The 140,360-nt window shown below is 50.4% G+C and overlaps 4 protein-coding genes and 1 pseudogene across 13 annotated transcripts in view; 3 read left to right on the top strand and 2 right to left on the bottom strand.

Moving 5' to 3' along the window:
* The window catches only part of Iqce (IQ motif containing E), a 41,096-nt gene extending 1,301 nt beyond the window's left edge, over positions 1–39,795 (bottom strand). Inside the window, exons 1-22 of one of the 7 annotated variants that reach the window (XM_048330233.1) lie at positions 39,616–39,795; positions 37,145–37,192; positions 36,199–36,244; positions 25,809–25,937; positions 24,938–25,008; positions 22,529–22,642; positions 22,381–22,431; positions 20,038–20,111; positions 19,172–19,244; positions 18,893–18,942; positions 16,492–16,661; positions 15,849–15,904; positions 14,075–14,307; positions 13,147–13,251; positions 9,917–10,184; positions 6,574–6,771; positions 6,202–6,225; positions 3,692–3,802; positions 3,161–3,282; positions 2,921–3,030; positions 2,277–2,369; positions 1–246 (exon numbers count right to left, since the gene is read on the bottom strand). The exon at positions 1–246 is cut by the window's left edge and continues 1,301 nt beyond it. In XM_048330233.1, coding sequence (XP_048186190.1) covers positions 104–246; positions 2,277–2,369; positions 2,921–3,030; positions 3,161–3,282; positions 3,692–3,802; positions 6,202–6,225; positions 6,574–6,771; positions 9,917–10,184; positions 13,147–13,251; positions 14,075–14,307; positions 15,849–15,904; positions 16,492–16,661; positions 18,893–18,942; positions 19,172–19,244; positions 20,038–20,111; positions 22,381–22,431; positions 22,529–22,642; positions 24,938–25,008; positions 25,809–25,937; positions 36,199–36,244; positions 37,145–37,192; positions 39,616–39,696 — 2,370 coding nt within the window. In that variant the 5' untranslated portion in view covers positions 39,697–39,795 and the 3' untranslated portion in view covers positions 1–103. Of the gene's footprint in view, positions 247–2,262; positions 3,031–3,160; positions 3,283–3,691; positions 3,803–6,201; positions 6,226–6,573; positions 6,772–9,916; positions 10,185–13,146; positions 13,252–14,074; positions 14,308–15,848; positions 15,905–16,491; positions 16,662–18,892; positions 18,943–19,171; positions 19,245–20,037; positions 20,112–22,380; positions 22,432–22,528; positions 22,643–24,937; positions 25,009–25,808; positions 25,938–36,198; positions 36,245–37,144; positions 37,193–39,615 lie in introns of those variants that run through there. The other 6 variants (XM_048330243.1, XM_048330240.1, XM_048330244.1 and 3 more) reach the window with 6 other exon arrangements.
* Positions 31,701–32,804, top strand: LOC125339170 (annotated as a pseudogene).
* A 100-nt stretch (positions 39,796–39,895) lies between the features above and the next one.
* Brat1 (BRCA1 associated ATM activator 1) lies at positions 39,896–51,375 on the top strand. 4 transcript variants are annotated; one of them, XM_048330187.1, is made up of 14 exons: positions 39,896–39,988; positions 43,368–43,510; positions 43,787–43,941; positions 45,557–45,704; positions 46,119–46,491; positions 46,761–46,880; positions 47,250–47,341; positions 47,577–47,695; positions 47,772–47,958; positions 48,173–48,246; positions 49,604–49,706; positions 49,806–49,904; positions 50,015–50,190; positions 50,421–51,375. In XM_048330187.1, exons 2-14 carry the CDS (start codon positions 43,384–43,386, stop codon positions 51,108–51,110), a joined length of 2,463 nt encoding a protein of 820 aa, XP_048186144.1. In that variant the 5' UTR covers positions 39,896–39,988; positions 43,368–43,383; the 3' UTR covers positions 51,111–51,375. The 4 variants fall into 4 exon arrangements, with proteins under 4 accessions (XP_048186144.1, XP_048186152.1, XP_048186124.1 ...); XM_048330195.1 differs by lacking the exon at positions 39,896–39,988 and adding an exon at positions 41,545–41,775 and having other exon boundaries at positions 45,560–45,704; XM_048330167.1 differs by lacking the exon at positions 39,896–39,988 and adding an exon at positions 41,546–41,775.
* A 13,634-nt stretch (positions 51,376–65,009) lies between these two features.
* Positions 65,010–70,406, top strand: Amz1 (archaelysin family metallopeptidase 1). Its single transcript, XM_048330208.1, has 6 exons — positions 65,010–65,313; positions 66,507–66,671; positions 67,322–67,450; positions 67,666–67,811; positions 68,105–68,281; positions 69,451–70,406. Exons 1-6 carry the CDS (start codon positions 65,010–65,012, stop codon positions 69,997–69,999), a joined length of 1,470 nt encoding a protein of 489 aa, XP_048186165.1. The 3' UTR covers positions 70,000–70,406.
* Positions 70,407–74,216: 3,810 nt separating this feature from the next.
* On the bottom strand, positions 74,217–139,923 carry Gna12 (G protein subunit alpha 12). The gene is made up of 4 exons (XM_048330221.1): positions 139,494–139,923; positions 99,923–100,138; positions 78,211–78,261; positions 74,217–76,690 (listed from the first exon to the last, which is right to left on the bottom strand). The coding sequence occupies exons 1-4, from the start codon at positions 139,794–139,796 to the stop codon at positions 76,121–76,123; spliced, it is 1,140 nt and encodes a 379-aa protein (XP_048186178.1). The 5' UTR covers positions 139,797–139,923; the 3' UTR covers positions 74,217–76,120.
* Positions 139,924–140,360: the final 437 nt, after the last annotated feature.

Below are 140,360 nucleotides of genomic sequence, written 5' to 3'. Positions count from 1 at the left end.
TGGGCGGGGTGCATGCTGTTCTGTCTTTCCAGTACCATGTTCCCCAGAGCATGCCTCGTCCTTTGCCCCTGGCAGCCCCTCTGCCTGGAAATGGCAGTGGGGCCTAGAAGTGGGAGGGGTTATTCTTCATGGGCAGAGAGGGCGCGATGATGATGATGTCGTCGTCAGAGTCATCGGAAGTGCTGTCTTCCACGTTGTCCATGGGCGGGGGTGAGGCTGGCTGCGGGTCTGGAGGAAAGGGCTCTGCTGAGGTGAGCCAGAAGGGGAGGTTAGCGAGTGATCAAGGGGCCATTCCAAGATCCTGCCCCCTCCACCTCAAAGCAAGAACAAAGCACCCCCCTTGCCCCCCAGCAGAGGCAGCCAGCTGAGGGCAGGGTCTGGAAGCCTGTGCACACTGCCACAAGGCCCTGCTGCTATCTCCAACACTGAGGAGCTGGGCTATTTCCTGAGATCCAAACACTTGCGGAGGGATGTGGGTGTCATGGAGCACGAGAGGCAGGGGCCTCAGGGCTGCCAGCCAGGGATAGCTGAGGATTTCGTCCCCAGATGCCACTTCCACCATACCAACTCCTTTACCAGGATGGGGACAGGCAACAGGAATGCCACCCTGGATGGCAGGGGAGAGAGGGAAGGGAGCAGACCCAAGGGTGGGCAGGAGTTACCACAGCCAGGAGCCTCATTCTTGCCAGCCTTCTCTGGCTCACATCTGTAATCTGAGCTACTTGGGAGGCTTGGGATCAAGATTTGAGGCCAATCTGGGCAGGAAAAAAAGTCTTCAGTGGTGGGCTGGACCAAGTAGTGTGCATTTGCACTCCTCACTGCTGGCCTGTGCCTGATGCTTGAGCTCAAAAATGACAAGCAAAAGCCAGAACAGGGGTCATGGTTTGGTGGTAAGAGCACTCACTTTATTCTTATAGCTGCTGGATGTCAGTGGCCTTATGCCTGCAATCCTTAGCAGGAGGCTGAGATCTGAGGGTCATGGTTCAAAACCAGCCTGGGCAGGAAAATCCATGAATTTTATCTCCAATTAACCACCAAAAAGCCAGAGGTGGATCTGCTGCTACTCAAGTGATATAGTGCTATCCAAGAGCAAAATGGCTCAAGGACAGTGCCCAGGCCCTGAGCTCAAGCCCCAAGACTGACATACAAAAACAAACAAACAAACAAAAAGCTAGCAATAGTATGGTTGTTCAAGTGGGTAGAATACTAGCCAAGTGAAAAAGCTCTCAGGCTGAATTCAAGCCCCAGCACCAGTTAAAAAAAAACAAAACAAAACAAAAACCCATAGACGAAAGTGGCACTGTGGCTCAAGTGGTAGAACACTTGCCTTTGAGCACAGAGGCTCACAGACAGCGTGACCAGGTCCTGAGTTCAAGCCCCAGGACTAGAAAAACAAAAACAAAAACAAAACCCCATAGCCAATCTAGTGCTTATGCCTGGCACCAGGCATTAAGGTGGCAGTGGCTAGTGTCTGATTCTAACCACTCAGGAGGCTGAGATCTGCAGGATTGTGGTTTGGCGTCCATCTGACCTGGATGTTTGCTGTGTCTGTGCTGGCACCTGTGGTCAGGTGGCTGAATCTACTTTAAGGTCACTTGCCCTGGACAGATGAAAGGGCAACATACCCAGACACTTCAGGCCTGTCCAAATAATCTAAAGGTCACCAGACAGCGGGTTTGGTGACATCAGGATAAACCAGGATTTTGGAGAACAGCCTTCTGGGGTGCTGGGGCTCCGGTGCCTGCCATGTTCCTGAGCTTTGCAGATGGGGATTTGGAGACAGTACCAATGTGGACTGTGTTCTAGTTCTGACAAAGTTAGAAAAGCAATGGCTCAGTTTGGCAGGGGGAAGGGGGGAGGACGACAAAATGCTATTTCAAACATGATAGGGCGGCAAAAGTGGCTCAGACTTGTAATCCTAGCTATTCAGGAAACTGAGCTCCTGGAGGATTGAGGTTTGAAGCCAGCTAGGGTAAAAAAGTCTGCGAGACTCCATCTCCAAGTAACCAGCAGTGGACTGGAGGTATGGCTAAAATGGAAGAGCACCGGCCTTGAGCAAAAAAAGGCTCTGGAAAGTGCTAGGCTCCAAGTTCAAGCCCTGGTCTAAGGACAAACCAACAATAACAACTAAACATGGTGTCGGGCTTGGAGGGACTGACAGGGTGTGCCTAAGGCAGAGAGGCCTGGCCAGGGGCTGGTCACAGCTTTATCCTCACTGTGGGGCTTTCTGCCATCAGAGAACAGGGTAAGTGCTGAGGACAGTGCAACCTCCTTACCAGAGTGCAGCTGTGGGCCCAACGTCTCCCGGGGCCCAGGCTGGGGTTCCTCCTCTGTGGTCTCCCCACTGCTCGCTTCGCTCTGCTCCTTATCTGGGGGTGAGGGGGACACACAAACCGGGCCTCATTCTAAGTATGGCTCTTTCCCATCTGTCACTGTTCATGGTCCAGGCCTTCTCTGCCACCCAGGAGCTTAGCTGAGGAACCTCCCTGGGAGGCCTACGGGATACGTCTCTGCCTAGTGATGCCCCGAGTCTCAGGACCAGATTTCTGGGGGGTCGGAAGTGACACTGAGGCTGTCTAGTCTGTTCCCACTGTGCTGAGGTGTAGAGATGCCTGGGAGGCAGGGCAGGACCGGTGGGCCGAAGACCTCAGGGTCAGCCTTAGGACGTCAATGAGTTTCAGGATTTATTTGGTCCGCTGGCCAGGGAAGGAACAGGGCCTTGCTGGCTGGCAGCCAGGTGAGATGCCTACCAGGGCCTGGGCCTGTGTGCAGCTCTAGGAGCTCCATGCAGCTCCAGCACCAGGGATGCGGCTGGGCGTAAGCAGTGGCTGAGCCCCAAGCTTCTGGAAGGTGACCATGCTTTGGGTTTGAACCTTGGAGGGCTAGCTGCTCCAACACCAGGGCAGAGTGTGTGCATTACCAGGAGAAGTTTCGAGGGAGGGCGGGGAGGCAGCTTCTGGGGGGGTGGCCGGGTCAGCTTTCCTTGGGTACATGGTGGTGGTGGCGGTGGCTGTCCCTTTGCTAGTGACACTGGAAGAGACAAGGCCTCAGTTAACTTGGGCAGTGCTCACTGATCTGCTAAGGCAACTTCCTGCCTAGATGGCCTTACCCCAGGCCTGCCCAGGGCCCCACCCTGGTCCTTACCCACAGGAGTACTCACCTGTACCTGTCCCGGGCCAGGTACCCCCGGAGGACAGACTGGATGACAGTGATGGCCTCCTCTTGGCCCGGGGTAGCCTCAGTGTGTGGGGTGGAGATGGAGACCAGGGGCTCTGGAGAGCTCTGAGGGCAAGGACAACAGGGGAGACGCCCTCTAGCACCTTGCTGGCCTGAGTGGTGCCTTTCCAGGTGACCCCTCACTGCTTTCAACCTCCAGATGCCAGGAAACTCTGGAGGTGGTTTAGGTTCCCAGTCACAGCCTCCCAGTGCTGGGATCAAAGGCATGAAGTACCATGCCTGGCTGGGAGGTTCTCACAATACACACCTCATCTCCATGAGGTAGGAGGGGCTGATGTGGACAGCATGGCCTTATTTTTGGCACGCTATTTTTGGTGGCAGACATGCTACTATGTGCCTCTCCAGCCCTCAGAGCAAGCAGGCCTCTAAGGAAGGTTAAGCTCACCAGCCCACCCAGAAGTGCCCCTGCTGGGTTTGCCCAGGGCCATGGGCTGCGTCCAGCCCCAATGGTTACCTGGTCCTGCGGGGCTGGCACGGGGGGCGATGTGGAATCATGTGCGTGGCTAGAGAGCAGCCTGGCTCGCGCCAGGTGTCCCCTGAAAGCCACCTGCAGCGCCACAGTTGCCTAGTGGGAGAGGACACGCTGGAAGAGACTGAGGGAGACGAGTGGATGCAGAAATGTGTGTGGATGCAGAAGTGTGTGTGTGTGTGTGTGTGTGTGTGTGTGTGTAGGGTGGGGGTCTAACCTCCTGGGGCAGAGGCACTGGGAGGTGACCACAGGGTGCCCCAGCCGGGAGCTCAGGCTGCCATCTGCACTGCATCTGGAGGGGTTCCGGACTCCTCCACCTATGTCATCCCAGGTGCCCTAGGCTCTCACCTCAGGCGCCAGGGTGATAGGCAATCACGAGGGGTTATCTGTCCCCTCACCTAGCCTTGGCGGCTTTCTAGCCCCCAAGGCCCCAGGATGATGCTCTGTGCTTTGGGCAACAGCTGCCTGACGCCTGCAATCACCTGGCAGGGCATTCGCTGATGCCTGCGTTTACTGCCAGAGACGCAACTTCAGAGGACAAGTGTGCATGTGGACCAGAGGTTCAGCCCCTTCTGCACAGCCATCAGAAAGACCTCTGTCTTCTCCCAAGAAGTCGGCAGCCCAGAGCAGCAGCTCACCCCACTAATCTCGTTTCTTAGGGGGTGGAGGTCCTTTATGGTTTAAAGTTTACTTGTTTTCTTGAGATTAAGTCTCACTGTGTAGTTTAGGCTGGCCTCAAATCCTCTCAATCCTGTGGCCTCCCAAGTGCCAAGGAAGTTTTTTAAGTACTGGGGATTGAACTCAGCAACTGGGGGTTCTACTGTTTGAGCCATGCCTCCAGCCCAAGGGCATTTCCAACTGTGTTAACAGTACATTAGATTCTCCGCCTGTCACTAGCTTAGTGGGCAGAGTGCAGGGGCTCTGGGCTGGACCAGTTAACCCCATGCCACCAGGCCCAGAACCACTGCACCATCAGCCATCCTGGTCCATCCATATCCATGGAGATGGCCCATGTGTAGCTTCGCTGGCGGCTGTCACTCAATGTGTTTCCAAGGCTCATCTCATGGCTGGGTCACTCCCACCATGTGGACCAGATTCTGCCTCTGCCTCCCCACAGGCATGACTACTGGTGGCAGAGGTCAAGTTCAAAGTTCTCTGCCAAGCTGTTCCCAGCACTCATGCAGGTCCGGCTTCCAGAGGGCCAGCCAAGCCCCAGCGGCTTCCTGCACACAGCCAGCACGTGCTAATGACCAGACTGTGTGTTCTTTTGTTTGGAGACACATCACACTGGCCTGCTACTCCCAATCATCCTTCCTAGGCCTCCCAAGTGTGCCTGGCTGGGGACTGTTATTTTAAATTGTGGCTATCTTGGGAGAAGTGACTGCTAGCTGTAGCTGGAGTCTCCTGGCGGCATCTGCCTCAGTGAAGTCGGCAACAGTACTGTGTGTGGCTTAGTGGAGAGATCATGGCAACCACATGAAGCTTGAGGCTCCGGCAGTGGAGGAAGCTACTCTGTATCACAAGGCATGTACTTTTCTTCAGGCACGTTTGTTGGGGTGGAGATAGAGAAGGTGGCATGGGTCTCACCAGGGAAGGAGCGAACGGGGAGGAGTGACAGAGCACGATGAGGACGGGGGCATGGCAGGGGTGGTGGGGCTATGTATGCTGGTATCTGAAATGGCCACTGCAGCCTGGGAGGACAAGAGGCGACCCCAGAGTGCTAGAGAGGGGCCGAGGGTGAGACTCCTGAGGGAGGCTATCCTGCCCCTGAGGGGCTGAGGCTGAAGATGGGAGCTGAAGGTTGCCTGGTTGCCTCCTGGCCTTGAACTCTGGCTATTCTTTCTTCAGCCTGAGGTGTCAAGCAGCAAGGCCCAGAGGCCTTGTCCACATGAATGACACGAAGCTTTCAGTCTAGGGGCGGCTCAGAACTGCCCAGTGCACCTCCCTTAGCTCGTGTCCCCTCCTCCCATGTTCCGGCCGGCTGCTGCGGTCCCCTTGGGCATGACCAATGTGGACCTCCTGCCTACCAGGCCACATGCCCTCCCTGGCTACCTGAGTCTCCCTGCCGACGGGCGACGGGGCAGCTGTGGCCCTCGCTGGACTGCTTCACACAGGACGAGGTGGGCCGAGAGCATGCATGAGTAACTGAGTTTTTTCTCTTTTTGGGCAGGACTGGGGTTTGCACTCTGGACCTTGCACGCCACAGGCAGGTACTCTACTGTGAACCATGCCCTCAGTCCTCTTTACTTTTTAGCTTGTTTTACAGAAAGAGTCTTGTGCTTTTGTCTGGGGTGGCCTTGGACCCTCCCTTCTCCTCCTACCTGTGCCCCTATTTATTTGGCACTTTTATTTGATATTTCTACTACTTATGTGTTTTAAACTTAATGTGAGGGTTTGATTTCACAAATATCAGGACTTAAGGCTAGGTCTGTCAGTATCTCTCAGTGATTCCAAGTAACACATCTTCTGAAATTGGTAAAATTAACTCTGCTTACCTCATCCAGAATAGCTTTTCTTCTCTGAAACAGAGTTTAAAAAATGAGTTAGCAAGAGTAAGATGGGTTCCTCCAGCCAGTTCACCCATCACCATATCACCATGTCACAGGGGTAGGGGGCAGAGGTGAGAAGCGGGAGGGAGGAGCTGGAAACCAAGGATGTGCTGGAGGAGACCAAAGCCACCAGGGCCACAGAAGGGCTCAAACACGATAAGGAACCACAATTGCAATAATTTTAGGAGGATAAGCAACTACTGAACCTCTGTGGCCCATCAGGACAACTCCTTCCCCTGCAGCCCATTTCCAGGTATAGAAGCAAAGGTTGGGATGACCTGAGCTGCGGGGACTCCCTGAGCCGCGGCACTCACTCACCTGCTGCTGGCAGGCCTTCCACCAGGCCTGCAGGGTCCTGGCGGCATCCTCTTTCCTGTCAGAGCAGGGGCTGGGAATGGGGTCGGGGCTGAGGGACTCAGGGCAGTCCTCCTGCCCGTCCTCGCTGCAGGAATCCAGCTCTAAGTCAGGGGGCGAGTGCTCACTGCAGGGCGAGGGTGTGCGGAGCTCCTCCGGGTCCTGCAGGAAATGGAGGAGTGTGGGCTGTTGCACACAGATGCCTATCAGCCTTAAGGCAGGATATTGCCTGGCTGGCTGGCGAGACTAGGAATCCGTGCGCTGCATCTTTATCACACCTCCTGATCGAGACGCTACTCCAGGGGCAGTGCAGAGGTGCTGAGGAGGACGTAGTCCACAGGACAGCCACAAATCCTTGAATCTCAGGACTCAAGGATTAGTTGGTTTTATTCTGGGTGTGGAGGCTCACAGCTGTAATCCCAGCTACTTGGGGGACAAGTTGAGAAGATGGCTATTTGAGGACGGATGGGACAAGTCTGCAAGATCCCCCCCATCTCAACAAGAAAACTGGGTATGATAGCTTATACCCATGATCCCAGGTTCTAAGAAGGCAGGGGCAGGGAGGATCATGGTTTGAGGCCATCTGGGCAATACTTAGTGATACTCCACCACAACCAACAGGCTAGGCATGGTGAAGCACAACTGTAATCTCAGCTGCTTGGAGCCACAGGCAGGGGGATCTCAGCCCAAGCTGGCCCAGACAAAAATGTGAGACTCTATCTGAAAAACAAGCAAGAGGGGCTAGGGGCAGCGCTCCAGTGCTACAGTGCCTGCCTAGCAAGTGTGAGGTTCTCAGTTCACTCCCCACTGTTGAAAAAAAGTGTTGGTATGCATACAAATCCCATGAGGCAACTGTTGAGGAATGTTGCAACCCACAATTCATCATTCACATGTGACGCTGAGCACTGACCACCTCCAATACTCCCAGCTGAGTCCATTCCCCCTTTTTAAGACAGAATTGTGTTTGTGTGTATGTGCCTAGGCCCTATCCCTGACCTTTGTTCAAGGTTAGCACACTACCACTTGAGCCACAGCTGCGCTTAGGCTTTTGGGGGATAGTTAATTGGACATAAGAGTCTAACAGACTTTCCTGCCTAGGCTGGCTTTGAACCATGATCCTCAGATCTTAGCCTCTTGAGAGTGGCTGAGATTGTAGGCATGAGCCACTAGTGCCTGGTTCAAAATGTATTTACTATAAAAACTCAATAGGAAAAGAAAGCAAAAGGGCTCATAATCCCATCACACAGAAGACATTTTTTTCTGGCAGTACTTCCAGGAATATTTCTTTTTTTCTTTTTTTGCCAGTCCTGGGTGAACTCAGGGCCTGAGCACTGTCCCTGGCTTCTTTTTACTTAAGGATCACACTCTACCACTTGAGCCACAGCACCACTTCTGTTTTTTCTGTTTATGTGGTGCTGAGGAATCGAACTCAGTGCTTGATACATGTTAGGCGAACAATCTACCACTAGGCCACATTCCCAGCCCCTCCAGACATATTTCTAAGTATAAAATTTAAAAATAAAAAGGAGTTGAGTGTGGTGGCACATGTCTATAATCCTAACACTCAGGAGGCTGAGGCAGGAGGATCCCATAGTGAGTTCCGTGTGTGTGTGTGTGTGTGTGTGTGTGTGTGTGTGTGTGTGTGTGATGGACTAAGGAGGTCAGCACACAGGATGGGGTCCCACAGGCTGTGTGGAGGCCACCTTCCTGGAGGGCTCTGTGTCCAGTTAGCAGTCAGGAAAGGAGCCATCCTTTCTGTCTTCAAGTGCCAAAAGCAGACCGGAAAGCTGCTGCTGTCTCCTTGTGAGTGGCCATGGCAGGAGTGGTGAGCAGGCTCCCCCTCCAGGTCACACTCCCCACCAGCTGCAGGTGGAGGGTGAGGGACGGGACCTCGGGCAGCCGTTTTCCCAATGCGCAGGACCCCTGTGCTTCTTCACTGCTGAGCACCTCAGCAGGGACGGGTCACTGAACCCTGCTGTCACCCATGTCTCTCAAGCACCCAGCTGTGGCTTTTTCCAGTGCCCAAAGCGACAGGACCCCAGGGAGGACACTCCACCCTACCTGCCACCCACACGGAATGAATAGCAGAGGGAAGTAGGGGCCTCCCCCACACTCACCTGGCCTGGGGTGGTGACCCTGGGGGCAGGCAGAATGCACATGTGCAGGGAACAGTGAAAGCAGAAGGGGGGTGGGAATGTGACTTGGGGTCCTTTAGGTCAGTATCAAAAGTACTGGGAAAACCCACAGCAACACAAAATGTTTTTTAGGACAGACAGGTGACTCCCACGAGCAGCCTTGCCCTGCCAGCAGGGGGTGCCAGAATCATAGACACCACACCATGGGAGACGGGGGCCCAGGTGGAGCTCCTGAAACCTCTCCAGGTGCCTCCCAGTCATCCACAAGGCTGTGGTTTGTCAATCTGAGTGTCAATCTGCTTTGAAGGCCTCAGGCAAACCAGAAACCAGCACTGGAAGAAGTCAGTGCAGATTGAAACCACACCAAAAGAAGCCAAACCCTGCCTACCATGTTCAGATAGGGGCAGGTCCAGGACCTCAGCCATCCACCTGGAGGCCAAGGACTATTTCCTCCCCATCAGACCACCTGCTATGAAGACTCACAGCCTCTGGACCACAGAACAGGGGAGGGGAAGTGGGTTCCTCCCAGACCACTCTGCATTTTTCTCTCTTTTCTTCTTTTTGGGGTGGGGTGGGGTGGGGAGGGGTTGATACCATGACTTCACGCATGCTAGGCAAGTACTCCACATCTCCTGCTCTTGTTTGTTTTTTTGAGACAAGGTCTCACTATGTAGTAGCCCAGGATGGCCTTGAATTTTGAGATCCTCCTGCCTCAGCCTCCAGAGGCTGGGATTTCAAGTGGGGACTACCACACCTAGCCCACAAGGCTTATCTTTTGTGTACCATGTGAACCATGTGATGGGGCCTCATGGAGCAAATGATGGCCACAGGAGCTTAATACCTGGTCTTGGTTTCTGTGTATGCGGATGTCAGCTGATACTTGCTACCTGGATGGTCACCATGTACACCTCCTATGCAGGCAGGTGAGGGAGACCCAGTTCTCCAGGTCAGGAGCAAGGGTATCCCTTCCTGTGCCTGTCACAGAGCTAGGCAGCTCGAGAGGGCAAGGCTCTGTCCATCATCTGACTGGGGACTGTAACCTTGGCTTCTACACATACCGCCTGGTTTCAGAACGGATGGTCAGGAGGCATGGGGCCTGAGGAGAACAGGGAGCATGGGGCATCAGCTAAGCACACCCCTAATGAAGGGAGTTGAAGCAACAGACACTCTACCTCAGGGACCAGGTCCCCAGAAGCCAGGTCTGCAGGAGCTGTATCCACTGAGGCCACATCCTCAGGAGTTAGGACCATGGGAGCTTCATCCACGGGAGACAGATCCACAGGAGACAGGTCCACGGGAGACAGGTCCACAGGAGACAGGTCTATAGGAGCCTCACTCACAGAAGCCAAGTCCGTGGGAACCACGTCCAGGGAAGCATCTGCCTCTTCTCTCTTAGCTTCTAGCTCTCGACACTTTCTGGTCAGTGTTTGAATCTCCTCTCTACAGTGGGTAGGGCACAGAGGACACCTTAGTTGTCACTGGAGAAATGGCTGGCTGTCACACAACGGGACAGGCTGTAGAGAGCAGGTGGCCACCTAGCAGAGGTAGCAGAGACCCCACCACACAGCAGTGCTTCCCGCCATTTCCTTGGGGCTGTGAGCCCGGCCAAGGACCTCCAGAAACCCCATCAGAACTCACTGCACCAATGCCCGGACTACTGCAAAGGAAGTAGATGGGATTTTTCTTTCGGTGCTGGGGTGGAAGCCAAGCCCTCTCACATGCTTGGCGCATTTTTGACCACTGAGCTACATGGCTCAGCTTGCTGTGGGGTGCTTTTTGTTTTTTTGTTTTGTACTAGAGTTTGAACTCTGGGCTTCTAGTTTATAAGCATTCCACCACTTTCGCCATTCCCACCCCTTTTCTGCTTTAGTTATTTTTCAGATATAGTCTCATACTTTTGCCTAGAGCAGCCTTGAGACTGTAATCCTCCTATTTTCAATTTCTGAGTAGCAGGGATTACAGGTAAGCACCTCTTTGGTCCCTCTCCTGTCAGGTTTTAATAAACAATGTGAGGCTAGGTGCCAGCGGCTCACACCTATAATCCTAGCTGCTCAGGAGGCTGAGATCTAAGGACTGTGGTTCAAAATTAGCCTGGGCAGAAAAGTCAGTGGGACTCTTTTTATCTCCAACTAGCCACCACAAAGCCGGGAAGTGGAACTGTGGCTGAAGTGGCAGAATGCTAGCAAGAGCAAAAAGCTCAGGGACAGCACCCAGGCCATGAGTTCAAGTCCAAGGACCAGCACATATACATACACAAACCACAAAAAGATAAATAACAATAAAAATATGAATGAAAGGAATAATAACATACGTATAATCTTACTAGACACTAAAGGTAAAAATGCTTTGTTTCTACACAGCTGCCCTTTCTGACCTAATTCTAGCCTTCCGACAAAATTAAGTCACAATCTTCAGAAAATAAAATATTTTATGTTCATTCCACAAATCTCTGTCATAATGGTTATTCTAGGTACTAAATATTTTTGCTCTAATTTCTAATCTGGTTCTTTTTCCATTTTTAAAAATTGATAGATCCTTTGGCGTACCCTCTGGGTCACTGTATATGATTTTGGTACACTGGATATTGTATATATGCTTACCTGAACTAGGGAAGGGAAAGAAAAATGAGGGAGAATATAACAAATAAGACAAGAACTGTACTCACTACCTTATTATGTAACTGTACCCCCTCTGTACATCACCTTGTCAATAAAATTTAATTAAAAAAAACAACAAAAACATAACAGTCAAGAAATAAAAGAACTTTTTCAACTTGAAAAATAAACTGATAGAAGACCGGTACTGTGGCTTATGTCTATAATCCCAGCTACTCAGGAGGTTGACATCTGAGGATCATGGTTCAAAGCCACTTGTTGCTTCTGTTGTTTGTAGTGCTGGGGCTTAAACCCCACAAGTGCTTTGCAAGCACTCTGCACCTGAGCTACATTCCCAGCCTTTAGTGGAATTTTGTTATAAATTTTCTATCAGGGCTGGGAATGTGGCTTAGTGGTAGAGTGTTTGCCTAGCATTCATGAAGCCCTGGGTTTGATTCCTTAGTACCACATAAACAGAAAAAGCCAGCAGTGGCCTTGTGGCTCAAGTGCTAACCAGCCTTGAACAAAAGAAGCTCAGGGACAGTACCCAGGCCCATAGTTCAAGCCCCAGGATTGGCAAAACAAAAATTTTTTTCTATCGTGTGTGTGTGTGTGTGTGTGTGTGTGTGTGTGTGTGTGTGTTGGTCCCTGGGTTTGAACTCAGGACCGGGGTGCTTTTTTCTATCGTGTGTGTGTGTGTGTGTGTGTGTGTGTGTGTGTTGGTCCCTGGGTTTGAACTCAGGACCGGGGTGCTGTCCCTGAGCTTTTTGTGCTCAAGGCAAGTACTTTACCACTTGAACCTAGCTCTACTTCTAGCTTTTTTTGGTGTTTAACTGGAGATAAATCTCATGGACTTTCCTGTCTTGTCTGGCTTTGAACCACGATCCTCAGATCTCAACCCCTTAAGTAGCTAGGATTACAGGCATGAGCCACAGTACCGGTCTTCTATCAGTTTATTTTTCAAGTTGAAAAAGTTCTTTTATATTTCTTGTTATTTTCTGATTGTGGTCTCACATTTATGCCTGGGCTGGACAATGGTCCTCCTGCTTGCATTTCCCATGTAGCTGGGATGACAGGCATGTGCCATCATACCCAGTTTTGTATTGATTTAGATGGAGTTTTGTGAACATTTTTGGTTGGGCTGGCCTCAAACCACGATTCTTCTGATCTCCACCTCCCAAGTAACCAAGGTTACAAGGCATGCATCACCATGACCTGTGGTAGTTCACTACTTAAAATGTGTAATTCCATGTTTTTTAAATGCAATCGAATGACACACAAACATCACGTTCATTTCAGAATCGTTCCAGCACCCCCCCAAAAACCCCTTACCTACTGGGGACTCCCTGCCCCTCAGCAGTGGCCCTCTCTGCCTAGCCCACACTGTCACCTTGCTCCTCTCAGGAGCTGTGTCCTCTGGTGGCTTGTGGCCCCCTTCCTGTGCTCCTGGCTCCTCTACCATGCGGGCCAGTGCTCCTCTGCAAGAGGTGGGAGGCATGCTGCTGAGGGGCAATGACACTGGGCTGTGTGGCCCAGAACAGAGAGTGACCGCACCCTCTGCATGTGAAGAGACCACATGGCTACCCACAGAGACACAGGGGAGCGGCCTGCACTCCATAGGGCCAATGCTGGCCTTCAATCACGAGCCTCTCCTGGGTTTGGAGTTTTACTCCAAAGGCAAAAGAATACTGCTGTTAGTGCCCAGGAAGAGGCGTGCCTCTCTGGGCTGAGACTCTAGGGGCAGGGGTGTCCTGCTGGGCAGGAAGGTGCAAGTGCGCCAGTCCTTGCTCAAGATGCAGCCCACTTACTGCAGAGCCTGCTCGCGCTCCTGCCTTCCCTGCTCATTCTCCCTGGCCTTCTCCAGCTCCTGCTCCAGGCTGGCCTTCGTGTGCAGCAGCTGCTTCACCTCCACCCTGAAGATACAGAACCATGTTTCCACAGTTGCCTGCAAAACCCAGGGGCCCCAGTGCCTGACGGCTGTACTTCCTCAGACTCGGCTCCACATGGAGCCCCAGGGCCCTCTGATAAATGAGACAGATGCTCCTTGAGTGTGGAGAAGAGCCCTGTCTGTCACAAAGGAAGGACTCCCTAAATGTGACTTCTTAGACACTGCCAGAAGTGACATGCTTCATTAAGAACCCCCTCAGGACATGGGGACTCATGCAGTGTAGGGGGAAAGGGGGTCTGGCAGCGTCCACGGCTCTACAGTGCTGACCGGCTTCAGGCAGGCCTGGGCGGGCCTGAGGTCCTCCCCTCCTCCCCAGCTCCCAGGTGGCGCTAACGCTCTGGGCTTTGCAGCCACCCTGAGAGGTGCAGCCACTGGGGCAGTGGCACAGACATGAATGTGAGACATTTACGCATGGTGGCCACACCAGGCGAGCAGCAGAGAGCTGGATGGCCGGCCATGTGGGAATTGGCCTCCAGCTCACAGAACTGCAGGATGGACACAGACTGAGGCTGCTACCCTGCAAGGTTCTGCCCTCTGACCCGCATCCCACTGAATATCTGGTCCCATGTCTCATCTGAGGCACAGGCTGCACGCCACGGGTGTCTTCCTATTCTGAGACCACTCTGCCTCAGACCTCACTGGCCACACAAAATTCTCTCTAGAAAACAGAGCAACAAGTCCAGTGGGAGGCTAGCGTGGTCCCTCCATGATGTCATAGGTCACTGGGTGTCCTGGCCCCCACTCCCGGGATGGAGGAGGCATGCTGGGACAAGGGCGCAGGCACCTACTCAAACTCCAGTAGCTGTCCCCGCAGCCAGCTCCGCTCCTGCCTCAGCTCCCGCACGGCCTCCTGCAGAGGCTCGGGCTCCTCGAGTGGCGGCGGTGGCGGCGGCGGCGGTGGCGGTGGCGGCGGCGCTTTGGGCAGCTTGTGCACAGACGTGCTGGATGTGGACGGGGGCAGAGGATTCAGCCTCACCAGCTCTGCGGTCGGGAGTTTTGAACCCTCCTGAGAACTTAGTTTCTGGAGGCAACACAGGCATTTGTGAACATTATTACCATGTAGGAAAGCCAGGAGATGATGACCCACGGGGAATGTTGTTCATGAACCCCCACAGACCATGAGCCATGAGCATAAGGCTCGGGTATGTGGAAGCTTGGCCACGTGACCTGGTATCAGAGGGGGACAGCATGGGCCCCACGGGGTGGGGGGTGGGGCTGAAGGGGAGGGGTGGCCTCAGAGCCTCCAGGCAGCAGCAAGAAGGGTAGGAGGCAGGTGGGAGTGCAAGCGCCTCTTCCATTGGCACGTGCCCCGCCATGCCCAGCATTCCACCTTGATCTAGGTACCAGACATGCCAGCAGACCCCTGGCCACACTGACCGTGCTGACCTTGTTTCCCGGGGCCTGGAACGGAGGCTCCCACTTCATAGCCCTGCCTGCTTGCCCATGGCTCTCAGCCAGCTTTACTCCTGAGACATGCACAGCGCATGGCAGCACCCTACGTGGTGTTCTATGCTGAGTACATGTGAACTTATTTCATGTGTTCTCCCCTAGGATTTGCTCTGCTTTGACAAAGAGACAAAGGGCAAAGTATGATGTGGGACCAGGCGCACCCACGTGGGTTGAGGAAATGTCACCTCCCAGATTTTCTGGCTGGCAGATGGGGAGGAACAGCTTCTGGTCCAGCACACTCAAGAGTTACGCAAGGGGCAAAGGAACCGCAGTGCAGAGTCCACAGGATGCACACACCACTGGGTTGTGGGGACTCGAGGGTCACATGCACCCACCTGTGACTACACAGGACATTCGCCCACTTGGGCTGCATGGCTGTGACCTGGCTTTTTGTTTACTTGGCGGTACTGGGGCTTCAAATTACTAGGCAAGAGAGCTCATTTGGTCTAAATCCCTATAAAATGAGAGCCATAGCCAGGTACTGGTGGCTCACACCTGTAATCCCAGCTACTCAGAAGGCTGAGATCTAAGGATCACTGTTTGGAGCCAGCACAGGCAGGAAAGTCCTTAGGATTCTCATTTCCAATTAACTACAAAAAAATAAAAAACCAAAACCAAAGCAAAACAAAACAACCCACAAAAAACAAAACCCAGAGTGGAACTGTGACTCAAGTGGTAGAGTGCTAGCCTTAAGCAAAAAAGCTCAGAGGGGCTGGGGATATGGCCTAGTGGCAAGAGTGCCTGCCTCGGATACCCGAGGCCCTAGGTTCGATTCCCCAGCACCACATATACAGAAAACGGCCAGAAGCAGCGCTGTGGCTCAAGTGGCAGAGTGCTAGCCTTGAGCGGGAAGAAGCCAGGGACAGTGCTCAGGCCCTGAGTCCAAGGCCCAGGACTGGCCAAAAAAAAAAAAATAAATAAATAAATAAAAAAAAGCTCAGAGACAGTGCCCAGGCCCTGAGACCAGCACAAAAATCAAACAGCCCAGCCCTCAGGGCTTGTGCTCTTTGGTTTATACTTGGGGCCACCTGCTGGCCAGTGTTGTGCTGTGCATGTCTGGTGACCAGGGTTCATGCAGCCAGCTGCTCCTCAGCAGAGCCCTGTGCCACTCACCTTTTCCAGCTCCACAATGCGCCTCAGCAGCCGGGGCTTGCTCCAGTCCAGGTAACCTAATGGGAAGGGTAGGTTTGCACAGGGCCAGCCTGCACAGGCCCCGTTAGCTGGATGGCTTCTCAGAGATGGCCTCACAGCCTCCTTGCCTACCCCTGCACAGGTAGCAACAAAGACCCAGCCGGGAGATGCTTGACACGCAAGGGCTGTGGGAAGTCACTGTGCTAGTGCCTGAAGAATCCTGGCTTGACCGGGGAAGGTCGCCAATGACTTCTGCCTTGTCAAACCCAAGCTCCCGTTCTTGGTCCTCATTCCCGGGCCCTCACCGGCCACTTCCCAGCCTTCCTGAGCTCAGGGCTGACTTGTTCTTCTTGGCTCCTGCTCCTGCTCGCTCCTGAGGTGGCCTCCCTTGGTTCCACACCATGCCCACAGCTGCCTGCCTCCACCTCACCATGCCTCAGACCTCACCTGCCCCATGGGTCACCAGATCTGCTAACCGGACACATCCACTTTCCAGAACATGCTACCCACAGCACATGCTGGGCACATCCCTGGGGCCTGTGTGGCCCAGGACTCCCCTGGGGCTGCTACCCTACATCTTCCCCTGCAGCAGGAGGCCTCCCCTCCCCCCTGCCCAGTAGCTTGCAGGAAATACTCTTCGTTTTGGAGACGGTGGGTGAGTTGCTTAGCACACGGTCCAGGTCTTCCTTCAAGCTCTGGTTCTCTTCAGTCAGCTCCTGGACGCTGCGGGACAGGTTCAGCAGGGCGCTGCTCATCTTCCTCTGTCTTTTCAGGCCAGGCTTCTCCATCAAGGGCCTGGCAACAACAGAGGCAAGGCTGAGGCCAGATCTGACTGCCTTAAAAGCGGCTTCCAGTGAGAAGTGGGCTTCAAGTTTTCGCCTGCTTCTTTCTGGTGGGGAGCTGAGTGGCTTTACAGCTGAGGATCTACAGTTGAATAGGGAACACTAATGCTGAACCCCAAATAAGCGAAGTGTTAACCCCGTGACAGACTCCCATTCTTACTGTGGAAGTTGTATTCAGAGATCTGTATCAGGTTTCAGAGGCCACTGCGACATGTGGAACTGGTTTTCCTTCTCATTACATAAATACCAGTAATACAACTGATTTTTGTCTCTTATCCCATGAAATAGAAAATATGGTTGATTCTCATTACTTGCAGATTCTGGATTTGCAAATTGCCCTAAGATTTATCTGCAGCCGGGCACTGGTAGCTCATGTCTGTAATCAATTCTAGCTACTCAGGAGGCTGAGATCTGAGGACTGTGGTTCAAAGCCAGCCCAGACAGAAGAGCCCTCATGAGAGCCTCATCTCCAATTAACAACTGAAAGACTGAAAGCAGAGCTGTGGCTCAAAGAGGGAGAGTGTTAGCCTTTAGCAAAAGAGCTCAGGGATAATGTCCCAAGCCCAAACCTCAAACCCCATAACTGAAAAAAAAAAAAAAGATTTGCCAACTAGCTGGGGCGCCAGTGGTGCATGCCTGTAACCCTAGCTACTTAGAGGGGCTGAGATCCAGAGGAATGCAGCTCAAGGTCAGCTTGAGCAGAAAAGTTTGCAAAATCCCTTCTCCAATTAATCAGCAAAAAAGCAGATCGGAGCCTGTAATCCTTGCCACTCAGGAGGCTGAGATCTGAGGATCATGGCTCAAAGCCAGCCTGGACAGGGAAGTCCATGAGACTCTTATCTCCAATTATCCACCAGAAAACCAGAAGTAGCATTGTGGCTCAAGTGGCTGAATGCTAGCCTTGAGCTCAAGAGCTCAGGGACAGCTCCCAGGCCCAGAGTTCAAGTCCCATGATGACAAAAAAAGGCAGGCTAGAAGCATGACTCAGTGGTAGAGGGTCAGCTACATGCAAGAAAGCCAAGCAAGTGTGAGGTTCTGAGTTCAAACCCCAGTATCGGGAAAAAAAAAATGAAAAAAAAATCCTGTAAACCAAAACCAGTGCTCATGGAGCTTTTGAGGTGAGCCATCCACGTGGGGATGGCTGAGAAAAGAATCTGAGGCTACATAATTTTCTCACAGGTAAAGAATACTCTTTTTGCTGCTTGTTTAAGGCAAAAAGACACTAGTGCACCTCTGTGGCTTTGTGTTGTGATTTCGCTGCTGGAGAGGCCCGGGGCACAGCTGAAACACTGTCCAGCCTTCTGCATGGGAGGCGACCAGAAGGCAAGCATGAAAGGGACCAACTTGGGCAGGGAAGATGGTGTGAAGAGAACATGAATGGAGGATGCTGGAACCTGAGCCCGCACCACCCGGAGCGAAGGTGCAGTGCCTGCCAACCCACTGCCCATGGGAACTGCATGGAACAATACTCATTTCTCTTTTATTATTGTGTGCCAGTCCTGGGGCTTGAAATCAGGGCCTAAGAACTGTCCCTGAGCTTCTTTTGCTCAAAGCTAGCACTCTTACCACTCAAGCCACAGCACCACTTCCTGCTTCTTGGTACTTAATTGGAGACAAGAGTCTCGTGGAATTTCCTGCCTGGGCTGGCTCTGAATCATGATCTTCAGATTCCAGGCTCTTGAAAAGCCAGGATCATAGGCATGCCCAGCTAAGTCTGGCTTTTTACTGGTTGAGATGGGGCCTTGTAAACTTATCTATGCTGGCCTTGAATCAAGATTCTCCCAATCTCCACCTCTTAAGCATGGGCCACTGCATCCAGCTTTGCAGAACTCATGATTGAGCCTGGGACCTCAAGCATGCTGAGCAAGGCACTACCACTTGAGCCAGGCCCCAGCCGCTGATTCAGGTAAAAGCAGTGGCTCAAGGATCTGCTTTGTAAGGCAGGCCTGTCTTTGGCAGTGCTAGTGGGAAGTGCTGGGTGGAAGGGTAGAATGAGTCATGCATGGAGTATGGGCTGGATCAGCTGTGGTAGATGCCTCACAAGGCACAGCAGTAACCCCCAAGTGCACACATCCAGCTCTCACCCACACCAGGGGGCAGGCAGGAGGGAGGAGCACTTCCAGGAGGGGCTACCTGCTGCAGGATTGGCAGGAACATTAGAAACCCGCTCTGAGAGGTACGTACTTCTTCCCTGAAGCTTCGGAGCTTGCCAACAGAGTCTGGAGACGGTGGATCTGGAAGGACCAAGTGAGTGTCAGAAGTATATGCGAGCGTGCAGTCAGCCTTCCCGTCTGCCAACAGACCCCCATTTCTGCCTCCTGTGGGACCACACACTAAGTTGCTGGGACTCATGGTTATGCTGTGCTGCGCATGCGTGGCCAGCGCATCCCTGGGCCAGCAGTCACCTCTCCCCACGTGTCTGCCTGTGACTACACGCCCTGCCCACATGGGTGGTGCCTGCACCTCATCGTCATAGGTCTCCATGGCGATGCGCATCTCCTCCAGGTTGGTGGTCTTCATGTCTGCCTGGAGTTTGCTGGGAACCCAAGTTCAGAGTTACCATGACAAGGCCAGGGCCTGGGGCAGCACCGGCAGTCAGAGAGGGGATGGCTTTGGAAGAGAACTGAGATGGGAGAGAGAAGGCCGTGTGCAGAAGCTGATGGAGGATGCCTCATGTGCAGCACTTCCCAAGCAAGCAGCTGTCCTCACATGGCGCCTCAGAAAGCAGATAGCGGGGAGGACAGACCATCCGGGGCAGGTGGGGAAGGGGATTGGATTTGAATCTTTTCCGTTTGGGGCTGTTGGCATAGTCACCTGGCTCCCGTCATGCTAAGGGCTTCGCACTAAAGGCGCCAAAGACACAGGAGAGTTGAGTACCCAGAAGCTCAGAAGCAGACCCAGGAGGAACAAAGAGTGGGGTACCGCAGGGGGGGCTGCAGATCAGACAGGTGATGTGGCTTTCCCTTTTCTCTCTGTCGGGAGCGGTCTTGCACCATAGCTCAGATGAGCCTCACACTCAATCCTGAGCGATATGCACTACCAAGCCGGGGTCGGTTTCCCTTAAACAGCTTTAACTACAGCCAAGACAGACATTTTCTTGGCACTAAGAAGACCAGAAAAGAAAAAAGACGGGGAAGGAAATGTGGACAGCTAAGTTACGGACTACGAGGCAGGGCCAGTGCCATGCAGCCACAAGAGAGGATAGGGCATTATGGGCTGGCATCAGCACCCAGGAAATGCACCCTAGAGACAAAGAGACACTAGCAAGAAGACAGAGATGGAGGAGCAAATGGCTGGTCCCTGCCGGCGGTGCCTGGGCTTGCTCACACCTGATGGTGCTGTCCTTCTCCTTGCACTGCTGCTCCAGCCGGAAGATCCTCTGCTTGAGCCCGGTGATGACCTGCTGGCAGAGGGCCGCCACCTCAGCCAGCGTCTCTGGGGCCCAAGTTCTCCCCACTCCTGCTGGAGGCTCAGGCTCATTTGACTCACACAATCCCACCCAGCTGGACCCTTCCACTTGCCCATCCTTCCTTCTTTCCAAAGCAGTCCTCCCTGTAGGCCACTGCCCTACTTGCTGTCCCTTATTGTGTAGGGAACAAAGGGCACAAGACGTGGACATGGGGCGGTGGCGGCAGCAGCTGTAGTAGCAGCTGGGCCCTGAGCGCAGGGCATGCTCGGGAGAACAGGCTCGATGCACTGTCCACCATTCCTCTCCAGGAAGCTACTGTGACCTTCCACATCAAAACTAGGACCTGGCTTATATTCAGCATCATTGTCAGTCCTCACGAGGGAAGAGGGCAGCAGGGCAGAGTCTGGCATACTCGCCTATTACCTCCTCCTGTGTGTGGGCTCATACCCTCAACAGACTGTACCGACATGCTCATCTCACCACACAGCTTTCACGTCAGGTCCTCATCTCACGTGAACACCATTCTTCAAATCAACCATGGCTTTATGGAGGAGGCCACTCTCCTCGCCCCCAACAGGCACCTGCCTAGCCCACAGGCTGTCACAGAGGGGCTTGCTGTTGTGTGCACACGCTTGTGCAGGCACACCAGCATACTGGGGCAGTCTGCTGCTAACTACAGAGCTGTGTGCATGCTTTCCCATCCTCTCAGTACCCCTGGCCTGTGACGCCCCTCCTACACGTACACATCTGCACTGTTCTTCTACAACAAGACATACACATTCCCAGAGACTTCTTTCCAATTAACCAACACAAAGCCGTAAGTGGAGGTGTGGTTCAAGCGGTAGAGACTCTCAAGTGCAAAAGCAAGTGAGAGTTGAGGCTGTGAGTTAAAATCCAAGTACTGGCACATTAAAAAAGAAACAACAAAAAACAATTTGTCTGACTGATCTGGCTTTGAAGCTTGTCAGATCGCAGCCTCCAGAGTAGCTGGGATTACAGGCATGTTCCCTATGTCTTGCAGTGGGCAGCCATTTGACTGACGATTGCCTCTGCACAGCCCATCCACTGTGTAGGTTCCTGGCACACCAGTTCTGCTCGTTCACCAAAGGTAGTTTTGATCATTTATGTGGTTTGCTGCTTTGCTTTACAGTGTGAGGCTTTGCTCTAACTTCTTCCCATAAGAACGGCCTGGTTCTGGTGTGATTGGGCTGGGACAGAGTTAGTGTAGCCAGGGGAACCGACTTAGGCAAATCTGTTTCCTGATTTCAGGAACTCTGTTACACAGGAGCAAGCAGGTCACATCTTTGTGCAAAGTGAACCACCTCACAGCACAGCTGTGGTACCAGGTGCTCTGCTTAGCCAGGAGTGGGGCCTGTGGTCCCTACTGCTGTGGAGGCTGAGGTTGGGGATGGCCCGGGGCCAGCCTGCAGCACCTAAGACACTGCCTAATCTCATTCACTGGCTACCTGATTAAGGAAATAAAACTATTTTCCTGTAGAAACATCCAGACCCATCCAGAAGCCTTTGGCAAGGGCATAGAGCTACAGCACGCTTCCTGTTACACTCATCATGCATGTACTGCATTTCAGAAACTGCTTCTCTTTAGTGGGTTGTAGAATTTTTTCTACACATTCTGGGCAGAAAGCAACTCTGCGTTACTTGGTATCATCCTACCTCCCATCATATGGTTCCATTTCCACCTTAATGTGGAGCATTTTTAGCAAATGTTGATCTAGGTGATACAGTTCGTGAGTCACATCATTACTTCCTATACTTGGTAACATGGAAACTGGCTTCCCCATCCAGAAAGGGCCTCCTCCATGCCTCTGTCACCAGGCACACACCTCATCCACAGATGGTGCCTCCTCCATTCCTGTCACCTGACGTGCCTCAGATGCTGCAACACAGCCACAGCGCAGCCCTCACCAGCCTGGGTGCCTGGCACTCAGCAGAGGAGCTTGCTGCTAGACCCACGGTGTCGTCAAGGACATGGGCTGCCTTGTCCATGCAAATCACGCAACCCAGCTGTGCACTGGACTAGCTGCCACCTTGGTTCTTCTCACTAACATTCATTTTTTGGCTTCTGTGTTAAGCCTGCTCACCCCATCTTATTCCTTATGACAAATCCTGAGGCATCTTCTTAGCACCCTATGGCTCTGAGAACAGTTCTAGAAAGTTCTGGTTCCCCATCCCTGCAGCAATGGCTGTACAAGTACAGCCCTCGGTGTCCCTACCTGTGATCTTGGAGGCAGGCTCTACTCACCCAGCCAGAATCAGGCCTCTTGTCCGCCAGAGTCCGGATGAAATCTGAGCCCTGCGGTGAGCGGATGGAAGCAGAAGAGGTGGGTACCCCAACTGCCACCCCTGGCTCCCTCCTCATGCAATCAGGGGCCAGGCCGCAGATGACTTACCCGCCCTGGGTCCAGCAGCTGCTCTATCTGTCGATCCTTCCTGTTATTTTCCTCTTCCAAGCGCCGCAGCTTTGTCCTCATCAGGTCCACATCGTTTTTCTGCATGTGCAGCAACTGGAGCAGAGAGGGCCAGCGTACAGTGACACAGTGACACATGGGTCCTGGGAGGGGCATCCTGAGCTGCCTGTTTCCCCTCAGGGCGCAGCATGGGGTGGGAGGATTGGGGAGATCGTGGGTCACAATGAGGACCTTTTATGAGGAGGTGATAAAGATGAAGACTCTTTAGTGTCCTCACTTGGAAAAGCTTTGTGCAATCTGGAAAACCCAGAAAACCTGACCAGTGTGAGTTAAACTGAGGTCAAGGCTGGGTGGAGCTCAGCAGTAGGGCATTGTTCAGCATGCATGAGGCCCAGGGCTTGATCCCAGCACAAGCAAGGAGAAAGGAAGAGAAGGAAAGGAAGCAAAGCTTTGATGTGGAACAGAACACTACTTTGGTTTTCTTTCTGCTTCATCTGGACATAATGTGAAGAAGCTAACACCAACGGGCAGACAATAAAAGCCTCCAAAATGAACTGGGTGGCAGTGAATCACCCCTGTAATCCTAGCTGCTTAGAAGCTAGGATCTAAAGGACTGTCGTTCAAAGCCAGAATGGACAGAAAAGTCTCTCCATGGAGATAGAAGGAGACTCCTATCTCCAATGAACCAGCAAAAAGACTGGAAGAGGAGCTATATAGCTCAAGTGGTCAAGTCACAGCCTTGACCATAAAAGCAAGTAAGAGAAAGAGGCTCTGAGTTCAAGCACCAGTTCTAGCCCCTACTAAAAAGCCCCCCAAATGGTTCTCTTCAGCTAAGGGCAGACAGCCCATGACTGTAGACCAGGCACAACCACATGGGGGCGCTGTACAGCCGGGTCAGGTAGGCAGACCTCAGGGCTGCAGGAGCCAGGGGTGCTGAGGTTACCTGACAGAAGGTGGGGCGGGGGTAGAACCCCATCAGCATGCCACAAGGGCAGGTAAAGGCCAGGTGTGGAACTGCACATCCAACTGCCTGCAGGTGGTGAGGTGTCCCCAGAGCAACGTAATGGGGGCCTGAGTCTCATGACATAATAGCCTACATGTTTCAGTGGAGAACTCTTTTCATATGAAGGACCAGAAAAGTCTTATTTGAATCTCATTTGAATGAGATTTTTCAGCAGCCTTCCTAGAAAATCTTCCTTAGCAAACATGTTTGAGCAAATTAAACAAGACATGAACAAAATGGGAATGACAGAACTGGAAAGCATACGAGGAAAGTTACAAACCCAGTGATGAGCATCAGGATGGCCAGGACATGTGAATTCGCAACACACCTCAGGCAGTGTACTGATAAACAGCCTGGATTATTATATTGCATCTTCTCAACAGGTCAACAAAGCCAACAGGATGTGGGGTGGGCACTAGGGTTCAAACCCCAGTCTAGCTCTGAATCTCAGTATGTCCCCAGCCCTTTTTTTATTTTGGCAGGTGTCACTAAGGCGCTTAGTCTGGCCTCTGCTTTGAGACCCTCCTGCCTCTGCCTCCCAAGTAGCTGGGATTTCAGGCATGGCCTCCATGCCTGGCTACCATATCCATTTTCTAACAGGAAGCTGAGGCACTGTACACAGGAAAACTGTTGGGGTACTCAGGATCTCAGAGAATGTGGCCCACATCTTGGAGGGTGGGAGGCAGGCTGATTTTAAGCAGATGTGCCTTTGAAGAGAGTTGGTACCATGTTCCCAGAGGCCTAACCGTAGCTGGAGAAGAGCCTTGGGAGCAGTGCACAGGCTTCCCCAAGGGCACTCAGCCATCTCCTAACCTAATGGAAATTCCCTCCATGATCCCAAATAACAGCAGCTCCATGGTGCAGGCAGCCAGAAGAGCAACATGGAGATTAAGGCAACAGAGGGAGCCCAGTTACCTGCTTTGGAAACAGCATTCATGGGAGCTAGTGCAATGATGTCACGTGAGGCCATTCCCACCCCACTGAGTGTAGCCGTGGGAGCAGGTGCTCGATCTCTGTCCTGCTGGCTAAGTGATATGTCTCAAGTTGATGTCAGCGGCTGTAATGAGGGCCCTGTCTGCCTGTAGGCTTTGTTGAATGTTGTCACATGAGTGGGTCACCTGAGCAGGTTAACGATACCACACCAAGTGCCCCTTCTGTGCTATTGAAGGCTGGCATGGGGACCCTCACCAGCCCATTGCCCTTGAGTAAGTGGAGCCAGTGTGGGCTGGCCAGGTTGGGAGCTGAGGCTTGGGTGCTGCCCAGAGCAGGTGTCACCTTCTGGACAGCTGCTGTGACCAGGCCTCCCTCAGCCAGTGTATGAGTGATACTCGGGCTCTACCCGAAGGGCACACCCTGGCCCTGACATGGTGAAAGGCAGGCAGGTCTACCTTCTTCAGCTCAGTGATCTCGTCGTACATGTCTTCTTTCTCTCTGTAGATGGTAATCCCCGGGGTGTGGCCTGGAGGAACACACAGGCTCTCAGAGGTCATTGAAAGGGAGAGAATTCCTGGCTACCACTTAGTGGAAAGCTGGAAGTTAGTGATATTCCCTTCTTAAGCAGTGAAAAAAGGACCCTAAGTCTCTCAACCAGCCAGGCATGGTGGTAAGCCTGTGATCCCCACTACTTGGAAGGCTGTGACAAGGATCACTCCAGCCCAGCCCAGCCCAGCTGGCATGCCCAGTAGGGCTGGCGCAGCACCTGTGCGGCAAGTTCTTTGTCCCATGGCTTCTCTCAGGTAGCTAGGAGTGCCACTGGCACTGAGTGGGGGTCCATGAGTGCTCCCAGTGAGCATGAACTCTGTGGGCTGGGCCTGTCGTCCTGGCTCGAATGCAAGGGCAATGGAAGCTTTCCCTATCCTCACCCTTCTGGGTTGCAAGAAAACTCCCACCACCCAGAAGACACCCTGCTGAGACACCCTGTTGAGGCTGGCTCAGCACAGGCCCCCACAGTCAAATGGCAAGGCCCTGGCATGTAGCATCATGCAGCGTTGCAGAGAATCCACTACATGATGTCTCCAAGGAGCAGCGTCATGTGGAACAGCTTGCAAACCCCCCATAAATGTCACAGTGGGCTCTTCTAGCTGCTGGAGCTGGCCCTGCCACACACACCCCAGCCACCCAGCAGGGCTGAGATGCAGCAGAGCAGAAGGGGCCCCTGCATCACCTGAGCAGATCCGGCGAACCTTGCCCCAGTGTCCCTAGGCACCAGGCCTGGCGACACCCAGGGAGCACCCTCTCTCCAGTCACCCTGCCATATACCTTGCTTAGCAGCACCCAGCCAGAGCTTCTGCGGTGTCTGGGCCAGCCTGCTGCTCAGAGGCATGCCTCCCGCGGTCCGCAGGGACCGCCACGACGTCATTTTCCGTGGCTTGGTGTAGTAAGGTGATTCTGGAAAGCCAACACATGGTTAGCAATGTGCCCTGATATGCAGACTTTACACAGACAAAAATGGGTCAGTGAGGCATGGCTCAAATGGTGCAGTACCAGCTTGGAGTGAAATAGCCAAATGAAAGCACAAGGCCCTGAGTTCAAGCCCAAGTACCAGCACAAAAATATTAAGACAAAAGTGGCAAAACTAAGTGTTTGCTTTTTGTGCTGGCCCTACAGCTTAAACTCAGGGCCTGGGCACGGTCTCTGAGCTTCTTTTACTCAAGGCTGGTACTCAATCTCTTGAATCACAGTTCTACTTCTGGCTTTTCTTTTCATGGTTAACTGGAGGTAAGAGTCTTAAGGATTTTCCTGTCTGGGCTGGCTTTGTTTTTTGTTTTGACTTTTCTTTTCTTTTTCTTTTTCTTTTTTATTATAAAACTGATGTACAGAGAGGTTACAGTTTCATACGTTAGGCATTGGATACATTTCTTGTACTGTTTGTTACCTTGTCCCTCATACCCCCCTCCCCCCTCCCCCTGTCCCCCCATGAGGTGTTCAGTTCACTTACACCAAACAGTTTTGAAAGTATTGCTTTTGTTGTTGTTTCTCGTATTTTACCCTTTGTCTCTCAATTTTGGTATTCCCTTTGAATTTCCTAATTCTAATACCAGTACACACTGTTTCCCATACACTCAGATAAGATTACAGAGATAGTGTAGATACAATCACAAGAAGGTGATACACGAACATCATCACTAGTAGGAACTACAGATACACATGGGATGTTGAAAGAAGTTACAACTCTGATATAACAATCATTTTCATAAAATGGAGTTCATTTCAATTAGCATCATCTTATGTGGTTATAAGGGTATAGCTATTGGGCTCTTGTGATCCTCTGTTGTGACTTGCCTAAACCTGTGCTAATTATTCCCAATAAGGGAGACCATAGAGTCCATGTTTCTTTGGGTCTGGCTCACTTCACGTAGTATAATTTTTTCCAAGTCCTTCCATTTCCTTACAAATGGGGCAATGTCATTCTTCCTGATAGAGGCATAAAATTCCATTGTGTATATGTACCACATTTTCCTGATCCATTCGTCTACGGAGGGGCATCTGGGTTGGTTCCAGATTCTCGCTATGACAAATTGCGCTGCAATGAACATTGTTGTACTGGTGGCTTTACTTTGATTTTGTTTGTAGTTTTTTGGATAAATACCCAAAAGTGGGGTTGCTGGGTCATAGGGGAGTTCTACATTTAGCCTTCTGAGGAATCTCCATACTGCTTGCCAGAGTGGCTGAACCAGTTTACATTCCCACCAACAATGAAGTAGGGTTCCCTTTTGGCCACATCCCTTCCAACAACTGTTATTGTTAGTTTTCTTGATATATGACATTCTTACTGGGGTGAGATGGAATCTCAATGTTGTTTTGATTTGCATTTCCTTTACAGCCAGTGATGTAGAGCACTTTTTCATATGTCTCTTGGCCATTCTCATTTCCTCATCAGAGAAGTCTCTTTGTAGGTCTTTAGCCCACTTGATGAGTGGGCTATTCTTTGCGATTTTGTTTTGGAGGAAAGTAATTTTTTTAGTTCTGCATATATTTTAGATATGAGGCCTTTGTCTGTTGAATGGCCGGTAAAGATCTTCTCCCAGTCTGTGGGCTTTCTGTTTATCTTGCAAGCTATGTCCTTTGCCGTGCAGAAGCTCTGCAGTTTGATGCAGTCCCATTTGTCCAACCTTTCTTTGATTTGTAGCCTTTCTGGGTCTTTGTTCAGGAAGTTCCGTCCTGTGCCAAGGAGTCTGGGCTGGCTTTGTAATCCTCAAATCTCAGACTCCCAAGTAGCTAGGATTCTAGGCCTGATCTACCAGCACTCTGCCGGCAAAACTAAATATTCAAAAGATTTGCCTACCTCACAACTATTTTGTCAAAAAGCAAAAGGTTCAGTTATCTTATTCATTTGATAGGGGTCTTGCTATACTGATGACTCAGGCTGGCCTTGAACCTCTGGACTCAGGTGCTGTTCCTACTTCAGCCTCCAAAGCAGCTAGGACTACAGATGCACGATGCCCAACTTTATGACTACTTTATACATGTACACAACCACTCACATTTCTTTTAACTTTTACTATACAATAATGGGATATTTAAAAGAATGAGAAATTCTAAAAATGTCCTAATTCTACCAAAATTCTATCCAAAATTTTCAGATATTTATACTTTTAGTCACCATCACAGTGAATGTGTAATTGTTCCTTTATATTTAATATTATAAATATTTTTCCTTGCTGGTATTGGGGTTTGAGCTCAGTCCCTTTTGCCCTGGCTATCTTTTGAAATAGGGTCTCAATGTATGTCCGGGCTGGCCTGAACTGTGACCCTGTTTGTGTTTCCCTCCCTAGCTGGGTGACAGATGCATAGCACAGTGCCCAATCTTTTGCCTCAAACCATCATTCCCTGATCACTGCCCCACCAAGTAGCTAGGAGAGGGTTTGAGCTGTGTGGCTCAACCTGTAATACTTTCTCAGGTTGCTACATGGTGATATAATGGGGACATTTTAATTTAGTATGTAAAATATCTAGAAGAAATGAAGGCTGGGGGTATGGCTCAAGTGCTATAACACCTGCCTAGCAAGTACAAGGTCTTTTAAACTCCAGTACCATCAAAAAAAAAAAAGTGAGAGAAATGAGAAAAATCATACTTTTCTAGGGCATCCTTGATTTTGTTATCATGAAGGATACATTTTTAAAAATTACTGTTTATCTATGATTCACTTCCTTAATTACATAAAATAGACCATATATATGTATGCATATATGTATACATATATATGTATACATACATATATATATATGAAGGCACTTGTGGAGCATTTGTCTGTATTGGCACTTGAAAGCAGGGCCCCAAGTTCTTGCTTACTGTTTTGTTTTGCTCACGGCTGGTACTTTACCATTTCAGCCACACCTCTGCTTTTAGTTAACTACAAGGAGGTAAGAGTCTTGCAGTTTTGTCTGCCTGGGCTGGCTTGAACCTTGATCCTTGGATCGCAGCCTCCTGGGTAGTTAGGATTATAGGCGTGAGCCACCAGCACCAAGTTCATAGACCATCCCTACACATTTTAATAGCAATAGAACTATGTCTAAATATACATACACATAAGAACAAATGAAAATTCTTTTTTTTTGCCAGTCCTAGGCCTTGGACTCAAGGCCTGAGCACTGTCCCTGGCTTCTTTTTGCTCAAGGCTAGCACTCTGCCACTTGAGCCACAGCACCACTTCTGGCCTTTTTGTATATATTGTGGTGCTGGGGAATTGCACCCAGGGCTTCATGTATATAAGGCAAGCACTCTTGCCAGTAGGCCATATTCCCAGCCTGAAAATTCTTATTTTGTTTATGTGTTTGCCTTTGTTGCTCTTTAGGTTTGGTTCATCTGCTTATTTGTAGTGATATTTTTGGCATATCAGACACAAGTAATTCTATATTCTCCTCCCATGTATTCCTCAGCTCTGTTTTTCTCTCCCTCCTTTGCTTCACAGTCATAAATGTAGGGCACAAGACCCACGTTTCAGTATTCAATCTTATTTTTATTTTTTTGTGCCAGTTCTGGGGCTTGAACTCAGGGTCTGGGCTATGTCCCTAAGCTCCTATTGCTCAAGGCTAATGTTCTACTACTTGAGCCACAGACTCACTTCTGGCTTTTTGGTAGTTGAGTAGAGATAAGAGTCTCATAGACCTTCTTGCCTGGGATGGCTTTGAACCAACAATCTTCAGATCTCAGCCTCCTGAGTAGCTTGGATTCCAGGTGTGGGCCTGTCTGTCTTTTTTTTTTTTTTTTTTTTTTCTTTTTCAGTACTGGGGATCTTGCGAGCCCAGTGCCTCATGCTGGCTAGGAAGTATTTTACCACTGAACTGCATCCCTCCCCTTTGCACTTCCTCATTTGTACTTTTCTTCTGTCTACAATTAGGACTGATGTCACCCATATTTCTTCCATCTCTATTCCCCCCATCCTTAATCCTTGCAGGTAACTAGACTGCCCAAACATCATTTTGTTTGTGTGTGAGTGAGTGCATGTGTGTATGCACGCACACGTTATCTGTTCAATTTCTACATCTATCTCCCCTCTTCCCCCTCAACACAATGCTAACTTGATCTTTTCTACTTACCTCACTCCACTTTCTTATTAACCTCCTACCCTTCCTGGCCTGTAATAATTGAATACCTGGTTTCAATCATTATTGTTTCCCTCACTGTCTCCTTCCCCTTACAACTCTGGTTAACTTAAGTCTTCCTAGATCACAGAGATACATCTTTGCTTCTATATTTATCTAGAGATGCTGGCACAGCAGTGGTCTTCATCAGGGAATGCCCCCAACACAGGGTTGTGTTTTATCAACAACATCAGCTTTTGCAGCCAAGCTTCCTCACACCTCGAGTGGAGAAGAGGTCCACACAGAGTCCTGAGCATTGAAACTGAAGGTGTGACCTGTGAGCCACACACCTCCAATCTAGTGACAGGAAAGAAAAGTACACCACCACACAGCTACTATATAGTCTTAGGGAACCTGCAAGAAGTCGTCAGCTATGAACTCATTACCTGACTTATGAAATGGTAACCCCTCTGTGTATCACCTTTGTAACAATGATAAAATAATTTTAAAAAGAAATAATCAACTAAAAGGAAACCGAAGATTGACATATTCATCAAAAACTTGGCCTTGGATGCATAACTCTCAGCATAAAACCACAAAGTTCATGAGTAAACAAGGCAACATGTCTCTCTCAAGAGCTAACAACTTTATAATAGAGAACTTCAATGATGCTGGGTGCCAGTGATTCACACCTACAATCCTAACTACTTAGGAGGCTGAGATCTAAGGATCGTAGTTTAAAGCCAGCCTGGGCAGATAAATTCATGAGACTCTTATCTCCAATTAATGAACAAAAAGCTAGAGGTTGAGTTATAGCTCATGTGGAAGAGATCCTGAGTTCAACCGTACATTGAAAAATAATAGTAATAAAAACTAAAACCAGAGAACAAATCCTAAAAAACTCTTAGTAGAGCATCTAACAGAGCAAAACCAGTTGATAATAGAGTAGTAGGGACTGAAAATAAAGCAGAATAAGCAAATCAGTCAAAGACTTTGAAAAAAACAAACCAAAACTAAGAAAACACAGAGTGAATGTGCAAGACAGACATCTGGGACACCATCGAAAGACCAGATCTGTACATGGGTACAGAAGAAAGAGAACAGATACAAACTTAAGGTACAGATTAACCTACTCAATAAAATAACAGCAGATAATATCCTCAACTTTGAGAAAGGCCCATCCAGAGGGAGGAGACCTACAGAACACCAAACAGGCAAAACTGAAAATATTCCTAGATACAGTATAACTAAAATACTAAATGTATAGAATAAGGAAAGAAATGTTGAAAATCTCAAAGAAGTGAAAAATTTCATACAAGGGAAAACCCATAAGAATAATAGCAGATTTCTCAGCACAGACTCTAAATGAACTCTAAATGGAAGGATGAAATAGAAGGATGTAATTGCAACCCTGAAATATAACAACTGTCAATCTGGATTACTATATACACAGAGCTATCTTTCATAATTGAGGAAGAAAGAAAAACCTTCCGTGATAAACAAAAGGAATTAATGACCACAAGACCAGCACTTCAAGATGCTTAAACACACACACACACACACACACAGAAGACAACCAAGAATAAGAAAGAGGGAAGCCCGTGGGCCGGAGACGCTGCTGCTGCAGGATCGCGACCAGAGCATCTGAGTAATAGTTCTTCAAGTCTACAATTAAAAATGGCCTCTAACAAGACTACATTGCAAAAAATGGGAAAGAAACAGAATGGAAAGAGTAAAAAAGTTGAAGAAGAGCCTGAAGAATTTGTTGTAGAAAAAGCACTGGACTGACGTGTAGTGAATGGGAAGGTAGAATATTTCCTGAAGTGGAAGGGATTTACAGATGCTGATAATACTTGGGAACCTGAAGAAAATTTAGATTGTCCAGAATTAATTGAAGCATTTCTTAATTCTCAAAAAGCTGGTAAAGAAAAGGATGGTACAAAAAGAAAATCTTTATCGGACAGTGAATCTGATGATAGCAAATCAAAGAAGAAAAGAGATGCTGCTGACAAACCAAGGGGGTTTGCTAGGGATCAGGATCCTTAATGAATAATTGGTGGCACAGACAGCAGTGGAGAATTGATGTTTCTTAAGAAATGGAAAGATTCAGATGAAGCTGACTTGGTGCTGGCAAAAGAGGCGAATATGAAGTGTCCTCAGATTGTGATTGCTTTCTATGAAGAGAGACTAACTTGGCATTCTTGTCCAGAAGATGAAGCTCAATAATTGTTTGCATTGCTTTTTATATATATTTACACACATATATAAAATCCGAGTCTTGGTTTTTGAATTAATGGTGTGAAACAATAACTACATTCTAATGAAAATCAAGTATGACATGTTGGTTTTGAAAGTAGTATTGGGGGAGTTGAGGTTTTTCTTTTTTCCTCAATAGCACTGGTTACTTTGAACAAATATAATAAAGGCTTTCTGTAGTTGCTTACTTTATTAGGAAAAAATGTTTAATACCATGGTATATTTCCTCTGCATTCAGAAACAGATTGTGGCTTTTTTTTTAATATTAGGCAATTTTGGGGGGCCATTACTTAATCAGAACAACTTGTCTTTAACTGCTATGTTGAAGGACCATCCTGAATTTTCTTTTTTGTGTTTGTGTGTGTGTAAACAAAATACTTACATAGGTAGTTTTTTGTTTTGGAGATTTTGCTTGTTTAGAGGTGTTGGGCATCAGACCCACAGCCTTGCATATGTAGGTAAATGATGTATCACTTAGTTAACTCCCTGGCCCTTGTTTTAGTTTTTTGTTGATTTTTGAGACAGGGTCTCTAGGCAGCTCAGGTTCACCTTGAACTTCCTAGGTAGCCAGGCTAGCTAGCCTCAAACTTTAGGTCCTCCTGCCTCTGCCATAGATATGCAAATGCAATAGCTTTGCAAAACTTCTTGAAAGGAAAAAATTTAAGCTAATAACAACTTCCCTCACCCAGATGAGAAAAGACAAATCTTGATTTCCTTTCACTAAAATTTCCTGTAGTGAGCATTCCTTTACAGAATACTGGGTCATGGGCTATCTAACACTCAGCTCATGGAAATGTAAAATCAGCTGGTTAGAGATGTGACTATTTAGGACCTACTGGCCTAAATGAATGGACAGAATTTTATAATTATTGACCTGCATGCTTTTTCTTTACCCCAACTCATTCCTTACATGTAGGCTCAATTATTTTCAGTATTGGGTTACTGGTTCCACAAAAGCCAGAGAAACAACTTTGTAGTAATCAGAATGTCACCCAACTGTATATTGTTTACTTTATTGTAAATAATGGTGAACAGTGGTCAATAAATAGTTTTATATTCCATTAAAAAAAAGGACAACAAAGAATAAACCCTACTACATAAATAAACCAGCAAAGAGCAAAGGAAGAACAGGAAAGATGTAACATCATAAAGACAACAAAATGAAAGGAAATACAACAGACCTTTCAACATTAACACTCTCAACTCTCCAATCAAAGGACATAGAATGGAAGCTTACCTGAACAGGTATTGTCTTACACCTCCCTTACAAAGGCAAGTATAGACTTAGGGTGAAAGGGTAGAAAAAGTTCTTTCACCCAGAGGTCCTCAAAGCAGGTTAAAGCTGTTGGGTTTGTACCTGACCAAACAGATTTTAAACTAAAATCAGTTAGAACAAAAATGACTTCACACGAATAAAGGGAAAATCCCTCAAGATAAATAAGTCATTAATGTACATACAAGTGTGCTAGATATTGAAGTGCACTAAACAGATGTTTCAGACTTACAAGTGCTGACAGACTTCAGTATTCTGCCCTCCCCAACAGAGGTCATCACACAGAATATCAGTACAAAAACTTCAGAACTAAACAACACAAACACTGTGGACCAAATGGACTCAACAGCCTTCCATAGCTTATCTCATCACACAGCCACTACACAGCACACACTCTTCTCAGCAGCACATCTGAGGATATAACACAGATCTAATGGAACTAAATCAGAATTTTTAAAAAACCTACAGAAAATATCTGAACACATGGGAGACTGAACAGCCTATTGTTGAATGAGCAGTGGATCATTGAAGAAATAAGGGCAGTAAACAAAGTTTCTGGGAACTTTTTGAAAATATCTACTAGAACCTTTGGGATACTAGCAAAGGCAGTGCTCAGAACAGTATTTATAGCTACAATGCCTAAACCAAAGAAAACAGTCCTAGAGAGTTCTCATATTGTTTAATGATATGCCTAATACTCTTAGAAAAACAGGAAAGAGGGCTGGGGATATGGCCTAGTGGCAAGAGTGCTTGCCTCGTATACATGAGACCCTGGGTTCGATTCCCCAGCACCACATACATAGAAAATGGCCAGAAGTGGCGCTGTGGCTCAAGTGGCAGAGTGCTAGCCTTGAGCAAAAGGAAACCAGGGACAGTGTTCAGGCCCTGAGTCCAAACCCTAAGACTGGCCAAAAAAAAAAAAAAGAAAAAAAAAAAAGAAAGAAAAAAATAAGGATTAAGGCAGAAATCAACAAAATAGACTAAAAAAAAAAAAAAGAACCAATGAAACAAAAAAGCTGTTTCTTTGAAAAAATAAAGACTGATAAACCTCTGGCCAATCTAACCAAAAGGAGGAAAGAAAAGACTCAAATTAGTAAAACTAGAGACAAAAAAGGGGACATTACAACAAGTTTCAATGAAATCTGGAAGTATCATGAGATCTGGGGATACTTTGAAAACCTATACTCAGATGGGAAAATCTAGAGTGGATACATTTCTAGGTACAACTGACCTACCAAAATTGAACCAAGAGGATATAAAACACTTAAACAGAACCATACAAGCAATGAGACTAAAGTAGTAACAAAGAATTTCCAACAAAGAAAAGCCCAGGACCCAGTGCATTCACTGCTGAATTCTATCTATGAGGACTTTAAAGAACTAACACCAGTGTTCCTCAAATTCTTCCAAGAAACAAGGGAGGAACACTACTGAACTCATTCTACAAAGCCAGTATTATACTTATTCCAAAGCCAAACAAGGACATAGCACAGAGAGAGAGAGAGAGAGAGAGAGAGAGAGAGAGAGAGAGAGAGAGAGAGAGAGAGAGAGAGAGAGAATATGAGAATCTATGAATTACAGACCAATCTTTTTGATGAACATTGAAACAAAAATTCTCAATGAAATGCTTTTAAGCCATATTCAACAGCATCTTAAAAAGATCACCCCATAATCAAACTGGATTTCAACTCAGTGATTCAAGGGTGGTCAACACACATAAAACCAATAAACATAATATACCATACCAACAGAATCAAGGACAAAAAAAACATTTGGTGCAGAAAAAGACTTTGACAAAATTTATTATCTGCTGAGAGAACAGCTCTCATCTCAAAAACACCCTTTAAAATCGGGTGCCAGTGGTTCACACCTATAATCCTAGCTACTTGGGAGGCTGAGATCAGAGGATCTCAGTTCAAAGCCCACCCAGGCAGGAAAGTCCCTGAGACTCTTACCTCTAACAAAGAAAAGGTGGAGGTAGAGTTGTGGCTCAAGTGGTAGACCTATCCTTGAGGCTCAGGGACAACGTCCGGCCCTGAGTTCAAGCCCTAGGAACAACACACACACACACACACACACACACACCCTTTAAACTGGGCACCAGTGGCTCACTCTTATAATCCAAGCTTACTCAGGAGGCTAAGATCTAGAAACTTATGGTTCAATGCCAGGCTGGCCAGAAAGGTCTTTGAGACTCCAAAATAACCAGCAAAAAGTGGAGCTGATGCAAGGTCTTGAATTCAAGTCCCAGTACAAGAACAACAACAACAAAAAGCTGAGCTAGAGGCATGGCTCAAGAGGCAGAGTGTCAGCCAAGCAAGCTTGAGACTCTGAGTTCAAACCCCAATACTGTCAAATAAAAAACTCAGAAACAAACAAAAAATATCATTTAACTTCGTGTTGTTTGGGCACTGAGAAAAGAAGAAAAAGAGAAAAGACGGGGCACAGAGGGCTGTGTTGAGCCTCAGCCTGAGAACAGGCCACCTTGAGGTCCCAAAGAAAGTGCCATAAATGTGTCACTTGTCCCAAGTGTATAGCAAGGAAACACCCCTCCCTCCAGGCCACACCAGGAAGTGGAGGCCTGCCCATACTCACTGGGTGAGGTGGACAGAGGCTTGTGGGAGACTTTCCTTTCTGCTTTCTGAAAGAGAAGAGGCATAATATGAACCACTGAGCTGCACATACCACCACAGAGCCCTACTGTGAAGCCGTGGCCTGCTCAGAGGGCCACCAGATAGGACAATGGCCCAGCTGAGCGCTATGTCTGGCTGAGGGGACCTTGTGGGACTGGGGCTATGGGCCTTGAAAGGAAGACCCTGGCCACTAGTGTCACACCTCCCACTGGCTTTCTTCATGGCATCTACTGGTGTCTGCATAGAGGACCTGGCAAGACAGAACCTCTGTGAGCCAGTGCAAAACCATGAGGAAGAGTGGCCCAGCAAAGACCCCCATGTGGAGTGCTGTCTGGGACAAGCACACTGCCTGCGCTGAACAGGGAGCAGATTTGGTTCTGCTTCTGGGTCCGTGGCCTGGAGACAGGGCCCTTGTGTGCTTCACATCAGGTTAGGAAGGTAACAATGAACAGCTAGAGTCTCATGTGAATTCTTGGGCAGAAACACAGCTCTGCACTCCAGAGGGGCCAAGTTCCACCAGGGGCTTGGCTGGGTACTGCTCTCCCAGGAGCATGTCAGCCCGTCCTCTGGTAAGGAAGGGAATCTGGCAAGATGGCCCCAGGCGAGTCAGGGCTTCTGGAGTTGGATTTACTCAGAGCTGAGCTGCTGTGAGAACTGCTTGAGCACTAACACATACTTCCTCGCTCATCCACCAAGTGAGCGCTAGTTTGTAAGTTACAGGACAGCCAGAGAATGCAATGCACCCTGGCCTGGCTGCCCTGCCCCTGCCCATCCATCCACCCTCCTGGCTGCATCCAAAGAATGCTGATGATCTGTGTTCTGGGGAGCAGGGTCCAGTTTATACAACTAAGGGGCACCCAAGAGGACTGCAGCAGCAGTGGGTACTACCAGCCTTGCGGAGGACTTACCAGCTCAGTGTCAGAATCAAAGGTGATCGCAGACAGACTGTCATCTCCCTGGAGGAGAGAGACAAACACTGCAACTGCACGCCACCTGTTGCTTTCAGCAATCCAGTTTATAACAGTGAACAGGGCCCATAACATGCTGAAAACTCCCTTAACACAGAGTTACGTGAGAAGAAGCTCTCTAGGCTTGTCCAGGTCCCTGCTGTCTGTGTCACTGCCTTGGCCCTGGCTCACAGAGTATGAGGAAAGTGGGACCACCAGGATGTAAGGGTGGGGGAAGGGCATTCTCCCAAGAGAAACAGCTTCTGGGTTCACTCAGGTTCATGTTCTGAGAAAAGGCAGTGGGTATCTGGCTTACAAGGCTGGAGCAGGACTTAAGGACCAGAGAGCCCTGGTTGAGAACCGTGAGGCTACACAGGGCAGTACAGACACTTAACATCTGTGTTGTGGGTCTCTGGTGGGACCCATGTAGCATCATGATAGGGCTTGCTGCATGCTGGAAAGCAGCAGTACACAGTGACGTTGAATTCAAGCCTAATAGCAAGAAGCCCTCTAGCAGTCTCAGAGGGCACTGTCATGCAGGTGAGGTGCAGAGTACTAATGACCTGGTGCCCTAACTGTATTCCTCTGTGATGTAGAAAGCCCAGATTAAGGGTACAATACAGTCAGGCACTGGTGGCTCACACCTAAAATCCTAGCTACTCAGGAGGCTGAGATCTGTTTCAAAACCAGCTGAGACATGAAAGTGTGAGAGACTTTTATCTCCAATAAGCTACTCGGAAAAGCCAGAAGTGGTGTGGTGGCTCAAGTGGTAGAGCACTAGCCTTGCACAAAGCTCAGGGACAGCACCCAAGCCCAGCGACTAAGCCCTAGAACTGGTGAAATAACAGCAATGAAAGTGCAAGGTGTGCCGGGTGCTGGCAGCTCATGCCTGTAATTCCTTATACCCAGGAGGCTGAGATCAGGAGGATTGTGTTCTTAGGCCAGCCAAAGGGGGTAAAGGTTGTGAAACTCCCACTTCAGAAGAAAATGCTGGGCACCTGTGGGTGTGCTCATCACTCCAACTATGCAGGAGACCATCGGGGAATCACAGTCAAGGATGGCCAGGGAAAAAATTCAAGACTTTACCCGAAGCAGGATGGATGCTGGTGGCTCATTCCCATAAATCCTAGCTACTTAGGAGATTGAGACCTGGAGGAACATGGTTTTAGAAGCTAGCCTCAGCAGAAAAGTCCAACAGATTGCATTTCAATTAACCAGCAAAAAGCGGAACTGGAGGCATGATTCAATTGGCAGAACACTTGTCTAGCAAGCCAAATGTCATATAACCTGAGCTGGGGACAAAAGGGTACAACGCATGCCAAACAACCAGAACCTTTGAAAGAGCCATTCATGGACTTCAGAGTTTCATGGTCATTAAACTGTTGACACTGAAAAAGGCACGAGCAGCATGTGACAATATAGAGAAAGGTGACTCACAATTTTGGGAAGGAAGGCGTTGAAATGGATAGACTAGGAGAACAGAGGTGCTAACCTGTTGCCTGTGTCACATGGAGGTGAGCCAGCTGAACTAAACTCTATGCAGAAAATCAGCTATCTGAATGGAAGCAGGTGTATTAAATAGGCACAACAGACCCCATTAGAGTTTTAAACTTTTGTGCTGTAAATGATACCAACTCATGAAAGCAAAGACACGAGCTGAGTGTCTCATGCGAGTAAACCCAGCTACACAGGAGGTCAAGATCTGGGGGTCACGGTTCAATGCCAGCTCTGGCAGGAAAGTCCATGAGACTTTTATCTCCAATTAACCAGCAAAACAAACAAACAAACTTGAAGTGGAGCTGTGGCTCAAGTGGACAACCAGCCTTGAGTGGAAGAAGCTCAGAGAGCACTCAGCCCCTGAGTTCAAGCTCCAGTACAGACACAGAAACAAGAACAAAAGCAAACACACACACAAAGTCAAAATGATAAGTCTGCAAGGAAGTAGAAAGACTACTAGAGATCATTTGAAAAACATCTCTCTGGTACTAGACTGCTATGCAGAATCTTTTACTTTCTTTTCTTTTGGTACCAGTCCTGGGGCTTGAACTCAGGGCCTGAGCACTGTCCCTGAGCTTCTTTTTGCTCAAGGCTAGCACTCTACCACTTGAGCCACAGCACCACTTGTAGCTTTTTCTGTGTATGTGGTGCTATGGAATCGAACCCAGGGCTTCATGCATGCTAGGCAAGCATTCTACCAGCATTTTTTTTTAAACTCTTGCAATTTCGACATATTCTTGTTATTCATTCTGGTTATTTTGGCGGTGCTGGGGATGGGGCACCGCATGCTAAGGTGGGGTGAGCCCTCCCCCACCCTTGGCCCTCAGCTTCTGGGAAGCGGCGGCCTCTGTCGGGGCGCGGGCCGGCCAACGCCCGGGGCCGGCCGCCATGGCGCGCCCGTCCTCCCGCGGGACAGAGGCCGCGTCCTGACTTACCGTCTCCGAGGCGGGCTCCTCCGTGCCCAGGCTCACGGCAGGGACTCGGCCTCGGCGCCCCGATGCTGCCGACTCAGCCATCGGCCACTTTGGCCGGTCTAGGCCGCCCGCAACCTCCACGCTTTCCAACAGCTGGCGCTGTCCAAACGCCCCGCGCCGGCCCGCTACCCCGGTGCCATGGTAACCACGCACCGCGTGGCCGCTGGATCCCGGATGTGATCCCGCCCACCTCGCTGGGGATATCCGTGCGCCTGCGCCCGAGTCCGCGCATGCCCAGTGAGAGCGCGCCCGGAAATGGCCACCGTGGAACGCCGTGAAGTCTTCACCTGCGCTGTCCTGAGCTGAGCGTGACAGTTTGCAAAGTGTTTTACAGGTGCTTAGCTGTCTTGTCAGCCCCTGATGGGGTTCGTGGGAGGCGTGATTAGTAATACATATTTAGTTGTCTAGCTACCTGATGCTTAAGAATAAGATCATGGTATGTCTAGCTCGGTGAGGTGGCTCAAGCCTATAATCCCAGCTACTTGGGAAACAGAGATTGGGAGTACTGAAGTTTGAGGTCAGCCAGACGAAAAAAAATTAATGGGACTTTATCTTAATCAGTAAGTAAGCCTGGAGTGGTGGTTCTTACTTGGACTCTTAGCCTTCATAGGTGGGAGGATTGTAATGAGAGGCCAGCCTGAGCAAAAAAATAAATAAAACCCCAAACCAAAACCAAAAAGGCGGGCTGGGAATATGGCCTAGTGGTAAGGTGCTCTTCATGTACATGAAGCCCTGGGTTCGATTCCTCATTTACCATGTAAATAGAAAAAGCCAGAAGTGGCACTGTGGCTCAAGTAGCAGAGTGCTAGCCTTGAGCAAAAGAAGCCTAGGGACAGTGCTCAGCCCCTGCGTTCAAGCCCCTGGACTGGCAAAAAAAAAAAAAAAAGGCAGATCCTAAATGAAAAATAAAATTTCTGGGAGTGGTGATTTATGAGGAGGAGATTGGGCAGATCTGGGTTCAAGGGCAGTCTAGGCAAAATATTACAAAGACCCCATTTCATCCAGTAGCTGGGCTGGGTTGTATGTGCCTGTTTTCCCAAATAAAAGGATCATTCATGATCCAGGTCGCCTCAGGCAAAAATAGTTTAGCTGGGCTCTGGTTGCTCAAGCCTAGCTATCCAGGAGGTTGAGATCTGAGGATTCCTGAAGCCATATGGGGCAGAAAAGCCCATGAGGCTTATCTCCAATTAACTACCCCCTCCCCCAAAAAAGGCCAGGAGTTGAGCTGTGGCTCAAGTAGTAGAGCATTAGCCTTGAGAAGAAGAGCTGAGGGACAGCACCCAGATCCTGAGTTCAAGCTCCACACCAAAAAACAAAGTTTATTTATTTATTTTTATTTTTTATTTTTTTTGGCCAGTCCTGGGCCTTGGACTCAGGGCCTGAGCACTGTCCCTGGCTTCCTTTTTGCTCAAGGCTAGCACTCTGCCACTTGAGCCACAGCGCCACTTCTGGCCGTTTTCTGTATATGTGGTGTTGGGGAATTGAACCCAGGGCCTCATGTATATGAGACAAGCTCTCTTGCCACTAGGCCATATCCCCAGCCCCTACGAAGTTTATTTTTACTTGCTATTTATTTAGCTTTTTGGGGGGGAGAGAGGAGTCCTGCTGGGCAGACACTGTACTACTTGAGCCACACCCCAAGCACCCCTGCCATGAGGTTTGAACTCAGGGCCTGGGCACTGTCCCTGAGCTTCTTTTGCCCAAATAGCACTCTACCACTGAGCCACAGCACCACTTGCTGCTTTTTCTGTTCCTGTGGTTCTGAGGAGTCAAACCCAGGGCTTCATGCATGCTAGACAACCACTCTACCTCTAAGCCACATTCCAACCCCTGCTTTACTTTTCAGGTTAGGATCTCCTCTACAATTCTCCTTCCTACAGACTTCTGAGTAGCTGAGATGATAGGTTGAGCCGTGGCTCCCCACCTACAATTGTATTATTTTTAAATCACATTCAAATAGTCAAATAACTGCTGAGTGTGGTCTGGGGATTATCTGTTTCGGGGGGGGGGGCACTTGGTGTGGGCCAGGGATTGTGCTGTATTTTATGATACCAATCAAAGCCCATAAGCTATTACCATTTTGCAGGAAGATGACTGAGCCTCCAAACGCTGGACTCCTAAGCCAATAACTCTTTAGTCCCCTCTTAGCGCTGAAGCCACAAACTAGCTTTGTGGCAGGGAACAGGGAAAAACTAGGCGTTTGGACCAGTAATTTGGGGAGGCACTGACAAGTCAAACAACTTAAGGATTTGGCTCTAGGAACCCGAGGCTCCCTTCAGACCAAGAAGCCCCAAGCTGGCCAAGCCACGCCCACAGCGCATAACCACGCCCCTCCAGGGAGCCCCACCTTCTAGGCGCCCCATCCACTGGCGGCTTAGGCCTGTACCACTGCGACCTAGGGGTGGGGGCGGGTGATAAGACCAAGGTATCGGCTGGGTGCCGGGCTTTCCAAAAGCTCGCGCGACTTCATGCCCCAGTCTCAACCTTTTTAGGTGACCAGAGAGAACTTCAGGGACGTTTTCACGATTCCTCTAGTCTACCGTCGTCGTCTTCATTCTCCTCACGGGCGGGGCTTGCGGCGGCGAGCGGGCGTGTCTGCTGTGGTGTGGGCGTGGCTTAGGGCAGCGTGAGGCGAGGTGTTCAGCGTCACGGGCGGGGCGTGGGGCGGGGCCTGCGTGCGACGCACGGGCCGCGGAGTGAGTGTGCGGGGAGCGCTGCGTCGTCGCGTTCGCAGGCGGGCTGAGTACGAACCCGGGGCCGAGGGGTGGGAGTGGAAAGTGGGACCGGTGTGGGCTCCATCTCCGCAGCCGATATGTCTGGTCCCTAGTGGAACCAGAAAAAGCTAAGGCCCTGAGTTCAAGTCACAGCCTCCTTGCTCCCTCCCTCTCTCTCACTCCCCTCCCGGAGACTTTGAATTCCAAAAGCGGTGTGGCCGCCCTCTTCTCTCTCTCTCTCTCTCTCTCTCTCTCTCTCTCTCTCTCTCTCTCTCTCTCTCTCTCTCTTCCTCTTCTCTCCCTCTCTCTCTCCCTCTCCCCCTCCCCCTCTCCCCCTCCCCCTTCCCCTCTCCCCCCCTCCCCCCTCTCTCGCGGTCTCTCACGCGCTCTCTCTCTCTCTCTCTCTCTCTCTCTCTTCCTCTTCTCTCCCTCTCTCTCTCCCTCTCCCCCTCCCCCTCTCCCCCTCCCCCTTCCCCTCTCCCCCCCTCCCCCCTCTCTCGCGGTCTCTCACGCTCTCTCTCTCTCTCTCTCTCTCTCTCTCTCTCTCTCTCTCTCTCTCTCTCTCTCTCTCTCTCTCTCTCCGGAGGCCACTGGTCCTGCATGCTTTTATTTGTTTTGCTGGTACACGGGTTTGAACTTAAAAGTCTCATACTTGTTTATTTGCTCGGGGCTGGTTGCTCTACCATGTGCGCCACACCTCCACCCAGTTTTTGTTAGCTCTTCTAGAGAGACTCGTTTTGAGTTTTCTGTCCTGTCTTAGAACCTTCTGGATCTCCTGAGTAGCTAGGATTGTAGGCATGAGCCACCTGTGTCTGGCCCTGCACCCTCTTGAATGCCCAACCATCTCTCCTGCCCCCTGAGGTATGCCCATATATGGGCATCCTGTAGCTCTGGTCTGAAGTGAAAGTTCTAAGCCCTCTTCCCACCACAAACTGCCTGGGAGGAGGATGAATGAAGGACTACAGCCTGACCTGAGGCTGCCTTCCATTTCCTCTGCAGAAACCCCTGGCTGATCATGGACCTGGAGTGCTCCCAGCTGCTCCCTGCTCTCTGTGCTGCACTGGCGGATCCCAGGCAGCCCCTGGCAGATGACACCTGTCTGGAGAAACTGCTGGACTGGCTTAAAAATGTGACAGAGATAGGTAAGGGTGTGAGTAATATTGTGGGGTGCTGCCCAGAGGCCAGAGGATGGGATGGGGCTTAGGGCAAGGTGTGCAGGTTGCCTGTCCATCTGGTATTGTTCCTTCATTGTCTGAAGTTTCTGGCTGACTGTTAAGTCCAGTTAGGATGAGAAACCATAAGCTGTAGAGTCTGAGCTTCTTGAAGGAGCAAGAGAAGGGATCTGGGATCCAACTCCAGGAAAGTGGTCCTCCACATGCCCCTCTTCTTTGCCCTCTTGGCCCGGCTTGTCTCTGCAGAGTCCAGTCTCCTGTTGCTGCAAGAGAATCCCGCCTTGGTGGAGCTTCTGTCCCACGTGCTAAAGTCACAGGATGTGAGCCCCAGGGTCCTCTCCTTTTCCCTGCGCCTTGCTGGGACATTTGCAGCCCAGGAGGACTGCTTCCTCTACCTGCAGGTGAGCCTGAGCCTCCTTCATGCGAGGCCTGGGGGCAGGGGGGCAGGGGAGGGGGTTCAGCACCATCTCAGACACCAGGTCTTGACACTTTTTATTAGTGTGGCTGTTTTTACAACATTCAGTCTGCCAATCTATGAACATGGGAGATCTTCAAGGATTTATAGTTTTCCCTTTACCTTCTTGGTATTTTGTTTTCCAGGTTCATCTCAATGGCCTTATTCTCCTGTTTCCTTTTTCAGCATGTTCATTGTTCATACCTAGAAGAGTTGCTAAGTATCCCATGTCTTCCTAGTTTACTGAGAGCATCCTCAGGTCTAAGAGTGTTTTAGTGGAGTCTTGAGCCTTAAATATAGGACTATATCCTTGGCAAATAGGCCATCTGTCCTGTTCCTTTCCTACTTGTATCCCATTTATTTATTTATTTATTTATTTTGCCTTAATGCCCTGGTGATGATTTCAAAACCTCTATTAAATAAAAGTAGACACTTATCCCATTCTCCTGGAGGAAGTGGCTTGTTTCCCCCCATTTAGTGAAATGTTGTCTAGCTCTGCACTGATGTCCTGTCCTGCTGTGAGGTCCCCCTTCCTTCTTCTGCATTGTCATCCTCCTGTGACATCCACTTGACCATGAATGATTTGGGGGCTCAGGGAGTGTTTGGAAATCAGAACCGGAACTGGCCCTCAACTCAGATCTGCTGCATTGTGCTGTCTCTGCTGAGCTCCAAGCCCCCATTTCTTCTTGGGACAGATGTGTTTCCCTATCTAGGAGCATACTGGGAGTACCCCAGGGGCTCCAGACACTGAAGGGAACGTAGGATGAATAGGGAGTATGCATGACTTGTGTGTGTCACAGGCTGACACATGACTCCTTCTTATCCAGCCCTTGCCAATCCAGAGCAGTGAGTACCTTAGGCACCTCAGACCCCCACAAGCCCTGTGAAGGCACAGTCACCTCCTTCTGTACCCTGTGCCAAGAGCCCTGGGAGTGCTGTGCTGTAATGGAGGAGTCACAGTGGAGGACTCGTCTCTGAGTCCCTGTAGGCTGTGTTCTGGCTGCCCACAGACTCATGAGGCTCAGGCAACCTAATATTGCTATGGAACAGTGTTTCCATAATGGTCTGGGTCATGCGCAGCCTGTAGAGTTTGAAGGGTCACTCCTGCGTCATCCATGGGGAACGCTCAAGTTTGCAAAGTGACCCCTGTGTCATTGCTGGCACCCAGCCTCGTGGGGCCATTTCAGGGGGAAGACTTCTCAGGAAGACAATAACAAGAGCAATAGAACTCCTTGAAATCCAGTTCTTGCTGGGTGTGGTGGCATGAACTATAACCCTAGCCTTTAGGAGGCAAAGATAGGTCATGAGTTCCTGACCAGCCTGAGCTATATAGCAACATTGTCTCAAAAAGAAGAAAAAAGTCTTGATTCTCCATCCTGCAAAGCCCTACTCACCCACCCCCACTCCGGCCCAAACTGGAGGTAGAGTTGACAGTGTCAGATTCATATACTCATCACCCCCAGGAAACATGGCTGTGTGACCATTTGAGGTGAAGGGCCTTGACTAGTCCTGTCCCCTGTCCCTGCATACCGACTCAGCCTCTGCTCCTCTCGGCTTTCCAGCAGGGCGAGTTGCTGCTGGGGCTGTTTGGGGAGGGCGGCCCCCTGTGCTGGGCAGCCTGGAGTGTGCCTACTGTGCGCAGCGGCTGGATCCAAGGCCTGCGTTCCCTGGCGCAGCACCCCAGTGCCCTACACTTCCTGGTCGACAGTGGTGAGTTGAGCCTGCACCCTGCCCTGCCCTGTCCCCCGACCCTGGACCTAGGCAAGTATATAATTGGGGCCTGTGGGAGCTCTTGCCCCTCTCTGAGCCTGGTCTCAGCTTGGAATGGGATGACAGTAGCCCACAGTTGTTGCTCAAGTGCAGACAGGCACCCTGGGGGTGTTTCTGTGGTCAGCTCCTAGGACAGCTCCAGGAGCTGAGTGGCCCAAGTTGCTCACAGAGGTCGGATGTCGGACTTTCATTGGGAGGGATCAGTGCATGCTCACCTCTGACAACTTGGTTGCCAGCTCTGTCTGGCTCCTCAAACCATCCCTTCGGTCAGGCTCTTGGTCTGGGCTCTGACCTGTGCATCAGAGTTGTCCTCCCCTCCCCTGACCTGCTTTTCCCTCCCTTCCCTGCTGCCAGGCGCTGTAGACACCGTCCTCTCCCTGCAGGGAGACCCCAGCCTGTTTGTAGCCTCGGCTGCCACCCAGCTCCTGGTGCACACTTTGGCTCTGTCCATGCAGGATGGAGCCATGGGGTGCTCTGGCCTCTGGGGCGGGGTGTGGCCTGCCTGTGCCCAGAAGATCGTGGGCCATGTGGAAGAGTTCTTGCAGTCCACAGCTGCCCCGCAGGTCACGCAGGCCCTGAATGTCCTGACTTCAACCTTTGGGCGCTGCCACAGTCCCTGGACAGAGGTCCTCTGGGGACAGCTGTGTCCCCTTGTGGCCCACCTGCTGGAGAGAGACCCCATCCCATCTGTACACTCACTCGTGGATCTCCTCCTCAGCGTGGCCCGGTCAGGTCCCCGGGATGTGGCTGGTGGGGGGCTGGGTGTGAGTAGTTGCTGCCCCTGGGTGGATTTCACTGGAGGCCAGAGTCAGAACTGCCCTCCTGCCCCCCCCCTCCCCAATCCAGCCTTGAGGGGACCACCGTGGGAGGACCCTGCCATTCATCCCTGGGACAGCCATGTGCAGGGCTGGTCACCCCCAGTGGGTGCTGTGGCAGCCCCACAGGGCACCCCAGCATCTGTGGGATGGAGGCTGAGTCTCTTTGTGGCCTCTGTAGGTCTCCTGCGCTCGGCTCTTCCCACGGCGGCCTGTGGGAGGTGGTGGCTCAGGCTCTGCGCTGCCTAAGCCCCATGCAAGCTGGGCCTCTGGCCTTGGGGATGCTGAAACTCCCGCACTGGTATGAGCGGGCTGGCTTGTCACGGAGGAGGGCACTGGGAGCGGGGTGGACGAGGATGCCAGTGAGGAATCCTTGGTTAGGAGAAGGGCCAGGCTCCCAGTAGACGAATTATATCAAACAAAAACTTTACAAGGTACTCAAAGCCCCCGAAGCTCAGTGACTGCCTCTGTGGGCACCAGGGTGGGGACCTTCAGGCCTTGGTCAGGCTGGTCCCCATCCATTGAGCCCCCTGGCCATTGACCTGCGGGAAGCTTTCCTTAAGGTTTCCCAGTCTCCCCCACCCCCACCCCAGCTTGTGTCAGTTTGCCTCAGACTTGCAGGGATGGTAGAGATGCGGCCAGTGTGTTACTCCTCGTCCTGTGTCCCCAGTCCCCAGGCACTGAGGACCCAGGCCTTCCGAGTCCTTCTCCAGCCTCTGGCTTGTGTTGTAAAGGCCAACGCCCAGGTCCCTGGCTCCCCAGGTATGGCATGTGGGGCAGGGTGCATGGGGCCTCTGTCCTGGGTGAGTCCTTAAGATTAAGGTTAGGGCATGGGGAGGGTGCTGAGAAGCAGGCACTCAGCTTGCTGCCTCGGCTTTGGTCCCACATGGCCAGGGATGGGCCAGCCCGCATCCCTGGCAGACCACGGCTCTGACCCCAGGACCTGGCCTCTGCTTTGGGCCATGACCACTCCATGGCCGTTCTGTGTGGCCTCTAGGCTGGCTGGCTGGGGTTGAAGACAGCTCCCTGACAGTGGACTTGCTGCTGTCCTCCAAGTCGGCCTGTGTAGGGATCCTGTGCCAGACCCTGGCGCAACTGGAGGAGCTGCAGCCACTGGTAGGTACAGCCCCGGCCCGGCCCAGCCCAGCGCATTGCAGGGCCCACCACTCTGCTGACCATTCTCTCCCTGCAGCCTCAGCGCCCGGCACCCTGGCCCCAGGAGCCACTGCTGGGCGCTGCTGTGACCATACTGCAGCTCTGCCATGGCGCCGCGACCCCCAGCTCCAGTGGCGGGGGCCGCCTCTGTGCCACCCTGGCTGGCTGCGTCCGTGTCCAGCGAGCTGCCCTCGACTTCCTGGGGACACTGTCTCAGGAGACGTGTGAGTGACTGTGGTTTCTCTTACCTTGGTGTTGGGTGGCTGGACCCCATTTCCTACTCTCTCCAGACTTCTGGGCCTGCCATCGCTGTGTGTTTCTCTGGGGGCCTCCACCGGTTGATGACAAGGCAGGGTTACATGTTCTCTGCCAGGTGGGGGGGCTCTGGGTGTGACTGGGTGGGAGCTGGGGTGGAATATCTGTTCATGTCTTCCCCAGGCTCCCAGGAGTTGGAGCAGCAGGTCTTTGCTGTCCTGTCGGAGTACCTTGGAAGCCCGGACTCCAGTCCCATGGTACTGGGGTGAAGGGATGCAGGGGTGAAGGGATGCAGGGGTGAAGGGCTGCGTCCCAGGAGGCAGTCAGAGCCACTGCTCCAAGGGACTGGAGAAGGTAGAGTGTGTGCAGCCATGTGCGAGTGCAGGGCGGGCTGGGGTGAGCCGGGCCAGCCAGCCTTCGGCCCTCTGAGGATTGTTGACTGGAGAAAATTGAGCCTGGTGGCCCCTGTGCTCACAAGTGACTTTTTTTTTGTCAGTTGAGAGACTTCAACTCACGGCCTGGGCACCGTCCCTGAGCTCTTTTGCTCAAGTCTGGCACTCTACCTCTTGAGCCACAGCTCCAGCTCTGGTGTTTAGGTAGTTAATTGCTGAGAAGAGCTTCACAGACTTTCTTGCCCAGGTTGGCTTTGAACCACAATCAGATCTCAGATCTCAGCCTCCTGAGTAGCTAGGATGACAGGCATGAGCCACCAAGATCCTAGCTTGTTTTGTTCTTGGTTTTTTTGTTTGTTTGTTTTTGGCAGGTCCTGAGGTTTGACCTTTGGGCCTGGGCGCTCTTCCTGAGCTGCTTTTGCTCAAGGCTAGCACTGTACCACTTGAGCTATAGCACCACTTCCAGATTTTTCTGTGATTTGAGATAAGAGACTCTTAGACTTTCCTGCCTGGGCTGGCTTAGAACTGCAGTCCTCAGATCTCAGCCTCCTGAGTAGGTAGGATTACCAGTGGGAGCCACCAGCACCTAGCTTGTTTTTGTTTTTGTTTTTGCCAGTCCTGGGCCTTGAACTCAGGGCCTGAGCACTGTTCCTGGCTTCTTTTTGTTCAAGGATAGCAACTCTGCCACTTGAGCCATAGCACCACTTCTGGCTGTTTTCTATATATGTGGTGCTGAGGATTCAAACCCAGTGCTTCATGTATAAGAGGCAAGCACTCTTGCCCCAGGCCATATTCCCAGCCCTTGTTGTTTTTCTGAGACTGAGTTGTCATGTAATCTAGGCTGACCTCAAACTTGATCTTCTTGCCTCTCCCTCCTAGGTGCTAGGATGACAGGAGGGTGCCACTATGCCTGGTCTAGGGTCAAGTCCAATGAACGTACCCATCCCATTGGGCACAGATAGTGCCAGGTGGTTCAGGGCAGGCAGTGGGGTGACTTGGGAAGAGGACCCAGGACTTTAAGGAAAGGAGCCCACCATGGCAGTTGTGTCTAGATTCAAAGCTGGTCTTCCCCCCCCCCCGCCCCCCCCAGGCAGGGTTTAGGAGGAGGGCACCCCTCCTGTCCTTGCCCACACTAGCACCCTGAGTAGGGCTAGCACATGTGGGTGCAGGTGACAGGACAGGTGAGGCTGCCCCTCCTGCCCCAGCCTCCTGCTCTCTCTAGGTCCTGAAGAAGGCCTTCCAGACCACCCTCCGGTGGCTCCTGAGCTCTCCCAGGACACCAGGGTGTCCCGACCTTGGCCCTCACCCCCTACTATTCCTCAGAGGTAACCCCAGCCCCTGTGGGGCTGTGTGGAGCTAGTGAGCATGGGTAGGGGTGGGTGCCCCCCTCCCAAGATCGCGCTGACCGCCCCTTCCTGGCCCAGAGCTGTTCCCTGTGCTGCAGAAGCGCCTGTGCAGCCCTGGCTGGGAGGTGCGCGACTCAGCACTGGAGTTCCTCACGCAGCTCAGCCGGCACTGGGGAGGTGAGTACCTGTGGGTGGGTGGGTGGGTGTCCCCATGTGTCCCGGCAGAGCTGGGGCCACTGGGCCCCTCCGATGCCCTTGGTCACAGGTGTGCGGCCCCTCGACCCCAGGCCAGGCGGACTTCAGGCAGGTGCTGCTGGCGTCTGAGGTGCCCACGCTCACCCAGCAGCTGCTGCAGGACCCTGAGAGTTACGTCCGGGCCAGTGCGGTGGCCGCCGCTGGGCAGCTGTCCAGCCGGGGCCTACAGGACGCCCCCAACAGTCCTGAGCACCCACAGACCCAGCAGGTAGGAACTGCGGGCTCCTCTGCCACATGACCATGGGTGGCCACTGTGGCTAGTTGCAGGCCTGGAGAGGGGACTGCACCTTTCTCAGACACTGTGCCCATCTGGCAGATGAGTGGGCGTGGGGCTAAGGGCAGATCTCAGGAAAGAGCCAGGCACTACGCAGCCGGGGCCTGGATGACCCTGGGCCCCTGGGCGTGCTGACCTTCCCTTCCCGGCATGTCCATCCCCAGGGCCTGCTCGGGGAGCTCCTGCGCATCCTGTCAACGGATTCAGAGGGCTTCCCGAGGAGGGCTGTCGTGCAGGTCTTCACCGAGTGGCTAAGGGATGGCCATGCTGACGTCGCCCGGGACACGGAGTGGTTTGTGGCCACTGTGCTCCAGGTGGTAAGCCGGGACCTGGACTGGGAGGTCCGGGTGCAGGGCCTGGAGCTTGCACAGGTGTTCCTGGTGCAGAGGCTGGGGCGGCCATGCTGTCCCTACACGGTGGACCTGCCTGAGGCTGTCTCAGCCACCCCAGTCCCTGAGGTGCTGCAGACTCTCTGCCGGCTGCAGCTCTTTGACTTTGCCTTTCGGGCCTTGCTCGACTGTGACCGACCTGTGGCCCAAAAGGCCTGTGACCTCCTCCTCTTCCTGAGGGACAAGACCACCGTATGCAGTGACCCGCAGGAGGCTGGGGACATCCCAGGCTCGGCCTCGGGGCAAATTACTCTGCAGAGATGGCAGGACGGGGAGCAAGGCCAGCTCCCGGGAGACTTGCAGCCCGAGGCTGTGCTGGCCCTCCTGAGGTCCACAGACCTGGAGGGACTGCAGGCCCGGCTGTCTCAGAGCAGCGACCACGTGGAGAAGAGCCCCCAGTCCCTCCTGCAGGACATGCTGGCCACAGTGGGTGTACTGGGGGAAAATGAGGCCGATTGCTACTGAGCTGTGTGGCCCCCTGTTCTAGTCTCTGCTGTCCCTGGGCTCCAACCCAGGCTGGCTGCACGGAGGTCTCTAGGAAATGGATTAAAAACGCCCATGTTTTTTAAGCCGGGCCTGGTGAGACATGCCAGGATGCTGAGGCAAGGAGGATCACAAGTTTGAGGCTAGCTTGGGCTTCATTTCAAGATCTGGTCTCAAAAAAGGAAACGCAAATTCCTACATTTTGATGTGTTATTAAAAAAGCGTTTTTATTTTCTATTCAAAGTGACTGGCATTGAAATCTAGTCCGTTTTTGGTTAGTTCTGCACGTGGTATAAGAGGCCTGATTTTGTCTTGTGAGGGTGGGCTGTCCAGCACGTCCTTCTCCATCTCCTAAGACCTTCCTTTGGGGGTCTTCTTTTATTCCCCTATTCCTGTGGCTGTTCTGTTGAGATACTGATATACTGATATTGATTTGATACAGGATACAGACACCTCTCAGTGATCAGATCCACCAGCTGGGGACAAACTTGTCATGTGACTCTTTAGGGGAACGGAATAAATCCTGCCTTGCTTTCAGCAGATGGCCGCCCAGGAGCCCCTCACCCACTCGCTCCCACAGCAGTGGTTGGCAGCCAGTGGTCAGTCTCACTTCTGCTAGAGAAGGTAGCCCTTTCCCTCTGGCTGCTTTCACTGTCATTTTGGTATTGTGCAAGTTTTCTATGATGTGTAGGCAAGTTTCCTTCATCCTACTCCAAGTTTACTGAGACTCATAAGTGATCTTTTCGTGTGTGTGTGTGTGTGTGTGTGTGTGTGTGTGTGTGTGTGTGTAATGAGGCTTGAACTCAGGGCCTGGGTACCATATCTAAGCTTTTTCACTCAAGACTAGCACTCTACCTGATTCACAGCTCTACTTCTGTCTTAAAATTGGTTACTTGGAGTTAAGAGTCTCACAGACTTTCCAGTCCGGGCTGGCTTTGAACCATGATGCTCACAGACTTCTGAGTGGCTAGGATGACAGATGTCAGGCACTGGAGCCTGGCTTCCTGCTTCTTTTTGTTGGTGGTGGTGGTTATGGGGCTTGAATTTAGGGCTTAGGCACTGTCCTTGAGCTCTTTAGCTAAAGGCTAGTGCTCTACCACTTTGAGCCACTGCACTACTTCCCGTTTTCTGGTGGTTAATTGGAAATAAGAGTCTCATGGACTTTCCTGCCCAGGCTGGTTTTGAAATGTGATCCTCAGATCTCAGCCTCCTCAGTAGCTAGGATGACAGGTGTGAGCCACCGGTGCCTGGTGCTTCCTGCTTCTTTAGCTACATGCTGATTGTTTTTAGCCTTACTAGTTCTGGTCACATGGGCAGCTCATCAGACTCTAAAATTCAAGGCTTCAACTAAGGAGTTTATTGCCCATAGAGGCCCACTGTTTCTTGGTTAGGTGGCTCGCCTTGAACCCCAGGGCCTTCTAGAGCTGCAGTCACACCACTGGTTCTTGTGCATGATGGGCTGTGGTGGGCCAGGCCTGTGGCTGTACGTATTACCACCAGCATTCTGCTCTCCAGATGCCAGCCACACAGTTACCTGGCTGACCCACACTGGGAGCACGGTCATGCTGAGTGACCCGGACTCGCCAGTGGGACTGGACACTGGGACTCGACACCCAGCGCCTGCCATCATGGGCCACATCCGGCAGGTACCCAGAACCACATGGCTCCGCGCGGCTCATGGTTCAGGGCTTTGAAGGAATTCCATGGGCATCCTTTGTAGGGGCTCAAGGGTGGGATTCCTTTAAGGGTTTCTTTGGGGGTTCACTGAAGGAATTCTATGGGCTTTTTTTTTTTTTTTTGCCAGTCCTGAGGCTTGAACTCAGGGCCTTGCCACTGTCCTTGAACTTCTTTTACTCAAGGCTACCACTTGACCACTTGAGCCACAGTGCCACTTCTGGCTTTTTCTGTGTATGTGGTGCTGAGGAATCAAACCCAGGGCTTCATGCATACTAGGCAAACACTCTACCACTAAGCCACATTCCCAGCCCCCATGGGCTTCTTTGAAGAGGTTCTGTGGGGTTCTTGGAGAGAATTTCATTGGGCTCTCAAGCAATTAATTCCGTGTGGTTCTTTGGGGCTTGGGATAAAGGTGGACCCAATGGGAGGAGTCAAGTTGGAATGTTGCTGGTTGGTGGCTCCTTAAATCATACTGTGGGTTTTCCAAATCCCTGATTCTCTGGTTCTCAAACCTGTAAGAGAGTGACCTGTGGTCTACTTCTTGAACACTTTTTTTTGGGGTGGGGGGGGAAACGTCCTCTCAGGACCACACCCATCTTTCCTGTGGTTCCCTGGCGAATGGAGCAGTGGACATCCTGAAGAATCGTCCTTCAAGCCTACTCTGGAGAAAGATCTATACTAATCTCCACTTTGGGCAGCACTGGCCCTAACTTGTGCTGTCCCCCTCCTGGAGGCCACTGAACTTTCAAAGCCTGAATTCATCATACTGTCAGAATGATACCAACCAATCAGTATAGATGTTGGCTGGCATACCCACCAATCAGTATAAATGCTGGCTAGCCTGTCCAATCAGGGTGCAGCAGCAACTGGTGACAGCATTGTTGCTATGCAGATTTCACGGTGTGGACTAACCATCTCCCTGGGAACTAGGGCATAGCTCTGGGGTAGAGCCTGTGTCTAGACTGTAGGAAAGCCTTTTCATTCCCACATGCTCCACCCACAGTTCCAGGGGCCAGCAGAGCTGGAGGCCTAGTACCCTCCGTCCCTCACCTGGCCTGGGTGCTCACTGGAAGGCTGGGCAACTTCTAGCCAAGGCCCCAGAAAAGGGGGCATCAGTGTGCTAGCACTATGTAACTAACCCTAAATCGACATCTTATTTCCAAAGGGTTGATGGGCCTATTCTGGTATTTATGCTGCTCTGGCTGGGGTCATACTGAAGGTTGACTGGGGTGGCTGGCACAGGCTGTCCTCTACCAGGGTGCTCCAGCCTCAGAAAAGTCATGGCAAAGGGCACAGTGATTCCTAGAGGGGCAGGGGACTCTGCATCCTCACATTGTAGGCACAGCCTTGGTGCTGCACTGGTGCTGGCTGGCTTTCATAGGAAGGGTGGGGCTGAGGACATGCTGGTTCAGAGTTGGCTTTTTTTAATTGGTTGGTCATAGGGTTTGAACTCAGGGCCTAAATGTTGCCCCCGAACTCTTGCTCAAAGCTAGCTCTCTTCCACTTTGAGCCACAGCTCCTCTTCCAGTTTTCTGGTGGTTAATTAGCGTTAAGAGTCTCATGGACTTTCCTGCTTGGACTGGCTTTGAACTATGATACTCAGATATTGGCTAGGAAATCCTACCTAGGAGTAGCTACCAGCTACTCAGCTAAGCCACCAGCACCCAGCTAAGTATTTTTTTTTCTCATTGTTTGGTTTTGTATCCATATTGGAACTTTAACTCTGTTTCTTTTTTCTTTCTTTTTTTTTTTTTTTTTTTTTGCCAGTCCTGGAGCTTGGACTCAGGGCTTGAGCACTGTCCCTGGCTTCTTTTTGCTCAAAGCTAGCACTCTACCACTGGAGCCACAAGCGCCTACTTCTGGCCTTTTCTATATATGTGGTGCTGAGGAATCAAACCCAGGGCTTCTTGTATACGAGGCAAGCACTTTTGCCACTAGGCCATATTCCCAGCCCCTGGGACTTTAACTCTGGGCTTCATGCTCTCACTTGGCATTTTCACTCAAGGCTGATGTTCTACCACTTGAGCCACAGTTCTACTTCCAGCCTTTTGCTGGTTAGTTGGAGAGGAGTCCCTTGGATTTTTCTGCCAGGCTTTGAGCCCTGATCCTCAGATCTCCACCTCGTGAGTAGCAAGGAGCTACCCCACCAGGGTTAGGACTTGATCCCTTTGTAAGTCCAGGTCCTACAAGCATTGCAACCCCAGCATCCACACAGAGTGGCTGGCGGTTTGTTGAATGACTGAGCGACCAAAATCAGCTGTACCAGGCCCAGAGGAACAGCCTGAGAGTCCCTTCCTTGGGGTGTAAGCATAGTTTGGGTGGAGGGTGTCTCCACTTGTGGGGTCCTCTATGTATATGTGTCAGCATCAAAGGACTCAGAGACCTCCCACCTCGCCCCCTCTGTGGGGACCCTCTTCCCTGTTCTCATCAGTTCCTGTCAGAGCCAAGATGTGTCGCCATGGAAACTGCTTGGCAAACGCTGGCAGGCAGAGGCAGCCAACAGCCGCTCGAGCTATCCAGCTCCCAGCGCCCGTTGGAGTGATGCTGTGGAACCGCAAGAGCCGGCACGCCCGGCCGAGTGTGGCACGTGTGTGGTGAGCGAGAGCTCAGAGTGGGCACATAGACGCGGTGTGGAGTGGGTCGGAGCTGGTCCAGGCATGTGTGCTTCGGCATGCATGTCTGCACATGCATGGGTGTGCAGGGCCTGCGTGCATGTGCATGCATGAGCACAGGGGGGCCGTGTCTGTGTGTGCGGCAGGGGTGCTGGGTGTGTGCAGAGGGAAGCATGGGTGACGTGGTAATGTGGGACCGCCTTTCTACCTTGGCTCTGTGCTGAGGTGGCCACAGCCAACGCCCCTTGCCTGCTGCGTGCAGCTCCAGACCGAAGACAACCCCTGGCCAGGTAATTCTACAAGTGTGCCTGGGTTGCATGGGCCTGAAGCCTCCATTGGGGTGGGAGTGGTGCTAGCAGAGGGGGAGGGGTGGGCCTGTCAGGCACAGGCCCGCACCTGTGGCATGGAGGAAGGGCAGGGAAGGTGGCAGCGGGGCCACCGGAACAGTGGGGATCCTGGAGTTGGGAAGGAATTGGGGTGGGGCAGATAAGGAGGCACAGGTGCGCAGGTGTTGCTGGTCAGCACAGGTTGTGAATGCTGAGTGGCAGTGGGGCTCCAGGGAGCAGGTCACCTCTTAAGGGGGCAGTCAGAGGCCCAGGGCTCAGGAAGCCAAGGAGGCTGGGGCTGGCCAATCAGGTGCCTGTTGGCCATGCAGGGCATGTGGGTGACAGAGGAGGCCTTGGGGTGAGGAAGCTCTGGGGGCCGGAACACTGAAGGTTCGGTGGCTTGGGCTTCTCCAGGCCCTCTTGGTGCCCTGTGCAGGGTGCCCAGGCCACAGGCTCAGGACCACCTCCACAGACAGCCTGGCTTTTTCTCAGCAGCCCGCAGGTGCCGTCCTGCCTCACCCTCCCTGGCAGAGCTCCCGGGCGATGTGCTTGATACTGGGGCTCCATCACTGGGGCTGTAGGACCAGCTCCTGATGGCCCAGAGCTGAGGGAAACCCCACATGGCATGCAATGGCCATAAGGGGGCATGGGGGGGTGGGTCCTGCCCAGGAGGATGGGTTTGTCACAGCTGCTTGCTCCAGCCCAGGTTTCTTTTTGTTCTTTGAGAAGCAACAGGTGGGTATTGTCCCTGCCTGTGACTGCACACAGCCACAGCTGGGAGGGTGGGCAGAGGGAGGGAGGGAGGCAGTGGTGGAGAGCAGGCTGGGGGACAGGGAGAGTGCAAGAGAGAGACAGACAGACACAGAGACACACAGAGTGAGGTGGGACAGAGTGGGACAGAGCCTCTCCCCAGCCAGCCAGCCTTGGCTGAGCCCCAGGGAGCCCCACAGACCCTTCCTTTACTCTGGTATTGGGGGTAGCCCCCCTGCAGCCATGTGGCAGTGTAAGGGCCTGTGTGTGTGTGTGTGTGTGTGTGTGTGTGTGTGTGTGTGTCACACACCCCAGCTGCTCCCTGGAAGGAACAAGACCTTTCAGAGCTGGGCACCTGGGGTGAATACTAATCCACTGGCTCAAAGGGCGGCCTCACGGGCTGGGAGCTGGCGGCTGGCCCCGGGCTGGGGTGGCAGGGACGCTGCACTCTGTGTTCCGGGGCTTCTGTGCCCCATGCGGGCTTCAGAGGGGCCTCAGCTTTCCCAGGGTGGGGTGGGGGGCTGGGGTCCCTGCACCCAGCAAAGCTGGCACTGGCCAGGGCCTCATGGCCTCTAGGATGAGGACTCCTGGGAAACATGAAGCCCATTAATACCAGCTGCCCCAGCCAGAGGGCCAGGGAGGCCTGGGGAAACGGAGGGATGGGTATGGAGTTCCTGGTCTTGCAGGGGGTCTGAAAGCTGTGTGAGCAAGGCTGGCTGTCTCTCATTTATTGTGTGTGTGTATGTGCGCGCGCGCGCGCACGCACGCACGCACACACGCACACACACACACACACACACACACACACACACGGGCCCCAGCCTCTCCCCAGGCTACCATAGCTCCCAGGTGGCCACAGTGCAGGCTGGGAGCCCCCTCTAGCCATCCCCAGTCTCCTGCCTTTGTTCCATGCCCTTGATTATGTCTCAGTGGCCCCCACCCTCTCCCCAGGACCCACCTGCTGCTCCATCTGCCTCAGCGCCCTTCTGGCCCTGCTTTTTGCTCCTGCTGGCCATATCCTGCCCTCCATCCTGGCTTGAGCCCAAGGAGCGCCTGTCCTGAAGCCAAGCACCTGGCACAAGGCAGCGTCTGCTGAGTGAAGGGCTGTCCACATTGGAGGACCTACTTTGTGCCAACAACATTCCTATTTTTGTTTGTTTTTGCCAGTCCTGGGGCTTGGACTCAGGGCCTGGGCGCTGTCCCTGGCTTCTTTTTGCTCAAGGCTAACACTCTACCACTTGAGCCACAGCACCACTTCCAGCTTTTTCTGTGTATGTGCTGTTAAGGAATTGAACCGAGGGCTTCATGCATGCTAGGTGAACACTCTACCACTAGACCACATTCCTAGCGCCCCTATCTTGTTTTTATTCTCCCTGCCCCTAACCTTCACATGTGGTTTGTTTTGGTTGGTTGTGGGGCTTGAACTCAGGGCTTAGGTGTTGTCTCTGAGCAAATCTTGCTCAAGGCTAGTGCTCTGCCAATTTGAACGGCAACTCCACTTCTGGTTTCCTGGTGGGTCATTGGAGATAAGACTCTCATGGACTTTCTTGCTTGGTCTGGTTTTTAACCATTATCCTCCAGTCTCAGCCTCCTGAGTAGCTAGCCACCAAGTCCCAGCTTCTCAATGCTTCCAGCCCCTAGGACTCAGGGCTGTACCCTGCAGATCCTGCCAGCTAACCCCATAGGGCTTTTCTCCATGTAGACGTCCAAGTTCATGTGCTGAGCCTGCAGCTTGCGGAGGTGTACAGCAGTTTCTGCCTCAGTGGCTCCTGTGCTGCCCAGCTGTGGCGGGGGGGTGGGGCCGTTGTTCAGCAACTCCTCCTTAATAACCATTTAGAAGACAGAATAAGGGTTCTGGGTGTGCCATCCCAACAGAAGCGTCCTCATCATATGAGTAGCATCGTAGAGCCAGAATCTATTTGTAGACATTCATCCCAGAGGGGGAAAAATCACCAGTTGCCTGTGGCAAGATGTGTGAGACAAGTTTGCTTATCGCAGTGATGATAATTGTGAGAAACTGGGAAACCAAGATATCCCAAGCTGAGACATTTATCCGTGAAGCAAAGCATGGCATCAGCTGTCTGGGCAAGGCTGCCACAGCCTGCAGGCCACACCCAGGGAGGCCCCCAGGGCCACAGCCAGGGCAGAGTGGACCCTGTGGAGGATGCTCTTAAAAGATCCAAGCCAGGCACCGGGGACCAGGGACTGGTGGCTCACACCTGTAATCCTAGCCACTCAGGAGACAGATCTGAAGAATGTGGTTCAAAGCCAGCCCCAGAGGCTGGGAATATGGCCTAGTGGCAGAGTGCTTGCCTTGTATACATGAAGCCCTGGGTTCAATTTCCCAGCACCACATATATAGAATATGGCTAGAAGTGTTGCTGTGGCTCAAGTGGCAGAGTGCTAGCCTTGAGCAAAAAGAAGCCAGGGACAGTGCTCAGGCCCTGAGTCCAAGCCCCACAGCTGACAAAAAAAGAAAAAGAAAAAGAAAAAAGAAAAGGAAAAAGGATGGGGTGGCGTGGGGAGGAAGGGGGCCCTCAAGAACTTTGTACCTTGGGCTGGTTTCAAACTGTGGTCCTCTGAACCTTCGCCTCTTGAGTAGCTGGAATGCCAGGTGTGGCCACTACGCCCAGCCTGGCACTACTTTGCAAGGTGTTCCCAGGACCCCAGATGAAGTGCTGGGTCCTGGTGTCACCCCTTCACTTGCCTCCCCCAAGGTGACAGGTGACCTCCGTGGGCCTGTCCCCATCTCCCATGTCCCATCCCTGCAGCGCCTCCACTGTCAGGAGAACTTAGGGTGCGGTGGCTCTTGTTGAGGGCTCCTTGGTGACCACTGATCATGACTTGTGTCCCCAGGGGTGAGCAGTGATTGCGGGTCTTCAGGCCGCACCCCCCTGGGTGGGGAAGGGGCTGGAGCTATGGGAGGTCAGGGCAACTCCTGGAGGCCAGTAGGGCCCAGCATGGAGAGAAGAATGTTCCAGAAGAGGAACAAGAGCATGGGCAGGTGTGTTGGAAAGGCTCTGCCTCAGTTCTGCTGGTGGTCCCCCTGCCCACCTCGTGGAGACGCAGGGCAGTCATTTCCTGGCCAGATGCCCTGGGAACAGGTGGGATTCCTGGCCTGGCCATGGCTGGGCCAGTCTGGTCGCCTCTCCTGGGGCTGGTGGTGACAGGGCTGGGTTGCTGTCCTATGTTGGGGCCAGGCCTCCACCTTGCTAGGGCCACCCTGCTACCAGGGCCTCTCCTGGGCAACTTGCATTTACCTTCCCCCCTGGCTTGGCTTTTAGTTAAGCTCTCTGCCAGTGCCCCCCACCCCCGCCCTTGCACTTTGGCCTAGATCCCACCTGGGGCCCTGCCCGCCCCCCTCCACCCCCCCCCTCCACCTCAGCTCTCCAGTCCTCCTCACTGTGCAAGCCTGGAGGACTTCCTGGGGGTAGTGGGAGCGGACACGCTGATCCGGGTCCTGGGGAGCTAGCAAGCCCAGGGAGGCTAAAGTGCAGCCTCTCTCCCCAGGTATCAGGGTGGTGGGAACAGTGCCCCCCCCATTCCCTCCCTCCTCCCCCTTGTGCCACCAAGTCCCTGTCACCTGCTTGCTGGGAGCAGCAGGCAGAGGGAGGTGGGGCGCAGGGCCAGGAGCCCCAGGAAGGAAGGCACTTCCAGCCTTGGAGGGGCTGGTTCCTCCCTAGGACATGTGTTAGAGGTCTCTGGGATGGGGCTCTGGGAGGAGGAAGTGGGGTGCAGCACCGGGGCTGTCAGGCCTGGCATGAGGGGCCCCCAGTATGGAAAAAAGTGGGGGCTGGGAGGGAGTTTGAATAGGTGACCTCAATTTTACAACTCACGAATGCAGTCCTGTCCTGTGGGGAAGGGAATCTGCCAGGGCTCCGGTTGGGGGGGGGGGGCAGGAAGCTGGGGCCCAAGCCTCAGTCTCCTCTCTTGTGCCCTCTGGGCTTCCCCCAGGGGCGGTGTGGGGCGTCTGGAAGGGTTGGGCGGCAGCTCCGAGTGGTGAGGTTGCAGCTGCCCAGGGTGGTAGCAGGCGAGCTCACCATGATGAGAATGGGGGTGAGCTTTCCATCCTTGCTCAGAGCCTGGCACCTGTGGGGCAGAGCTAGAGGACAGCGAGCCAGCACGTGGCTGGGCACTTCTCCACCCAGCCTGTGACCTACTGTCCTCTCCATCTCGACTGGGACATCTGGGGGGAAGAGCCAGGGCAAGGACAGAGGCGGGGGCGGGGGCAGAGGAAGGGAAGGAGACACCCACTATCCCACCACTGTCGTAGCCACAGGTGCACAGTGCCCTGGCCCCTGTCTCTGTATAAACCTTTTAAGCATTCTCAGATTTGGGGTCCAGAGTGGGGTGCAGTGTTGAATCCAGGCTCCGCTGCTTCTCAGCTGTGTGACGGGGGCTCAGTCACTCGGTGTCTCTGAGCCTCAGTTTCTCCCGGCCAAGGCAGGTTCAGCTCTGCCCCTGGCAGATGGGAGGTGGCGGCAGGCGTCTTGGCGATGGCTCCTTAGCAGGGGAGTGGGCAGCAGTGCTGCTGTTTTGAACATTTTTTTTTTTTTTGGCCAGTCCTGGGGCTTGGACTCAGGGCCTGAGCACTGTCCCTAGTTTCTTTTTGCTCCCAAGGCTAGCCCTTTGCCACTTGAGCCACAGCGCCACTTCTGGACATTTTCTGTATATGTGGTGCTGGGGAATTGAACCCAGAGCTTCATGTGTAAGAGTGGCACTCTTGCCACTAGGCCATATCCCCAGCCTACTTGAACATTTTTTTTTTAAGCAAAGTTTAATTCTTTGTTATTACTGTGAAGATGATGTGCAGAGGGGTTACTGTTACGTAACTCAGGTAGTGAGTCCATTTCTTTATGGACAGCGTTGCCCCTTTCCTCGTTCTCTCCCAGTTTTCCCCTCCCGCCCCCACCCCAAGCTGTACAGTCTGTTTTCCACACAGTGTGCAGTGAGAGCCACTGCTGTGTGTATTTGCCTTTGTTCCTTGGAAGTTTTGGGGGGAGCTGATGGGGAGCCCTTCCTTGATAGCCCAGGTTGCCAAAGGCCCACATCCAGTTTTGGGCTTCAGGAGAAGTAGCCTCGTTCAAGAAGGACCTCTGGGGTGAAGGGCTTAGACAGTGGCCGAGGGTGGGGGCTGGACCTAAGGACCCAGGAAGATAGATGACTGTGACAACAGGGCCTTTTTTTTTTTATGGTCCGGGGTTTGGACTCAGGACCTGGGCTCTGTCCCTGAGCTCTTTTGCTCAAGGCTAGTACTCTAACACTTTGAGCCACAGCACCACTTCAGGTTTTCTGGTGATTCACTGAAGGTACGAGTCACAACCTTTCCTGCTGGGGCTGGTTTTGAACCACAATCCTCAGATTTCAGCCTCCCGAGTAGCCAGGATGACAGGTGTGAGTCACTGGCACCCAGTGCTTTATTTTTTTACTGGGACAGGTCTTGAACTCAGGGTTTCACACTCATTTGGTTTACTGGTTTGGTTTTTCTGGTTACTTAAGAGAGAGAGTCTTGCAGACAGTTCTGCCCAGACCGGCTTTGAACTTTGATCATCCAGATCTCAGCCTCCTGAGGAGCTGGATTAAAGGTGTGAGACTCCAGGGCTTCCTCAAAGGAAGTAATGTCTTAGCAGACAGTGGTGCACAACCCCCAAGAGAGAACCAGGCAAGGCGCGGGGGAATCTGTCACTCTTGTGTTCAGCCGAGAGCTCCCTAAGCCATCCTGCAGGCCGCTTTGGGAGGCGACTGTCTGGGGACAGTGTCTCCTGTGAGCGTCCCCTGCTCCAAGCCTTGGGCTCTGGGGCAGCCTGGCTGTGTTGTGCCCGAGGCGCGGTTGTGGCTATGACTGCCTTGGCCATGTGGCTCTGCGTGTGCACCAGGATGCAGCCCTCCTGGGGAGGAGGACTGCCCTGGGGGCCTGGGAGGTTAAGACGGAGCTGCATCTCCTCCAGGAGTATCTGGTATGGCTCTCCAGGACCATGAGATGCCATGGCCGTGGTGGCTGGTTGAGTGGGGGACTTACCACTCTTGGGTTTTAAGTGTTTATTATTTATACTACATATACTCGTAGATAAAACCAGACTAGAGCCAGGTGTCATGGCTACTCAGGAGGCTGAGGTCTGAGGATCACAGTTCAATTCAAAGCCAGCCCGGGCACGAAGCCTGTGAGACTCTTATCTCCGATGAGCCACCAAAAAGCTGGAAGTGACATTGTGGCTCAAGTGGTAGAGCGCTAGCCTTGAGCTGAAGAGCTCAGGGACAGTGCCCAGGCCCTGAGTTCAAGCCTGAGGACTACTAGCCCTCCCCGAAAAAAGATGGGGGTCTTTATAAAGAAGCAGGTGAGGAGGGAGGAGGTGACAGGCTCTGCCTGTTTCAGTCACCAAGGGCAGCTTGGGGCGGCCGTGGGCAGCAAAGTGAGCTGCGTGGGGAGGCGCCATGAGCAGCCACAGGAGGTGACAGCACCCAGGACAGAAATAGGAAATCAGGCGCTCAGGACAGCAGCTGGGTGAACTCCCCTCCCCTTCCCTCCTCACCCCTCCCCTCCCCTCGTCTCTTCTGCTCTTTGGAAAGCACACAGCACCCCACCTCTCTTCCTGGGAGGAGACGGAGGGTGGTGGTTAAAGGTTAGAGGCTAGCTCCTGGCTGGGTGGAGGGTCCTCAGGCTCCCTCTCTGGAGATTTCCTTAGTGCTGCTCCATCTGGAGATCTGTGGCCTGGCCTGCAGTGGTAGGCCCGGGTGACAGTCCTTGGGTCACAGTGAGGTGGCCTCTGCTGCCCGACCATTCCTGGGTGAGTCTGAGAGGTTTCCATCTGCATTAGGACTGGGGTTGAGCAAAGCAGCCTGGGGGTGGGGGATGGGGAGGGGCATCTTCTGGTCCCTGCCCCCAGGGGCCTGAGAAGTGTGAAGGCAGAGGAGGCTGGGCCCTGTCCTCCTGTCCTCCTCCTCTCCCTCTCGTCCTGTGTCCCGGAGAAGACCCGGGCTGCAGATCTGCACTAGGGGAGTGATCATGGGATTTTTTTTTTTCTTTGAGATGAGGTCTTACTAACTGAAGCCACAATCCTTTCATCTCTACCTCCTCAGTAGTTTAGGATTAGCTGGGATTGCAAGTGTGTACCACTATGCCCGGCCTTCTGTTCTTTCTGGCCCACCGCTGACCCCTGGGAAATCTGTCCACTTGTTACTACCAGGGGTTTGGGGCTTTCATCCTTCACCAGAAAGCAGGTTTCTTGTCCTGTTGAACACAATACTATTGTCCTGAGTGCCCCAGGTAGGGACAGGAGTTAAGTGCCCTGCTATCTGGTGGTAGGCATAAGGGTAGTGGGCATCTGAGAATGGACCCAGACTGCAAAGAACCCAAGGTTACCTAAAAAGAAGCCTCTATGTCCTTGGCATTAAAGCAATGGTGCCAGGTGTGTGTGTGTGTGTGTGTGTGTGTGTGTGTGTGTGTGTGTGTGAGAGAGAGAGAGAGAGAGAGAGAGAGAGAGAGAGAAGGCAGGATTTGAACTCAGGGCCTCGCACTCAGCTCAGCTGTCTTGGTTATGGCTGGTGCCCTACCACCTGAGTTATGCCTCTAGCCAAGCTTTTTGCTGGTTACTTGGGGGTAGAATCTCTTGGACTTTATGCTAGCTCGAATTTTCAGTCCTCTGAGTGGCTGGGATGGCAGACATGAGTCATGATTTTTATTTACTGGAGATCAGGGGGGCAGGGGGCAGTCCCACCTTTCTGGGAAGGGTGCTGGTATTGTCAGATGAGAACTTTAAACACCTGCTGGGGTGTTTCTCATCTAGGAATCATCGTGGAAGAGATGTGGGCGTCTGTGTGTGATGTTGACTTGTGATAGCTGTGGAAACGGCACAAATTGGACATAGTGGTTCCTACCTGTGCACTCAGCCACAGCCAGCCTGGGTAGGAAAGCAGCTTGACATCTGCTCAGGTAAAAACCCAAGAACTGGGCTGGGAAGGTGGCTTAGTGGTAGAGTGCTTGCCTTCTATGCATGAAGCCCTGGGTTCGATTCCTCAGCACCACATACACAGAAAAAGCTGGAAGTGGGTGCTGTGGCTCACGTGGCAGAGTGCTAGCCTTGAGCAAAAAGAAGCCAGGGACAGTGCTCAGGCCCTGAGTCCAAGCCCTAGGACTGGCAAACAAACAACAAAAAACCAAGACCACTATCTGAAAAATAACCAAGGGGAAATAAGGCCTGGGGTGTGGGTCAGTGGTCAGAGCCCTTGCCTAGTGAACACAGAGCCCTAAGTTCAAATCCCTCAAGAACCACACACATGCCCTCTGCCAGCCAGGGGGAAGCTCTGGCAGGCCTGACATGGCCGGCCTGCCGTGCCCAGCAGTGACCCTACCCCATGCCTTCCCGTCTCACCTCGCCCATCCAGTGCCAGGCAGAGCCGGGTGCCAGTCCACTGGGAGCCACTAGCAGCCACTCTCAGCCTGAAGGAAGGTTCTAGAAGTGACGGTGGCCAGACCCTGGGAGGTTCATGGGCAGCGAGAGGGGCTCCACCTGCCCACCATGCTGCAGTGTAGACCGGCTCAGGAGTTCAGCTTCGGGCCCCGGGCCCTGAAGGATGCACTGATCTCCAGTGACGAGGCCCTGCGGCAGCGCTACGCCTTGGCCTTCTCCCCAGCCGAGAGGCTCTTCCTAGCGGAGGCCTACAACCCCCGGAGGACGCTCTTCCGCCCGCTGCTTATCCACTCTGCCTTCGACTGGCTCCTGAGCCGCCCTGAAGCCCCAGAGGACTTCCACACCTTCCATGCCTCCCTGCAGCTCCGCAAGCCAGGCCTGGCCCGGAAGCACATTTACCTGCAGCCAATAGGTACATGGGGGACAGTGGCGGCTCCGGCCTCCTAGGGCCTCACCCACCCCATCTGCGTGCTGGTCAGGAAGCCAGGCCACACAGGCGCTGCCTCCTGCTGGTATCTGTGGTCCTGCTCACATGTGTCAAAACCAAGTGGGGCGTGGTGGCTGGTGCCTGTAATCCCAGCTACTCAGGAGGTAGAAATAGGAGAATTGAAGTCTGAGGGTGGCCCAAGGAAAAAAATCTAAAGTTCCTTTTTTTCTTGTCAGTCCTAGGGCTTGAACTCTGAGCCTGGGCACAAGTACAGTTACTTGAGCTCTTCAGCTCAAGGCTAATGTTCTACCACTTGAGCCACAGTGCCACTTCCATTCGTCTGGTGGTTAATTGCAGATGAGTCTCACAGACTTTCCTGCCTGGGATGGCTTTGAACCATGATCCTCAGATCCTCAGATCCGCAGCCTACAGAGTAGCTAGGATTACAGGTGTGAGCCACCAGCACCTGGCTGAACCCTACCACTTTGAGCCACAGCACCACTTCCGGCTTTTTCTGTGTATGTGGTGCTGAGGAATCAAACCCAGGGCTTCATGCATGCTAGGCAAGCACTCCACCACACCACTAAGCCACATCCCCAGCCCCCTAAAATTCCTTTTTGAAAAGCAAACTGAACATAAGTAAAAGGGCTGGGGATATGGCTCAGCGGTAGAGAGTCTGCCTAGCAAGTGCAAGGTTCCGAGTTCAAACCCCAGTACCACCCAAAACAAACAAAAACCTCACCTTCCCATCCTGCTGTATGCTTTACAAAGGCTACTTCCTCTGGGACAGGGGGTGGGGGGGACTGCTGAGGGTAGGACCGGCCCGTTTCACAGGCTAGGAAACTGAGTCTGTCTCAGGGGAAATGGTGGGCCCTGCCTGGTCCCTGGGTAGAGGCAGGATTTGAATGCAGGTGTACTGGGGCAGGTCAGCTCAGCCAGGTGCTGGGGGGGTGGTGAGGGCAGGCAGCATCGGCCTTGTAGCCACCCATTGGCATGCCACCTGGCAGTGTGCCAGGAGGAGGCCAGGCTTTGGTCCCTGTGTGCCTTTCCGCTGCCCAGGCTGCATGCGCTGCATGTGCAGCATGGGTTCCTGTCCTTGCCCTTGGCCAGCACTCCCTGGGCGGTGGCCACTTGCAGGCAGGGGCCTGGCCAGGCTGCTGAGGGCGCTGTGTCCCCAGATCTGAGCGAGGGGCTGGGCCGCCCCCTGCTGGAGCAGCTGCAGAGCTGCGCGGAGGCTTTCTTCCTGGGCCTTCGGGTCACCTGCCTGCCCTCTGTGGCCGCCGACACCATCCACTGCTCCTCGCGGCCCAGCCAGGACACCGACAGGCTCCAGCTCCACACAGGTGGGTAAAGAGGGGCAGGCCCGGGTGGTGACAGCCTAGGGAGGGGCATGCAGGAAGATGGAGCCTTTGGAATGTCACCCCATGTATCTCCCCCCTTCCTATGTGGTCCACAGCTATGGAGCCCCATCCCCCGGGCAGTGGGGGGACTGGGCCAGGGACACTGGTGGGCCTGAGTGGGGGTCTTGCAGTGCCCCCTCCTTCCTTCCTTTGTGGACCCCCAGCTCTGTGTCAAGGCAGGTCAGACCCTGAGCCACCCTGTGCCCACTCCAGCTGTGTCCCCTCTGTGAAGATGCCTGCCAGCCACCACCAGCAACCCAGCCTTTATAGCAAAGCTCCTCGGAAGGCTGTCCTATCCTGTCCCCGGCCGCTTGGTGGCTTCTCATGCTCTCCCCGTGCCTCCCTGGCCACGCTGCCCCCTCCCTCCTCACCCCACAGTGCATCTGCAGGTCCCCATGTCACACGAGGGGACCCAGGCCCAGGGCCCCTGGCTACTTGTCCCCTCCCCAACCTGCCAATCCATGGCCAGCTCTCCTGACCCTGAGGAGGCCTGCAGAGAGCTCCTCACCTGGGGGGATCCTGGACCCCAAGGCCCTCACTGCCCAGGGAGAGAAGGCCAGGCTCTGCTGCCCTGACTGCTGGCTTCCCCGCAGATGGCCTCCTGTCTTTTCTGAAGAGCACCAAGCCAGAGGACGCACTGTGCGTGCTGGGCCTCACGCTGGCCGACCTGTACCCGCACGACACCTGGGCCTTCACCTTCGGCAAGTTCCTGCCGGGCCAAGGTGAGCCAGGCCTCGAGGGCAGAGCAGGCCAGAGAGAGTGACACCCTGCTCCTGGCCACTCACTCATTCCCCAGCCTCCCCAGGGTCTTGGGCGTGGGTGGACAGGCCACGGGCAGGGCTTCCAGGCGCCGCCTTGTCCTCAGGCCGCGGCCAGTGCACGAGAGGAAGGGGGACGAGAGGTGGCTTCTGAGGCTCCTCTTCCCTGCCCTCTCCAGAAGTGGGTGTCTGCAGCTTTGCCAGGTTCTCTGAGCTCCCAGGGCCCAGCACCCCTGAGCCTACCCTAGGCCAGGGGGCAGCAGATGGCCCCGCGGCCTCTCCGCAGGACAGCAGCGGGACCTTGGGCGTGGTGCAGTGCTGCAAGGTGGGTATGGGAGGGGAGGAGGAAGGGTGTGAGGGGACAGGAGTGGCCTCTGGAAACCCTCACTCTGTATAGAGTGGGGAAACTGAGGCTCAGAGATGCCACCTGTTTCACCCAAGGCCACACAGCTCTGAAGAGACAGGGTTGGGGCCTGAGATTCTCCAAAGCTGTCGGGGTGCCCGTGCTGTCTGGGGAGGGGGTGCTCAGGCTTTCTCCCAGGGTTCTGGCCTCCCTCTCGAGGAGCTTCTGGGTCTGTCTTGTCATGGCTACAAGGTGAGATGCTCCCCACCCTCCAGGTTGCTTGTCATGAGCTCTGCCATCTCCTGGGTCTGGGCAGCTGCCGCTGGCTGCACTGCCTCATGCAGGGGGCGCTCAGCCTGAACGAGGCGCTGCGGCGGCCCCCCGACCTCTGCCCCATCTGTCTGCGGAAGCTGCAGCACATCCTGGGCTTCAGGCTGGTGGACAGGTACAAGGTGAGCCCCGCTGGGTCCTGCCTACGCCAAAGGAGGGGAGCAGGCTGCAGGGCCCCCGCCAGGCTCCCCCGCAGCAGGTGCCACCCTAGTGTCTGTCAAGGCGGGAGGACCAGGCATGACATGTTGAGACATGGAGGCGACCCTCAAAGTTTAATCCACCAGAGGGGCCAAGTGGGCTGGGCACTAGTGTAGGTGTCCCCCCACTGTGGACACCTCCTCCGGCTTCTCCACCCTGTGCTCCCAAGGAGGACCGGCAGGGGAAGCGGAGCAGCTGTGTGTGTGCATGTGCGCGTGCGCGCGCGCGCGGCATACTGCCCTCTGCTGGCGGCTTGCAGCACGGCACGGGGAAGAGAGACTGCTTTGTAAATTCTGCACTTTTGTCGCGGAGTTCAGGGCAAGTGGTCATTTGTCCACCTTTGGTTGAAAAAATATTTTCATGGAAGACACAAGACCTAGCGGTAGGAAAACCAGACATGGAGAGAGAGCCTCCTGTGTTCAAGGCTCAGCTCCTGTGGTTCCAGAGACGACCCTCCCCCCCATCACTTGTAGTCCTCCAGGAGGGGTGGTTCTCAGGGTTCCCTCGCGGTATATACATGTTGATTGGAGGATTGGGGCTGTCAGGCAGTGGGCACCAGCTCTTCCACTTCCGTGAAGCTGTGTGGTAGGAAGTAAGGGACAGCTGTGTGGACTGCTGGAGGGCAGGCCCCCTCCCCATTGTTTTGTCAGTTGTGAACTGTCCCTGAGTTCTTCTGCTCAAGGCTAGTGCTCTGCCACTTTGAGCCACCAGTGCCATTTCTGGTTTTCTGGTGGTTAACTGGAGATGCCTGCCCAAGCTGGCTTTGAATTGTGATTCTCAGATCTCAGTCTCCTGAGCAGCTAGGATGACGGGCATGAGCCACCAGCACCTGGCCTTAAAATTATAACTCTAGTGAGAAATATCCTGTAGTTTCACTGTGAGGAATGGCTGGGAAAACAATGTGCTGTGCTCTGGAAAGGTGAGCAGGTGCTCTGGTGAGCTGGCCTACCCAGCTCTGCCACAGCAAGATTCCAGTCTGCAGAAGCACTGGGCAGAAGGGCCCTGTGGCCCGAGCCCAAGGGTGGCTAAGCATAGCTGGGACCATAGACCAGTGGCGATCCCAGCAGCCTCAGCCCGCATCTCTCCCTCTCAGCGGCTGCACACCTGGACCCAGGCAGCAGCAGGGCCATGGCCTGGCCCAGAGGCCGGGGACCAGTCCGCGTCAGAGGACACACTGCCCTTCAGCACCGACTCGGGCCTGTGCTGCGACAGTGACTCGGAGCCCGTTACCAGCCTGTCAGAGCCCCTGACTCCCGATGTGTGGGGTCACGCCTTCCCCGAGGTGCCCGAGGATGGGCTGAGCTCCTTGGCGACCTCGGAGGCAGTGCCAAGGCCGAGGGGCCTCGAGGAGGACCTGGAGGAGCACGGGCGCTGGCTGGCCGCGTGCATCCAGGCCCTGGAGCGGGAGGCCACGGAGGATGACCTGGCACAGGTGGATAGGGCCGTGGACGCCATGGAACGCTGGGAGTTGTTCACAGGTCAGCTCCCAGCCACCAGGCAGGACCTGCCCTGTGGCAGGGACAGCCCAGGGCTGCGCAAGGTCCTGGGGGACAAGCTGTCCTCCCTGAGGAGGCGTCTGAGCACGCGCAGAGTCCCCAAGGCAGGGTCTTCCCCCCGGGGCTGGGAGGAAACAGAGAATTAGGGCCATGGGGACCGCCCCACAGACAACTTTGCCTCCAGGTGCCCGGCAAGGCTAAAAGAAGGGACCCCAAAAGTGGAGGAAGGGTTCCTGAGGTCCTGTGCTTCCTTGCTTGTTCCAAAGCACAGCTGGATTCAAGACACAGCGGGGGTGGCAGCCTTGGGCCCGTGGGCCCTCCTGTTATTTACAGCTGGAGTCTGGGAGCCTGTCCACATTTGGCTCTGTGATGTCCAAGCTGGACACAGGGCCCTCGCTGGCGAAGGCATGAGGTTTGTTCCTGCTGACTTCAGCCACTTGGTGTGACTGGTGTTCTGATCTGAACATTGCATGGGGGACCTTCACAGACTCCACATTTCTTTTGTGCGGATACTAAGGCTTCAACTCAGGGCTTTATGCTCTTGTTCAGCTTTTTTTTTTTTTTTAAACTCTGGGTGGTGCTCTACCTCTTGAGCCATGCTTCTCTCCTGGGTTCTTGTTGGTTAATTGGAGGTAAGAGTCTCTCAGATTATTCTGCCCAGGCTGACTTTGAATAGTGATCCTCAGATCTCAGGCTCCTGAGCAGCTGGGATGACAGGTATGAGCTACAGCTGCCTGGCAAGAGTGGGGTTTTTAAGAGCAATAAAAGTCCCAAGTTGATCTTAAGAGTTTTCTCATCCGTTTGCCTGCTGGGGGCCCTGGGGTGTGGGGGAGCAGGTCAGGGAGTCTTCTACATTGTGGCTGGCTGAGCTGGAGCTTTGAATATTTTGGGGTGGCCACAAGTCATGCACACCCCTAGTCACGTGACAGGTATATGCAGTCGAAGTGGGCGGAGGCCAGGGCCCCGCTTGTCAGAGCAGCACGTGGGGGACCCTCATGGGACAGGAAAGTGACCTGAGTCCTGCACTCCATTTCCTAGGCATGGGTCAGGGAGGTGGGCCTTTGGGTGAAACTCCCCCCACCCCCAGCAAAGGGTTAAAAAACAAACACATGGCTAAAAGGCTACTGGCAAAACCACAAGTCCAAACTTAGGTTCCATTCAGTTTAAAGGGGTTTCTAGAACCTTCCAAGGGCATGCAGGTGTAAGGCTGGGGTTCAGGCTGTTGGCCCCAGTGCAAGCCCTCTATGTCCTTGCACCCCACTCTCTGGGCTCCCCAGGGAACATCTTGGGGAGCTGCTTCCTCACCCCCTTTCCCGATGTTGGCAGGAAGTGCCTGTTCTCAGCCTAGAGCCACCGGGTTTCATCTGCCCGACACAGAGGGCTTGATGTGGGGGTCAGTTCCCAGTTTTGAGTATGCAGAGGCAGAACTACAAGGGTCTTCTGATTTTTAAAAAACGTTTATTTGGTGCTGAGGAATCGAACCCAGAGCCTCATGCATGCTAAGCAAGCACTCTACCACTAAGCCACATTCCCAGCCCTGGGTCTTCTGATCTTGCCACATGAACCAGACCTCCATTCCAGCATTTTGCTGGTTATCATGGATCTGTCTGCCCAGGCTACCTTCAAACCATGATCCTCAGATCTCAGCCTCCTGAGTAGTTAGGATTTTAGGTGTGAGCCACTGGTGCCCCACTGGTCCCCGTGGGGCTTTGCTTTCAGGGGAGCCCAAAGAAATAGCAAACTCACAGCTTTAGGACTAAAGCCGACTGTTACACACAGTCTAGTGCAGGAGGCCACCGAGCCTGCCTCCTTGCAGAGAGCCCCGGCTCTGGGCAGCTGCTGCAAGAACTGTGAGTGGCTGATGGCGGTAGCTGACGCCCCTTCCTGCTCCAGCATCACCTGATCTCCCAGAGCCCAAAATAACCAACGTTTATTTTTGAGCCTGGCTTCCTGGATAAGAGGCAAAGGAAAACAAGCTTAAGTCAGGGGTTTGTTTTGAAAAGCAATTTCCAAGAAATGTCTGGGGGGTCACGTTCCGTTCAGCACTGCCCTGCCTCCACGGTTCCCCATGATGGGGAGGTGATGGGGCGCTGGGGGGCAGGCTGCAGGAGGCTGATTCCTGCAGGGGCCCGCAGCAACCCAGCAAGTCCAACCTCACACTCTCTCCACACAGACACCCCCCAGCTCCCAACAAACCACCCAGAAAAGAAACAGACCAAGCTGGGCACGGTGGTGCAGTCCTGTAATCCCAGGTACTCAGGAGATAGTAACCAGGAGGAGAGCCCAGGCAAAGAAGTTGGAGACCTCATCACAATCAATAAATTGGGTATGGGTGCACACTGTCACCCATCCCAGCTATACATGAGACATACATTGGGGGAATCACTGTCCATGTAAGCCGAGGCAAAAACATGAAACCTGAATTGAAAAGTAACTCAAAAGGACTAGGTAGAGCCTGCTTAGCAGGCTTGAAGCTCTGAGTTCAACTCCCAGTACTACCAAGAAACAAATTTTCTTTTCTGAAGTAAGACCAGGCCTCAGTCACTTACTGCCTGTGCTTCCTCTGGGAGTGACCCGTGGGGGTGGGGGCATGTTTCTTGTCCCAGCAGGACCTCTAGTGGCCAAGCTGGGTAGTGCAGGGACAACAGGGTCCCGGCTGCCTCCCTACAGCTCTGACAGGGCAGAGTGAGGGCCACGGGGCTGGCAGGATCCGCTGGATGTGAACGCAGCTGTCTGCTGCACTCTCCTTCCTATCCCACTCACCCTTAGCAGTTGTTTTCTGTGGGGCTCTTGAAAGTACTCATGGGCCCCATGTAGGAATGATGCCTGTAGACAAGAGAGGGTCCTGGGCAGGGTTCCCCCATTGTTCCAGACACACGGCACCCACCCAGGATAGACCTCGACCTCCTCACACACGAGTACCTGTGTGGCACAGTTCTCAGCGACCCAGCTGTTAACTGGTGGTGGCACCCACCTGTAATCCCAGTATTTGGGAAGCCGAGGCAGGAGGATCATGACTTTGAAGCCAGCCTGGGCTACACAGCGAGGCATTGTAAAAAAAAAAAAAAGAAAAAAAAAAAAGAAGAAATCAGTTTCGTACAAGTGAAAATATATCGAAATTTAGGCATCTTCTGAGCTCACTGATTTTGATATATAGGATACATTGCTATTTTTCTATAATGCGTAAGCATTGCATTTTCATTATAAAAGTTAATAAATGCCACAAACCCAATTAAGGAAAAAGCCATAGATCTTTCTATAATGCTTAAAACATTACATTTTCATTCTCAATGCCACCAATCAAATTAAGGAAAAAGCCATGGAGGAAAAGGTCCACTGAAAACAGATCTGTCTGAGCTTAATCAGTAGCCCTTCCTGTTTGGAAGGCCCGGTTCCTTCCTCTTCGGGTCTGCTCACACAGGGCCATCCATCTGCGTCCATCTCCATTTCAGAACAGGCTTCTGTGAGAGGCCCCACTTGTGGGGCTCAGCCGGCCCCAGGGAAGAGCCTGCCCCGAGCAGCTGCCTCTGGGCACTGGTGGACAGGCTGGGAGCTGTCCCACATGGCCAAATGCAGGGGGCACAGCCTCTACCCTGTGCCTCCTGCGGCTCAACCCTGTGAGGAGACTTTGAGAGGCATCAGTGTGGATCCCTTCCTCCACACTGACGCCTGGTTTCTGTATTTTCCAGGGGCAAGAATAAAGCTTGCTCTAACAAAAAGTAAAGGCTGAGTTGGGCACCGGTGGCTCACGCCTGTAATCCTAGCTACTTGAGAGGCTGAGATCTGAGGACTGAAGTACGAAGCTAGCCTGGGCAGGAAAGTCTGGGACACTCTTATCTCCAATTAACCACCTAAAAGTCAAAAGCAGAAAAAAAAATAGTGTTGGTTTTAAATGACGAGTGATAAAGAAAACCCCAAGATTTATTTCAACTAACATCCAGAGATGGAAGGTTCTAGAACCCTTGAGCCAGCCCCTGTAGCCCAGGCTAACATATGCGAGGTGGAGGCGCATGCTGGGGCCAGTTTCCAGCCCCAGTCCCTGCGAGAGCCTTGGTCCTACCCCCCAGGACTGGGGTGTGTCCCCGGGTCCCCAAGTCAGTCAGTCATAACTCACCAGCTTGTTTGAATATTATTATTATTATTATTTGAACTTGGAGTTAAAACAACCTGACTCATTTTTCTTTTATCAAAGAAGTAGGAAAGTTACAAGAATAGGAACTCTAGAGATCTCTATAAATTACAGAGCTAGGACTCAAAATCTTTGAAACAATTTCTCTACAAACACAGGATTTAAAAGTCTAGTTCAGTAACAAACCTACATGCAGTTCTCAGTTTAAAACAGTGTAAGGATGAGGGAGAGGTCTTATTTCGAGGATGTTTATTGTTACACTTTTTGCAATAAGAGAGGCACCCCCCACCCCGCTTCTCCAACATCACAATTAAAAAACAACAACAGAGTAACAGTGAAATAAAATAAAAGTACAAAAGCCTAAGGCTGGGGATGAAGGGCTACAATCTATGTGGGGCGAGCTGTAAATGATGTTGGCCTAGGCAGTGACAGTTCCCTTCTGCAATGACAACGCTTCCCGTGTTCAAGGTGGGGGTGCACCTTAGGACACGGGAAAGTGGCCTCGCAGGCCCCGCTGCTGGGGCTGCAGCCAGAGGCTGAGCTAAGGGTAGACTTCGCCATCCACCTGCTGTCAGCTAGGCGGAAGCTGTGCAGCTCTTCACTCAGGAGTGCCTGGGGTTGAGAATGATTGCCAGAGGGCCAGAGCTCTCACTCCCTGGCATGGCCGGGCCCACAAATCCTCCCAGGCACCCCAGTTGTGGCAACAGCCTCCAATAGAGCCAGGCGGGCGCCCCTTCGGAGTAGAGGAATGACTGGGGTCAGGTTCTCCACCCTGTGCTGCGGGCCAGGCCCTGTCCATGCCCTCAGAGAACCCTGGGCTACTCACCTCCTCTAAGCCTGGGCCTGGCCACATGCCTTGCACTTGTAACAGCCAGAGAGGAGTGAGATCTGCACACATCCACACGGGCCTCGATCGAGATGCTCCACTGTCTCCTGGTACGCGCCGTGGCAGCCAGGCCCTCTCAGAGCACCTACTATGCTTAGCAACTGCCAGACTCACGTTCGCCTGCTCGCTGGGGTCAGGTGGCTCAGGTGTGGTGTGGCTGGCACAGCCCGGGGGCCTGGGCTCATGTGAGGAAGCCACACAGCACGCTGTGGCAGTTTCTCTGTTGCGGAGCCACTGGGAGGAGGGCCGGGCCCCCGCACTGGGCTGCTGTGGAATGCACTGTGGCACCTGCACGCCCTCCGGGCCAGCAGGCACACACGCAAGCTGTGCTCAGCCAGGCACAGCCTCACCCTGACCAGGAGTCTGACGGTACCCCCCCTTGCCCTGGGTGTGCAGTGGGGCAGGGTCTTGGACAGCAGTTTGGCTTAGGAATCTGGGGAGCAGCTGTGTAAGGCATCGGTGGGGGACAGTGTGCAGATACTGGGATTTCTCTGGGCTTTTTGGCCACCTGAAAGGCCAGCTGCCAGGGACTCCCTGGGGCAGCTGTGGCATGAGGAGAGATTGGGGGTGCCTGTGCCAGCTACCCCTGCCCCCCCCTTTTCCAAAAGGAGGGGCATCTGTAAGGCCACTTGGTTTTCAGCTTTGCCACTGGGGGAGAAGGGTCAAAGAGGAAAAAGCACCATGGCGGCAGGCACGGGGGCAGACTGACAGCTGTGGCCAGCAGCCATCCTGTCCCTGGTGTGTCACTTGGGCATGCTGCTGAGCTGTTGCTGGGGACGAGGCAGGCGCAGGGCCCCCACCTTGTCATCCGTAGCAGGGAGTGGAGACTGGCAGGGCCCCTTTGGCACTGGTGCAAAGTCGAAGGCAGCACAGCGCACTCCCTTTGGAGGGGCGGCTGGGGCTGGGCTCTTCTGCAGGGTATTGAAGCAGAGCTTCAGGGCTGGTGTGCAAGGCCAGGGTGTGTGTGTGTGTGTGTGTGTGTGTGTTTCTGTCACTAGAGCGTGTGCGCACCCCTGCCCTGATGACATGGTGTCAGGAAGGGAGCAGGTGCCTGTGAGAAGCAAGCTAGCTGTTACTAAGCGCTACACTGCTGGAATTTCAGTAGTTTTGCCGGGCCCCAGATTCAGTAGCTAACATGACAGTTCCCGGGTCCTCTTGCCCACGGCTTGCTGGCGTGGCCCCGGCCACCCATGGCAGGGGCGCAGAGGGTGAGGCTGGCACGGGCGGGCGGCACGGGCTCTCCCCGCCCGCCTCACTGCAGCATGATGTCCTTCAGGTTCTCCTGCAGGATGGTGTCCTTCACAGCGTGGAAGACGAAGCGGATGTTCTCCGTGTCGATGGCGGTGGTGAAGTGGTGGAAGAGCGGCTTGCTGCGGTTGCGCCGCTTCCGGTCGAAGCACTGGACCAGGAAGCGCTGCACGTCCTCCAGCCGGTGTGGGTCGCCCTTGAAGTCGGGGAAGTGCTTCTGGATGCTTACGCTCTGCACCTTCTCCACCAGCAGGTCCATCTTGTTGAGGAACAGGATGATGGAGACGTTGAAGAACAGCTTGTTGTTCACAATGGTCTCAAAGATGTTCATGGACTCCACCAGGCGGTTGGTGCGCCGGTCCTCCATGAGCACCTGGTCGAACTCGCTGGATGACACCATGAACAGGATGGACGTGATGCCGTCAAAGCACTGGAACCACTTCTGGCGCTGGGACCGCTGCCCACCCACGTCCACCATCTTGAAGGGGATCTTCTTAATGACGAAGTCGTGCTCCACGATGCCCTTGGTGGCCTTCCGGGCCAGCAGGATGTCCTGCTTACTGGGGAAGTAGTTCTGGAAAATACAGGGTGAGGGAGGAAAGGGCAGGGAGATGGCAGGGGCAGATGGCAGAGGCCAGGGTAGAGGGAAAGGTGAGGAAAGGTTTGGTTCAACTTTTCCAGGAACTTGAGCCAAACACCAAAGCAAACTTTGCTTACAGACCTATGCTTTTACCACGAAGCAAACAGAAACATGGAGTTCCCCTTTCCCATGGGGCGCGGGGCACTGGGTTGTGCTCTTGGCCTCCATGTCAAGTCTCATCAGTTCTCTTTTGCAGAGGAAATTTGCCCTCTTGCTTGTTGCCCTGTCAAAGATGCTCTAACTTCCAGAGCTTTACCTTACCTTACACTAAGCTAACTTAGGGTTTGCAGTGCTATTCAAGCCTAATCTGAGGTATATTTAATATGTTGGTATTGGAATAGTTTTTTCTTTTGGTGCTGGGGATGGAATCAGGGCCTCCTGCATGCTAATGACTGAGCCAGGCCCCAGCCCTTGGGGAATCTCTCAGAGGCTTCCGTCACACAAGGCAATCTCAGCTTTCCAGCCACTGTGGTCCTGTGCTGCAAAGTCACCATGGACTCCAGCACTCAGCAGAAGGCTCCCACAGCGGTCCCACCAAGCACCCAGTGGGTGAGGCCTGGCTGGGCTAGACTGGGAGGGACATCCCCACTACACTATAAGCAGAACAGCCAGATTGAGACACCCCATAGCGTGAAGGCCCTGGTTACTTTAGTCCATCAATGAGGAGGGAAAAGACAGGAGAAACTCACAGACTCAAAGCAGTTTAAGTGATATGGAACGATTGCAGCATTTGGACTTTATTAGGTTATTGATATAAATTGTTATTTCTTTCTTTCTGATGATACTGGGGTTTGAATACTGCTAGGCAGGCCTCTGCCTCTTGATCACTGTTGTTTTTGTTTCTTTTGAAAAGCCATAATGAAGAAAATATGAGGCCACCGAGTAAAGTCATACAAGCAAAAGGACACTGCTTATCACTAAGGCACGGTAGCTAATATCTCAGGAGCACACAGGTATTCTGGCTGTGATCTTCAGAGTCTTACATTCCAGTGGCACACTCTGAACTATGGCTCTTGGTTTTATAAGACAGGGTTTTGCTATGCAGTCCACATTGGCTTCACACTCTTCATTCTCCTGCCTCAGCTTCCCAAGAGCTGGGATGACAGTTATGTGCCACCATGCTTGGCTGCTAAAATATGGCTGATTAGAGGCTGTGGTGAGGGTTGTGGGTGGTCACTGCTGCATGTGGGGTCTCCTTTTGTACAGGCTTGGATTTCCACAGGAACAATGACAGGAAATCCTCCTCTGGCTACAGAACCCCTCTGTGCCATCACGGCGACAGAGCTCCATCTTCCCTATGCTCACAACCGAGTCCAGACCCCAGCAGATACCCAACAAAACAGGACGGCTCACAGTAATGTGATGGGACCTGGTGGATGGAGCCTGTGTGTATCAGGGCCCCCACACCACCGCTTCCAGACCTTGAGAGCTGGGAGAGGGAGGGTCTTACTCACCAGTTGGCCAATCCGGTCCAAGTTGTCCAGAAAATATTTCACAGACTCGCCCTGTGAAGAGAAGACATTTAGAACTCAGTCTTCATAGAAAGAAGAAAATGGAGTGGGGACAGTAGTGTGAGTACAAACAGGAGAGCAAAAGTGAAAAGGAGTGGACAGGTCATTTTATTTATTTTTTTGCTGGTCCTGGTACTTGAACTCAGGGCCTGGGCACTGTTCCTAAGATTCTTTTGCTCAAGGCTAGCGCTCTATCACTGTGGCTCTATCTGAGCCACAGCTCCACCCCAGCTTTTTCTGAGTAGTTTACTGGAGATCAAAGTCTGACAGACTTTTCTGCCTGGGCTGGCTTTGAACTGCGATCCTTAGTTCTCAGCCTCCTGAGTAACTAGGATTACAGGTATGAGCCACCAGCATCCAGTGGATGCATCATTTTTGACAGTGCTGGAGTGTGAACTCAACACCTTGTGTTTGCCAGGCAAGTGCTCCAGAACTTGAGCCACACCCCCAACCCATCTTGCTGTCATTTTTTTAATAGGGTCTCATTTACCCACTTTACCCACTAGTCCAGCCTGGGTCATGTGATCCTTCTAGTTATGCTTCCTGTGAAGTTAGGATGACAGACGTACACTACTACACCCAGCTTGCTACTGGTTGAGATGGGGTCTCATCAACTTGTTGCCTGGCTGGCCTTGAATGCTGACCCCCTGCTCTCTGCCCTCTGATTGAGAGCAGCTGGCATCACAGCTGTGAGCCAGTCTGGCAACACTAGGTTTTTGACCAGAGAAGGGCACTGGCAACAGGCTCTCACCAGACTTGGGCCCGACCCCTCAGACTTTCATCCTCCTGTCTCCACCTGCCACACACCTGGTGTTGGTGCCCAGTGCTGTTCCTGGATCTAACAGTGAATGTGGAATTGGTCATAGGAGCGATGGAAGGGAGTGGGGAGGAAAACAGTGCCTCAGGACAATCACTCTGACCTTGTGGAGCACTGGAGAGGGGCACAGAGGCCCCCCAAACCCATGGGGTGGGGAGAGTACTGAGGCAGAGAGGTTGTGCACATGGCCCACAAAGCAGCAGTCCTCAGAGCCTGACTTGAGTCCATCCTCATATGAGAATGTCACAGAGGAGGAATGTGTGGGGTTGTAACTGTGGTCACAACCACTGACAAGATGCCAATGCTTCACTTCCATGGAGCTGAGCAGGAGAAACAACTGGGTGTCAGTTACAAGACCTGGATGAACATAAGCGTCCTTGGGGCAGATGCTGCTCCCAGTGCCTTGGCATCGCTGCATCTGAGCCCTTCACAAACCTCATGCATGATGATGGAGGAGCAGGGTGGCCAAGATGCCGCCAAGTGGAAGCAACAGGCTCCTTGCTTGAAACCCGGGTGATAGGGAGGGAATAGTGTTCCATGGGGCGTGAAGCCATCATGTGTCCAGCAGTGTGAGACCCAAGTGTTCTTCAACCAAGTTGTGGGGCTGACGTTAGAGCTCACATCCTTAGCCTCTCTTCTGTAATTGTACAGGCTATGACAACAAACGTTCACAGGTAAAGTTTTCTGTTAAAAGCAAGTGATGGCTAGGTGTGGTGGCTCATGCCTATGATTGCAGGTAATGGGAGACAGACATAGAATCATGGTTTGAGGCCAGCCTGGACAAAAAGTTAATGAGATCTCCACCTCAATCAACGAGCTAGGTGTGGTAGTGGGCACCTGTGACCCTGGCTATTCAGGAGGCATAGGAAGGATTGTGGTTCAAGGCCAGCATAGGGAACAAAGCATTAGACCTACATGAAAACTCACTAGAACCAAAAGGGCAGGCATTGTAGCTCTAGTGATAGAATGCCTTACTCGTAAGCACAGGGCTTCGAGCTCAAATCCTAGTACAGAGAGAGACAGAGAGAGAGAGACAGACAGAGAGAAACAGACAGACAGAGACAGACAGAGAGAGAAAGAAAGAAAGAAAAGGAAGAAAAGAAAGAAAGAAAGAACACGTGTGCACAGGATCAACACAGTGAAGGGCATTAAGATGCAATCCTATGGCCAGGCACCCTCTGCACCCCCCTAGCCTCTCTCCCAAAGCCCAGGGGCCAGCAGGTCCTTTCAAAAGCTTGGCTTCTAGCTGGGTAGTGAGGGCTCTTATCTGTAATATCAGATAACCAGGAGGCTGAGATCTGGAGGATTGTATGAGGCCAGGCTTGGCAGAAAAGTCTGTGAGCCTCCATCTCCAATTAGCCAGTGAAAAGCTGTGCTGAGAGTGTGGCTCAAGTGGTAGAGCACTAGCTTAGGAAGTGTGAGGTCTTGAGATTAAGCCCTAGTGCTAAAACAAAAATAACAAACACAGCCTGGCCCCCAGCTCCCCTGCTCCCCTTGCATTGTGGGGCAGAAGCCAGAGTAGCTGTCATATGACAACAAACAAAGGTTAAAAATAGAAAAGCACCTGGCACATCAAGGTGGAGGTGCTGCAAGTGGGCAGTGGAAACCTATGCTTTTGGTGGAGAAAGCAGGTACGTGGCAGGGGGAGAAGTGTAAGAGGAGGTGCATGGCCACCCACTGTCTGCTGCTCCTCCTGTTACTCCTGGCTCCTGCCTGGAGACAGTGAGTTATAGACCATTCAGGATTGCCAAGTAGGACAGAGGTTATTTTTTTGTTGTTGTTGGTGGCTTTTTTTTTAGACAGGCTGGCCTCGAACGCTCAACCACATGTGGTGGCCACATGTGTGCTACCAGCACAGCAGGAAGGGCCCTGTGCCACAAGGAGGTGCTCAGGCTTCTGTTGCTTCTTTGGGGTCCACAGCCCGGTGTCTGCTGAGCCCTGAGCTGGTGTAAGCACGCTGCCAGCACCAGTGCCACACTGTGAGGGAGGACAGAGCAGACAGACGAGGCTACCATCTGCCCCTGGGATGAATGGAAGCAGCATGCCACCTCCTCCCGGCCAGCGCTGGGCCTCTCCAGTCAGATCAGTGAGCAGCAGCATGGTTATCCCTCAACTGTGACAGGCCTGTGACTGTCCTGGGAAGACCTCCCAGACTCTGGTTCTGAGTCCTCCCTCTCCATTTCTAATCTGCTCTCTGGGGACCTAGTCATGTTCTGCCCTGCACAGGCCCCATACTGTGCCTCTGGCTTCACTCTTCAGATGCCAGCTCCCACCACAGCTTGGCTCAGGCCTCACCAGGATAGGGTGCTCCTGCCCTCCCTCCCTCCCTCCCTCCGTCTTTCTTTCTTTCTTTCTTTCTTTCTTTCTTTCTTTCTTTCTTTCTTTCTTTCTTTCTTTCTTTCTTTCTTTCTTTCTTTCTTTCTTTCTTCCCTCCCTCCCTCCCTCCCTCCCTCCCTCCCTCCCTCCCTCCCTCCCTCCCTCCCTCCCTTTCTTTCTTTCTTTCTTTCTTTCTTTCTTTCTTTCGTTCTTGTCCTGAGGCTTGAACTCAGGGCCTGAGCACTGTCCCTGGCTTTTTTTTTTCCTCAAGGCTAGCACTCTACCACTTCAGCCACAGTGCCCCTTCTGGCTTTTTCTATATATGTGGTGCTGAGGAATTGAACCCAGGGCTTCAGGTATGTGAAGCAAGCACTCTACCACTAGGCCATATTTCCAGCCCCTCCTTTTTTTTTTTTTTTCTCCCATCAGTTGGTTGTAGAAGGTTTCATTCTGACACATCTATATAAGCACATAATATCCTTTGACCAGACCCCGCCTCTGTCACTCTCCTTTTTCTTAAAAGAAATTACTGTTATTATAGAAGAGATGTACAGAGGGATTACAATTAAAAGAGTACATGTCCTTTTGTACAGTATCTTCTGTTCCATCATTCTGTCCCAGTCCCTCCTTCATCTCCACCCATGAGATGTATAGTTCACTTTCATTAGTGTCCAGTGAGATCCACTGCTGCACTTTTTCATCCTTTTCCCCTTGAGTTCTTCTCTGCCCTCCTCTGATCCTCCCAAAGATATACACCTGAATACATCACATCATACACAAGGTAAAGAAGATAAAATCATCAAAAACTATAAAAAAGTCTTTTGTTTTCATATCTTGGAGTTTGTTTCAGTATGTGTATTATTTTAGATAAATATGAAAAGGCACTTAGGCAATGCACCTTGGTATTTCTCTCTTAAGGGTATTGTTTTTTGGTCTCACTGTGTGTGAGTGTCTAGAACCCTGCATAATTTATCATATCTCAGTGTATTTTAGATCTAACTTTGCATATCAGGGATAACTTATGCTGTTTGTCTCTCTGAGCTTGGCTTACCTCACTTAACATGATTTATTCTAATTCCATCCATTTCCCTGCAAATGACATTATTTTATTCTTCCTAATGGCTGTGTATAGGTAACACATGTTTTTGGATCCACTCATCTATTGTGGGGCATCTGGGCTGTTTCCACATCTTGGCTACTGTGAATAGTGTGGCAATGAACATGGATGTGCAGGTGTCTATATCATTTCCTGGCTCATGATGTTCAGGATAGATGCCTAGGAGTGGTATAGCTGTCTCTCTCCTTTTCACTGTACATCTGAGTTTGTTTTTAAAAATTCTAAGCTGGACATAATGGCACTTAGGAGGCAGAGTCATGAGAATGGGGAGTTCAAGGCCAGCTTGGGCTACAAAGTGGGGCCCTGATGTGAGCAGTGGTATCACTTGCTGGAATGCAAGGAAATGGAAACCAAAAGGGCTCCTAGCTGCTGGGCACTGGGGGTAACTGTGCACTGACATATTTATTTGCTTTAATCAAAACACAACATAATGGTCCCCATTTTTGAGTTAAAGAACTCAAAGCTTAGAAAAGAACTTGGCAAAGCCAAATGCAACTGAACTCCTGAGCTCAAACTCTGGGTCTCTCATAGCACACAGGGCTTGAGAGGCAAAAGGCCTCGTTATCATTTCTCCACTTAAAATTAAGTCAACTGTACTTCCTACAAACCAGAGAGAAGTCCCAGCAAGGACAGCTGTACCATGGGTGGGGACACAGGCTATTGACTGCAAAGGGGCCGGGTGTGTGGAGTCATGAGTGCTCAGGGTGCAGGAGGCCGAAAGGAAGGGCCAGTGCCTTCCTGATAGATGCTAGTAGAGCCCTGTCCTCTTCAAAGCCCTGTCTGCCTCTGTCTGCAGCTGGGACACCAGGCCAGGGCAGGGAGGCCACACTGCTTCCTTGTAGAGCCCTTGGGCTGGCCCTCCAGGCTGACAGAGCAGCTCATAGGCTAGCAGGCCCCACTCAACCATTCTTCCCAGCACTCCCAACGTACTGCAAAAGGACAAGACCCTTTCCTTCCTCTCTCCCTTCAGAATCATTTTTCCACTGTTCTGCATGAAACCTCACACACACACACACACACACACACACACACACACACACACACACACACGTCCCTTTGCAGCTTTGCTAGCAGACGAGCAGTGGGAGCCCAGACCCAGCATGTCCTCTGAGCAGGAACGTGGCACAGTCCCAGTGCTCTTACTTTGCTAGCTCAGCCCAGCTCAGGAGCCCTCACTGCCTTTACCAAGGGAGTTAACACCTTGTCTGGTGTCGGGTGGGGGTTCAGCCAACCTCACTGCCTGAGGCTCTGAGACATGTGCTGCTCTAGACTGGGGCGGGAGCTCTAATCCGTGGGTGCCAAATGTGGTTCAACTAGAAAGGCCTAGGACCTGAAGCCAGCTCAAGGCCAAGGTCTGCAAAGAGCATGACGTTTCCCAGTGAGAGGCATTAGAAACAAGATCTGAATGCTGGTCCTGTGTGCCTCTGGGTGCTGCTAGTTATGTGGTATCATGCCATCACGCTCAAAGCCTGATTGCTCTTAAGGAGAAAGATTAAAAATGACATCAGGGGCTGGGGGCAGGGCTCCAGAGGTAGAACACCTGCCTAGCAAGCACAAGGTCCAACTCAAACCCTAGTAATACATACACACTGCACTGAGATCCTGGCTGGATGACCTTGACAGACGACAGCCTGGCAGGGTCACTTGGTGGAGCAGGCAGAAATCCAAGGCTGAAGGAAAGCTCTTTGCCACTCAAGTAGGATCTCAAGTTTGCCTCAGCCACCAAGTTTAGTGCTCATTCCCTGTCTTTCCTGCCCACACTGGAAAGTAGGATGAGAAGTAACACCCAGTCAGCTCTCTCAGCCCTCAGATGTATGTATGTATGTATGTATGTATGTATGTATGTATGTATGTATGTGTGTGTGTTTTGGGGGGAGGGCACCCTGGTGCCAAGAGTGAGCCACACAAGGAACGGCATGGATGTGCAGATGGAACCCAGGCTACTTGAGGGGCTCCTGAGAACACTGGGGTCTTTCCAGAAACACCACCACCTGCAGCTTCAACCACCCACAACCTGGGACCTCCTGCACAGAGGCACATTTGAAAGGTATCAGAACGGCTCCGCAAAGCCACACGTTTTCCACCATCATAAAGAGTATTGCTTGATGGTTATGTTTTTTTAAATTGTTGTTGTTGGTTCCAAGGCTTGAACTAAGGGCCTGGGTGTTGTCCCTCAGCTTTTGTGCTCAAGGATAGTGCTCTACTTTGAGCCTCAGGACCACTTCTGGTTTTCTGGTGGTTCACTGGAGATAAGAGTCTCATGGACTTTACTGCTGGGGCTGGCTTTAAACCAAGATCCTCAGATCTCAGCCTCCTGAAAAACGAGGATGACAGGCGTGAGACATCCGCACCCAGGATTTCTGAGTTTTAAAGTTTATTAGTAAATGATAGTTCACAAAAATCTTTGTTTCTTAAAACTCAGTTATTAGCAGGTTAGGGAAAATACAACGTTCTATCACATTTGTCCCTAAAGCTAGTGAAGGTTTGTTTTTCTTTTGGAATTAGATTTTAAACTCAAGGCTAGGCTGTGCTCTACCAGATGAGCCACACCTTCAGCTCACAGATCCTGTTTTTAAATTAATGTTACATAAGGACGAAAGGTGAAAAAACAAACATTATTTACTGTAAAAAGTAAAACTTCAGTCTCTCATCAATTAATATATTTATCTTTCATTTAAAAAGTTGCAGAACATTCTTTTTACTAGTTAAAATAATCCTCACCCCACAAGGAGTGGAGTTTGGCTTAGCGGCAGCAGCAGAAGTGAGGAAGTCCTGTCCTAACTCTCTCTCTCTCTCTCTCTCTCTCTCTCTCTCTCACACACACACACACAGAGACACAGACACAGACACAGACACACAGACACACACACACGAGTGGGAAGCCTCAGACTTCAGACACATTTAAGGGCTAGCGGCCAGGCCACTACTGTCCGGCTCTACTCCGGGGACATTCAGGTCTAGAGACAGAGTGGCTGGGGGCCGAGGTACTGGGGTCAGTGTGGACCTCGCTGTGTCCATAGAAATGTTTTAAAAATGAGCTTAGGTGATGTTTGCACAACTTGGTAAATTTACTCAAACTCCTTGAATTGTACATAAAAAAAATCACCTCAAAAGAAAGAAGTTTCCATAAACCCCAGCTATTTACTGAAGATCACTCCCACTGAGAGCTAATCACCTCTGGGCTGGTTGCTCCTGAGCAGCTCCATGCTGGCTCAGGTCTGTGATCTAGTTCAGAGGCTCATGGCAGGAAAGCTCCAATTAGAAAGCCTGTTCCTGGCTGCTTTCCTCTTTATTAAACCACAGCTATTTACCAAGCTAGCAGCAGGAAGTGCAGCAGACCCACATGTCAATTAGGGTCCCTAAATGGAGTGATGGGCTCCTCAGGTTCCCACTGACTGGGAGCAGGGCCCTTAGAGCAAGGCAGAGGTGGCTTTAGCCAGAGTCAGGGGATTTCCAGTGTGGATCCCCAACTACGGCCACGATGCCAAGTCTGTCCAGGAGAGGCCCAGTGCCGGCCAGCTGCCTCCTACCGTGTTCCTTAGGGTTTGATTTTTCATCAAACCCCTGCACCAAGGAAGACCTCACTACTATGAAAAGGTAGAGGGAGGGGAAACAAGCCCAGTTTAAGAGTGTGCCTATGAGGAGGGAAATCATTGTCCTGCCAGGATGCCCGGTCTCACAGCGTTGGGGTAGGGACACAGCAAAGGTCAGAAGACACTATTCTGAGCAACACAGTAGAGGAGGGCAGAGAGGGAGGGTGAAGTTCTGTGTGTCTGTGTCTGTGTGTGTGTGTGAAAGAGAGTGTGTGTGTGTCAGAATGACTCTTGTAACTTTTGTACAAGTTTGAAAGGAAGTTAAAAAATGATGAATTACTACTAGAGACATTCGTGAAGCTGAGCACGAATCCGCCCCCAGGAAGGCTGTTAACAGTATTTCAAAAGGCTCCAGTCACATGAGCTCTTCTTCTGCCAGACAGGGAGGAAAAAGTCAGAACTGTGCAGGGAAAACAATTCCTCCCGAAGTGCTTTCCCACACCAGGTCTCTAGACCCCAAAGCCCCTCTCCCCCGTCTCCCCCAGGCTTCCGGGCCAGCAGGCAGGCCCTCAAGCAAGGCCACCACTGGCCCTCCTCTTTGTGACTGCAGGCTTTGCTGTGCTCTGTGCGGGACGCACGGATCTAACAGAGCCTGTCTGCAGGCCCAGCTCTTGTCAAGACGTCACTGGGCATGCGCAGAGCAGCCCCTCAGGACACTGGGCTTGTCCAGAAAGCTGAAGGCCGCTGTGTGGGTATCTTTCCCCTGAGACCACCGGGACCTGGTGGCAGCTGAGACTGTGGATGGAGGGTGTCTGTTCACTTGCTTGGACCCTCCACACCACCCCAGCAACAGGTTCTTCCCACAATGACCCGGGAGGAACTCAGCTGACTCCTCCCATGAAGATTGCTCTCTGGGGCCATGTGGGCAGTGGGTCCAGTCCTCTTAGGGGACAAGAGCCTTGGACTTCAGGAAGCACTTTTTTAATTTTAAAGCTCTGCCTGGCTGAATGCAGTGAGGTGGGTGGAAAAGTGAATTTGATTGCTGAGTCATGAAAAGGAAACGCTTCCTGAATAAAAAGCTCAGCCCCAGAAATCTGGACCCCAGGAAGTGAAATCACTCTTCAAAATTCCAACCCTTGTCACTTGGATCGCTTGTGTTAGAGCTGAAGGGAAAACACCACATCAGCCTTGCCTGGCTGATGGCAGAAGCCACAGGTCTGTCATACCAATGCGAAGGCAGAGGCTGGCGGGTGCTCTGCCAGCGTGGCTGCAGGTGAAGACAACAGGCCGGCCTGCACCTGCGTCCATGCCACCGCTCACCTGGGGTCCCTTCCCAACCACCACACGGCAATGTGGTCCTGGAGTGAAAACACACTAACACAAAGGACCATCTCAATTTTTTATTTTATCTTGGTACCTTGGCTTGAACTCAGAGCCTCAAGTTTTTTTTTTTTTGGTGCTGGTCCTGGGACTTGAATTCAGGGTCAAGGCCCTGAATTACTGAGCTTATTTTGTTCAAGGCCAGCATTTTGCCACTTGAGCCATAGCTCCACTTTTGGCTTTTTTTTTGGTAGTTTATTGGAGAAGAGAGTCTCACAGACTTTCTTCCTCAGGCTAGCTTCAAACTGTGTGATCTCAAATTTTAGCCTCCTGAGTAGCTAGGATTATAGGTGTGGGCCACCAGTGCCCAGCTGGCCTGGAGTTCTTGACTGGCATTTCTGTTCACAGATGGGCACTCTATCATTTGAGCCATGCCTTTAGTCTGGCATTTTGTTGGTTAGAGATGGACTGTCACAGCACTTTTTTGCCTGGGCTGACTTTGAACTGAGATCCTCTAAGTCTAAAGCCTCATGAGTAGCTAGGATTTACATGTGTGAGCACTGGTGTCCAGCAAACATCACCAGAGCTTTCTTATCTTGCCACTCTGAAAAACACTCTCCCCATTAAACAATACTTCCTTTACTTCCCCAATACTTCCCCAACCATTGGTGATCACCACTGCACTCTGTCTCCGAACTTAAGAACTTCAGTGCAATCACACAACACGTGGCTTTCTATGACCGGTTTATTTCACCTTGCATCATGCCTTCCAGGTTCACCCATTACAGGGTTCACTAGCCCTTCCTTCCTTCCTTTTTAAAATCTTTGAGGCATGATCTCACCATGTAGCCCAGGCTGGATTGGAACTCTCCATTCTCTTGCCTTAGCCTCTGAGTACTGGGATTACAGGCATGTGGTACAATAGTCTGCTCACTTCCCTTTTTAAGACGGTACACAAAGACCACACATACGTTGGTGGACATCTGGACTCCTTCCACTTTTTGGCTACTGTTAATAACACCATTCTGAAAACAGATGTACAAATCATCCCTGAGCTACTGGTGCATTATTGCTCTGGTCCCTTTCCCCTCTCCCTACCCGCTGATAGGTAGAAATTACATTTCTTCACATTTTAAGTCTAGGTTGTTCTTCACATTGGAGGTTGGAATCAAATGCTTTCTGCGTATTATATTACTTTTATAAAGAAAAAAAATCATAATAAAACCCCACAATAAAAATGGCTCATGGTGCCATGCAGACAATATCCAACTCAAGTTATGGGTTGTCACAGTAGTGGGATGAAAACAGTCACAGTAAGTAAGTGTAAGACTTGAAGTCACAGATGTCCATGGCTACATCACGTAACAAACAGGCCAGCTGTGTCCCAGTGTGCAAGGTGCCTCAGAGGCTGCCTGTGCTCTCCAAAGTACTGCAGCACCCAGGTCACCTACTGTGTGCTGTCACAGACTTTAGTTTCCACACCCTGTGGCTCAACAGTCTGTGGAACTCATCAAGTGCAGAAGTTCCAGCCTGAAATTTGTTTCAATGTAGGGTTATCACACATCAGAATCATGGGAACTCTACAGCAAGCAATAATGGCATGTCTGTATATTTTACGGATCATGAAGGATTTGGGGGTATCAGCACGGTAAAATGTGGAGCTGGTGTAAGGCTTATAACAGGCTCTGGTGATTTCTCACCAGAGTAAATGGATGGGGAATAGAACCAGTAAACTGAATGATTAAAATCAAAGAAAGAGCTGGATACTCTGGTGGCTCATGCCTGTAATCCCAGCTACTCAGAAGTCTGAGATCTAAGGACCATGGTTCAAAGTCAGCCTAAGCAAGTTAAATAAAAGATTTTTTTTCTTTTTTTGTCATCACTCGTGGGATTTGAACTCAGGGCCTGGGTGCTGCCGAACTCTTTTGCTATCACTTTAGCCACAGTGCCACTTCAGGTTTTAGGGTAGTTAATTGGAGCTAAAGGTCTCATGGGGACTTTTCTGCCTAGGCTGGCTTTGAACCATGATCCTCAGATCTCAGCCTCCTGAGTAGCTAGGATTCTAGGCATGAGTCACTGGTACCTGGCTCCAAGAAACTCTTATTTCCAATAATGTAGCAAAAAGCCAGAAGTGAAGCTGTGGCTTAAGTGGAAGAGTGCTAACCTTGAGTGAAAAAGCTAGGAACAGTGCCCAGAATGAGTTCAAGCTCCAGTATTGCCATGGACGTGCACACATGCATGCACACATGCACGCGCGCGCACACACACACACACACACACACACACACACACACACACACACACACACACACACCATGGGGACACACAGGGGAGACCAGCCCCTTCCTCTCTGGCCAGCCATAGCAACAGGTGTTAGGTGTCCGGGTTTAATTTAGTAAGCTTAGCCAAATTATCCCCTTTCTGCTTTTTAGTTCACAGCCTCTCTCAGGGTGAGTATTACCACCACGTGACTGGGCCACCAGCCGCCTGAGGTGCCCTGGAGACAAGGATGTAGGTCACAGCTCTGATGACTCAGGGGAAGGTAAGGGTAGTGAAGAATAAAAGGGGAAATCCTGTCAAAGTAAGGCTGACTGCCATCTTTTCCTTAGTCAGCATAGTTCAGGACCACTTCCCAGTGTCTCCGATAGCAGTGCAGGCCAGAGCTCTGTGCCGGTTCTATTAATAAACACAGAAGAGCCTGCTTTTTGTGCATGGGAGAGCCCTGGGTACTGGACACCCTGTGAACTATCTGGACAGCCTCTTCCTCAGTGGCAGGTTCTTGGGAAGACAGCGCCCATTAAACTCTGCCCAGAAGGCGCTGGCCTCCAAGTGGGCGGGAGTGGAAGGAACCCCAGGGGCTCCTTCTGTGGTACTGTATACCAGTCAGGCCCTCAGGCCGACACGAGCCACGCCATCCAGGGTGGAGGGCTTCTCTTGGCATGAGGAAGTCTGCACACTTGGTTAGGGGTGGCCCCCTGTGCCAGCAAGAGGCAGATGGCTGTGTTGTAGCAGCCTCCTTGCTGGGACCCTGACCACAGGTGGCAGGTAAGCTGCGAGCCTGGGGTGGGGCACACGTGGGTCTCAATACAAGTGGAGGCTGACCCTGGACTGGGCTTAGATTGCCAGGGGGTAGGGGCTCAATGCTCAGGGTGGCTCTGGATACCCATGGTCCAAAATGCAGGGGGGAAAGGGGAGGACACAGGAGAGAGCGCTCACATCCCTCCCTACCAGACATGCCTGAATCCTGCTGGGTCCTGAGATGAGGAGCTGGAAGGTGCTGGGTGTCAGTAGTTCCCATCCCTTCCATTTCCCCACCTGAAGCACAGGCACAGGACCAGGACTGGAGGCAGGGTGGCCTTCAGCTGAGGCTGTAAATACCTTGATGGCAGAGGGTGGGGGTAGTGGGAGCAGTGTTCTGTCTGCTGCAGTGTGGAGACAGCCACAAGCTCTGCACCATGCCCCCTGCCCTGCTGGAAGGGAAGCAGACCCAGGGAGGCAACTGCTAGATTATATGGCTGCCTAGAAGCTGGACCCACAGTGGCTGATCCTACCACCCCAAAGGTGGAAAAGTTAGGATGCAAGAAGAGAATAAAGCTGTGTGTCATGGCTCACGCCTATAATCCTCACTAGTCAGGAGGTTGAGATGTGAGGACTGCAGGTTGCAGGCAGCCCGGGCAGGGAAGTTCACAGGACTCTTACCTCCAATTAACTCTCCCTCCCTCCCCGGCCCTGCCCCTGAAAAAGCTGGACTTAGAGCTGCCTGTTTGGCTCTGTCCAGAGATGGGGATGAAGACCAAAGAGTTATTTTCCGGTCGTACAGCCCTGGCTCCAGCTTCATTTTGGGGATGTGGGAGACAGGCCTGGGGGATGTAACTGCTCAGATGAACCACCAAGGTAGGGCCCTTACAGAAGAGGAGGCATCTGGGCTCCCTTCCTTTGCCTCTTCTGTGGAGGACACAGTGAGAGGCGGATGGCCCTCTCAGGAGCCCAGCACCACCGGCGGTTCCCAGGGCTGAGAGAAATGCATTTGTGTTTTCAAGCCAGCCTGTGGTATTCTGTTACAGCCACTTTAATGAGCTCAGCCAGAACACAGAGGAGGAAAATACTACCATTGAGGAAGCGGAAAGGCTCAGAATGATCAATTTAGACTTACTTCTAAGTCTTGGACTCACACGCAAGGAAATACAAAGTTCATAAGAAGCTCTGAGGTATTCATGGTGATAGCAGCAGAAATGCTCTCTATCCTCAGGAGAGGAGGCCCTTCCAAGCCCTTCAGCCAGTTCTTAAATGGCAAATTACAAGTGTGTTGACTGGTGAGGCTCCCCAGTGAGCCTGGGCCCTGGACCTGTGGTTCTCTAGGGTCTCCATGGCACCTGCTCAATGGTGAACTCTGGTCTGCGAGAAAACTCAGCAGCATGAGACTTTAAAAAGAAAAAGGCTTGTCTCATCACAATTTTTTAAAAAAGGAAGAAAAAAGTCACAACAAGTTAATAAATCATCTGTCTCATTTGGCTTCAATACAAAATTCTCAGAAAAGCTCTTCTAAGGACAGCCAGATGGGGCAGATTCATCTTTCTTTGGATGCCTCTCTAGCTAGCAGAGTGGCTCAGCTTTCCACAGGTGGCAACCACTTGGGCTCCGCCTACTTCCCCTGAGACTCCGCCTCCCAGGCTCAAGTCCACTTTCCTCTATAGCACCCTGATTGCAGGTGCCCTCTCTAAGCTCCTCACTCTGGGTCTCAGGGCTCTCCAGCACAGAGGGAGAAGAAAGCAGGGAATTGGGCTTCCTGTCCTCCCAGCCCAGTATGGAGCCCACTGGGAAACCACTCGAGGCATGTACTAGCAGCACCTATCTCCCAGGATCCCTCATCCGGAAGGAGCCCCACAGCAGCAAAAATAAAGAAAAAGTAATCATAAGGAGACAGTCCATGGCTCCCTCATTTGGGTAAAAAAGACGCACGTGCACGTGTGTGCGTGCGTGTGTGTGTGTGTGTGTGTGTGTGTGTGTGTGTGTGTCTCACCTAGACCCTTTGCAATTTTTTTTCTTTTAAAAGAACTTACCTTTCAAGACAGCACATAAGGGGGCTGGGAATATGGCCTAGTGGCAAGAGTGCTTGCCTCGTATACATGAAGCCCTGGGTTTGATTCCCCAGCACCACATATATAGAAAACGGCCAGAAATGGCGCCGTGTCTCAAGTGCTAGCCTTGAGCACAAAAGAAACCAGGGAAAGTGCTCAGGCCCTGAGTCCAAGCCCAGGACTGGCAAAAAATAAAAAAAGTCAAGACAGCACACAAATTTTATTTTTTTTGCCAGTCTTGGGCCTTGAACTTAGGGCCTGAGCACTGTCCTTGGCTTCTTTTTGCTTAAGGCTAGCACTCGGCCACTTGAGCCACAGCACTACTTCTGGCTTTTTCTACTTATGTGGTGCTGAGGAATTGAACCCAGAGCTTCATGCATGCTAGGCAAGCACTCTACTGCTAAGCCACATTCCCAGCCCCCCTTTGCAATTTTTTCTTTTTCTTTTTTCCCCCTCCCTCCCTCCCTTCTTTCTTTTCTTTTTCTTTTTTGGGTTGTGGGGCTTGAACTCTGGGCCTGGACTTTTCAGCTCAAGGCTAGTGCTTTACCACTTAAACCACAGTGTCACTTCTGGTTTTCTGGTGGTTAATTGGAGAGAGTCTCACGGACTTTTCTGCCCTGGCTGGCTTTGAACCGCAATTCTCAGATCTCAGCCTCCTGAGGGTTCCATCGGCATGAACCATCGGCACCTGGCTCAGCACCTGGCTTGCTGGCCCTCCTTCCCTCCCTCCTTTCCTTTCATCAGCCATGGGGTTTGAACTCAAGGCCTAATTTTCTGGTGGCTAATTGGAAATAAAAGTATCATGGACTTTCCTGCTTGGGCTGGCTTTGAGCCTCAGTCTTCAGATCTCAGCCTTCTGAGTAGCTAGAATTATATGTATGAGCCACCAGTGCCTGGCTTACAATGTTCATATCAGCAGCACATTACAGCCAGTAAGAGTGATCTAAACCTAAGTCTGATTCAGAAATAGCACCTAAAATTAATCATTATGATTTTAAAATTCGGACTATACACTGACTTTTAGAACTCATTTTAAAAGTGTATCAAGAGAAATGTTAAATTTAACTTGTAAAATAGTAACCACCAAGCTGGTGGTGTATACCTATAATCTCAGCACTCGGAGGGGTGGAAACAGGAGGACTGCCAGCCTAGGTTTTATGGGGGACCCCCTTCCAATAAAAAACCCAAACAAACAAAGCCCAGCATTCATCAAGGTCATGAAGGGACCTGACAGCCCCCCATAAAAAGCCTTGTGCTGTCTACTAGAAGCAATCCTTCTCTTGGCACTGGCAATACCTCTGTGCTTTTTTGTGTGTTTTATAATCTACATGTCGATTCCTCCATGGTGTGGCTGACCTCTCCATGTCACTTTGCGGCAGTCTATGAAACACACGTGTAAGACTGAATGCTCACAGGAATTCCTGGGGCTCAGCATTTGATGTCGGGTCCCCCTCACCGTCACTCCAAAGACAGCACTATTCAGGAATAGCAAGATCATGAAGAGGGGACAGGGAGGGCTAGGACAGATGCAGGAGAGAGTGTTGGAAAGGGTAATGCTGATCACGATACACTGTGCATATAAATTAATATATGTTGAATTCAATCCCTCTGTACAACTATTTAAAGATAATAAAGATCACAAAGATTCTCCTGTACGGCCTCTGGAAGGGCAGATAGTTAGGCTTGGCATATTTAGTTTCCTGATCCATTTGAGTATGTGCAATTTCTGTTCACTCCATAGGGCTGCAGTATTCTATTTATCTAATCCTGTGCTGCAATAATTTTAGTTTTTTTTTTTTTTTCCAGTCCTGGGGCTTGAACTCAGGGCCTGGGAACTCTCCCTGGCTTCTTTTTGTTCAAGGCTAGTGCTCTACCACTTAAGCCACAGCACCACTTTGGCTTTTTCTATTTATGTGGTGCTGAGGAATCTAACCCAGGGCTACATGTGTGCTAGACAAACATTCTATAGCTAGCCCAATAATTTTAGTTTTAAAAAGAAATCCTAGGGGGGCTTGGAATGTGGCTTAGCAGTAGAGTGCTAAAGGTGTTACCCTTTTTTTTTGGTGAAGAGAAGATTGGTAATTATTTTCAGGTTTCTGGGTCACACATAGTTGTTTCTGTTATATATTCTTTTTTTTTTGTCATGCTTTTAAAAATGGAAAAACCATTCTTAGCTTGGGACCATACAGAAATAGGCCATGGGTCTTTGAGCCCACAGGCCATAGCTGCTGACCTCTGACAGAGCTAGCACTCCCACTTCAAACTGCTTCAAAAGTAACTCCATGCCTTAGTCCTCAGGGGAACACAAATCAAACCATAATGAGAAAATGGAAATATGGCTGGAGGCTCATAGTCCTGGATTCCAAAGCTTCTTACAAAGCTTTGATTATAATAATGTAGCACTGTATGTAAGTATAGATATATAGGTCATCGGAACAGAACTGAGAGTCCAGAAATAGGCCCAAACACCATGGTCAACTGCTTTTTAAATTTTTATTTTTGAAGGTATAGGGATTTGAATTCAGGTCCTTGTACTTGTTGGGCCAGTGCTCTACTGCTAAGCCATGCCCCTGTCCTTCTTGGCACTGGTGACTTTTGAGACAGGGTCTTGCTTTTTGTGAGGGTGCATGTGTGTGCTGTGATTTACCTATTTTACACTTCCTATCATAGCTGGGATGAAAGGCATACACTACCATACCCAACTTCTTCCAATGTAGTATCAGCTCAGGCTGCCCTATAACCACGATCCTCCCGATTGCCACCACCCATGTAGTTGGGATGACAAGCGTGTTCTACTGTGCCCAGTTACTGGTTGAGAAGGGGTCTTATGGATATGCTTGGGTGGCCTCAAACTATGTTCCTCTCTAGTTTAGTCTCCCAAGTAGCTAAGACTGCAGATGTGAACACTGGTGCCCTGTGCTCCCTCCTTTTTATCAAGGGTGCCAAGACCCTTCAGTGGAGAGTGAAGAGTTAGCAAACTGCTGGATGAACACATTATCCACATGCCCAAAAGGGGGTAAGGTAGTAAACAGCCAGGGCAGGGAGGGGAAAGGCAAAGTCATGTAGGGGCTGGCACTGGGAACTTGCCACTGCTCAACAGTGTATGAATAGTCCATGTAGCCCAAGCACTGTGGGTCTAGTTTAAAGCAGTAACGAGTAGAAAACATGCCCAAGACCTCAGTTTAGACAGATGGAAACTTCCCCAGAAAAGCTGGAGTCCCCAAGGGAGACAACTCATGGGCAGGTGTGGCTGAGACCACGGACTTGCACGGAGACAGCAGGGGATGCCCTATCTCCAGACAGCCACGTTTACTGTTTACATGAGTGCAAGTTAGAAAACATCTGCATGATACTATGGAAAGTGATATGGAAAATTCTGCAGACAGGTCTTGGGATAAGCAGTCCACTGTACCCACTACCCATGAGGTTCAGACTTCATCATGGGGTACTCTGATCAGCTCTGCAGGATGCTAACCATTTCCTCCAACCCAACTGGCCCAGAGCTTTATTCCCTAATCCATCAGCAAGCTAAGCAACAAAAGGCTCCTGGGTTACTGCTTCACTGTGCGTCTCCATGCTTAGGAAAGAGGAAGGCTGGTGAGCGCAAGCTCCCCTCACCCTGGCTCTTCCAGATAAAGCCCTTACCTAGAGCTTTGTAGAGCTTTCTCGTGCAGCCCGCAGCTGTTTTCATATTCTTTTTTATTTCATTTTTATTTTGCCAGTCCTGGGCCTTGGACTCAGGGCCTGAGCACTGTCCTTGGCTTTTTTTTTGCTCAAGGCTAGCACTCTGCCACTTGAGTCACAGCACCACTTCTGGCCATTTTCTATATATGTGGTGCTGGGGAATTGAACCCAGGGTTTCACGTATACGAGGCATGCACTCTTGCCACTAGGCCATGTTCCCAGCCTGTTTTCATATTCTTTTTTTGTGTTTTTTTTTTTTTTTTGGCCAGTCCTGGGGCTTGGACTCTGGGCCTGAGCACTGTCCCTGGCTTCTTTTTGCTCAAGGCCAGCACTCTGCCACTGAGCCACAGCGCCACTTCTGGCTATTTTCTGTATATGTGGTGCTGGGGAATCGAACCCAGGGCCTCATGTATATGAGGCAGGCACTCTTGCCACTAGGCCATATCCCCAGCTCCTTCATATTCTTTTAAGATGGAAAAAAACCTTGTGCTTTGTTGTATGAGATATGGTGTCTCTGTGGAGCCCATGTTGTTCTGGAACTCAAGATCCTCCTGCCTTAGCCTCTTAAGTGCTGGGATTACAGGCATGCTTCCATACCTTCCCTCCAAACACCTTTGTATATGTTTCAATTTTCCCTGTAGTTAATTTTTGCCATGCAGAAGTCCAAAGTGTTCCTGCCCTGCCCAGCCCCCCCTCCCCCCGCCTCCCAGGGCTCCCACATCAGTCGTGGGACTTGAACTCAGGGCCTGGACAGTGTCCCTGAGCTTTTTTCTGCTCAAGCTGGCACTTTACCACTTTGGGCCACAGCTCCACTTCTGGTTTTCTGGTGGTTACTTGTAGATAAGAGTCTCACAGACTTTCCTGACTGGGCTGGTTTTGAACCATGATCCTCAGATCTCAGCCTCCTGAGAAGTTATGATTATAAGCATGAGCCACTGGCGCCCAGATCGGTGTTTTTATGATCAAAGCAATTCGTTCACTCTGGAGCTTCTAGCCTTGTTACCCATGTGGAGTGTTTCATGGTCAGGCCTATTACATTATCCCCTCCTGTCACTGGCTGCAGAGTCCTTTGCCCTCCAAGGGGATGCTCAGGTCAGGATCTGTGTTCAAATGCTAAGGCTGCATTTCCCCTCTCCCCCCAGGAGTGGTTTTGAGAGGTTTGTCGGTCATGGGAGGCCAAAGCCAGAGGCCAGACTCTGCCCAGAGGCAGGACACAAGCTTCTCTCCAGCACAGGATCCAAGAATAGCATAGACCTCAGCTTCCTGCTTCTCTGTCCCCAGGCAAGAGCCACCCCACAGGGAAGTAGGTTCTCTGCCCCCCCCCACGGCCCCCAGTTGCACTCAGAAGCCAACCAAACTTCTGGGTACTTGGCTTCTCTGAGTTCTTGCACACTTCTTGTCACTTCAGATAGACACCCCCCCCCCCCCAAATGTCCTTCCCAGGCAAATGCCCCCAACTCTGGGGGCTCCAGCGTTCTCCTACCAAGTAGAAGACTTGCTCACAGACCTCTGCAAGCACTTATGGCCATGGCAGCAAACTAAGAAAGCTGAGACTTTTCCTATTGTGAATCACATTCAAAACTGTCACGAGCAAATTAAGACAATAATTTGGATATTTGAGCATCCAAAATATCAAGCCCAAATAAGACAGTAATTTGGATATTTGAGTATCCGAATATCAGTCCATATTCTGTACAAATTATTCACGAATTCTCCCATTTCTGACCCACCCTGTAAACATGTAAGTAGTAGATGTGTGTGTGTATGTGTGTGTTTGTGTGTCTGTGTATGTGTATAAAAGATGAACCATAGGACCACCTACCACAGATACTAAGAAGTCAAGAGCTAATACCAAGAGGTGACACCTGGACAGCTCTCTAGCATATGACAGCTGACCAGCATCAACTTCCAAGGTGCGACACATTATGACGTCTCTTACAGAATGTTCTCAAGATGAGGAGGTCCTGAAGACAAAGGTGAACTTAATGTTGGGGGGCCAGGTGGTGTGAGGTGTTCTGGTGGGCTGCTCTGCACTCTAGGGTCAGGCCAGACCGTGTCTACATGTTAACAATGTGACACAGGCACATACTGTTGGTAAGGCCCCAGAACCCACTTGGATGCCAGGCAGCAGCCCAGATCCTTCATAGGGAAAAGCCCAAAGAAAGTGTCCAGGCTCAGTGGCTCTTTGGGGACATAAAGATCACTGATTCTGAAGGCCAAGAGGTAAGGCAGGGCATAGCTAGGGCATAGCTGTGCTGTGGCTCACACGTCCACTATGGGGTTATGGTAACTAGCAGTTGTCTCAGCATCTGTCTTCACAGTGGAATCAGGACAAAAGTCTCGGTTTCTTCCTGAGATATGAATGTCCAACACAGAGAAAAGCAGTCACCGCAGGGGAGAAGACTGACCCACACTGCCTTCCAAGCGACTGAGACACACGTCATATACTCCTGACACAATGCTTGGGGCAGGCCACGTGTCACTTCCATGACATGGTTCCACTCTAATGATGAGAAAACACTTTGCAGACCCAGCAGTGACATTCTAAGGAACATCTGGCCAATGGTCTTTGAGTGTCCAGGTCATGAACAACAAGAAAAGCCCAGGGAGCTGCCCTTGACTTTAGGAGACCAAAGGAACACAACAGGGAATCCAGGTCAGCCTGGATGAGGTTTAATTAACAGCACAGTGCCAACACACATTTCCTGGTTCTGACTGCTGTACTAATAAGGCTGGTGACGCTGTAGGGACCAGGGTAGAAATGGAACTGAAAGGTGTGTGGACACTGAATCTCTCAGATGAATGAGAAAATAAAACAAGGTAAAAATGGGCAAAAGATATAAACAGACATTTCCCAGAAGATAAAACACATATCACCCACAAACAAACACAGGGCAATGTCAATTAAACCACACTGATACAGTTAAGAACTGAAGTGTGGTAATGTTAACTATTCTCCTGGAAGTAATTTCTTTTTTTTCTTTTTCTTTTTTCTTTTTGCCAGTCCTGGGCCTTGGGCTCAGGGCCTGAGCACTGTCCCTGGCTTCTTTTTGCTCCAGGCTAGCACTCTGCCACTTGAGCCACAGTGCCACTTCTGGCCGTTTTCTATATACGTGGTGCTGGGGAATCGAACCCAGGGCTTCATGTATGCGAGGCAAGCACTCTTGCCACTAGGCCATATTCCCAGCCCTGGAAGTAATTTCTATCATTGGTAGAACCATAACTGGTCCAATTACATGGGAAGTAATTTGAAGACAGACTTTCCATGACCCAGCAGTTAGACACCAAGGCACCTACAGACCCTTGAACACGAGCACCTGGAGATAAACCTGATATACGACAGCAGTCTGTCTGGAAAGTAAAACATGGGGGCAGGGTGTGGTCTCTCATCCTATACCTGTAATCCCATAGAGGGGAAAGTAGATAGGAGGATCTCGATCTGATGGTGGCAGAAGCAAAAGTACGAGACCCTATCGGAGAAACAAATGAAATAAAAAAGGCCTGGGATGTGCTTCAAATGGAAAAGCATTTGCTTCCCTCTATATAGAGGACCCACTAAGGGCTCCCAGCTCCCTGGATTGCACAGGCCTTGTTCCTCAAATAGAAATACCCATCCAACTGGAGTGAACTGGGCCTTCTCTTGAATCATTTATGTGGCCCAAATGTCCCCTGTGTGCTCCTACACTGGCAGGGGAATATTGGGGTGGCAGCAAATCCCACCTGCCCATATTTCCAAAGTTTCTAAGGCACTGCTGGGAAAGGTGGAAAGAAGCATGAGGCTCACACTCACCAGCTGGAACTCGCTGCGGCGGCTGAAGGCCTCCCTGATCCCCGAGTCCCTCCACAGTGCGCTCAGGGCTGGCACGTAGAGCTGGAAGGTGGCCGGCTCCACGGGCAGCCCCGCCTTGTTCTCAAAGGCCATTAGGAACATCCCGTGCTTTTCATTTTCAGAGTACTGCCAAGGGATGCCAAGCTTGTCCCGAGCATCCACGAGTACCCTGGAGCCCTGAAAGGAGAGAGGAGAGGAAGACTCAGTTGTGTTTTGATGTGACATTACACGTGGGGCACATCCACTCAGCCCTGGTGCTGGGATGGACTTTTGCTCTGCTCATGCTGGGCCCTGGGAGGGAACACATCATAGAAAAGATGAATGCAGTGACCAGTCCTGTTATAGTCACTGCTGATACATGCAGATCCTTTCTGGTGTAAAGCCAGCCTCCTGAGCCACAGGCAGAGGCAGCCTCCTGAGCCACAGGCAGAGACCACCCCCAGCACAGGGTAGGGTTATGTCCTCCACACAATACCTGCTGCCACCTCCCTGGGTAGAGTGGCAGCTTTCATCATCAGATGGGAACTCCAAAGTCAGCAAGACAGTGTCTGCCAAGTGTTTGGACAGGGCAGTCAACACTAAGCAGAGGAAGAAGAGGGGCATTAAGAAGAGCTGGCATGTGCACCCTCCAGCTGGGAACACCAGGCCTGTAGCTCTTACATCTTCTCCTGTGATCTAATCCACATGCCACTCAACTGCCTGAGTGGAGTGGACCGCTGCAGGGTTTTTAGTGGCTCTCATCCTACTCATCTTAAAAATACCATCCTAACACCTGGACAGAGCACAGCAGAGCATCACCTCTGCCTGTTGCAGCTCGGCTGCAGCTTTGGGCCCTGAGGAGTGGTCCTATCCTTTCACCAGACTTGGTTGACAGCACTGTCTGAATAGAGGTCCCTCCTAGCACTCTCCAGTTGATGTGATGACCTTGAGATACCTTACCCACTTCCATTCCCCCACAGGAAATTGGAGAAAATACTTGTCAACCTCATGGCTGACAAAGGTTTAGAATGTATAAAGAACACTCAAAACCAAATAGTTAAGTTAGAAAGTGGGCAAAAGATATGAAGGGAGAGTTCACAGAGAACAGAACAGGCAGCAAACAAGCAGGTAAGAAGGAGTCCTGGTTCCTTCCACTCCCAGTGCATCCAGTAAAACAGATAAAGGGCTGGCAGCATGGCTAGGCCCCAGAGCACCTAGGTATCAGGTGTGAGGCCCTGAATTCAAATCCCAGTTCCACCAAACAAACAAACCCCAAATAAAAGAAAGTAAACACTAGCAGGTTAATAAGTTAGATGGATCTCATCAGTATGCTAAACAAAACCATCCTTGAAAATCACAAAGCAATATGCTTGTTGACATAATTGTCTTAGAATGACAATATTTTAGAGATGGGAAAAGGGATGTGAGCTCAAAGAACAGCTGAGATCTTTGAGGTCCTTGTTCTTGTTGTGGTGGTCACATAAATCTTCACAAGATAAAGGGCAGAGAAGTCCCTGCCCCCATTGCTGACCCAATGTTCATGCCTGGGCTTTGCCACTGTCCTGCTGTACTGTAAGTATCTCCATCATAACTACAGGTATAAATGGACATCTCCTAAGACTCTTTGCAACTCCCTGTGAGCCTATAATTGTCTCAAGATAAAAAGTATTTAGAAAGTTAAATAGCCACCATGACAGTGTATGCCCTAACCATGTGGCATGAAAAGAGAGCCACCAGAGGCCTGAGGAAAATCGAAAGCAGAAGAGGGGAGGCTGGGCAAAACCCTGCTGGGAGCTGGGTTGGAGGAGCTTTGTGTGGTGAATTGGTGAAAATAGGCCACAGGGCAGGTCAGAACTCATGCAGGGATGCTACAGGCTGAATTTGTCCTCCACCTTCTTCCTCTCTCAGCTCAATTCTGCCCCTGGGGCCTTCCTACTTCCCATCTTTCTTAGACCACAAAGGGAGAAAAGCAAATCGCATTCTAGCATGCATAGGCAGCACCGGTGACTCTGGGGAGGTCTCCAGCAAAGTCTTCACCATGCCTAGGTCAGGAGGAGGAACCCTGTCATTCAGTCAGGTGCAGTCCTAAGTCTAGCAAAGGGTTACCTGCCTGGGGACATGGGAGCAGAGGGAAGCATTTCAGTCTCTGCTGGCTCCTCTACCAGAAGGACCAACCCACCCACCAGCTGAGATGGGCAGCCCTGGCCATGCAATGAATAGGACAAATTAATCTGCATCTGACCTCTTCTATCTAGTGCTGTTTACACACATTAGAGCTTCCCTTCCCAAGCAGTGTGGTCTCTCTCACCATGGAATCTATAAGCCCTGAGGCTTACCAAGAGACTAAGGCAGGGAGCCAAAATGGACTCAAGAGCCAGGAGGCCACTTAAAAAGACTTTTTCCCAGGCATGTTGGCACATGTAATCCCAGCACTCAGAAGGCTGAGGCAGGAAGATCTCAAGTTCCAGGCCAGCTTGGGTTATATAGCAAGACTCTAATCACTCTCTCTCTCTGACTCTCTCTCTCTCTCTCTCTCTCTCTCACACACACACACACATATACACACACACACACACACACACTTTTCCAACACCACATGAAGAAGGCCGTCCCCAGTTACTGGGGTAAACAGAGCATGTACATCTGTCCAACCCAACAGTGGCTGTTTTCCCCTGCACAAAGCCACCTGAGCAAGCTGAAGCCACTCAGCTGACTGGACCTAGCCCCAAAGAAAAGACTCCTATTTCTCTTGGTCAGAATCCAAGGCAGTTTGCAAAACTGCGGGTGAACTTTGAGTCACAACGGTTAACTTGGAGACCCATTTTCTATTATGTCTCCCCTTCGCTTGCAGGAAAAGACTATTGAGGAGAATGTCTTTCTTTTGCCCATTTAAATTAATTGAGTCAAAAACTGTGCCCTGCCAAGTTTGTTCTGAACATCAACACTGGGCTCTGGGGAAGCTTTGTACTTCGCAACATCTCGTGAAGTTCTGGGTCCAGGCTGGTCTCCTTTTTAGAGAGGGAGACAGAGATGTGAATTCTCTGGAGCTTACAGTCTTTGGCAATGCTGTGTTTAATGTAGTTCTGCAGAACTGACTGAAGAGAGCTATGAATGACTTAGAAGTTTAAGATACTAGCAACTTAGGCATACTATAATAAGACATCTTGCCTCTTCCAATAAAAAAAGCCAAGAAAATCCTAAAACTCATATACACCTAAAAAAAAAAAAAAAAAAAAAAGAAAAGGGCTGGATGCCAGTGCTTCATGCACAAACCCTAGCTATTCTGAAGTTCGAGAGTCCAAGGATCTTGGTTTGAGGTCAATCTCAGAAGAAAAGTCTGAGAGACTCCATCTCCAAATTAACCAGCAAAAAGTTAGGTTGGAAGCAGGGCTCAAGTGGTAGCGCATTAGCTAAGCAAGCAAGCAAGTGTGGAGACCGAAGCTTCTTACTTCTTTACCCTCCGGGAAGAAAAGCCTTGCCGCCAGCACAGTGTGACTGAAGTCTGAATTTGTTGATAGCACACACTTTATTCAGTTGTATAAGTACAAAAAGTCAAGCTGGTGGATGACTTCAGCTGAATACAATGTAACACTCTACACAGTTCAGAAAGCATTTTTAGGACAACTTATAAATGTAGCCATTTAAACTTGTAGTCAAAGAACAGATTCCTTGCCTGCTGAGGGTGCAGATTTTGGGGGGCTTTTGGTTTTTCTGGATGAGGACCAAATCCTGTTATCTCATTTTGAACTAGATTTTGTTAGTGATGAAAGCAAGTCTTCATAGGGTGGTTGCTCCTGACTAATGCCCCAGAATAAACACCGAGGAGAAGCCAGGGCAGCAGGGCGCCCTGCTGCCCTTCAGGGTGGACAGCCAGGAGAGTGCTCAGGATTCGGATGTCCACTCCAGCACAGCGTGAGATGCAGGGTTAAAACCCCACTAAGCTGAGTTGTTTGCCTCTGGCTGCCATCCAAGGCAAAGAAATGCTGCCAGAAATGTAAACAGGATACATTTCTGTAAGTTAATGAATGCAGAGAGCCAAAGACCCACAGCTCCTCTTGGTTTCTCTCTGGAGCTGAGTACAGGGCAGAGAGAGAAAGAGAGAAAGGAAAGCCAGAGCCAGCCTCGCTGGTCCCCAGGCTCTTCCCAGTTCACAATGGGTCCTTGGAGGGCAGCCAAGTCCAGTGGCTGGTGCCCACCGTCACTCTTCCTGGTTGCTTTCTGGGACACGGGTAGTGGTGTTCAGAACAGGCTTGTTATATCCCTAGGAAGCCACCCACACAGTTCCACCAGCAACCATGCTGGGCTGGCCCTGGGCAAAGGAAAGTGCCAGGTACTGGGAGAAGATCCAAGAGGTGGCAGACCTGGCTCCTGTACTGAGAGGCCTTCAAAGCTTTCTGTCTCAGCAGCAGGAGGGGTAAGGAGAGAAGCCCAGGTACATCGGGGAGAGCCAAAGGGCATAGCCATGCCGAAGGATGGCCAGAAAATCAATGTGGATATAAGACTCATTTAAACAGGACCAGGCAAGCTAAAATATTTGGACTTTTTGGGGTAAGACATGGGGATAAAGAAACATTTTGAGAAGGGCCAGAAATTGGCTTCCAGCCTGGAGGTGGGTAGGGTGACCCTGCAAAGAAAGAGGAAGCATAAAACAGGAGCTCCAGTGCACACAGGGAATGGTGAGGTGGGCGCAGGAGTGAGTGTCTGGCAAATGTAACTTGTTGCAACAGTGGGAAATCCCAAGGAAAGATCACAGGAAACAGATGGCCCCATAGGCAATGCTCTAGGTCTTAGCACAGAAGAGAGGCAAAACTGTCACCGTTTGCTTAGACTGTCTAGAAATCAAGAGGGAGAGGGGAAGGGGGAGAGGGAGAGAGGGAGGGAGGGAGGGAGGGAGAGAGGGAGGGAGGGAGGGAGAGGGGGGGGAGAGAGAGAGAGAGAGAGAGAGAGAGAGAGAGAGAGAGAATGAGAGATTGATTTTCACTCTAAGTTCAGACTTCCAAAACTGGAAATGGAAAAATCTGTTTCAGAACCCAAGGACTAGCATTCTGGAGACCTAACTGAAATCACCTTTTGAAGCCACACACAGGCCAAGTTTTCTGTCTTCTGTTTAGGTGTCAGGCTGGAAGCTTTAGACTTCATTAACTGAGACAGTGATTGAACTCAGGCCTCCCACTTGCTAGGCAGGTGTTCACATTTTGTTCCAGGCAGCCTGGACTGCAATCCTCCTATCTATGTCTCTTGTATAGCTAGGGTTATAGTTGTCAGCTGCCACACCTGCCCTTCAGCCTTATAATTTTCTTTAAATGTTTCACTAAACATTATAAAGACAAACACTAGTATGAGGGTAAGTGAAGCCTTCCTATTAAGTCCATCAAATCTTAAGAGAAATCTGAGAAGAAACAACTACTATCATTCCAGGGAGAAAAATTCTGCAAACATGGGTAACAGACTTATGTGTTAATTAAGTGTTTTCAAATTCCAGCTTGGATTCCCGCTGTGAGATCATCTGGTAGGCATTAAAAAAAAAAAACTGAAACAGAACAGGATGTCATGGGAACTATATGAATAAATTGTAAAAAGTGATGCACAGAATGTTGTAGGTAAAGTAGATCTCCATATATAAAGAGAACTAAATCTTGCTGATATGAGCTAACTACATAAACTAATAAGCAGTGATGTACATGTACATGTGTATGCACTTGTGCGTGCACACACACACACATTTCGGGTCCAAACAACGGAGTGTGTTTTTCCTGTGGCAGCTGCGATGCTGGCCTGCCTTGTGCCAGCCAGTGGCAACAAATGTAGCACAAGTGGCTGAGGTCCCAGACGCACTGCATTGGGAGGAAGTGGCAAGAGTGGGAAGTTGTGAGAAGAGAGCTCCTCTGGCATCATCACTAGGCCAGCCCATTAGTTGGGGCCATGTTGGATGGCTAAGTGAGGCTGAACCCAACTGCCATACATTTTCTACCACTGGAGAGGTGACGTAGCTGCTACACTTGGGGCCTGGGTGTACTAAGGAAAGCACATGTGCACAAGAAGAATGAATGTGTGTGTGTGTGTGTGTGTGTGTGTGTGTGTGCACTTGCATAGGACAGGAAAGGGCAGATGGAGGAATGCAAGTTAGCATGGATTGGACATATTCTATCTAGGTTGCTGAGGGAGTGCGTCTGGGAAGGAAAGCAGCAGAGGGAGAGCAGGAGGCCATGTCCTGGCGCCAGTACCTTGCATACAGCTACCAGCTGGCATGGAGACCAGAGCTAGGTCTGAGCTGACCTTGAAGAACACTCTTTACACATGGTAATTAAGGCCTGGAAGCATAAGATATGCTGAAAAGCCTGGCTAAATTAGAAGTTCATGAGTTTGGATCCTACTTCAGTCTATTTTCCAAACAGCAAGATACTTCCATCCAGCACCTGGAAGATGGAGAAAATAGAGTTGCAAGCTTAAGGCTAGCCTGGGCTACATAGCAAGACAATTGGGGGGGGGGGTGAAAAGGAGGGAAGAAGGGAGAGGGAAAAGGAGGGAGGGAGGGAGAGAAAGAGAGAGAGAGAGAGAGAGAGAGAGAGTGAGGGGGGGTGTAAGATCCAAACCCACTACAACATCACAAGAAACTCCACATCTATAGTGTCGTATAGACAGAGTTAGAATTTCCTTCACTGCTTTGCCCTAACCAGTCTTGAATTTGACAGGAGGGTTAACATGAATGATTGGCTTCAATAACTCTGTTTGGAACAATGAGCTTTAAAGTCTAGAGGACGCCAATAGTCAGGATTACAAACCAGCTTTCTCACTTGTACTCACTGTCTTTAGAACCACGTGTGAGGGCTGGGGCACAGCTCAGTGAGAATGCTGGCCTTCCATGGGCAAGGTCCTGGGTTTGATCCCCAGCTACACAAATCAAACACTCAAAATCTGGTACAAAACTGACAATACAAGCAACTAGATAAAGTCTACAGAAGATAAAAATTACCATTGCAGAAAATAAACTTAATGCTAAGCTGTCCCCCAAATGCACTTGGATGTGTCAGTAAACAAAGAATCAGATTAGGTAGACTCTCATGGAGCAGTCACCCAGCAGCACTTCCAGCTAAGTGACAAGTCTCCGCATAAGCAGCCGCATAAGCTTGGTTAGTTAAGGAACTGCCTCACTGCCCTCTTAAAAACTGGCAAGCTTTGGGCTATTGCCTGCATTTAGGACAGGCTATGACTTGACAAAATTCTGCTCTCAGTCCCTCGGCCCTTCACTTCCAGGGATTTAGTTTCTAATTCCTAGGATAGATAGCTAAACACAACACTCTTAAGTTACATTTTGATTAGCACTTACACAAGAGCAAAGAACAAATCCCCGTAACTTTTAACACCTATGTCAGAATCTGCCTATGTGTTTTCTTCTTCCACTCCACTTCCTTCTTGGAAGTATGACCAATGTCCAGTGACTATTAACATTCCTCATGGCCGTGTGGTCGGCAATGACCAGGAAGTCCAGGCCTCACTCCATGGCAGCCTTGGGAAAGTAACTTCAGGGCCTTCAGCAGATCGCCAAGGACAGCCATTGATGGTGCCCGCTGTGCCTTGGGAGTCTGTGACTCACCTGCTGGCCTGGTGTCAGATAGCCTGTCCTGGCCAGGAAGCCCACACCTGCTGGAGATAGGTAGCTAGCACATCTAGGACTGACCTGTCCCATCACCTGGCACTCCTAGGCTTTGTCTTGGATCCAGTTACCAATCTCTCACCTGGATCACTGCAAATCTGTCATAGTGGTCTAAGGTCTGTGCTTGTCCATCTATTTCACTCTCAAAAACAGCAGGCAGGTCAGTGTTGGTCAGTTCACAGCTCTCCTTTGACCCCATCTGACTCAAAGCAAAAGCTTTGGGCCTTGGAAAGGCCCAAAGGCCCCCGTGGCCTGACCTGTGACCATTTCCTCCCACTCCCCCATGGTCTTCTCCACTTTAGCCCTCACCAGCCTTTTTGTTTCTTCCTCAGAGCAGTTGGGGCAGAAACTGCCCTGTACTGTTCATTCTATATTTGAAAAAAGTTAATCGTATAACAACTTCTTTTCATATGTCAGATGTAAAACAACAACAACAAAACCCAGCCAGGCTGGGCACCAGTGACTCCCACCTGTTATCATGGTTCAAAGCCTGTGCAGAAAATACCAGCAAAGAACCAACTAGAAGTGTGGCTCAAGTGGTAGAGCACCAGCCAGGCGCCAGTGGCTCACACCTGTAATCTTAGCTACTCAGGAAGCTGAGATCTGAGGATCGCTGTTCAAAGCCAGCCTGGGAAGGAAACTCTGTGAGACTCTTATCTCCAATTAACGACCAGAAAACCCAAAGTGGTGCTGTGGCTCAAAGTGGTAGAGTGCTAGCCTTGAGCTGAAGAGCTCAGGGGACAGTGCCCAAATCCAGAGTTCAATCCCCATGACTGACCAAAAAAAAAAAAAAAAAAAAAAAAGAGGTAGAGCACCAACTAAACAAGCTTGAAATCCTGAGCTCAAACCTCAATACTGGCAAAAAGGAAAAAAAAAATCCTTTCAAAGTACTGACAACATCTACAGAGAAGCATTTTCCCATGTCTGTTTTGTTGCTCACCATAGTAAATGCCTCTATGACTGCTAAATGATGGCTTCGAAGCCATCACAGAACCTGGGGCTCACAGAAGTGACACACATATCACTCCTGTCAGGAAGCCATCTGACAGATGAAGGGTATTTCTTAGAAAGCAAACCTTAATTTTTCTGGGTTTACTGCAAACAGTATGCTTGGGCTACTACAGCGCATATTCCAGCCCAGAGAGGGGTAGCCTGGAAACAAATGAAATTTCCTTTTTGGTCTAGAAGCCCAGAGTCTGAGGCTAGAATCAGCAGGTTGGTGAGAGGTGGGGGCTGTCTCCTGGTTCAGAGAGGGTGCCTCCTGGCTGTTTCCATGCACTGTGGTGATTGGAATGTGAGGGTGGATCCCAGAAGGCTTCCTGGGGGAGGTGGTACTGTGGCCAGGCCGCCCTCACTGGGAACTTTAAAATGAGGCAGGAAGTCTATTTTTTTTTATTACTAATTTTATGAAAAATTAACTTCAGTTTATAAGAAAATAGGAATCCTACCCTCAAGGACACCACAATTGCTTTTTCTGTTATGATACATCATGTACGAACTTTTTTTTTTTTGGGGGGGGTGCTGTTGTAGGGCTAGAACTTGGGGTCTGGGGCTGTCCCTGAACTCTTTTGCTCAAGGCTAGAGCTCTACCACTTTAAGCCACAGCACCAATTCTGATTCTTGGATGAAAGTAAGAGTCTCATAGCCCAGGCTGGCTTTGAACTGCAATCCTCAGATTTCGGCCTCCTGAGTAGCTAGGATTACAGGCATGAGCCACTAGAACCCAGCTGTTTTTTCTTTTCCTTTCTTTTGATGCTGTGGATTGATTGCAGGGCCTGGTGCTCACAAGACAAGAGCTTTACCACTTGAACCACATACCCAGCCAGTTCTTTTACTTTTAGTGTGCTGTTCAAATAGGGTCTTGCACAAACCATGCCAGGACTGGTTTTGGATTCCCATTTTACTGCCTTGGCCTCTGGAGCAGCTGGGGTTACAGGCATATACTACTATGACTGGTTTAGATTACAGTTTTCTTAGCTTGCTTTCATTTCCTTCTAAAGTGTCCAAGACCCAGTATTTTGGAAAAATCAAGAGGCTTGATGTCCCTGTTCAACCAAAGCACTCACATGCAGACACCTATCACAAATTGCCAAGTCTGTCTAGATGTTCAGAAAAATTCTACCTCTAAAGATAAAGGTAGTATACAAAGTCCAGTTATGCGACTTTTTTGGATGAGTCTTATGATAAATCCATGTATAAAATAAAAAGAACTTATCGAGCTTTCAAATGTAATAGCTTTTCCCAAATAGTAAGGTCACAATTTGTTTTCTACTTCTAAGATGAAATAGTTTCAAAATGATAAATATTTATAAGCTTTCATGAGATAGAATGCCCTTTCTCAGAAGGCTGATGTTTTTAGTTTTGAAAATACTTGAAAAAAAATTGAGGGGCTGGAGGTGTGGCTCAAGTGATAGAGGCCCTGAGTTCAAACTCCAGTACTGACAAAAAAAAGTGGGGGGGGGGAGCACATTTCTTCAGCAGACTGCACCAGACTCAGGGACAGAGGGCATCCTGAGGCTCAGCGGCACTAAGCAGACACTGCTGTCTCTGGAGCAAGTAGAAGCCATGGTATCACTGTTCCGTATGGGGGAGAGCAGGAAACACCACTGCAGTGATGAGGTCTGCTATAGTCTGAGGACGCTGTCCTTTCTGTCAGTCTAAAGGAAAGCTAGCCAGGACCATCTCTAACATGGTGCAAGAATGACTCAGTAAGATGCATGGGTCCCGGACTGTGCCCAGCTTCTATCCAATCAGGAGCCCCTTCTGTACTCACGTGTGTAGATGGGGGATCCAATGAAAAGATTCTGGTAGCACATGACCACTCCTTGACCAACTGGACCAGGAGCCCACCCTAAGGGGGAGAAGGCGAGGGACCCTATATACAGTGGCCCTGGGAAGGCCCCAGGAGAGGACTGACACCAGGATCTGAGACTACTCTCTGTGCAAGCAGTTCATTTTGCTGCTCCTTTTGCTTTCACATCTGCTTTAAACACTTTCCTGTCTTTTTTTTTTTTTTGGCCAGTCCTGAGACTTGAACTCAGAGCCTGGGCACTGTCCCTGAGCTTCTTTTGCTCAAGACTAGCACTCTACCACTTCAGCCACAGCACCACTTCTGGCCTTTTCTGTTTATGTGGTACTGAGGAATAGAATCCAGGGCTTCATGCATGCTAGGCAAGCACTCTGCCAATAAGCCACATTTCCAGTCCTCTTTGAATTCTTTAATTAGAGGAGAAAATGTACCTGAACCCTAGATGGTAACATGTCTATAGGCCAGGAACACCTTGTGATGGCTTGACATGCATGGCTGGGGTTGCACAAAGGAGCAACATTTCCTGGTTGTTCTAGGAAGTTTCTGATGGTACTGGGGAGGGGGAGGGGTCAGTAAAGCACTCTGTCCTCCACAGTATGGCAGTATTCTCTAGTCCCCCAAGGCCCAGAACAAAGGGCAGCAGGAGGGGGCACCCTCTGGGTCCTCAGCCTGAGATCCTGTCTGCCCCAGGCTTCCAGGCCTTGGATGTGGACTGTGTAACTGGAGGAGCAGACACTGGGACTACTAGCTGGCCTCCAAAAGCGTGAAGCCAGTTCCTCAAACTAAATTTCCTTTTTTATAGCCCATGTCCCTGGAGAAGGCCAGAGATGGGAGTAAGGAGCTGGCTTCCCGGGGGCCCAGGGCTCCCACACACTCAGTGTGGGCTCTGGCCAGCACTACTTTCAGTTTCCATCGGCTGGGCATCCTGAGCCCTTCCAGCAGTTAGGTTGAAGAATTCCAACTGCCTGGTTTAAAAGCAATTAAGCCCTCTCAACTTTGTCCAAGCTCACAAGTTTGGTCAGTCCCAAAGCACAATTTGGAAGGTTTTTGTCTGCGATCCTAGGGTCTTACTGGAAGGCTTCAGTGAGGCCTGAGATGAATGTCCAAGTTAAAAGTGCAACCATGCACAGACTAGCACCCCATTTCCCACTTCTGCCTGATTTCTTTTCAGAGTAGGAAATGCAAAGATACTGTGGGGAGTCTCCCTTCAGATATGAAGTCTACATATAAATGGGCCATGTAGTTTCTCAGCTACAACTGTTCCCTCTGCCTATACAGCATAGGGAATTTTGACGTGGCTGGCCAGCCTCCTGCTAGGCTGTGTTCTTTAAGGACAACACATGCAGTTTCTTCTCTAGTGTTCAATGGCAGGGACTCTGAACCAGGCCAGTGGCTTCTCATATTGTCTCCTGCTTTCTGTACTTTTGGGCTTGGGCCTCAGGGACATGGCTGATCTTGTAGTCATGGCCCCCTCTCGGGGCTAGGAAGGTCTCCCTGGAGAAACCATTCCTATGCCTGCACTCTGCCACTGCCCCTTCCACCAAGCCTCGCCCTCCAAGAAGCCATATTCCTTTGCCCATCACCGAGGGTCAGGTCAGGAATGGCCTCTACCCCATCTACATGATTAAAACTGACCGTGATTCCTGAACCCCCTGCCTTGCTTTGCCCACTTCTTAAAGGAACCACAATGGAGATCCTTGCCCACATGGTCCCGTCTCTGCTTCCCAACTGACCCACTGGGGTGATTCCCGGCTGCTCCCAGGATCCTTCCAGACAAAGTCTTTCCCTCATGACTGTCCTGTCCATGGCAGCCCATCTCACAACACCACCCTGCTTATATATACAGAGGCCACATCATATCGCCCTTCCTCCTTCTTTACAGCACATGCCTGTGAAGTCCCAGTGACCTATCCACTGTGACCTTTTCACAAATCTAAAATAAGCCATCTGGCTTTCCACACCACTCACCGCATCTTGCTTAGAAGCAGCAATAACAGTATCTACTTGAAACTCGGAGCAGAACTACACATCTAAGTACACCTTCCAGAGCAGCTCTGGCCGCAGCACACTGGGCACGCGGGCAGGGACACACAGGGCAGCACTGTCGGATGCCGTAGAGACAGTAAACAAGCTAACCTCGCATCAGGCGCCGACAGACCACCAACTATAGCAAGGAACATAAGGGCCAGCCTGGCTGAGAGTACCACGTGCCACTGGACAGAATGCAAATGCAAGGCAGAGCATATCAACTTTTAAAATAATGTAGTGAAAAAGACACCACTCACATAAATGAGTAAGATTTACAGTTTTTAAAATAACAAACATGTTTTATATGCACTTATCATTTGGTTTACATATACTATGTATTTGCTATTATTTATAACAAATATATATGTAATATATATGTGTATATATATATATATATATATAGAGAGAGAGAGAGAGAGAGAGAGCGCAAGCGCCAAGTATAGTGGTTCACATCTATAATCCCAGCACTTAGGAGGTGAAGTCTGGAAAATCTTAAGTTTGAGGCCAGCTTGGGTTACATAGCAAAATAATTCTCAACATAATAAAACCCCACCATTCCACTGTGTAAGTACACATGTTTATGACTATGGCCAAGCTCCACATGAGTGGCTGCTGTGGGAGGCACAGCAGTTATAGTAAGAGTGGCAATGAAGTGAAAACTCGCTGGGCCCGGCTGTGTGCAGGCGAGTCGGGCATGTGCTAACTCAGCCTGCGCTCAGAGAAGCCAGGAACAGCAGTTACCACCCCACTTCACAGAGGAGCAAACGGAGGCTCGGGGAATGCTGAGGCATGTAAGAAGCATTCTAACAATTTCCTGCCCTTCGTGGCTCAGGCCTGATGGAACAGTGAGGTGGCATGTCTGGACCACCACCCAGCCATGTCCAAGCCATGGTCCCAACTTCCACCCCCGCCCACACCCCCACTCAGCACTGCCGCTCCTTAAAGGCACAAGCCGTGGCACTGCATTTCTCTATGGAACCTTGCTACATTTTCAATGGAAAATCCTGCCATGTCCACCACTGGCCGCTTTGTATCCCTTCCCAGCACTTTTCTGACAGTACACTTCTCTACATACTGTTTACCTCTAACCTCCCAGCCCAAAGAAGACACACTCCTGAGGGCATGGACAGTTTGGCTCCTGCTGCCTTCCCAATGCTGAGAACATAGGGGGAATGAATGAATGAATGAATGAATACACCTTACTTAAGGCCACAGTGCTGAAGTCAACTCCAGTCTAGACACTGGTCCCAGTACTAGTAATGGAGGAGAAAGGAATGTGGAAGACATGCATAAAGTAAACATTATCACCAGCTAACTGTGGGTATTGAATCTTGGTATCATTTTGTCCTCCTCTCCTTCTCCTGACTCTCCCATTGCTTTTCTTCCTTCTTTTCTCTGTTTTATCCAAATCACAATAAGTTCAGCACATATAAATTAGTACTGTAGTTTTAAATGCATCAAGATACCAAAAAATTACTTTGAACCTTTCCATGCAGTGAGTACAAGATGACTGCAGGTGTGGGAGGGTGGCTCTGAGTGTCACCAACACGCACAGTGGCTTCTCGCCAGCACCACGGGGCCCTGGGGCCACTGCCCAACCTCTCACCCATGGCATGCTGGCAGTACCCGCCACAGGTGACAACCAACACAGGCTGTAGACATTGCCAAGTGTCTCTCTGGTGAGCAACAACACCTTGATTGAGAACCACTGTCCCAGAGACCAGACAAGCTGGTTACAGCTTGCAATGAGAAAAATACTACAGAACAAAAAGGAAAAAGCAGGGGAGGTGATGAGACTGGACCAGCTCTGCCACAGGTTTTGGTTTTTGTCAGTTTGAACTTGGGGCCTTGTGTTCACAAAGCAGGCACTCTACAGTTGAGCCATGACCTCAGCCCTTGCTTGTAGGCTTTTATCTACTTTCCTATTCATTCTCTCTGATCAGTCCCACAACAGTGCCACAGGTGGGCTGTGAGCTGTTGGGGGTGTGGAGACCTCTCAAGAAATCTGCTCAGCCAAACACTAGGGATGCGGTGACAAGGTGGCCCGTCGGCTGCACTTAACCAGGTCAATTGTGCAGGGTGATCTCGTGATCATAAGAGGCAGGTGAGATGTCAAGCAGACTCCATGTGCGCCACAGGTTGGGACGTGCAGGGTCATGTGCTGGCAAGAGGTCCGGGCCCCAGCCAGTGAGGAGGGGTGCCCCACTCCTACAGCTGTAAGGACCTGAATGAATGTGAAGGCTGTGTCTGTCCCAGAAACACCTTCATTACAGCCTCAAGAGACCCAGAGCATCCCACAGAGCATGCTGTGGCCAGATTTCTGATCTAGGAAATGGAGCAAACAAATGCATCCTTTGAGTCTATGTGAGTGGTAACTTGTTACAGCAGCAGGAAAGCACTGACGTGGTGGTAGAGGTGTGTCATCTAAAATGTGAGACCCACACTAATCAAAAGCAGCTCTCTTAAGTGATTCCTGGCCTCCATAATAATAAAAAAATAAGTAGTCAAAATAAAAGGCCAGACAGTGATTCATGTCTATAATCCTGCTGTGGCAGGAGGATTGTGAGTTCGAAGCTAGCCTGAGATACAGAGTGAGACTCTGTCTTAAAAATAAGTAAATAGTACAGAAATAGAGGGACAAAAGGTGAGCAAATGCAGCAGTGTCACTCACTAAACACTATGTTGAAATGAACTATACAGCTTGTTTGTGGGGACGGGGGAAAAACTGGGAGTGAGAGAAGGGGGGACATTGTTCAAAAAGAAATGTACTCATTACCTGACTTAGGTAACTGTAAGCCCTCTGTATAACACCTTTTAAAATTTTTTTAAATTTTATTGTCAAGGTGATGTACAGAGGGGTTACAGTTACATGTTAGGTAGTGAGTACATTTCTTGTACAACTTGTTATCCCCTCCCTCATTTTTCTCCCACCTTTTTTCCTCTCCAACTCCCCCCGCCTCAGTTTTACAGTTTACAACATACTGTCTTGTAAGTATTGCTGTTGTATTGGTTCACCTTTCACCCTTTGTCTCACCATTTTAATGATCCCCTTCCCTAATTCAGATGAACATATATAAAATACCCAGGGTACCAGAGTCAAATACAGTGATAACAGGGGCTAAATCATAGGGAAAAAAACAGAAGAAAAAAGAAATAATTTCACATGGTACGTTAAAAATAACATCAGTGATAAACCACTTGTTTATGTATAACACCTTTATAATACAAAAGTAAATAAATATAAGCAAAGAATCTGTATTGACATTCCTGTAAGGAAGATAGGGAAACATAAAACCATAGTGGCAAGTCAGTTAATGGCTCATGCCAATAATCCTAGCTTCTTAGGAGGCTGAGATCAGAGGATTGTGATTCGAGGCCACCCTAGCCTAAAAAGTTTGCTAGACTCTATCTCCAATTAACCAACCAAAAAACAGGGTTGGAGATATGATCAAATGGTAGAGCACCAGCTAAGTAACCAAGCTGAGATTGTTTGAATCTTGAGTTCAAGCCACATTACAGGCACATGCATGTGTGTGTGTGTGAGCGCATGTGCGCTCACACACACACACACACACACACACAGAGAACAAAATGAAAACAAATTCCCATAGTGGCACATTGACTATTATGGCTAGAGCCAAGTATAAAGGAAAAAACATGTGTGATTAGAGCACCATACATTACTGGTGGGAACATAAGGGCTGTAGTCAGTCTGAAAAACTGTGGAGCTCCTCCCAATGCTGGTTGTGGAGTTACCACCAGACCCAGAAATTCTGCTCTTCTGGGTGCTCCGAGGACAGTGGAAGCAGGCTCATGCAACAATGTGTACACAGCATTTACAACACAGCATTCTCAACAGCCAAAGGATACTAACAACTCAAATGTCCACTGCCCACAGTATGGATAAGCAAAACATGGTCTACAAAATGGAATACCATCCAGCCCTATAAGGAAGATATGCTTCTAACAACCTCTGCTAAGTATCGTGGTTTGGATCAGAAAAGTTCTCTAAATGCTCCTGTGTTGAAGGCATGGTCCCCCAGGGCAGGGGCCTTTGCCAGGTGAGATGGTGAGTGACACTTCACACTATCTGCCATTCACTGTTTTGAGGGTGATGAAAGTGTTCTAAAATCAACTTTGGTGATGGTCACACAACTCTGCAAATCCACTCAGATCCATTGAGTAAATAAGTACACGGGTTTTAGCTCAATAGAGATGTCATTTCTTCAGAGCTGAAAGTGAAGTGTGTTTGTCCCGTCCCCCTCCCCCTTGTGATGTGAAGTAGGAAAGACAGGAAATCTGCGAGTGATCTGTTTTCCAAATTGGTTGTCCCATGCCTTTACAGAGATGAACTCACCACAACCTCCTATCACAACGGACTGACTACAGAATACCTCCCCTCCCCCCTCCGGACTGATGCTGTCCGTGATTGATGCTAAACCATGACATTTCCTGAGTCATCTTCTAGTACTAGAAGCTTCAGAATTCTTGTGATGCAGTGTAGAAAGCAGACATCTTAGAAAGCCAGCTGGGAAATCCAGCCACTCCAGCTGTGCCCTCTTCTCCCCTCCATTGGACACAGCAACTCCCTGTGGCTGGGTGCCCACAGAGATGAGCAGGCAACCAGAGAGTGCTCCCTTGGGTGGTCACTAGAGTGAGAGATGGGCGTCAGTTTCCAGCTGGCCACAGAGACATGTCCATGAGCCCTCAGCTCCAGAGACTCAGGAATACAGAGCGGCTTCTATCCTGTATGAATGATTCTATATAAGGAAACTTTCTTTATTTATTTAATTTTGTGCAAATCCTTCCTAACTCCCTGGGTGGCCCCAGGCAAAACAATTCACCCTGAACAATTTTCCCAATTGCTTAAGAAATTCTACTTTTTGAACTCTCTGAGCTCTCTGCTTACAGCCCTCCCCCCACGCCTCCACCTTATCATGAGCATGAAACCCAAGAGCAGGTAGGTGATTTTCCTTCTTTGCCAGGCTCCCAGGAAAGGGTGAGGTGCCAGTCCACGAGCTAGACTCCATTCCAGCTCAGTCTCTCCACCTTTGTGCATTACCAAACATGGCGGGTACTTTGTTTACCAGACGTAAAATTTGGTTCTCAAGTTTCCTCAGACTTTCTTCCTCTGTAAGTATTTATATATCCAACAAACACTTGATTGCCTCTAGTGCCAGCACTGTGCCAGGCCCAGGGACACCAGGGATTAGTCCAGGACCCCAGGACTGACATTCCGATGCCCCGCCCCAAACTATGTAAAACCCAACACACATGTAAACAAGGCTGCTTCCCATTAACACCAATGTTTCCGGGCAAACCTAGCTCAGAAATGTGAGAATGAATGTGCTTAATGAGCACTTCAAATCTCTGTTTTAGAAGCTTTTCTTAGGCTGGGGCTTAATGGTAGAGCTCTTGCCTAGCAGGCTTAAGGCCCTGGGTTCGAGCCTCAGCCCTGTAAAATTTAAGACTAAGCAATGAATGAACAAAACACAAACCATTTTCATGTAAACCTGGCAGTGACTGGCAGAGGCAACTCTTCCTTTGAGATATCTTCTTGGCAGGTTTTTCTATTTCTTTGTTTTGGCCTCCTGGGCTTTACTAGGCCCATTTCCTCAGAATTCAAAGATCTACCTGTTGGAACTAGAATCTGCCGACTGGCCAGTCACTGAGAGTGGGAGTCTGGCACATTCTCATCTCCCAAATCTGAGAAATACCTTGAAGGGAGTCCTTTTCTCAAGCCCTATAAAGATCAAAGTCAGAGAGCTGCAAAAGAGTTGGATAAGAGATACATTCTCAAGCACTTCACCCCCCAAGATGACTTGCCAGAGCCACTCCTAGGACACCAGCTAAAGGCGCTCCCTTTGTCACCACGGTCCCCTGCCCACGCTGTGACCTGGCATTTACTGGAATTCAGTATGGCTGAAGAGATTAGAGACAGTAAGTTTTTGAGGAGGCTATGATTATCAGTCACCGCCATGGCCTTGAGACATTCTGTAACTATTCACACATTTTATAAAGAAAAAAGTTGGGCCCAAGCCATGTATGGCCAGCTTTGTTGGCAGGGCCTTTTCCACACTTGGGGAGGGGTGGGGTACATCAGCCCCATGAGGTCTCCTCCCTACTTCACACAATTCACAAACAGGACCAAGGGACCCATCTCCTAACTGCAAAGACAAGAACTATTTATATAAAAAGGCTACTTGTCAGCTGAGTATGTTGATTCATGCCTGTCAGCTACTTGAGGAAGCTGAGATCAGAAGGACCACAGTTCAACGTCACGTCTATCAATTAAAACAATAAAAAGCTGGGCAGGATGGCATGTGCTTCAACCCAGTTACACCAAATTATAGATAGGAAGATCGTTATCCCAGCTGGGCCAAGTAAAGAGTAAGATCAGATTTGAAAAATAACTAGAGGAAAAAAGGGCTGGGGTGTGGCCCAAGTGTAAAGCACCTGTCTAGCAAGTACAAAGCCCTGAGTTCAATTCCTAGTACTGTCCAGTGGGAAGGAAAAAGAGAGGTTACATATCTCACTGAAGAATTGATAGCATAACTGTAACTCCTTTGTACATTACCTTTATAACAATTTTAAAAACTCCAAAAAGAAAGAGAGAGAACAGATAGCAGGCCCGAGTGTCCCCAGCCACTATGGCTTGTGCAAGCCTACATTCAGAACCCTCTGATAATGCACCTGAATCTGGGCAGGTAACAGAATGGAGCATGGGCGGGCGGGGTGGGGAGGGAAGGCTCTTAGAGAATCTCACAATCATCCTTGTGCTTTAGCCTTGCTAATAATAAACCTATGCAGATTTAGAAAAACAAAGCTGTTTTGGAAGAGGCCAGGTATGACCAGGCCTGGTGAGAAGAATGGGAACACTTCACTCAACGAGTGCCCAGGAAGGGTCTATGGCAAGCTGAGTGGAGAAAACCAAGACACCATCCTGAGCATCAAAGGGACTTACATCCCAGCTGGCTACACAAATGAAATGAACAAAGAAAGCAAGATTTAAAAAGCCCAGACTAGACAGGAATATCTATAAAGGACAATGGAATAAGGACCTGGCAAAATCACTTAGAAAGCAAAGTTTTCATAGTGCATAAAGGTAACGGAAGTAGATGAGGGTGGGGGATGGAGCCCTAATCCAGGATTGGTCCCCAGCCTATACTCTAAGGCCCTGGTGTCCACTGTGAAACAAATGCACACACAGATAAGAGGTGAGGCAGAGACACAACTGGAAACACCCTCTCTTCCCTCTTGCCAGGTTGCCCCCGGGGCACCAGCAGTCAGAAAGCAGGCACCTTGCTTAAGGCATAGGTAATGTTTTTGGCAGAAACAGTCATATGGAGACAGTCTGGGAAAATATGAGAGGACAGGCGTGCCCAGGACAGCTGGGAAAAGACATGGGCCCCACCTACAGAATGGTGCTGTGGCAAGGGGATGTAAGCAACTAAGACAGCTGAACGAGACTTTCATTCCAATTTTACACTGCCAGCATGTCTGCAAGATGATAACAGAACGCTTTAAAATTACTGGAGATTTCCATTTCTTTGGTTTCTGAGTCCTCAACTTGACACTCTGTCTCAGGTAGACAGATGATGGATGGATGGATAATAGATAGTTGGATAGATGGATAAGGATCATTTAAAACATACCCATGCTTTCATAAACAGGAAGACATCTTAACAAAGGCAGAACAAAACAAACAAGCATATAAGAAGGTTGCAACATCATTAGGGAAACACAAATCACAACCATGTGGCTGTAATACAAAGCAGACAACAGCAAGTGTTGGCAAGGACGTGGACACCTTTGGACACTCCTGAAGCACAACTATGAAATGGTGCACATGCTTTAGAGACAGCCTGGCAGATCCTCAAATGTTAAACACAGTGAGCTATGCTGCAGAGGGCCTAGACATGAGATACAGTTAAATGTCCCCTCCCAAAGGCCTAGTTGTTGGAAGCTGGGCCCCCAGGCTGTGGCGCTGATGGTGGTGGGTCTTTAAGAGATGGCCCAGTTGAGGTGTGCCCTGGAAGGAAACTGTAGGGCCCAGTCCCTTCCTCTCTCTTTCACTTCCCAGCCATGAGGGGGGAAGTTTTGCCCCACTACATGCTCCCAACATGACATGCATCTTACCACAGGCCTAAAGGTAGCTTGGCTAAAAGATCATGGATGGAAATCTCCAAACACAGGCCATAACCAACCTTTCCTTGTTATAAAATGATCATCCTAGGTATTTGTTACAGTAATGGAAAGATGACTAACAGTATATACCCAATGAAATGAAAACATCTGTTCACACAAAATAGTATCTATGTACAAATATTCCTAACAGCTTTATTTACAACAGTCATAGTGGAAATGACCCAGTGGTCCAACAATGTGATAAACAAAATGTGGCATAGCAATACAACAGAATATTATTTGGCTATAAATAGGGGTGAAGAATGGATACATGCTACAAAGTAGACAAACTCTACACACATGCTGAAGAGAACAGGGAAACTACAAGCCAAAAATAAGGAGAAACATTTCTAAACATCTATGTTATGTATAAAGTACACAATAAGCTCTCAAAAATTTAAACAATACATAGGGAAAAGATCTGAATAGGCAACTCATTGAAGAATTATAGATGGCAAATAAACATATGAAGAAATGCTAAGTGTCCTATGTTTTCAGGACAGTATTACAAATTAGATTATATTAAGCAATGAAGTTGGGCATGGTGCTATATGCTGGTGTTCCAAGCTCTTTGTGAACCTGAGGAACAGCACAAATGTGAGACCTGAGTGAGCAACCTAGCAAGACTCTATCTCAAAATAAAATTAAAAAGAGACTTGGGAGCATGATTCAAGTGGTAGAGCACTTTTCTCTCATGGGAGAGGCACTAAGTTCAAACTCCAGTACTGCCTAAGAAAATGAAAAAGGATGAGGTATATAGTTTAGAGTGCTTTACATGATTGATGATCCTCAGCAAAAAAAGGGGGAAAAAAGAGAAAACCAACAAGAATAAGAGATGCCTATTAGAATGGTTAAAAATCTAAAATTGATAAAAATTAAAGAAACAAAAGAGCAACAATGCTAAATGCATCAGGAGCTCCTGACAAAACGAATCATATTCTTTCTTTGGATTCAATAGTAATGCTTCAAATAAGACAAAACTCACACAAGTTTATAACAGGCTTATTTGTAAGTGCCCAAACTTGAAAACAACCAAGATATTCTTCAGCAGGTAAATGAAAATGGTCCCACATAAAGCTATATGATTCTGTGATAAAAAGAAATAATTAGACTGGGCACAGTGGCCTATACTTGTATTCCTGGCTACTCAGGGAGCAAAGACTGGAAAGATCCAGGTTCGAGGCCAGCCCAGAAAAAAAAATTAGAGAAGGCCCATCTCAACCAAAAGTTGGTGTAGTGGTGTACACCTGCCATCCCAGTTATGTAGGAAGCATTAAGTAGAAGGATTGCAGCCTAGGTCAATCAGGGCATAAACATAAAATCCTATTTAAAAAGTAAAGTAAAAAGGGCTAGGGATGTGACTCAAGGGGTAGAGCACATAGCAAGAGCAAGTTCAAACCCAGTACCACCAAAAAGAAAAAAACAAAAACAAAAGAAAGACAGAAGGAAAGGAATAATTAAGTCAGGAAATACACAGAGGAACCTGAAATTAAAAAAAAATACACACACATATGTATATATATATAGATGCAATCATGGGAAAGGGTCTACATCTTATCTTGTGGAAAAGGTCAAACTCAGGAGACAGTAAAGGATTGGCAGATTACCAAGAGCTGGAGTGGGCAATAGCCAGGTAGGACAGGGGACTTGGGGGGAGTGGCCAGGGAGCGCTTGGCACGGGTGTGTGCATTTTTAGGGCTGTGGAATTTCCACACAGCACAGCCCTACCAGCAGAGTGAGCTCTGATGGAGCAAGTTAAGGTCCTCAGCAGTGGCTCACTAAGGACAAGCATTGCACACAGGCAGATGTTACTAGAAGGGAAACGGGCCATGCAGGGACAGGGAAATGTGGGAACTCGGGCAAGCTACCAAGAATTAAGACAAGTTTCCAATTAAAAAAAATGCTGAAGATGTTGCGGTCTGCTTGGCAAATATTTACACATTCTGGAAATATTCAAGATTACAAAAACTCTAAAGCAAGACTTAAACCAGGAATTATGTTAAGACACCTATAATTTAACATGAAAATTTCCGGGTAACTGCAGAAGAATTACTGTGGGGGGAAAGGCTATGCTTTTTTGTTTACTTGTTTGTTTTGAGGTACTGGAAAATGAAGCCAGAGCCTGCAGCTTGCTAAGCAAGAGTTCTACCTCTGAAGCCACACCCCAATCCTTTTGTTTTTATTTTGCTTTTGCCTGCCTTACCCCCACTGGCCTCAAAAACTCATGATTCTCCTGCCTATAACCTCTAGAGTACCTGGGATTACAGCAGTGTACCACCACTCCCAACTAGGAGAGAAAGTTTTGACAACTAGGAATAGTTCAATTATATTCCTAGGGGTTCATACTATAAAACTGTTATTAATGCAGTTTCTAAAATATTGCTCACTACTGAAAATATGTTTTAGCTACCCACTGGTGGCTCATGCCTGTAATTCTAACCACTTAAAAGGCCCAGACCTGAGGATCAAGGTTCACAGTTCACCCAGGCAGAAATGCTCATGAGACTCTGTCTCTAATTAACCATCCAAAACCTGGACTCATGGCTCAAGGCTAGAGCACCAGATGTAAGTGAAAACCTCAGTGAAAGTGAGGCCCTTGAGGTAAGCTCAGGTACCTGCATCAGAGTGAGAGCAAGAGTGAGAGAATGTATTTAAAAAAAAATCACAAGTCTTAGCCAGGTGCTGATGGCTCACATCTGTAATTCTAGCTACTCAGAAAGCTGACATCTGAGGATCATGACTTGAAGCCAGGGCAGCAAATTCTGTGAGACTTATCTCCAATAAATTACTAAAAAAAAGCCGTAAGTAGAGGTGTGGCTGTGTCAGAGCACTACCTTGAGCAAAAAACTCAGAAACAGTGACCATCACACAACACACACACACACACACACACACACACACACACACACACACACACACACACACACACACACACACACACACACACACACCCTCTTATGGGGTATGGTGGCAAATGCCTGTAATCTCAGCTACCCAAAGGGTGGACAAAGGAGGATTTTGAGTTCTAGGCCTGTCTAGGCTATACAGTGAGACTGTCTCAAAATAAACCAATAAAATGAGTAGGTCTATATAACTATACAGCAGACAAGCAGACATAAACACTTTTTTCTAGGTATGGTTACATGCACACATACAAGAGGATCATATTACTTGAGCTATCCCACACAGGTGCGTTCATGAGTGTGTGTATGTGGGGCATGTGTGTGTAGGACCAGCTCGATGTCCTCCATGAGGCTGGGTGTAGCCCTGCTCACTAGTGGTAGTCACCCCACTATGCTGGATTGACTCTCAACTCTTGTAGGAAGTGTCATGGCCTTCATGCTCTCCAGTGCCTTGAGGATGGGGCCTGCACAGCTCAGGAGGTCACGGTCACCATGTTCCCACAGGCAAAGTCATTAGGAGGAGCCAGTGCTCCATCTGTCACCTGAAACAGAAGCCAGCTTTCACTTGCCTGCCCAGTGAGGCTGCCACTGTCAACAAACAGGGACTTGTGTGAGCCGGAGCTGAGAACTGTGCAGGTGCACTTGAGGCAGTATGGGGGACATAGGGTGCCTCACCATGCACCAAGGATGCAGCTGGAAGGCGGGGCTGCTCAGCACACTGGGTACCACCCACTCCTGTTATCCTTACCAGGGGGTGTGGGGGTAACAGTAGGAAGAGAACAGCACATGGCAATGTTCTGCTCAGAGGGGCCCTTCGTGGTGGCTGTACTCCCTCACCTACTGCCCTGTCTACCCTCAGCCTGTCTGCCACAGTGAGGTTCAAAGGAGAGAGACCAGCATGTCACTGCCCAGCAGTCTATTTCCACTCAGAGAAAGGTGGGAAGGGACAGGCCTTAGCAGGCAAATGTGCCCCCTTGCCCTGTGAGGGCTGGGCTCTCAGGACAGTGATGTCAGGTGTACACTCAGCCTGAAGTCCAGCTGTTCTGCAGGCCCTACCTCCACAGCCACAGGGTCAATCGATCGTCATGATGAGGAGACATGCCTGTCCCCCCCCTCCCACCCAGCCTCATTTCCTGTCTCTGGCCTTCCCTGACAGCTCTCTGTGCCTGACGTCTAGCTATTCCCAGGCCTCAGGAGCTCTCCTCTCTAGACCATGTGCTATCTTCTGCGATCCCAGTGGGTTCTGTATGGTGAAAGGTGCACTTGGCAATCTACTTTTGCCTCAGTTTGTCTTCTTACTCTGCTCTGTTTTTCAACTATCTTTGGTGTGCTATTTTTACTTTAGCCCTCTTCTGCACCCCCTGTCCCCCTCTAGCCCTCTAGTTGCCCTGTGGTTTATTTTTAACTTTCCCGTGCTTAGCTGTCCCGCATCCCTCTTTTCAGAAGTGCTGGCCCTTGCTCCCTCACGCCGTGTCTGTATTCATGTCCTGTGTTCAGGACAGAGCTGGCATGTGGCACAGGTGCTGGGTTTAACCAGAACTCAGGAAGGAGGCAAGGATGTGTGGCACCCTCCTCGCCACCCTCTCTAGGCCTGAGTGGGGGCCAGACTCCAAGCTCTGTGCACAGCTGTGCACACTAACGTCAGCTTGCTCTTGGTCCAAAGGAGAGAGACCAGCATGGCCCTTTGCTTCTCCAGGCTTTCCCTGGGCTTTTATTCCAGATCCCTGCATATGCTTCCGCTTGGACTGGAGGTCATTAGGGAGAAGGTTCAGGAGGGCGCCGACTCTCCGCCTGGCCTCAGTGTTCATGCTCATACCACTCTGCGTTTTCTTCCGCTGCTCCCAAGACAATTTGTAAGTCAAACCAGAGTCAGATAGACAGAGATAAAAATACTGGCTTTCAGGCTGGAAATATAGCTTAGTGGTAGAGTGCTTGTCTTGCATGCATGAAGCCCTGGGTTCCATTCCTCAGCTCCACATAAACAGAAAAGGCCAGAAGTGGTGCTGTGGCTCAAGCAGTAGTGCTAGCCTTGAGCAAAAAGAAGCCAGGGACAGTGGTCAGGCCTTGAGTCCAAGCCCCAGGACTGGCAAAAAAATAAATTAATTTAAAAATACTGGCTTTCTATCAAAGAGCTGTCTTGCCAGCACAGATGGGTGCACATAGGAGAGGTAGCCTTATAATGAAATGAGACCACATAAAACATGTGTGGTGGTACACACCTGTAATCCTAGAACTCAGGAGAATGATGCTGAACGATCGTGAGTTCAAGGTTAGCCTGGGCTACATAGTGAGACCCTGTCTCAAAAATAAGAACTGGCACAGTGGCTCAAGCCTGTAATCTTAGCTAGCTAGAGGGCAGAGATAGGATGGTCTCAGTTTGAGGTTATTAAAAGTTTGTAAGACCTTCTATCAGCTAATGACAGGATGCAGTGGTACATGCAAGATGGGCAAGCACACAAGAAGACTTCAGCCTAGATATAAGGTGAGAAAATAACTTGAATAACTTGAAAATAACTAAAGCAAAAGGAGCCCAGAGGCGTAGCTCAGGGATAGAGTGCCTACTTCTCAGGTGTAAGGCACTGAGTTCAATTCTTTGTACCACCAAGGCAGAGGGAAGGGAGGGAGTGAGAGAAGGAGTGAGGCATGGACAATGCATGCTCTCTGTGAGCAGGTCACTGGAGGACAGCAGGACAGGGTGCTGAGCCTGCCTGCTCACTTTCCCTGAAAAGCTCTCCAGAGCAGCAGGCTCCTCCCTCCTTGATGAAGGGGACTAGGGCTGGGGGCGTGGCCTAAGTAGCTGAGTGTATGCCTAGCAAGCAGGAGGCCTGGAATTCAAACTCCAGTACCACCAAAAACAAACAAACAAAAAAGAAAATCCCACACTCCCACCAGAAGCCATTTCCCTCGTGGGCCTCTGTCCTACCCATCTTATAGCTATGTCAGTGTCTAGCACACAAGCACTGGCTGATAGGTCCTTGTGACGTGGATTCTGTGATGATCTTTTCTTTTCTTTTTGGTTAGTCCTGGGGCTTGGACTCAGGGCCTGAGCACTGTCCCTCGCTTCTTCTTGCTCAAGGCTAGCACTCTACCTCTTGAGCCACAGCATCACTTCTGGCTTTTTCTATATATGTGGTGCTGAGGAATTGAACCCAGGGATTCAGGTATGTGAGGCAAGCACTCTACCACTAGGCCATATTCCCAGCCCCCAATGTTCTGTTTCTTTTTGAGACAGGATCTTACCAGGTAGCCTAGGCTGGCCATGAACTCTTAATCTTCCTGCTCCAACCTCACAAGTACCAGGATACCGGGCATGTGATACCACATTCAGCTCTCTCCATACTTTGTCAACAGTTTTCAACCTGTATCTACCTCATCAGGCCATTAGGACCATTTCCTTGTCCTATTCTAGGATTAAAATTACAGAACTTCATTTTCTTGAGGCAAACATGTAACTGGCCACAAAAAATGTAAATATTGACTGGTTGCCTTGTATGTGCCAAGAATTGTAGCTGTAAAACAGTATGGTCTCAGGAGGCTGAGGCAGGAGGATGATGAGTTGAGACCAGCTGGGCTGTGAAGAGACTCTCTCTAAACACAGATGGAAATTTTTGGCAAGAGGGATTCCAGGTCTCCATGCCCCCAATATGCAGCAGCTGATCCCAGAAGTAAGGGAATTTAGCAACTCCCTTTCTTCTTCTCTTTCTCCTGGAACACCACATCTTGTCCACAAGGACAAACCCAATTTCACCCTGGCTATGACTGCACTGTGGCCCTGGCAGGCTGTGAGTGACTGTGTGTATGGGGGGAGGGGGCAGAGTGTGTGTCACCCTAGCCATGCTGCACTGTCCTGCATGTGCAAGGATGGGAATTCCTCAGCCTGTGACGCACTGGCCCCAGCACATGGCCAACTAGTCTGGATGTGTGTCACAATGCCCTGCAGATGACTGACTGCCCCTTGGCTGGGCTGGGGCTACCTAGCTGGCAAGCGACTTCCAATGGATGCTCTATAAGAGGCAACTTTTAAGCACTGCTTTTTGTTGGGGGGGGGGGTTAGCATAATTAACTGAAAGTGGGATAAAGACTGGGTACCAGTCCCCCACTTTGCATCAGCACCCTTCAATGGGAGGGCCCCTCCTCCAGTAGTCACTTTGCAAATCCCTCTGGAAGGGCAGGACTCACTGATAAGCATCTAGTGACAAGAGGTAAACTGATAAGCACCTTGTGACAAGAGGTAAATTGAGCTCTTGTCATCTTGAGGCAATAGGCGAGATTGCCCGGAGGTGAAGGGCCAGGAGCTGGGCAGCCCACATGCAGCTCCGGTGCCTGATTCACTCCTGCTCCTCTCCAGGGGTAGTGATAGCAATGTCCACTCCTCCAAGGACAAAGCCTGAGCTAAGGGCCAGCCAGGCCACACCGATATAACCCTGTATACTTTGCTTACCCCATCCCCAATGCTCCCTATTTAACCCGAGGCTACTGTGTGTGCCCTGAAGATGTGCTAAAGATTCCATGGCCCCACAAGGTTGCCATGGAATAAACCTTTCCCTGCCCTTTACCAAGTCTCTTTATTTGGCTGATGGGGATTAGTGGCTGGACCTGCCATGTGGAAGTCGGGGAGCTTGGTCTTAGGCTGTAAAACCTGGCTTGCATACCCTTCTGCCCTGCCTTCCCTGTCCACAGAGAAGCCACCCAAAGCTCCAGCCCTGGGATGTGGCTCCCCTGGCTGCATGGCAGGTCTCCAGGGAGCTTAGCAGCTCCTCAATCTTCTGGGTCACAGCAGGCATGTGGGGGCTCTGGGCACCATACCAGACCAGACACTGGACTGCTCTCAAGATACTGACATTAACCCCACTGTAGATGCTGCAGGGCCAGGTGACAAAACCGCCACCAAGACTCTACAAGGAAACAGCAAGAGGCTCAGTGAGTTGGCAGCCACTGCTGCTGTAGGAGTAGAGGTCAGGGTGTCACCTCCCCAGGCCATGTACAGCAGCACACACCCAGAGGCATGGGGTGGGGCCTCTCCCAGAGACCAACAGGACCAGGCATGCCCATCAAGCATCTTCATCTTGACTCAAGTCCTTCCCCTCACCCCCATCCCACTCTCCCTGTGTTTAGCCAGGCACCCAGGCCCAACATGGGCAGAAGAAACACAGGCACCATCAAGCCCACAGGTGGGCTCATGCTGACAGGGCGACTAGCTGATACCTAAATAGCTTAAGAACACCCTGATACTTTGGTTGAAACAAATCAACCAATTACAACAGGTAAAAAAGAGCCTGCCTGTCTTTAGGGGTGGCAATGGCCCTCGGGGACCCCAGACGGAGCCCCAGGTGCATTCCACAGTAGCGTCTTGGGATGGATGATTGTCCTGCAATTACATCTCTAGATAAGCCTGAAGTTGGAATCTCAGTTCTATTTAAAAGCGATTCGATGCCGGAACCCACTCTCTGCTATGCAATAACAAAATAATTATGATCTGTCAACAGCACATTAGGCAACAGCAAGTAGAGCTGTTACTATAACCGTGTGTGACAGATGACTGCAGGTCAGACCCGTTCTCCTTCCATGATGTGGTGACAATAACCTCATGTAAACTGGAAGGTGAGCCCAGTCATTTATGGCTCTGAATCCCCAACAATAGACAGGGGTGGTCTCTGGTGGTAGTGTTGTTTTTTCAACTGGTGGAAAAAGATACTTTTGTTTTCTGGCATTACAAAAAGACCAACCATGTGTGTCTAAGTGTAAAAGCAAATTTGCTTACTTAAGTGCAATTTGCCGGGAAGGCAATAAAAACCCAACAGTGCTCCAGACCCCAGAAACAAATCTGTGCTTCTGCTCACAGCAAACACAGCACAGAAGGCCACCCCCCCCCCAAAAGCAGGAACTAATCAATCTTTCTTTTCTCCTCTCTCTTCCTCCCCTCCTCTCCCTATCCCTTCCCTTCCCTGGCAGTACTAGAATTTGAACTCAGGACTTCAAATGTTAGGCAGATGCTGTTCCATTTGAGCCATGATTCACAGGCCTTACTTGGCTTTAGTTATTTTTCTTGCCTTTTTCCTGGGACCATAATTCTCCTACTCCATGCCTCCCATGTAACTGGGATTACAGGTGTGAGCTACCATACCCACCCTAAGAGGTATTCCTTCCTGAGTCCAAAAAACAAGGACTCTTGTGGGCCAAGAGTTTCAAAGTGCTTAAAAGCACTGATCAGCAACATGAACTCCTCAAGTCCTAAGCATCTTAGCAAAAAATTCCAGAAAACAAACACTAAATAATTCAAAAAATTTAAGAAGAAAATGTCCCCCAGCTTCACCCAATCTTAGCTACTCTACAATAAGTGTTCTCAACATGCAGGCTCCAGGCCCCCTGTAGGACGTGCACATGTATGATTTGGGGAAGAAAGCCCAGAACTCTTGGCCCTAGTGACTTTAGTCTGCACAGTAGGCACCATACTCCTTTCATCCCTGGGGACTAGAAGGTTCCACCTATGAGACCCTGCAATGCACAGCACTGCAATGGCTTTGCCAGTGTCTTCCTCTACCTGCTGGAATTTTCTCCAGCCTTTGAAGGCCAGCTCTAACAACACTTCCTGTACAACACCTCTGTGGAGGCCTGGGCCGAGTCATCCTCCTTCCTCCCGCTGAATCACAGGCTGCCTCCACCCACACTTAACAGACTCATGGTACTGGTGTCCCCTCAGTTGTCTCCTTGAGTGACAGACACCTGAGGAGTTGGGGCTGGGCCTTGTGCTTTAACTGCTCCCCCTTGCCCCCGCACCGAGGTATCTAGCACAGAGCTCTGTATATTTTGTTTAATATAATTCTTTTTTTTCATTATCAACAAGAAACCAGCCCTCTGATCATTGAATTCTTCAGGAAGTTTCTAGAGTCAGCCACACATAAACACATGAGGCAGGTCCACATTGGAGCAGCTGTGGATAGCAGGACCTTTGAGTGTGTCTTTGCTTCTAACTAGGTATGAAAGTCAGTGACTAGACAGGCTCTTGGGGACCCTGGGTGTGGCTCGATGGTAGAGCACCTGCCTAGCAAGCTCCGAAAACCAACTTATCTCTTGAAATGGAAGGAACTGCATGCAGACTGGACTCTGAGACACAGCACAGGGGGTTCGGTGTCCCCCAGACTAATGTGTCCACTACCATGAAGTGCTCTTCTAGGCTCTAGAACCCCAAATCCATGAACCTTAAGGAAGTCTGCTCAGGAAGACTGGGAATTACTGGGGTTATTTACAGCAAGTCAAGTAACAACCACCTTCAAATACTTTAATTGCTGGGTTGGGGGAAATGACGTCAGAGAAATTGGATGTTCCCATTCACGCATATCTGGGACCCAGAAGGAAGCACCTACACCTGGAAGCAAAGCAAAAGGCCAGGATGGTGGAGACTCGTGGTTCCACAAGGACAGAGAGGCCCTGTCCCCAAACACTCACGGTAATGGAAACACTACCAGCAAGCAGGGGGGCGAAGGCAGGCTGCCCAGGGAAACCTGGGGCTGGAGGAAGGATGCTATAGGGAGTCACCAGGCCTGGGTGTCCCTGGGTTTCCTACCCACCCAGGCCAGGCTGCTGAGGAAGCCACAGGAGCTTGTACAAGAGCTCAATGCCCAGTCTGTCCCCTGGCAGGGAGACAGTGAGGGACAACAGATGCCCCTGTTGGCAACACTCACTCTGCTCCAGCCAGACACCACAGAAGAACCACGTGTGCCACCTCAGGGCTTTCCGTGGAGCTCTGGGACTCTGACATTCTACTACCTCCTTGCCCTGAGCAAGCAGTAGAGGCAGGCCAGGTAAGGATCTGACCAACCACCCTAGAACAAGGAGGGGGCTCCAACTCCCCTGCCCAGGTAGCACCAGGGGGCTCACAGGAGAACTATACCTCTTGCTCCCTCAAGACCAAGATGCAGGAAGGTGGGGGCTGCACTAGTGTCACCATAGCCCTCTCCCAGGCCCAGAGGGGCAATGTTATAGCCCTATGCAACCAGGAGCAGGGCCCGGAAGACATGGAGCTCAGGGACCCAAAATCCCAGGAGCAGAGGAGAAAGTGGTGGGACTAAAGGATCTGAATTGTGAGGTGGAGGCAGAAGGAACCAGTTCCAGGCTAGCCTGGACTACAAAGTAGACCTTGTACCAAAACAAACACAATGAAACCTCCCCTGTCTCAAGAATTAAGAAATGCCTGAAAACTCCTCAAATGTGGCAAAGTAAAGCAGCCACAGAAAAATACAGCATTAATTCACAAAGAATACCAGGATGACTTGACATTCACTCCTCATCTGAAACCAGGGAGGCCAGAAGAATGAGGTACATTTTTCACATACTGAAAATGTCACCTGCCAACCGTACAGCTGTTCAGGTGTTGTGGGTCACACCTGTAATCCTAGCATTCAAGAGGCTGAGGCAGGAGGACCATGCATTTGAAGCAAGCCTACACTGTAGAGGCCCTACCTACCAACAAAGGCAGGTTATAAGTAAAGGATGGACTTCAGGTGTGAAAACAGAACAATGAAACCTGCTGAATTGTTTCAAGAGGGGAGAGGGTCAGGGAAAATAACAGAGGTGGGGAGGTTGATCCACATACATTGTTTACATGTGTTGAAATGTCACAATGAACCCTCCTCTTTAATATATGCTAATAACAAATTTAAAAGAACACAAAAATAAACGGATAGAAACATTTGCTATTGGAAAAACTCAAAGTGACTACATGAAAATATCTTGTAAGGTAGTCTTAGGACAAAGAAAAGTACAGGCTGTTCTGATTTGCTATGGTTCAATGCATGAAGTTTTGTCTTTATGATGGTGCAAAAGCATACATACTTTCACATTCGTGAGAAAGCAACTGCAGGTTTTCCCTAGTTAATGAAATGTGGCAAGGTGTCTCTGGAAGGGCCTCAAGCTGCAGCTTCAGCTCAGCCACACAGGATCATGGGTAAAAGCCCACCTGATACTCTGTAGTGCTGGATGTCTTGGGAGTTAGATGGACAGCGCAGGTATGTTCAACTTAAGACTATTTTCACTATGCAATGAGTCTACTGGGAACCATTCCCATTGTTAAGTTAAAGAACATCTGTAAAGACCAGAGGGACTTTACATAAAGGCAAAGGTCCATCTACTAGGTATGCATAACAATCCTAAATACACAACACCCTGAAAACACATGAAGGGTTGACAGCCCCTAGGTTGAGGTCAAGTTCGTGACAACAGGTGGGCGCTTTCACACCTCTAAGCAAGACAAGGACACATCTCCACATCATCACCAACTACTGGCCTCCACTACAGCCCCAAACTCTAGAAAACACAATAGAGCTTTCTCACCAACATGGGATAACAAAATGTGCAACATATAGATGATACTCAGGGCACAAAACAGACAGTAATCTTAAAAGAACTGACATTGAGAACAGAGAGATAACAGGAAAACCCCAGAACACTGGAAATCACAATATAGTTATAAAAATAATCCATAGGTAAAAAAAAAAACCTCAAAAGAAATAGAATATATACAAAACTGAATAAAAGCACAATATATCAAAATATGTGAGCACAACTAAAGCAGTACAGAGGGATATTTATAGCACTTTAAAAGCTGGGATTGTGGCTTAGTGGTAGAGTGCTTGCTTAGCATGCAAGAAGCCCTGGGTTCAATTTCTCACAGAAAAAGCCAGAAATGGTGCGTAGTTCAAGTGATAAGAGTGCTAGCCTTGAGCACAGAGAGGCTCAGGGACAATGCCCAGGCCCTGAGTTCAAGCCCCAGGACTGGCAAAAAACAAAGTTTATACTAGAAAAGAAGAAAATAAAAATAACAAGTAATCTAAATTTCTTCCTTAAAGAGCCTGGGGAAGGGCTGGAGGCAGGGGATGTAGCTCAGTGGTGGAGTGCATGCAAGGTCCTGAGTTCCACTCTCAGAATCACAAGAAACACAACAAACAAGATAAACATGTAATAGATACCAATAAAATAGTTAATTAAAACAACATAATAACAATGAAGTAAAAACAAATAAATAATATAAATAACTGAAGGCAGAAATAAAACTAAAAAACAGAAAAACTGCAAGGGAGAAAAAAAATCAATGAACTAAAAATCTGTTTTAAGTTAGAAAGAGAGAGAGGAGAGGATGACCAATAAAACTGAGACTCTAACAAAGGCAGAGAGAGAAGACACAAACAGTAGATACTGGGAATGAGGCAGGCAGGGGTCAGCACACCCGTGTTCTCACTCAATATAGTAACACTAGAAGTTTTGGCCACGGCAGTAAGGCAAGAAAAAGAAACAATAGGCAAACCAAGGCTGGGCTGGTGGCTCAGGCGGTGAGTGCCACAGGTTCCAAGTTCAAACTCCAGTTCTACCAGTTAAAAAAAAAGAAGCCAGTAGCTCACAGGTATAATCAGGAAGTTGAGATCTGAGGTTTGCGGTTCAAAGTAAACCCAGGAAGAAAAAACCCAAGAGGCTCTTATCTTTCACCACTCAAAAGCCAAAATGGAACTGTGGCTCAAGTGGTAGAGCACTAGCCTTGAGCAAAAAAGTAAAAAAGTTCAAGTACAGCATCCAGACCCTGAGTTCAAGCCCCATGACATACATGCACGTGCACATAGACATGCGCACGTGCACACACACATATGCACGCGTGCGTGTGCACACACACATAAACAAAGAATCCTATTGTCCCTACTTGCAGACAACATGATGGTCTCATAGGAAATGACAAGAGATGCACAGGAAACCTCAGGGCCATTGTGCTCAGCAAGGTCAGGGATGCAGGACCAAGACATAATCAATCACATTGTTCTCACTAACAATGAGCGTGGAAATTGAAAGCAAAAGTGCACTATCAGTCACAGGGGCTTTGGTGTGTGCTCAGTGATACCCAAGAGATCCCTGGGCTGCAGAGTGGAAAAGGCTGGTAGATACAAGAAACTCCAGCTTGGCTGGGAATATGGCCTAGTGGCAAGAGTGCTCGCCTCAAATACAAGAAACTCCAGCTGCGAGGAAGACATCATGTCTGGGGTGGGAAAATTCAACACCCCAAGGAAAGATATCAGTGTTCTCCGAGTTCTTCCACAGCTTATGACAAGTCACAGCCCTGCTAAAATTGTATGGACACAAGCCCAAGGTCACTAGAGCAAGCGTGAGAAGGACAGTGGAGAAGACAGTGGAGCTTTCTGATGTGAAAGCTCACCCACAGCTGTAGCCATGCTATGTGCCAGTAGTATGGCACAGGCAGAGGGATGGATGGAGCAGAACGGAGAGCTCAGGATATAACAATGCATACATGCCCAAGTGAATTTTAGCTAAGGTACAAAAGCAATACAATGAGATGGTCTTTCAACCGACGGTACTGGATCTACTGGGCACTCAAAGGCAGACAAAGGAACTTCAGCCTAAACCTCATTCTTTAAATAAAGTTATCTCAAAATAAACCATATACTTAAATGTATTACAGAAAAAGGATAAGACTTTCATCAGAGAGGAGAGAGTAGAAAGGAGAGAGAGAGAGTAGAAAGTGGGGGGGAGGGGGGAGAAGAAGAAGGAGGAGGAGGAGGAAGAGGAAGAAGGAGAGGAGAAGGAGGAGGAGGAAGAGGAAGGAGGAGAGGAGAAGGAGGAGGAGGAGAAGGAGGAGGAGGAGGAGGAGGAGGAGGAGAATGAGAACAAATCTCTGGGATCGAGGACTAAGCATACAGTACCCCCTTTTAGAAACAAAATATGTGTAAATCACATACAAGACAAAGGACTGGTATCTAGCATACATAAAGAACTCCCCAAACTCAACAATAAAGCGCAAGCAACATTTTAAAAAGCAAGGAACATTTTACTGAAGGAGATAAATGGATAGCAAATAAGCCCATGAGGAGATATTCACATGAAAACACAAAGTTACCAGAACATACCTGTAATAACAAGAGCAACATCACTAGGCAATGCTGAGGACACAAAAAAGCTGCGTCTCTCACACATGGTTGCCACCGGGGAAATAGTCCCGCAGATTCTCATAGACCTGTACAGTCAACACTGTACTACCCAGTAATTGTAGACTGGGGCTTTTTATCCTAAACACTTGAAAAGTCGTGTGCATAGAGAAGCAAGTAGGAGAATGTGATGAGATTCCTCATAATGGGCACAAGTTGGGAACAGTCACTATTCCCAGTTAAAGGGTGAACTAGCTGGCATAAAAAGGCAGGGATTACTGACAGAGGTAACCAGATACACAGAGTCTCCAGGGAATTCAGCTGAGCGATAAAAAGTCAATTCCAAAAGATTACATTCTGCATGAGTTTGTTTATGTAACACTGTTTTAGTTGGTTGGATTTTTTTTTTTTTCAGACAGCCTTGCTATGTCACCTAGGCTAGCTTCAAACTTGCTTTGCAGTCCAGATTAGCCTGGAACTCATGATCCTCTTCCCTCAGCCTCCCAAGTGCCAGGATTACAAGTATATACCGCCACACATAGCTGTAGCTGCATTATATATATAATTTTTGTGCTGGTCCTGGGCTTGGACTCAGGGCCTGGGTGCTGCTCCTGAGTTCTTTTTGCTCAAGGCTAGTGCTCTACCACTTTGAACCACAGTGCCACTTCTGTTTTTTGATTAATTAATTCGAGTTAAGAATTTCATAGGGATGTTTCTGCCAGGGCTGGCTTCAAACCATGATCCTCAGATCTCAACCTCCTGAGTAGCTAGGATTACAAGTGTGAGCCACTAGCACCCAGCCCTCTCTGAGCCTTTTTGCTCAAGGTTAATGATCCACAACTTGAGCCACAGCTCCACTTCTGGCCTTTTGGTGCTTAATTGGCAGTAAAAGTCTCACTGTCTTTCCTGCCCCGGCTGGCTTCAAATTACTATCCTCAGATCTCAGTCTCCTGAGTAGCTAAGATTACAAGCATGAATCTCTGGCACCTGGCTAGATGAAATTCTGTTTTTTGTGTGTGTGTCTGTCCTGGGGCTGGAACTCAGGGCCTGAGCACTGTCCCTGGCTTCTTTTTGCCCAAGGCCAGCACTCTGCCACTTGAGCCACAGCACCACCTCTGGCCTTTTCTATGTATGTGGTGCTGAGGAATCGAACCCAGGGCTTCATGTATACGAGGCAAGCACTCTATCACTGGGCCATATTCCCAGCCCCTAGATGATATTCTTGAAATGACAAAACCCTAGAGTTGGAGAATGGACTGCCAGGGTTGGGAGGAAAGCAAAGAGTGGATGCAGAAGGGTGGTTTGTAGACTTTATGTGATGATGGAAAAGTCTCTTCACTTCATTGAGGTCAGCACTTTCCATTTTTCTGTACTGGTACTGAGGCTTAAACTCAAGAGACTCATGCTTTCACTTGGCTTTTTCAGTCAAGGCTGATGTTCTACCACTTGAGCCACACCTCTACACATCTGCCTTTTTGCTGGTCAACTGGAGATAGGAGTCTTTCAGATTTGTCCTCTAGATTGGCTTCCAACTTCTGTTCCTCATATCTCAGCCTCTGAGGGGCTAGAATTACTGGCATAAGGAACCATGCCTGGCTCCACTACTTAAGCATTTTTATAAGATACCAACATGGACTAAATGTGAAAGGACAGTCTGTGTGATGTCTGGGTTTCTGTTACAAGTACAATTATCTTAAATGCTTAAAAAGGGGGGAGGTGTCTAGGGACATGGTTTAGTGGGAGGCCCTGACTCAATCCCCAGCATCACCCTCAAAAGAGAAGGAGGCAGGATGAAGGGTGTAGCTTGAAGAGTAGAGCATTTAGGACCTAACAAATGCAAGGCACTAAGTTTGATCCTAGCACCACAAAAAAGAAAAGGCCCAGGTTTGCTTTCTAGCTCAGTGGCACCAGAGCTTACTAATGAGGTCACTGACCTTGAGTAGATTGGAAACTCCAGTTCTTTATTTCTCCATTGGCCAACAGGAGATATGAAAACTCAATGCCATTTCGGAAAGGGTCTGGACAGCACAGAGTGCATTCAAAACATCCCTTTAGCCCGAAATCTCTACATATTATTATATTCTGAGCAGAATCATTCAAATGTCCACTGCGATTTGCTTTAAAAATGTCCAAAACAATTTAGTATTTAAAAAAAAATCTTATTTCCAAAGTTATCTGGCCAAATAAAAACAAGGTTCACAGAAAAGAGTTTTGGTTTAAAACTGAAACATGAATTTCTCACCACTTATTGAAATGCCCACAACAGATAAAGTGAGTTTGACACAAAAATTTTAATATAGGACTATACTTTGGGGGGGGGAGGGAAAGAAGGAAGGAGGAAGGAAAATTGAATTTAGCTAATAAATCTTGTTTCTATTAATAAGCAAGTCACTAAAAGCTTGTGTTTATAATGCATGGGGAAAAGGTTAGGGCACTTAGACAGGAGACCTATGTTTCTAAACACTTGTTTTCTAAACTTATTTTTTTTTCTCTTGAGTTGAAAGAAAGAGAGAGAGCCAGACAAATCTGTCAAGTCCAGGAAAGCAGCAAAATTCAAATCAGGCCCTGAGATCAGGCAGTTGGGCCACAGTCTTGGAGCCACATCAGCCACACTTTCCCCCAGAAGATGAGGGGAGTGTGGAAACAGCCTAGCCAGCTCCAGTTGAGCTGCCCCAGGCACCAGCCTTTGGCCAGAGCCTGACTCACCCACAGGCTTGGAAAGGTGAAAAGAATAGGCATAATTTTGTCATTCAAATTATTTTCTTCCCTTCACAACCCCAAGGGAACCTATTTCTGAAGTTCAAATGAAACATTTTAGAAACAAAAATTGTAGACTTGGGAGACCCTGCCTGGAATTCTGGCGCCCAGGTTCCAGGCATGACCGTCACCAGGGTCCCAGCAACACTGTCCTGCCACCTCCTTATGGCTGGAGAGGAACTTCCCAGATGGGTTTATTCGACCCTTGGCTAAATTTAAAATCCCCCAGGCACCATAAAATCTAGTCTCCAGGCAGGTTTTCTAGTATGAGACTTCTCTCTACCCCTGGCTGACACAACTTTTCTCAGACCTGTAATTTGGTATCTTCAAAAAAGGGTTTGGGTTTGGGAATAAGTGAGAGGGTGGGGGCAAGGCAAGAGGACAGATAAGAAACTCATTTCCCTTCCTCCTTCTTTGTGGCCCTTTTGGAACATGCTCACACAAGAGAGACACTGGGCCTCAGACTTGTCAATACTGCAGTGTTTCACACTATAAAAGCAAAGAGACAGAGCTTGGAGATGTAACCTATTTGCATCTGATTCAAAGAAACAATGCAACAATGGGGAAGACACAACCACTGAAGGCTGATTTGTTGAGTAGATTGTTAGGGAGTTCCCAATTTTTAGGCTTCATAAGAACATCGTGATTGTATTCTTAAAAGGAAAGCTTTAATCTTTTATCCACATGTACCAAAATGTCTCCTAACCCGCGTAGCGACTGGGACATACCATGTCAGAAGTGAAGGAGTTCGGGACAGAAGTGATCACGGTGGAAAGCGGGATCCTCTCTGTCTTTTCTATTTTTGCTAATGCCTGAAAAGTTCCCTCGTTAAAAAATTCACACTGGTGGCTTTCCCCCACTTCTAGCCTACACAGCTCTTAGGCGCTCCCTGGCAGGCAGGGCGAGTTGGGCGCCCTCACCCTTCGCAGTTGCAAGGCAAAAGAGTGATGCTAGCACCGCGATGGCGCGTCCAGGGGTAATGATGGGGTGTTTCTCCAGCAAGAAGATACCCCCAGAACTTGGGTCAGTGTCCACCTGCACAGCCCCCAACACCCGAGACAGGGCAATGCCATCAGACCCACGGAGAGGCTCCAGGTGACCGCGCTGCCGGCGTCCCCGGAGCTGCCCCTCGGAGACCGCACCCGGCACCGGGCCGCCGGGGCGGATGGACAATGGGCCGAGGCGGGCCCGTGTGTGGCAGCGCGCGGGGACAAAGGGGACGGGCCGGGACGCCGGCCCGGGCTTGCGGGGTGACACAGGTGTGCGGGCGGGGGCGGGGCCGCCCGGTGCTCACCTTGAGGATGTTGTCGAAGATGGTGTCGCGGAACTCCAGCAGCGCCTTCTGGTCGAACTCGCGGCCGTGGATGATCCGCATCTGCTTCAGGAAGGTGGACTTGCCGCTCTCGCCGGCGCCCAGCAGCAGGATCTTGACCAGGCGGCGCACGGCGCGGCGCTCCCGGGCCAGCAGCGCGTCGATGTCGCGGCTGCGCCGTCGGGCCTCGCGCTCCGCGTCGCGCGCCGCGCCCGCCCTGCGCTCGCGGGCCCCGGCCTCGGCCGGCAGCAGGCAGCGGCTGAGGGTCCGCACCACCCCGGACATGGCCCCTCAGGCCGCGGCCGCGCCCCACGGGGGCCCGCGCGCCATGGACGCCCCCGCCGGCGCGGGCGAGCCGGGCCAGGCGCCGCCCCGCCCGCCGCTCCCTCAGGCCGCGTCCGCCGCTGCCGCCGCCGCCGCCGCCGCCGCCGCCCGGAGGCCCGCACTCGCTCCGCCGCGGCTCGGCCGGCTGAGGGGCGGGGAGCTGGAGGGGAGTCAGGGCGCGGCGGGCGGGGCGGTGCCGCGTGAGTGCCCACGGATTGGACCAGCGGTTTTCCGTTCGGTCGGCAGAGCTCTTCTATTGGTCCAGCTCGAGTTGTAGGGCGGACTCCTCTGCTGCCCTCGGGGCGGGTCGGCGCCGAAAGAGGCGGGATCTTTGTTGTGGGGTTGCTTCTCATTGGACATCCGGGCGAGGTTCTTTCTTTCAGAATGAAAGGGAAGCGGGGTCTCCGGAGAGGCGGAGCGGCCGTCCGCCATGGCCAATTATAATTGTCCCGAGGGCGCGTCCATCACAGTGAACGGAAATGGGATTGGAGAGTTCACGTTACGGGGCGGGGCCAGAAGTGCCAG

Source organism: Perognathus longimembris, chromosome 1 (genome assembly GCF_023159225.1).
Source record: "Perognathus longimembris pacificus isolate PPM17 chromosome 1, ASM2315922v1, whole genome shotgun sequence".
Classification (NCBI taxonomy): Eukaryota; Metazoa; Chordata; class Mammalia; order Rodentia; family Heteromyidae; genus Perognathus; species Perognathus longimembris.
The sequence above is the reverse complement of the archived record's forward strand: the minus strand, read 5'-3'. Positions and strand labels throughout refer to the sequence as shown.

Coding starts and splice junctions, on each gene's coding strand:
- Gna12 (XM_048330221.1), bottom strand. CDS start 139,796: ATGTCCGGGGTGGTGCGGACCCTCAGCCGCTGCCTGCTGCCGGCCGAG. Junction 100,139..139,493: donor TCTTCGACAACATCCTCAAG/GTGAGCACCGGG, acceptor CTCTCCTTTCAG/GGCTCCAGGGTACTCGTGGA. Junction 76,691..78,210: donor TGGACCGGATTGGCCAACTG/GTGAGTAAGACC, acceptor TGTATTTTCCAG/AACTACTTCCCCAGTAAGCA.
- Amz1 (XM_048330208.1), top strand. CDS start 65,010: ATGCTGCAGTGTAGACCGGCTCAGGAGTTCAGCTTCGGGCCCCGGGCC. Junction 66,672..67,321: donor CAGGCTCCAGCTCCACACAG/GTGGGTAAAGAG, acceptor GCTTCCCCGCAG/ATGGCCTCCTGTCTTTTCTG. Junction 68,282..69,450: donor GGCTGGTGGACAGGTACAAG/GTGAGCCCCGCT, acceptor TCTCCCTCTCAG/CGGCTGCACACCTGGACCCA.
- Brat1 (XM_048330187.1), top strand. CDS start 43,384: ATGGACCTGGAGTGCTCCCAGCTGCTCCCTGCTCTCTGTGCTGCACTG. Junction 43,942..45,556: donor ACTGCTTCCTCTACCTGCAG/GTGAGCCTGAGC, acceptor TCGGCTTTCCAG/CAGGGCGAGTTGCTGCTGGG. Junction 49,707..49,805: donor CCCCCTACTATTCCTCAGAG/GTAACCCCAGCC, acceptor TTCCTGGCCCAG/AGCTGTTCCCTGTGCTGCAG.